The 121895-nt window shown below is 38.8% G+C and overlaps 6 protein-coding genes and 1 pseudogene across 17 annotated transcripts; 3 read left to right on the forward strand and 4 right to left on the reverse strand.

Moving 5' to 3' along the window:
- The first annotated feature begins 2615 nt into the window (after positions 1-2615).
- Positions 2616-4673, forward strand: LOC128510329 (transcription factor HES-5-like; annotated as a pseudogene).
- A 1580-nt stretch (positions 4674-6253) lies between these two features.
- On the reverse strand, positions 6254-9346 carry LOC128510330 (transcription factor HES-5-like). Its single transcript, XM_053482535.1, has 3 exons — positions 9340-9346; positions 7671-7900; positions 6254-7541 (listed from the first exon to the last, which is right to left on the reverse strand). The coding sequence occupies exons 1-3, from the start codon at positions 9344-9346 to the stop codon at positions 7119-7121; spliced, it is 660 nt and encodes a 219-aa protein (XP_053338510.1). The 3' UTR covers positions 6254-7118.
- Positions 9347-9358: 12 nt separating this feature from the next.
- LOC128510331 (transcription factor HES-5-like) lies at positions 9359-12959 on the forward strand. Its single transcript, XM_053482536.1, has 3 exons — positions 9359-9368; positions 11589-11818; positions 11931-12959. The coding sequence occupies exons 1-3, from the start codon at positions 9359-9361 to the stop codon at positions 12351-12353; spliced, it is 663 nt and encodes a 220-aa protein (XP_053338511.1). The 3' UTR covers positions 12354-12959.
- Positions 12960-20550: 7591 nt separating this feature from the next.
- Positions 20551-21707, forward strand: her12 (hairy-related 12). The gene is made up of 2 exons (XM_053481882.1): positions 20551-20652; positions 20768-21707. Exons 1-2 carry the CDS (start codon positions 20584-20586, stop codon positions 21164-21166), a joined length of 468 nt encoding a protein of 155 aa, XP_053337857.1. The 5' UTR covers positions 20551-20583; the 3' UTR covers positions 21167-21707.
- A 1151-nt stretch (positions 21708-22858) lies between these two features.
- LOC128510332 (taste receptor type 1 member 1) lies at positions 22859-27683 on the reverse strand. The gene is made up of 7 exons (XM_053482538.1): positions 27520-27683; positions 27157-27436; positions 24751-25503; positions 24359-24586; positions 24077-24197; positions 23499-23869; positions 22859-23410 (listed from the first exon to the last, which is right to left on the reverse strand). Exons 1-7 carry the CDS (start codon positions 27681-27683, stop codon positions 22859-22861), a joined length of 2469 nt encoding a protein of 822 aa, XP_053338513.1.
- A 3126-nt stretch (positions 27684-30809) lies between these two features.
- Positions 30810-59224, reverse strand: iffo2a (intermediate filament family orphan 2a). 2 transcript variants are annotated; one of them, XM_053483345.1, is made up of 9 exons: positions 58463-59224; positions 43268-43328; positions 40905-41000; positions 37116-37292; positions 36587-36723; positions 34511-34700; positions 34310-34399; positions 34101-34237; positions 30810-32016 (listed from the first exon to the last, which is right to left on the reverse strand). In XM_053483345.1, exons 1-9 carry the CDS (start codon positions 59011-59013, stop codon positions 31875-31877), a joined length of 1581 nt encoding a protein of 526 aa, XP_053339320.1. In that variant the 5' UTR covers positions 59014-59224; the 3' UTR covers positions 30810-31874. The 2 variants fall into 2 exon arrangements, with proteins under 2 accessions (XP_053339320.1, XP_053339319.1); XM_053483344.1 differs by having other exon boundaries at positions 34511-34730.
- Positions 59225-63069: 3845 nt separating this feature from the next.
- Positions 63070-119739, reverse strand: ubr4 (ubiquitin protein ligase E3 component n-recognin 4). 11 transcript variants are annotated; one of them, XM_053483008.1, is made up of 106 exons: positions 119604-119739; positions 109705-109802; positions 109024-109127; positions 108803-108932; positions 107699-107838; positions 107504-107606; positions 106833-106974; positions 106585-106709; positions 106358-106482; positions 106202-106261; positions 105895-106085; positions 105714-105813; positions 105479-105616; positions 104859-104976; positions 104380-104418; positions 104020-104207; positions 103057-103213; positions 102849-102934; positions 102580-102749; positions 101867-102146; positions 101638-101776; positions 101458-101537; positions 101238-101366; positions 100883-101065; positions 100661-100783; positions 100343-100572; positions 100100-100218; positions 93703-93800; positions 93360-93517; positions 93010-93216; positions 92810-92911; positions 92612-92712; positions 92135-92522; positions 91828-91891; positions 91521-91736; positions 91311-91381; positions 91003-91195; positions 89695-89928; positions 89147-89317; positions 88832-89014; positions 88451-88609; positions 88196-88348; positions 87859-88083; positions 87594-87751; positions 86511-86682; positions 86223-86424; positions 85628-85791; positions 85276-85492; positions 84970-85186; positions 84602-84634; positions 84222-84285; positions 83977-84111; positions 83700-83874; positions 83415-83546; positions 83202-83323; positions 82977-83088; positions 82385-82515; positions 82106-82283; positions 81806-81910; positions 81072-81227; positions 80538-80706; positions 80155-80359; positions 79909-80022; positions 79510-79716; positions 79233-79382; positions 78750-78977; positions 78582-78660; positions 77928-78134; positions 77499-77667; positions 77199-77343; positions 77003-77088; positions 76744-76831; positions 76438-76631; positions 76111-76350; positions 75888-76026; positions 75669-75794; positions 75375-75503; positions 74814-75157; positions 74631-74721; positions 74290-74374; positions 73351-73478; positions 73140-73269; positions 72848-73005; positions 72616-72725; positions 72091-72232; positions 71925-72006; positions 71635-71808; positions 71415-71536; positions 71113-71310; positions 70936-71016; positions 70741-70828; positions 70368-70495; positions 70155-70262; positions 69942-70061; positions 69629-69819; positions 69343-69516; positions 68502-68601; positions 68188-68406; positions 67835-67948; positions 67590-67732; positions 67383-67508; positions 67097-67291; positions 66766-66990; positions 66370-66460; positions 66067-66229; positions 63070-64363 (listed from the first exon to the last, which is right to left on the reverse strand). In XM_053483008.1, exons 1-106 carry the CDS (start codon positions 119726-119728, stop codon positions 64299-64301), a joined length of 15588 nt encoding a protein of 5195 aa, XP_053338983.1. In that variant the 5' UTR covers positions 119729-119739; the 3' UTR covers positions 63070-64298. The 11 variants fall into 11 exon arrangements, with proteins under 11 accessions (XP_053338983.1, XP_053338991.1, XP_053338985.1 ...); XM_053483016.1 differs by having other exon boundaries at positions 91048-91195; positions 91545-91736; positions 104380-104421; XM_053483010.1 differs by having other exon boundaries at positions 91545-91736; positions 104380-104421.
- Between the last annotated feature and the right edge of the window lie 2156 nt (positions 119740-121895).

The following is a 121895-nucleotide window of genomic DNA, read 5'->3' on the forward strand; positions in this document are numbered from 1 at the left end:
TGTACTAAATTGTTAAAAAAATCATACAATGTGATTTCCGGATTTTTCTTTTTAGATTCTGTCGCTCACAGTGGAATTGAACCTATGCTGAAAATTGTAGACCCCTCCATGATTTCTAAGTAAGAAAACTTGCAAAATCACAGGGTGATCAAATACTTATTAACCTCATTGTATGCATATATATATATATATATATAATTTTATTTTTTTTAAGCATTTTTTTTGCTTTTATTTTGTAATGCTGCTTCGTGACAATGACCAAAACAAAACTGATTTGAATTGGCTTTAACCTAAATCCTAAAACAGTACCTGGAGCATCACACTGATACCACGATTAGGCCTTCTTCCCATTATGCATCCAGGTGCCATCCCGTCACCATGTAAGTGACTCATGCACCCCATGGTCCATGTGATGTGTGTGTGTGTGGGGGGGGGACTTAGAGCACAAGGCAGGGTGCACTCTGGATGGGGTACCAATCCATCACAGGGCACACACATACAAACAGAGTTTCACACGTTCATTCACACCCTACGGGAAATTTGGGAACGCCAATTAACCTAATCTGCAATTCTGCATGAATTTGAACTGAGTGTTACAGTTCAAAAGTTGGAAGTGTTATGCTTTCAAAAAAATTAAACTATTTCTGCAAGCTATTTATTTATAGGGACTATTTATGTCCATTTTATATTAAATATATTTATGTCTATTTAATCCATGAAACTCTTTAAAAAAACACTTGAAAAGACAAATACAGTGTAGTCCATTTAGTTAAAGCAAAGCACCTCAATGTGGTGAAATCTTTTCTTTCTGATATTGCATTGTCCAAACAAAACCACTAGATGGCAGTGCAGATTAAAACTGTAATTCATAAACCTTGACACTTCCTGCTTGTAATTTTGGCTTCCATATTTTAGGCAAACACAAGATCTTCTCGTTTAACCATCGTTTAAATGATTTCTTAAACCTTCACGACGAGTCTTGTTTTATCTACATGTACAATACATAATTTATTTGTCTTCTTGACTTATGTTTGCATGTGTTTATTTTGAATTAATCAACTAACTGTCCATGCTTAAAAAGGAAAAGATGCAACCAAAAAAATTAAGGAGACATGATCATGAACAGATTTTGTGTTTTTTATTAAAACAACTCATATAAAGTAATCTAATGCATTCATGCAAATATTTCCCAACCAATGTAATATAAAAATATTGGTACACCCATTAAATACTTAGGTTTTGCATTAACCGCATACTAATGGTTCCTTTGTGAAAGGAATATGGCTTTCATTCAAATCTTCAGCTCAACATTTACATGGGTTCCATGTACATGTTAACCATTTTCTTTGCATAGAACACTAAAGCTCTTTGCTACTAAATAACATTGGCTAGGGTCCATTCGTGGACTAAATAAAAGCCCTACAGAGCTCTGTGCATCACAAAATGAGTTTGTCTTTACAAAAGACTTCATGTAGCTAAGTTAGCAATCTTTTGCCATTTCAGAGCGAAAAACAACAACAACAACAATAATAATAATCACTGCTGAAAACAGAGAGGCATTACATCTTCATCTGGAGCAGGAAAGAGCCGCAGGGTCTCTCTAGAGTACTTGGAATAACCATCATGGAAGATCAGTGTCTTCTTTGGTGTAAAGAATGAGACTGTCTTGTCCCAGAGGTCTGTGTGAGAGATGCCACTGTGCAGCTGGGTCTTGAGACGCTCCACACCATCAGTGCATCTCCTCTCCAGTTCCACCAGCTTACATCTGACAAAGCAATGCACATCACTGTAAGTGCTAGGTTTTACAAAATATATTTACAGATTTTTTTTTTATATGCTTTTGAACATACCTTTTTTGCAGATCTTTCATGATGGAGGAACGGCTGGCGTTCAAGAGTGAGTCGGTAAAGTATAAAGGTCTGACTTTTGCCTGCTCACGAAGCCAGCATTTATACAAAATCCAAGGGGATTTAATGAGATGCAAGTTCTCACACTTTTGAGCCAATCAACGAGCTTAAACGAGAAAATGGTACAAGGATGGATTGCTAGAATAACTGCTATACAATAGCTGAGAATTAATAAGCAGGTGGGAGGGGTAGTTTTTTTATCCCTCTGTGTCAATCAAGTGTTAAAGTGTCATTGTTGGCAAAGCAGCCATTAGTAATGTGAATCAACACAGGGGTGATTCATGTGGTCAGTGATGTGCTGTGGGAAAGGACTAAGCCAAACATCTGCCCAATGTTATATTGAGCTATAAGCATCAACATACTGTATATAATACATATGGATGAGTTGCAATATATGATCACAGGTGATTTATCTGAAAGCGAGCCTTAAAGAGGATTTAATGCACAAATGTTAAAATAATAATAATAAAAATAATAATAAAACACCAAACTGTAATGCAATATATAACTGCCTACAGCAAATTGATTCTGATTCATTCAGGCTGATGTTTGATGATATCTGAGTCCTGCATACTGAGCACAGATTGTATAGTCTCTTGGTGGTAACCAAATGAATCACTCCAGATGGCTGGCCTGGAGGTCTGGAATAGGGGGGCTTACTGCTTTAGCTTTGTCTAATGGGCCACACTTTCTTCGTGTTCAGTTTCAATGTCATTGAATCTAGAAGTGTGGGAAGCCCTGTTGCAGTGCCGCTCCCACATCCCCGCTGCTGAAACAGGAGCATGTGAACAAGGGATAGACAGCAGGCCGGCCAGCTGTGTGTGTGTTGCAGAAAGTGTGACTGTGCTAAAAGCGAGGAAAAGTGTTCACATGTGATTATTAAGTTGAAAGACATAGAGCACACCTTAACCAAATATTATATTGAACACTGAAGCCAGACAGACTGAAATATATATATAGGAAAAATTATTCATACTTAATGGAACATTTGTTAAACATTATGAGATTATGTAAAAAAAATATATGTCATTAATAAATTATTAATTATTATTACATTTTTATTCAGTTGTTTTAGTATATGAACCAGGCACCCTGCAAGAAAGCATCTGCTTAAAAATCTACAAGGTCACCAGTTTCCCACATTCACACACCACTAAGCGTTTCACTGCCTATCATCTTAAGACCCTTCACCTGCTCCTTTGAGAAAGATTCATTGTTTTCTAAGTAATTATTGAGCATGTGGCAGCTTGCTGTTCCTTAGTTCCATTCGAGCTCCCCTATTGGCTGCAGACTGTGAGAAACTCCAGCAAACCCAGGACTCACACATTCATATGCAGATTAGAGAGTATAAATAGTGGAGGGAACGAGAGAGAGCCCAGAACAACTCAGATCTTCTCTCACGGAGAGCTAAGAAAAGAAATACAGCCATGGCTCCTACAATCACTGCATCAACCATCAACTCCAACCACCTTCTTCCACTTACTAATAAGGTAAATATACTAAACATTGTTTATTAAGTTTTTTTTTTTTTTTACAAATCTTTATTTTTTAAAAATGTATTACGTTTATGTATAAATGATCTGTGTGATTAAAGAAATCTTTCTGTTCTGTCTGTAGCTGAGAAAGCCGATAGTGGAGAAGATGCGTAGAGAACGCATCAACAGCAGCATCGAGAAGCTCAAGTCTCTGCTGGGTGGAGAATTCCTAAAGCAACAGCCTGATTCCAGACAGGAGAAAGCCGATATCCTGGAGATGACAGTTTATTTCCTGAGACAGCAGCAGGAACAGTCCCATAAGAAGTCGAGCTGCTCCATCGAGGCTGGTGAAGGTTACAGCAGGTGTGTGCAGGAGGCCATCAACTTCCTGTCTCAGTGTCAAGTCCACGCTCAGTCCCAGAGAAGACTGCTCAGCCACTTCCTCACCATGCAGCCTTCCATGGAGAAGAGCAGAAGTGTTGTTCCTCAGCTCAGCTCTCCAGCCTGCCAGATCAGCAGCAAAGAGGAGACTTCAAGCTGCGGTGGCCTCTGGAGACCCTGGTAGAGACATGTGGACACTTTTACCCTCAGGAAACCAACTTACTAATGCCATATTGGCATTACAATAGTTTTCCTGAAGTGTGTTGAAATATTTTGCTCAGTTTTTTTATGGGCAAAATATGTCAAGTTGCTTTCCTTAAAGGAAAGCATGTGTAGATGTTTCCATCACTGTGTATTTGTGAATCTTTAAAATGCAAATTTTAACTATGCAAGAAGGACATACTCTAAAATATTTTGTTTCTGTCAAAGAAACCAATTGCTGATGTGTTTATATGATCTCTTATTGTGTAAGAAATGTCTGTTTGAATTATGAAACAAATTATTTAATTTTGTTTAGGTTGTTTCTTCCGTTATTCATATTTAATATGAACAGTATGAGCAAGATATTTATGATATTTGTAATACAGCTCGTTCTATTCCAGTATAATGCAACTGGATCATTTTGACTGTATAATCAGTTAAGCAATTTAAAAAAAAAAGTTTTTTGACATAATGTTTTTATTATTATTATTATTCCTACGAATATGATTTTGCTACATTAGCTGGGTATGAAATGCAATTTTATTAATTGCAGATGTAACATTTTTTCCAGATTGGAAATACCAAGAGACTGCCTTCAGTGAAGGTCTTAGTGATGTGTTACAATATTTGTGAATACACAAAGTCACTCCTGCCAAAAGAAAAAAGAAATCCTGAAAATAAATTGTCAGATTTTTGACAATCAAAATACTCAATGTGAATGATTCATTTTATCTACTTTTATCCCCACTCTTTACATTACATCATCACTGCATCACTTAAACATCAACACCTAAAATGTCATTGAATGTGCCAAACTGGGATTGTGAAAACTCTTGTTTAACTCTTATATTCTTATATGCACACATCACAACAATACTTTGTACTATTGCGATTAAATATTTAGGCATTAATAATATTATCTATTACTCTTGTCAAATAGTGTATTAATAGTAAAAATAGTATAAATAATGTATGCATGTATTTATATGCCAACCACTTACATGAGAGTCACAAGTGGATCTATAAAACCTGTGTCCTGGTTAAAAATTAAACGTTAAACATTTTTATATATTAAATATTAAAATATCCTTATTTAATATATTAATTTTATTAAATCATTTTGAATACATATCCACAATTCAAGTCTTATAGAAGTTTTAGCATGAAGAAAAAGTGGTTCAAAAGCTCATAATGATAAAATGTACCGTAATCTGCATATGTTGTACTGTACAGTAGCTCCCTTTCAGTACCACCTTAACATGGCTGAGTAGTACCAGTTCCAGACAGTTGACAAAAACATTTTTTAAATGATGTTTATGATAATTGAAACACTCTCACATATGAATGATCTGAAACACTAATGTAATTCTGCATCCATAGCTGTTAGGTACAGATCAGTGACCCTGAGCTACTAATTAGTGACCTAAACAAGCATATTTAAAACCTTACAATGGTTTGTTTTAGGTGTATATTTTTAATTTAGACCTGTTGCTTTTTACCTGTATTGCAGGCTCAATTATAATTAATTCTCAAATTTTAAAATTACAGTAAACTAATTAGCATCAGCATAAGCCTCTCACTCATAGTCTATACTGCTCAATCCTCTAAACAGACTCAAGGGGGCCTGGCGCCTATCCCAGGATTCAATTCAATAAAATGCACTTCAATTTCATTTGTATTGCGCTTTTAACAATTGACATTGTCGCAAAGCAGCTTTACACAATCAAAAGAATTATTTCATTTTGTATGGAATGTGAATTTGTATGAATCAAAAGGATAAGACCGTCCCTGATGAGCAAGCCGAGGACAACAGCGACAGTGGCAAGAAAAAACTCCCTGAGATGGCAGTGGGAAGAAACATTTAGAGGAACCAGACTTACCAGGAAACCCGGATAACGGATAACAGGAGATATACAGCCCGAGGCATGGGTGCACATTGGACTGGGTGCCAATCCATCGCAGGATGCAGACACTCATTCACACACTACAGGCAATTTGAGAACGCCAATTAGCCTAATCTGCATGTCTTTGAACTGTAGGAGGAAATCCACCAAGCATGGGGAGACCATGTAAACTTCATGTACACTGAAGCACAAATTGAACCCGGACACTGGAAGTGCAAGGTGCCAGTGCTACCACTAAGCCACCATGTCGCCCAGGGTAAACCAAGGATGGAACTCAAAATCTACAGCAAGAGAAAATGATTCTTTAGGTGCTCTTCTCTACTTGGAACCATCTATAACATGGAAGAGCATGATACGCTTTGGAATGAATAATTCAGAAACCATATTGATTGTACTATCATTCTTTATTTTTCATTATTTTTGGTTATATGATTCATATTCACACAATGAATTGCACAACCTTCACTGAAGGCAAAGTCATTTTCAGTTTGAACATGTTTTATATAATAATTAAATAAGAAAACAGCCCAGGCCATTTTATCTTGGTCACAAAGACATACTGTAAACATGTTGATGCTGTACAAAAGCATCACCATTACCTCTATAGCACTCCATTGGAGCTGGATATGATAAATTAGGAATAGTCACAAACATTCTACATTCAAAGTTCAGGAGTATAGATCAGCAAAAATCCAAATGAAAACTTTAAAATGATATTTCATATTTTAAAAAGATGCACTATGGTGAGGTTGTATCAAAATCGTAGTTAATCAAACCTAAACTTTAGGCAATCTGCAAATGCAGAACGTTTACACCCAATGTGGGTTGTAACAACGCGCTGAAAAACTTGATGTCTCTTGCAAGGGAATTAAAGTAATAATTTCTGAAACATCAAGGCACGCTTTCCTGCAATGTAAGCAACTTAGATTTTGCATATGCAAAAAAATTCAGCGCTCTGGAAACCATAATTAATGCCAATGTGACATTTAAAAAGTCAGTTTCTTAATGTACTGTAAATACAGTTAATGTACACTCAATATGAGCTTTTTGTTAAATATTCAGTAAATACTGTATGTGGCACGGTAACAGAAAAATCTTGCTTTTTCAATAGAAAAAAAAAGCCTTTTCAATACGAAAAATAATCATATACTGTCCATGGAACGTTGGACAACACATTTCAGGAAACTGTAGCTAATGCCAATATGGCATTAGTAAGTTGGTTTCCTGAGGGTAAAAGTGTCCACATGTCTCTACCAGGGTCTCCAGAGGCCACCGCAGCTTGAAGTCTCCTCTTTACTGCTGATCTGGCAGGCTGGAGAGCTGAGCTGAGGAACAACACTTCTGCTCTTCTCCATGGAAGGCTGCATGGTGAGGAAGTGGCTGAGCAGTCTTCTCTGGGACTGAGCGTGGACTTGACACTGAGACAGGAAGTTGATGGCCTCCTGCACACACCTGCTGTAACCTTCACCAGCCTCGATGGAGCAGCTCGACTTCTTATGGGACTGTTCCTGCTGCTGTCTCAGGAAATAAACTGTCATCTCCAGGATATCGGCTTTCTCCTGTCTGGAATCAGGCTGTTGCTTTAGGAATTCTCCACCCAGCAGAGACTTGAGCTTCTCGATGCTGCTGTTGATGCGTTCTCTACGCATCTTCTCCACTATCGGCTTTCTCAGCTACAGACAGAACAGAAAGATTTCTTTAATCACAAAGATCATTTATATATAAACGTAATACATTTTTTAAAAATAAAGGTTTGTAAAAAAAAAAACAACAACTTAATAAACAATGTTTAGTATATTTACCTTATTAGTAAGTGGAAGAAGGTGGTTGGAGTTAATGGTTGATGCAGTGATTGTAGGAGCCATGGCTGTGTTTCTCCTGTTAGCTCTCTGTGTAAAGAAGATCTGAGTTGTTCTGAGCTCTCTCTCGCTCCCTCCTCTATTTATACTCTCTAATCTGCATATGAATGTGTGAGTCCTGGGTTTGCTGGAGTTTCTCACAGTCTGCAGCCAATAGGGAAGCTCGAATGGGACTAAAGACCAGAGGACCACCACATGCTCAATGAAGTGTCTATTACTCAGAAAACAATGAGTTCATCTTTAGGCAGCAGGTGGATGGGTGTATAGGAGAGTGAAAGGTCTTTGGGAAAGTGGAGACCTTGACGGGAAAATGGCTGTGTCACTTGACATTACATGGCTGAGGCACGTGTCGTGACAACATTCTGTAGTTGATACTAAACAAATTTAATATGATATATGTAAAATGTTTGTTTATAAAGATAAACCAAAATATATTTAACTTTTTTATAAATAAGAAAGAGAATATGAGAAATTTTGCACAATCTTTGCACAAATGTAGCCTCCACTGAACTTCAGTGTTTCATCAAGCAGCCTTAAGCAGTACAAATGCAAACTATTTGGGTAAAAAAATTAAAGAAATAGCTGTTTTCCATTTGATTCTTACATCATCTATTTAAAATGCATATACACTTATATAGTTTTATAATAATAATAATAATAATAATAATAACAACAACAACAATAATAATAATACATTTTATTTGAAAAGCATTTTCCATTAATTAAATTTTCAGTATTATATAATATAAAAGAATCTCAATATTATATCATTAAAAAAAGATAATTTATATTTTCAATAATTGTACTAATTTTAATATATTATTTATAAAATAGCATTTATTATTTATTTTTGAGATTTGATTTGTTCTAAAGGCACTAGTAAGTTGGTTCATGAAGGATTGTTGTCCTTTCTGACTGATAAAGATAATTTTAGGATAAATAAAATGTGAAATGTTAGTAAAAGTAAAATGCACCCTGTTAAAAGTGTCTGATCCTGACGATTGTGTCTGAGGGCCCATCTGCTGCATTTAATGAGGCACACGTCTATTCAGTGGCGAGGCTGTGAATGCGAAAAGTGTGGGAAAGCTCTGGGGAGTGCAGTCTCAGTCCTGTATTATTCCCCAAGGACTGACCTTAATTGTATGCACACTTCATGCAATTATTGCTGTATAAGTAAATCTATATCCTGTTGAATCTGAATAGCAACCTGCTATGACATCAATAAAATCATTGTATCTTATAAACATTTTAAGAAAGACATTATAAGTAGGATTATTCACAACTGAAAAGCATTCAAGATAGTTGCAAATCTTCGCAGGAGTGGACGTCCCATCACATTTCACAAGGTGAAATCAGGCAATGCTCAGAGAAATACAAAACATACCCCAAGAGGTATATCTCATGCATATGAAGAAACCTGAACAAAAATGGTTTTGTTTGAAAGGGTTGGCAGGAGAAGATCACTTCTGTCGAAAAAAATATGAAAGCTTGACTGAGGTAGAACAGAAGACTTCTGGAACAATGTTTTATAGACAAATGAGACCAAACAGCATATTAGCAGAAACACCTCATACCCACTGTCAAGCATGGCAGTGAAGGGGTTATAGTTTACCAGCCATAGCCATAGGACAATGATCAGAAGTACAGCAGTAAATCAGAATGGACCAAAATTCCTCCACAAAATGTGTGAAATAGGAAACGTCATACACTAAACGATTACTTTAAGTTACTGCTACTAAAGGTGGATATACAAGCTATGGAATCATGGGAGTACTTAGTATTCCTCACATGATTTCTTTCTTCTTGGCTTCATTTTTGTTAAATAAGCAATTGCACAGTGAAAAAAGGTCAATGTTGTTGTTCCTCTGAGAATGTATTTGCCTAATACTACGCATAAACAGTTCTGTTTTGTTTATGTGCTGATGTAAAGATTTCTTTTTGATGTACAAAAAAACAAAATATTACTAAAAATGTTGCTTTCAGGAAAGGTGCTTATTGATATTTTACATCATAGATTACGGTTTACAGCAGTAGTAGAATTAATTATTATTTAATAGTACTGAATTAATGTAAGACATTTAAATGTATTATTTGCATTATGTATATATTTACAATTATTTCTTAGTGTAGTTGAGATGCGTCCTGGTGAAAGTGAAAGCCTGCACTCTATAAAGCATTCTCACAATTCACAACATGAGCGCTAAATCAAAGGGTGCTTATGGCTCGTTATCAGTAGCTAACTGTGTAATTCAATCAGCCTGCTGTTTCACTAACGTCTCACAGCTGCCTGTTCTAGGGCCCAGTATGAAAAAAACAATCAGCTCAAAAATAAAAACTATAATTATAGCTTACAGTACTCAAACCACAGGGGAAACCTATTGTGTTTTTGGAATGGCTATGACATGCAATATCCGTATGGTATACAGGCATGTGGTTTAAACAAGGTTTTCCATTCAAAACCTGGGTCTGTGCATTTCCATGCATCAACATGACACTTTACAGTATATCCAGTTACCTGGTAACCTTAAGGAATGTTATGGATTATGAGTTATTATTAAATGAAAGGAAACAATTAACAAACCACAACTCAACAGCAACCCCCGTTTTATGACCAGGTGATTTCAACAGTAACCTTTGTGTTTTGGATGTTTAGGTGGACAGAACGATCTTTGGTTGGTCTTTTATATAATTCAGAGAGAAATATTAAACCACACTCTTCTATAATGTTGATTTGTATGAAATTATTTTTTTTAAAAAGATTATTATTAACACATTTGTTTTGTACATCATGCTAAGCAAAAGATCTGTATGCAGAAGATTTTATGAAATTAGCACAAACACCACTTTACTGGATAAGTACAATTGCATACAACTTCAGCTTTTATTGTTGAACACAGATATAAAATGCATTTCTAAATGTATTGATTTATAATTCATGCACGGTGATTAAATAAATAAGTACATTAATTAATTTATTACTGGTTAACATTTTAAATAATTTCTAAAGTAAATTTCTATTGCATCTCTCTCTCTCTCTTTCTCTCTCTCTCTCATACAGACAGTAATGTTTCCATTTTCTGTTTTATTTCAGGGATTTAAAGTTGTTGGGGTTTTTTTTACATAAAATGCTGTTGATCTGGTTCATCAGTTACTGTTGATCTTTTCTCTTTGTTAAAGGAAGCTGTCTATTTACAAGCAAGTGAAAATTACACATCTATACAATATGTCTGATCCTGAGGGTCTTTAATGAGTCCTTTAGGCATGTGGTCCATTTAATAAGGCACACGTCTATTCAGGTCTGGTGTTGTGAATGGAGAGAGTGTGGGAAAGCTCTAGATAGTGCATTGCCAGTCTTAAATTATTCACCTGGTGCTGACTTTATTTGTATGCACATGCAATAGATCTGTGTCCTGTTGAAATTTTGTAATTTTGTTTGCCATGATTATATATAATAATAATAATAATAATAATAATTATTATTATTATTATTATTATTATTATTATTATTATTATTATTATTATTATATAAACAATATCTTTCAGTAAGGACTGGGATCTAAGCAATTTCCCTCTGGGATTAATAAAGTTCTTTGAAAGTTCTTTTTTAAGGAACTGCTTCTTTAGTTTTTTAAAGTGTCATTAAAAGGTAACATCAAACATTGACTCCCTGACCACTTAACTTCAAAATTTTAATTTTAATTTTAAGACCTTTTTTGTGCATTTACGGTAACATCAGGATTTCCACTTTCTCACACACTCTACTACACAAACCCAGCTGTCCACCTGCTGTCCAGAGATGGACTTATTGTTTCCTGAGTAATAGACACTTTACTGAGCATGTGGTGGTCCTCTGGTCTTTAGTCCCATTCGAGCTCGCCTATTGGCTGCAGACTGTGAGAAACTCCAGCAAACCCAGGACTCACACATTCATATGCAGATTAGAGAGTATAAATAGAGGAGGGAGCGAGAGAGAGCTCAGAACAACTCAGATCTTCTTCACACCAAGAGCTAACAGGGGAAACACAGCCATGGCTCCTACAATCACTGCATCAACTATCAACTCCAACCACCTTCTTCCACTTACTAATAAGGTAAATATACTAATCATTAATATTCCATGCAACTTAATCTTCCATTTTAATAAGTTTTAAATATTTACTTGGTTGAACTGTGTTTTAACAAATCTTTCTGTTCTGTCTGTAGCTGAGAAAGCCGATAGTGGAGAAGATGCGTAGAGAACGCATCAACAGCAGCATCGAGAAGCTCAAGTCTCTGCTGGGTGGAGAATTCCTAAAGCAACAGCCTGATTCCAGACAGGAGAAAGCCGATATCCTGGAGATGACAGTTTATTTCCTGAGACAGCAGCAGGAACAGTCCCGTAAGAAGTCGAGCTGCTCCATCGAGGCTGGTGAAGGTTACAGCAGGTGTGTGCAGGAGGCCATCAACTTCCTGTCTCAGTGTCAAGTCCACGCTCAGTCCCAGAGAAGACTGCTCAGCCACTTCCTCACCATGCAGCCTTCCATGGAGAAGAGCAGAAGTGTTGTTCCTCAGCTCAGCTCTCCAGCCTGCCAGATCAGCAGTAAAGAGGAGACTCCAAGCTGCGGTGGTCTCTGGAGACCCTGGTAGAGACATGTGGACACTTTTACCCTCAGGAAACCAACTTACTAATGCCATATTGGCATTAGCTACAGTTTCCTAAATGTCATAGAATATTGTTGTCCAACTTTTTCTGGGCAAAATATGACAAGTTGCTTTTCTTTTGTAAAGGAACATGGATGGATTTTCATTATGCTGCCACATTCTAACTATGCAAGAAGAACTGATGCATTTTATTTTCACAGATGAGTTTGAATGTAAAAGATAAGCTCATATTGAGCATAAACTTTAACTGCATTTGCAATGCTTTCATTCACTGAAAGCTTATTTTTACTTATACCAAACATATTATCTAGAATCTAAATATATATAATTGTAAAATGTCTGTGACATTTCCTGCAATGAATACCTCCTATGGAGTGAAATGTAGATGAACACTTTCTTTGAGTTCGATGTTGTTTATAGACCAATGCAACTTTTTTTTTGATTGTGCAGAAAATGCTGTGGTATTTGTACTTTTAAAATTCTCCAGACAGGAAATTATGTAAGTTTTCCTTCAGTGAAGGTGATCAATGTTATGCCTCAGAATGTGAAATTAAAATTAATCAAAATGTCATAATCAATATGATCTCAATGAATTACTGAATAATAACCAAATATCATTTTTGATTGATTACAAACAAATATGGTATAATTTATGGCTAAAGAAGTAGTACATATGAGCTCAAATCCACATGCTGAATAGAGTAGGTAGTGCTCTCCACTGTCCACTGTCCACCATGTGTTACACTGCACGATGACACAGCAGTTCAGATGCCTCGGAGAAAGCACACGCTTACCTCAACCCTTCCCAAATGGTAGAGCCATGTAGGAGAGATTTGGGTTCTGGGTGGGCACTGGCAAGATCAATTTGGAGAGAAAAGGGAGGTGTGAGATAATTGAGATTTAAGGCAACATTACAAAATCTTTCATGCAGTTCTTGAGGAAATTTGACATAAAGCTGTCAATTTAACAGCGTCTAGCTAATTAGCAGCATAGCTTGTTTTTCTGACTAACATGAGCAGACGCTGATCTCAAACAGAATGAAACTCCATGAAATATCCTTTATCAGTATGGGCTTGTAGTGTACATAAACTTTATGTATGTATATTTTTTTTTAAAAACTGTACTAACATATGTTCAGTTTTCTAGTTAAAACAGAATAATCTAAATCAAAAATTATTCTAAATAATTATAAATATAAACATTACTCATAAAAACTGAGTGGAAGTCTTATGCAAACTATTGCAAAAGCAGCCATTAGTCCATTAAAAATAATGAGCATACTGTACAATAAATACTGATCATTCACAAGGTAAGAAACAGTACAGTGTGATAACTTTAGACATGTTTTATGTACTTTATATACAGATAGACTGCCATATACATGGAGCAAAGTATGTATTCCCTGTTTATATTAAGCAAAAAAACATTTAAAAAAAAAATAATTACCTCTACACACCGGTGTGCACTGTAACTCCACGTACAGCACAGGATCGAACCAGGGACCCTGGAGCTGTAAGGGATCAACACTTCAATATTAAATTATTTAAAATAATTATATAATTAAATTATTTTATTATTTTATTTTTAAAATAAGATGTTTTTTGTCCTTTCAACATAAGATCATCTTTGCTGAGGCATACTCATAATATTTTCAGTCAGTCAGAAGGAACTTCAAGTAGCACTGCTGTTTATGCACACCAGTGTATTAACAACACATACGTTTCATGTACAGTATATTTCATTCCATAGGAGTTAGATATATTGTGTCAGGGAATATTACAGATATTTCACAGTCTCATTTTGCTTAAAGTACAATTAATGTCCTTGTTTAAACAGACATATTACTACAATAAGAGACTAAAATATAAAAATGAGCCAAAGCTTTCACTGATATATAAAATATAATTTTATAATGAATGTTTGTACTTGGTATGAGCATTACCTTATACATTTAAAGTTATCAATTAGAAAAAATTATTGGATACCAATGTTGGCTTATTTAAGCTGATTTCCTGATGGCAAAGAGTCACTTCTGCTCTTCTCCTTGGAAGGCAGTCTTTCCCGGGACTGAGCATGGACTTGACATTGAGACAGGAAGTTGATGGTCTCCTGAACACACCTGCTGCATCCCTCATCAGCTGCAGTGGAGCTGCTGGACATCTCATGAGACTGCCGCTGCTGCTACTAGCATCTCAGGATATAACCTGTCGTCTCCAGGATGTCAGCTTTCCATGACGACTGGCCACAAGTGTGTGTTACTCAGGAAATAATGAGTCCACCTCTGGGCAACAGATGGACAGCTGGGTGTGTGAGAAACTGGATAATGTGATGTTCACTTATGATCACTCTAAGATACACAGCGCATGGGTATGCCCATGTTTGAACCTGTAATTAAGTGCAAGAGTCATTCCTTTATGTGAGGAACTGTTTGATGGGACATTAAAGAAACTGTGAAGAGATTAATACAAATTATATATTTCTTAAAAACAATTATATGCCAAAGTGGGGTTTAACGTGAATTACAACAGGACATAAACCTACTGTATATTAGCAGCAATAAGTGCATTGATGGGGCCTACAATTGAAGGCAAGTCAAGTGAACAATACGAGACTGAGACTGCACTCTCCAGAGCTTTCCCACACTCTTCCCATTCATAGCCTCAGAGCTGAATAGGCGTGTGCCTCAGTAATTGGACCTAATTTTAAAAGACCTCAATAGAGGCTTTTGGGATCAGGCAGTTTGTCCAGATGTGTACATTTTACTTGCTTGCAACATGCTGTTAGCATCACCTTATCAGTGTTTGCATGTGCAAATTAAATCCACGCCTTCAAAGCTTTTTTATGGATTTTCAGAATGAAGGGTCTTATAAAATGCTATAGACAATAATCATCCAGTTTATATATTCCACAAAATGTTTGTCCATACAAAGTTGCATATATGTTTAATAGATATAATTTGCTGTATGTCATGCTGTTGTAGAAAATAATTGCTGATTTTTTTTTACCTAAATTTTATTTACAATGCATTCTGATTGAATTTAATACACTAAGAGATTATTTATTCAATACTGACTTAATTCTAAAATTCAGCTATCACATAAGCAAGGAATAAATTAGATGGAAGGAATAAATACTACATTCATGCAGAATGGATGTTTTTTCATATAAATCAACACAGGCTGGCATAAAGACTATGCACAATTGGCACGTGCCATGTATTAATTAAACCATAATGTCAAGGTCTCAACTTTCCCAAAGCTCTCTCTCTCTCTCTCTCTCTCATCCACCTGCTACCCAGAGATGAATGCATTGTTTCTAAGGTAGTGCACACTTCATTGAGCATGTGGCTGGTCCTTTGGTCTTTAGGCCCATCCAAGCTCCTTCTTTGCCTGCAGACTGTGAGAAACTCCAGCAAACCCAGGACTCACACATTCATATGGAGATTAGAGAGTATAAATAGAGATGGGAGCGAGAGAGAGCTCAGAACAACTCAGAATTTCTGTACACAGGGAGCTAACAGGAGAAACACATGGAACTATGGTTCCTATGATTACTGCATCAACCATCAACTCCAACAGCATCCCTCCACTTTTTAATATGGAAAATGTATAAAACATTGATATTCCATACAGTTCAATCTCCCCTTTTATTAATATATTATATTTATTCAGTTGAAGTGTTTGAGCAAATTCTCTTGTTCTGTCTGTAAATGAGAAAGCCGATAGTGGAACGCATAGACAGAAGTAATGAAAAGCTCAAGTCTCTGCTGGGTGGAGAATTCCTAAAGCAACAGCCTGATTCCAGACAGGAGAAAGCCGATATCCTGGAGATGACAGTTTATTTCTTGAGACAACAGCAGCAGCAGTCCCATAAGAAGTCGAGCTGCTCAATTAAGGCTGATGAAGGTTAAAGCAGGTGTGTGCAGGAGGTCATCAACTTCCTGTCTCAGTGTCAAGTCCACGCTCAGTCCCGGTGAAGACTGCTAAGCCACTTCTGTATGAGCCAATAGGAATATTACTTAAATTATATATTACTTCAAAAATTTTTAAAAAGAGTATCTGTGGCTGGAGGTAGCACGGTGGTGTCCGGGTTAGATTCTCGACCAGGCTCAATTTCCGTCTCTGTGTGCGTGGAGTTTGTATGTTCTACCCGTGCTTGGTGGGTTTCCTCCCACAGTCCAAAGATATGCAGGTTAGGATAATTGGTGTTCCCAAATTGCCCATAGTGTGAATGGTGGTGTGAATCCTGCGATGGACTGGCACCCTGTCCAGGGTTTACCCTGCCTCATGCCCTAAGCCTCCTGGGATAGACTCCAGGCCACCTGCGACCTTGAATACAGGATAAAGCAGTATAGAAGATGAGTGATCTGTGGCTGGAAATCTAAGAGAGCAGACCTGGCCCTGCAGTCAGAGTGGGACTATCCAGACTATCCTGTCACTCATAATGACATTATCAAATTCTTTTCAAAAACCTGGGAGCATGCGAGCATTGGTTTCATTGTGACATAGCTTAGGCTGCAATAGCTGGTATGAATGCTTGATCAAGGAAGCATGTGTTACCCTTCACCTTCACATTTGGAGTTAATGCAGTGATAAAATATGGTAAATGTTTGAATATGAAGCAATACATTGAATTTATGTTTTTTTATGCTTGTTGATCAAAACAAAAGCTATCAAAAGGCATTCAAAATAGAAATTGTTCAGAAACAGCATTTTAATTGTATCATTAGGTTTATTTTGGGAACATAAGGCCTCATTGATTTTGTATCTTATAATGCATTAGAAATAAGACAATATTCATGCCCTTCACTGAAGGAAAATGTAAGTTATTTCCAGGGTGAACAACAGTAATTTTTACAACTGACTTAATAAACATTGCACATAGCTAACATAGCTAAAGAAATAAAGCACATGTCAAAAAACATGCTTTTTCAGGCAACAAGAAAGCTTGGTGGCAAATATTTTACTCTAAAATGGTTTAATATTGTAGAAGAACAATAATCTTTTTTTAGCATAAAAATTTAATAAAGATGCACTGATCCTGTTTGGTTTCCAAATTGGAAACATCCATACATGCTTTCCCACACTGAAAGCAACTTAAAATATTCTGTCCATGCAAAGTTAGATGAGAATATGGCAACACTTCAGGAAAACCAACTTAATGCCGATATGGCATTAGTAAGTTGGTTTCCAGACGATAAAAGTATTCACATGATTCTACCAGGGTCTCCATATATATATATTCAAATGCATTGAATAATATTTATTAATAAACAGCATTATGCTGTATACCATTTAGATAAATGTTACAAGCATTGCCTCCAATTCTTATTTTTTGTTGCCATTCTTTCTTGTTTTTATATCCTGTATAGAGGCATTGGACTTTGTTCAGGTTTTTGATGCGCTGCATGTGTCATTAAAGAATGTCAGAAATCTTGGGAAAGGCTTGGGAACATATCAGCTCTGTGGGTCCAGATGGCCTTGCTGCGTAAACCTCGCCCTTAAACAAAGGGAGATCAAACACCGTGGCTAATGTGATGTGTAACAAGACACACTTCTTTTGTCTCCTTATTGGGGGTAGACTGTGGGAAAGGCAAGATAGGCCTCTCACACAGACTTCAGGGAAATCTCACTACATCGTTGTCGCTATTCAATTGCATTTTATAGTTTACGCATTCAGAATGCACAAACGTATATATGAAATCAGTGTATTTTAACCTTTTGAGACCCCACTGTATATAGTGGACATACAGACTTATTGGGAGAGATGACAATTTTCTCCCAGTTGTGTGTATATCCTTGTAAGATTCTAACATGTTGGGTATTGTTCTTTCAACAATTTTTTAAGTATAAAAATACTTAGTTAATTAATACTTATAATTAAACTTATGGTTAAACCAGTGTGGATAAACTGAACAGTGATTTGATTAAATAAATAAATGTTCAATAAAAATGAAAATATGATTTATGTATAGCAAAACCAACCAGTATTGTAGAGTTTATATTCACTGTTCAGTTTGGTACAATACCATGAGCAATACTATGAGATATATACATGTGTTGTGATGTTTAATACGCATGTTGATATTTAATATAAATTGTCTAATGTTGGTTGAGCACACATGGTCAGAATAAAATAAAAATACAAATGAAAACTCTTTTGTTAATGTTTCAAATAGTGATTGAAGCGTTCATCTGGTCAGTCATTGTCTTTGTATAGCCAAACAGTGAATCAATTATAAATGATGATGGCCCCCTCAATGTACTGTGTGCTCCCGGGGTTATTTGGTCTATGCTTGCACATACGATGGTGGGAATCAAGGAGAAAAACTACTTGGCCTTGGACTGACCCACATGTTGTCTGTGCATTATAAAAAGCCTCAAGTTGACCACTATGGACCAACATTGGGGGGCAAAAGAACAATCGTGGAGGTTTTTTAAAGCTTGTACATCCTATAGAACAGTAAATTCTTGATGTTAATAAATGTTTGTATAAAAGTAAAAAGTCAAATTAGTTACCTTACTTGACAGTGTGTGACTAAATGCAATACACATTGTAAATATACTGTCTCATAGATACCCATATTAATCAGTTAATAATACAATTTTTTTCCCCCTTTGAAACACCTCTAATTCTTATTTGTACTCGATAGAATATGTGCTCATATATAACGCGCTTCTTTCTCCTGTAGATTTTATTGTGAATGTGTGTTGATCGACAGGAACAGTGGTGATCACAACTAGACTGGTTCTCACGGTTCTAAAGCTTGGACAGCATGCCTGGCATTTTCCCACACTCGGCCTGGCGTTTGTCTTCTACTTGAAACAAAAGCCATGCCTCTGCTCCCTGTGAGCAAGCAGACAGTGTGTCTGGAGCTGATGGAGAGGCGTGTGTGAGGCACAAGCACACGTCGCTCTGCCGAACAGCAGCACCTCTCACGTGTGCCAGTTTTAACACTTATCTGTCACTGCTCCTTCATCAAGGCCGCATAGCATCGTTTATTTCACACGCAGGCGCGAACGCGTTCCCTCCTCGCGCGCTCGCGTGCCGCACACAGCTTTGTGAAGTGAACGCGTTTCCCGCCAGAGTGTGAATTCCGGAAGCAGGCACGCGCGTGCGACTCCAGACCCCATCCCAAATGGCTCACACTACATATGGTGTAAACAAACAAACAAACAAAAAAAAGAGTTAAATACTCTGTTAAGTGTTTTTATTTGTAACATGAAGTGACTAAGATTGTAAAGTCTGCGTAATATAAGAATTATTCATAAACCAGATCCTTGTGGAGATTAAGACAACGCTTGCAGTGGCTCGAGACTCTTTAATGTTCACACTTCGACCACGTGCCATCATCACACCCACGTGTTAGTCACGCTGCTAAGTGCTAGAAATGCTGTAGCCATAGGACATAAAAGGACTCTCTCTCTCTCTCTTTAAAACGTGATCATATGTTTTATAGGTTATACTGTACTTTTGGAAGTATTAGGCATTAGCTCATTGGCATTATACACACAATCAGACTAGAAATCAAACCATTAAGGTAAGAAAATGAGTCAGTCCTGTCGCAGGGGACTTAGGGTACAATGTGGGGTACACCCTGGATGGGGTGCCAATCTATCGCAGGGCTCACACACATAAACATGCTCATTCACAATTTGAGAATGCCTGCATTTTCTTTGGAAGGCTGTAATACCCACCAAGAACAGGGAGAACATGCAAACTCCATTCACACAGACTCAAAGCAGGAATCGAACCCTCGACCCTGGAGGTGCAAGGCAACAGTACTAACAACTAAGCCATCATGTCGCGTATTTTAATCCCTAATACTTTTAAATTTAATTCATGTAAGTGATAGTGTAGGCAGTGCAGGGACATAAAAGACATTAAAATAATCCGATCTTCTCGCGATAAAGCTGTCTGCTATCCCCGAAACTTTCCCACAGCTTATGAGAAAGTTCTCAGATAATAACAGTGACACGCCTCTGATACCTTGGGAAACTTTCACCCGGCCAAAGACAAGCAGCCGGCTAACCATAAAGTGAATGTCTCCTATTGTTGTGATGAGCCAGCCCTCTACTCTTTGGAGTGTGGGAAAAAGCAATCCAGCACAAGCCACATGGCTTTGTAATGGAAATGGCCAGCTATAAATACAGCACACTGACCCTCACACAGTCCCAAAACTCACTTTGCAGCCCAGAAAGAGACAGAGACCAGCATGGCTCCACACTCAGTTCTATTTTCCACCTTTGACCACCAGAGATTTACCGATAAGGATAAATTTAAGGTATTATTTTCTCTTTAGTCGTCTTAACTTTTATACCTAAAATCTATTTCTTTTGCATTGTTTATGTCCTGACTTAAATTTTGTTCTAAACAAATGCTGTCTTTTCTACTTACAGCTGAGAAAGCCTATGGTTGAAAAAATGCGCAGAGACCGCATCAACAACTGCATCGATCAGCTGAAGAAGCTGTTGGAGAACGAGCTCCGCAGGCAAGACCCAAACACCAAGCTAGAGAAAGCTGACATTCTGGAGATGACCGTTAGCTTTCTGAAGCAGCAGCAGCGGTGTCCAGAAGTACTGGCTCAGAGAGACTATAACCAAGGTTACTCACAGTGCTGGAGGGAGTCACTGCATTTCCTTAACGTCCACTCCAACGGAAGACAATCTACCGAGAAAGTCCAACAGATCCACGAAAGATCCAAAACAGAGCTCAGCCATGGTTCATCCGTGCACAGCTCCAAACACAGCCACGGTGCTCCGCAACAGCCCAACAAGCCTGTCTGGAGGCCCTGGTAGAACCCTGGAGGACTAATAAAACCTGAGGGAATAGTGATGTTCCTGTCCCTCAAGAAAGTAGGAGATATTAATTTCCAAGACTTAAGTTTTGCCATCATATTGTTTGGCAAAACCAATTTCGTTTTTTGCATCGACTGTGAAACAAAAAGCTTTTTTATCCATAATATGACATTCCCCATGTATCACTTATTTCTTATTTTTATTTCTTCTTTTTACTTTTGCTTTTTATATATAGTGGTTCGTGCATGGTTTGTGTGATGTCTATATATTTAACTACTGTTTACTCCAGTGGAGTGTATATGGGGTGCGAATCAGATCTACGAATTTGTGTTGTATTTCCACGTTTTAGAGAATATTTCTCATTGTGTTGTAAGTGCAGAGCAATATCTTCAATTACAATTAAGGAAACTTTTGATAAAAGATCCAATCCAGTGTGTGCTCATGTATTGTACTTAACATATATTGTGTTTTTGCATATTTGTATGATTCCATTTATATAAGCTCTTATCAATGTTAATAAAATTCTATTTTTAAAATAAAATATTCACTGTCTGGAATTAATTTTATGTTAATTTTTTTATATATTTAAAACAAAACATCATTTTTTAAGAATTTCTATTTTACTTTACTTTAAGTCTGTAGTAATTTTAGGAAATTGCATAGTACTTGATTATATAAGGAATAATTATCCTTACAATTAAAAATATCTCAAAACATCTTTTCAGACCATAAAACAGGCACTACTAGCCTAAGCACAGATGTTGCCTTGCATTCAGCTTCTCTACAGGCACACGTCTATTGTTTCCATCCTCTGAGAATATGGCCCACTGAATAGGAGAGTAGTGTGGGAAACACATCCAAACAGCTTACTCACATGCTTTGCAGTGAATGGTGGTGACCTCCACTTTTCATCTTGTCACCTGCCTCTGGTGACTAAGTGCTTGTGTGTGTATTTAGTGACAAATGGAGATGGATAAGGTGTATGATTATACTGACGGGAAGCAAAGATATCTGACACTTGGTGTAGTGTTACTGTTCTCAAAGCTAGTACTAAGAAACAGGACTTAAAACATCTGTTGTAAGATAAAGATCATGGCCAAAAGGAAAAAAATCTGAATGGAATGTGTACAATATCTTTATAATTAACACCTAATATATAATGTTATCTAAAATAAAATTTGCAACAAACTTGCCATTTTTATTTCAAACATTACTTCATCATATGGTTGCACTTATGGAACTGTAACTCAACATCATCTGTATGCATTGTGTTAATAATATGACATTAAATGTCACTGGAAATTAGGACATGAGACCTGTTGTTCTTTTGTTTTAAGGCGGTAATAACCTGTCCACGTTTTGTCCTAATTAACAACTTTGTAACAGCACTAGCAGTCTCTCAGCTGTCACATGCAACTGCAAACCTAACACAAAACAAAAATGATAATAACCAACAAATGCACACTAAATATTTGAATGTTAACATATTTAATGTGTTTTTAGGGTATATATATTTTTTCAATCAGGTTCATAACGAAACCTTCATTCAAAACAATTGGAAATTAAATCCATAACGAATGCTCACAAGTAGAAACTGTTAAAATAAGCAGTAGGATCTCTTCTTCATCTATTAAATTAAAATATTTTTAGACTATATGTCACATGGCATATATCAAGCAAATAAAGGTAAAATCACAGTTTAGTCATGGTATACATTTGTATACAGTTTTGAAAGTGCACAGTTGTATTCATTTTTGGTCGAAATAAAATGATGTACACTTTAGGGAAAAAGTATCCACCGAGTATTCCAAGAACACTAGAAAGTGTGGCAAATACCTCCAAAGCCATAGTTAAAGTCCCTCTATTAACACTGTAGGTGGTGAAGAAGGTGATCCAGGAGATTATATAGATCATCAGGCTGAATGTTATGCACTTGGCCTCACTGTAATTGGCTGGTAAATCTTTACCCATGTAGCTCAAGCAAAAACATATTACAGTCAGTACAAATACATATAAATATTGTGGAAGCACTACTGCCATGGTCTTACTGCACTGTAATACAATGCTGTCAAAGTAGAAGTCATAGTCAGCTGAGGGGAGAGGTGCATTTAGGCTTGTACAGAGAAAAGAGATGAAGAACTCGAACAAAGAGGTGACCAGGATGAAGATATCAGGGCCTCGATTTTTCACCCAGGAATCGTAGAATGCGGGAAGCTTTGCAGACCACTTGAATATGCACACCACCTGAAGAGAGAAATCAAAAAAGTGTGTTTATTCAAGAATTGAAACAGTACACTGTCACCAGGACTGACTTCCTTCTAAACTGTCACACCTGGAAGGCACGGACAGTCATGCAGTTTAGGCAGACGGTGAAACTGAAGATGAAGAGGGAATTTTTGAACAGACAGGATGCTCGGGAGGGCGTGCTGAAAAGGCACAATGAGCTGCAGGCAGCTACGGTGAGAGACGACAGCATTAGCAGACATGTCTTGCCACCTGCAGACTTTACAACTGGGGTATTTAAGTTAAGTAGGAAGATAAGAGCAGTGCCCAGGGTGAGCAGCAGTGTCAGTGCCACGAGAACCAGGAGAACAACAGTCAACGGGTCACCCCATCGCAGGTATAGAATGGTTTTCTGCAGACATTCCTCATTCCCAGATGGAGACCACTGATATTTGTTGCATGGCTGGCAGCTGGTAGAGCCTAGAATGAACAGAAATTGGTGTTCTAAGGATTTGCTTGGAGAAGGCATTAATTTAGATCTAGGCTTTCAATATCAGAAGTACATTAGTTATTAAAGGAGTTGCACAGCAATCTGTAATGTCACACTTGAAAGCAATGCAGGGAGTGCTATCTGGTGGTGATGGACTGAACTACACCTTCGCACATGCACAATATGGTTATGTTCACCAGTTTTGTTGAGGAAAGTGGAAGCCGGACATTCCATGCATTTGAAACAGCACTTTTGTTGTCCAATCTGCAGTCTTCTGTACCCATAGGGACATTCTGGGGAACAACGTGACTCAGGCATCTGGGTAGGCAAGAATATACAAAAGTTCATCTAGCATATGATCCATTCGATTCCTTTTGGTAATTGTAATGATAAATTATATACAACTTTAATGGAATTTCAATGTAATAATTTTTTTTAATCTACTAGTGGGTATAAAACCAAGACTGGAGACAGATAACATTAAAGTAGGTTATATTTGAAACATGTCCCACCCATGGTAGCTGTGAAGCATCCAACTGAAGACCTGGAGGTTTTAAGTTGAACGATCCCACTGTTCTGAGGGACCAGGTTTTATTAATCCATATCCATGTGACAATGTCATATCCAGTGGGTGGGTTTCCATACCTATCAAAGTACAATGTTGTATTTCTGATGGAGATCCTTGCTTGTTTTAAACATCGAAAGAGCTGAAACAAAGAGAAAAATAAATAACGCAAAAATATACATGGTGTCCATCATGGATAGTGTTTTACAAACTTAAGATAAATGGAGTTTAATATAGAACTCAACTATAATTTAAACACCAAAGTATAAAAAAGATTAATGAATCAAATGTTTTTAATACACTGACCTGCCATGGCTGTATTTCAGTGTTCTGACATGTTTTCAAATCACATCCGAGAGCCTGGTGCAATGCATAAGCAACTGCATATACCGCCTGATACACATTAAACGAAGAGATGATATCATATTTCACCAGAGGATATTGTGCCATTGCCATTTGGTACAGATGTGTGTTCTGTAAGCATGGGACACTCATTTCACTGAAATTGTTTTTAATGTTTTTAAGGTTAGTTATGTCCCGGTTCACAAAATCTTGGAAACCATCGAAAGGTGTATATTTTAAGGACACACCCAAGACAGTTCCAATAGTATTGATTCCTGGGATTCCAGATACTAAGGTTGCTATTGACCAGTCCTCAGACCCAATCCACACCTTCCCAGTCACATTCTGTTCTACCACAATTGAAAAAAACCCTTTGGCTATTCGCTTGCTGGAAAACACTACTATGGTATTCACTTTGGCTTTGATGATATTCTTGACGATGTCTCGCATCCGCTGCTGTGTGTCGTTACTGAGGCTCGGAACCACTGCTTGATATGGAATACAGACATTGTAATCTGATGCTTGCTGCGATACGCTCAACATTGCCTGCAAGCCATATGAATTGTCACTGCCAAGAAGAGCTATCCAGGTCCAGTTGTATCTTACAAGAATCTCAAGCATGGCTGTCACCTGGTTTTTATCACTAGGAATGGTGCGGAAGAAAGATGGATAGAGCTGTTTGTTGCTCAGAAGTTCATCTGATGCTTCATAGGAGATCTGGGGAATTAAAAAAAATTAAATAGCACTGGTGAGTTAGATATTTATGGAAAACAAATAATATCCTTTTAGGGCTTAACCTTTGTTTTTAGATTTATGGCTTTCCATATTACTGTCTTCACCATTAGGATTTCATTTCACCTACTGTAAATAGCTTTAGCAGAGAATATTTTGTTTGCAAAGTTCTTTGTTCAATGCTCCATCAGTTTTCACTTTAAAACCACTAACAGGGAAACTGAATTGCATTGCACAGTTGCACCTGGAAGCAGGTAGAGATGTATTAGGCAGCAAGTGAACAGACAGCTGGAAGACAGTGGAAGCAGGAAAAATAGACAAGCTTATGGAGTCAAAGGACTAACAAAGGCCATGGTCAGGGTGTCTCCAAAACTTCAGGTCTTTTGGGGTGTTCCTAAGAGGTACTGAAGTTTTAGTACCTACCAAAAGTGGTCTGATGAAGTAAAAACAGGCACCCAAGTTTCATTGATGCACATGGGAAGTAAAGGATATAAGGCTACTGAATCAAAAATCGCTGAAAAATAACTATGATTGAAAAGCATCAGAACACACAGTGCATTGCAACTTTCTCTACTGTATATGGGGCAGGGTACCCATGCTGACCCACTTTGACCCCAAAGTGCTAACAACGAGAACTGAATTATGGAGGAAAGGAAGACATTTTCTTTTACACCAAGCGGACAGCTGAGTGCCTGTGTGTGACTTACCTGTTAAAAGGTGGCACCAGGATGCACTATGGGAAGTAGGAAAGACACGAGAGGCAGTATGATGCTCCGGACAATATTCTGCTGGCAAATACCCCCGAGTTCGGGTGTTCATGTTCTGGTGTATCATCTACCTTAACATTTTTGTAGACCATAACCCTTTAATAGTAGCAACATTCCCAATGACAGTGGCCTCTTTAAGCACCCTGACAAACTCACTCCCTTTCTCACACATTCTATACCGCTTTATTCTGTATTCAGGACCTGGAGCCTATCCCACGAGGCAGGATACACCCTGGACAGGGTGCCAATCCATCGCAGGGCACACACACACACTCATTCACGCACTATGAGCAATTTGGGAACGCCAATTAGCTTAATCTGCATATCTATGGACTGTGGGAGGAAACCAGAGTACCTGAAGGAAACCCACCAAGCACAGGGAGAACATGCAAACTCCATTTAGATTTACATTTAGGCATTTGGCAGACGCTCTTATCCAGAGTGACTTACATTTTTATCTCATTACACATCTGAGCAGTTGAGGGTTAAGTGCCTTGCTCAAGGGCCCAACAGTGGCAACTTGGTGGTTGTGGGGTTTGAACCTGGGATCTTCCGAACTGTAGTCCAATGCCTTAACCACTGAGCTACCCCTGGCCCACAGAGACGGTAATTGAGCCTGCCCGGGAATCGAACCCGGACGCTGGAGGTGCAAGGCGACAGTGCTAACCACTACACCACCGTGCCTGACAAAAGTATATTTCATAATTATGTAAAATAATCAGATATAGATAGAAAAGAAAAATAATGGCACTTACTGTAGCTAAAGAAGACTTAAACAAGTGCTCAATACATAAATAAAAGAATTTTTTTGGGTGAAACCTTCTTGTTATATTGTATACAGATATTAAAAGGAAGCATAAATATGCAGTACCTCAGGCACAAGAAAGTTACCGAGTGCAGTAGCTGGAGTAAAGCTGTAGCTGCTGCTATCTGGTCCAATGAGGGCAATCGCTAGAGGCTTCACTTTCACTCTGTTATACTGCTGAGCTAAGATTGTCACCGTGCCCAGAATACTAGCTTGAAGCGAGCAAATGTCATATGCCTGGTAGCCTAAAGTGATACCAGGCAGGAGTTGACTGCTGTTGTTGATCTCCTCCACAGCATAGCGCAGAGCCTGCATCAAGTAGTAGCCATGGCTGTTGGCAGTTCCTCTGCAAAAGTCATAGAAGCTCATGAAATTAAACACAGCTTTTTATCATAAGCAGTATTATAAGTAAGCATATATAAATCATACAGGTTGCAATCAGCCAGCTGAGGCATAGTCGAGATAGTTCGGGCCACATTGTGGAGAGGAAACATGCCAAAGATAGTAATATCCCCTTTATTCTGGAGTCCAGTGCCATCACAGCAGCTCCAGAAACATCCCAACAGCAACGTCTCAAATAAGAGCCGAACCATACTGTAAGCATGAGAGATCACACACGTACTCTTCTTCCCCAAACACCATTCCCCTTTTCTACCATCTGATGGGTGAAAATTTGCATGTGCAATAGTGTTATTGTCACTGCAACATTGGATTTGCATTAGCCCATTTGTTTCTTACCAGTGTGTTTACTTATTAAAGACGTAGTACATTCATTTAGCCAATGTAAGAGAGAAGAGACGAATATCACTGTCAAATAACCAAAGTCTACATCCTACATTAGCTGATAACACACTAGATAATGAAATAATGACAAGTAGTGGGTGGTTTATTTCCAATGCTTATTTTATCAAACATACTCAGGTTTTAGATATCCCAGTGTTTCACTAGTGCTTGGATACCATCAAGTTAGAGAAGTTTCTATGATCGGACCGCCAGCTTCATATCTAAAACGCTGACCTCCTAGGAACTACTTTAATGAGCCGTAATGTGCAAGTGGTGTTTGTGATGATTGTGTGTATGTTTCCCACATACAGATGTGTCTCTTCCGCAATTGGATGACTAGTTATCCATAGATTCTCACAGATTAAGCGTTCCACCCGTTGAACGTTCACGGGAAAAACTGCAGCAGGTTCGAGCCGCCTCGGCCAGGACAGTCATTCAAATTCTTCTGTAAAAGTCAATTTTTATTTTACACTTTTCATTCATGGGAAATTTCATCACAAGTCCTTTGTATTTTCTCAACTTCTTCTTGTGCAGACTGTTTAGACAGTGAAAACAGACAACTGCAGTCAAGTGTATCAAAATTTGGATATAAAAACTTCATATACTGTAGGCATGTTTTTTTTTTTGACTGAAGGGAATTGAATTACAGCTCAGTGTATTGTCATTCAACCACTGAAAGTCAATTTGCGTAAGTGGCAGAGGATTTTCACAATGTAAGATAAACAACAAATCACTAACACTTGACACTATAACTGCCTGCATGTAAGAGAGGCAAATTCATGTAAAAGAGGTGTCTGAGTCTGAAGAACCATTATGGGTTCTTAATGACTTAATTTTCAAGTGGCTGAACACCAAAACCAAAAATTATGATAGGCCCATACATAAGTACTACTATAGATACTATAATAGACAAAATGTCTATTAGTGTTTAAAACTTTATACAAAGCCCATATTCATTATTCATAATAATTCCAGTATTGTTGGAAATAATTCCTTGTTACCATTTTTATAAACTCTAATAATGGCTCACAGAGCTGTAATAACCTGCAACAAGTGCTCAATGGTAAAGTAATTCATTCATAACCTTTTCATCATAATAAAAGAAAAGTGTAAATTCTATTTTACAGTAATGCCAGGTGGTTCCTTTATTAATTTTCAGTAGCAGCTTAATTGTAGTTGGATGGGAAACACACTGATTCACACATATGATCCCCATAATACCATGCAAAAAATAAATAAATAAATAAATAAATATATATATATATATATATATATATATATATATATATATATATATATATACATACACACTATATATATCTATATCTATCTATCTATACTATATATATATATATATATATATATATATATATATATATATGATTTTTGCTGTGATTTGAGGGGTCTACAATTTTTAGCATAGGTCATTTCCACTGTAAGCGACAGAATCTAAAAAGAAAAATCACTTTATTAATTTATTTGTGAATTACTGTGTCAAATAAGTATTTGATCACTTGATTATCAGCCAGATTTCTGACCCTCAAAGACCTGTTATTTTGCTTTTAAATAGACCATACGCTTCTTACGGAGCCACTCCTTGGTTGTCCTGTCTGTGTGCTTTGGGTCATTGTCATGTTAGAAGACCAAGCCATGACCCATCTTTAATGCTCTGACTGAGGGAAGGAGGTTTTTGCCCAATATGTCACAAAACATAGCCCCATTCATCCTCTCCTTAATACCATGCAGTCGTCCTGTCACCTGTGCAGAAAAACACCCCCAGAGCATGATGCTTCCAGCCCCATGCTTCACTGTAAGTATGGTATTATTGGGATGATACTCATCATTCTTCTTTCTCCAAACACAGCAAATGGAGTTAAGACCAAAAAGTTCTACTTTGGTCTTATCTGACCACAGGACTTTCTCCCATGACTCCTCTGGATCATCCAGATGGTCCCTGGCAAACTTTAGACGGGCCTGGACATGGGCTGACTTAAGAAGGGGAACCTTCCGTGCAATGCAAGATTTTAAACCATGATGTCTTAGTGTATTACTGATAGTAGCCTTGGAAACGATGGGCCCAGCTCTCTTCACAGCATTGACCAGCTCCTTCCGTGTAGTTCTGGGCTGATTCTTTACCATCTTAGCATCATTTATACCCCATGTATCTACTTAGACTTTGGCTGATTGTGGGGTGCACAGGTGTCTTTATGACAGCTAACGACCTCAAACAGGTGCTACTAATATAGAATCATGAGCAGAGTGTAGCTGGACTATTTAAAAGCAAAATAACAGGTCTTTGAGGGTCGGAAATCTGGCTGATAAGCAAGTGATTGAAAACCTATTTGACACAGTAATTCTCAAATAAATTGTTTAAAAAATCATACAACATGATTACTGTTTTTTTCTTTTTAAATTCTGTCTCTCACAGTGGAAATGCACTTATGCTGAAAATTGTAGACCCCTTCATGATTTCTAAGTAAGAGAACTTGCAAAATCACAGGGTGATCAAATACTTATTGACCTCAATGTAGGGTTTTACACTTTAAAATATGTTTTTAAAAAAAGTGTTTAAACTGAAGAAAAAGAATATTCATGTTGGCTAATACATGGAGAATGGTTGGATAAAGTTAGTTCAGATGGTGTAGAGAAAAAATAAGAAATGTTCTAACACTTTAGAAACCATTGGAATTAACAGAAACCAATTAATAAAGGACAGTTAGGGTATTGGACTACTGATTGAAAGGTACCAAGTTCACACCCAAGCACCACCAAGTTGCCATTATTGGGCCCTTAAGCAATGCCTTTAACTACTTAAGTTCTGAAACAAAGAAAACACAAGTTTATTAGAATTTTATGCCACATTGTTTGGAGACAGAAAATAAATAATTAAAAAGAAGGGCAAGAGAGAGTAACAGCTGTGTTTACATAATGATTTATTTAGTGTCCATAAAGCAGAAAATAAAACACAATTACTTATTTTCATAAATAACAAAAAAATACATTTTTAAAGGCCCCACATAAATCAGCACTATAATTAAAACTAACTATAAACAAGACCTTTATTAACTTCAAAAGTATAGAAAACGTCCAAAAGCAACAATACTAGTAAAAAAAAGTTATTATAATAATGATAATAATAATAATAATAATAATAATAATAACATTTTTACTTCTGATGAGTAACAGGTGTACGTTATCTTCTGTTCTGGACTTTGATCAGTTTTTGAACTACTTTAAAAAAAGCATAGTTAAAGCAAACAAACTTCTAAGGCAAGAGTTACAGTATAAAACACATTTACAGGCACAAGGGTTTTGGTTTTCTACTGTTTGGCAACAGCTTTCTCTGAACACTGAACCTTCTGCATTTCAGGTAAAATAAGAGCAGGGCACTTTTTTTTTTTTTTTACAAATACCAAGAATGTCCCTAAAAAATTAAACAAAGCAGCTTATTGCATAGTGCTTTGTGCATGATTGTGCAACTTTGTTTAACCCTAGTGTAGAAGCTCCAGCTGCATGGCTTATATGTTGTGGCTTAGTGATGAACAGCAATGTTTAACAGCAATATCCCTTTTAAAATGTATAAAACACAGTTTTTCTTTTCAAAAAGTGACAAGAATCTGAATAAATGTTATTTTTAATGGTAATCCCAGGCTCCTTTATGACATTAACAAAACATATCTGGTGTGATATGATGAATGAAAAATGATTAATGGATTTTATGAATCACAATGTAAAGAAAAGGAAAGACTGAGGAAAAAACCTTGTGCATACTGTGGAATTTATAAGAAAAAAAGGACATGAGAAGATGAAGCCATGCCACGGCAGTGCTGACGGGAAAAAACATTAGTAGATAACCTATTTAAAATAGATTTAATCCCAATTTGGGACAGCGAGCGCACTTAAGCACCAAATCGGAGATCCACACAGACGCATACCAAGGAAGATTGGGTAAGAAATTCGATCCCTGCGCCACTGTTTATGAACTGTGATATGGAGGATCATCAACTGACCTCCCTATATACCTCTGTCTCTCCATCACTCTTTCCAGCTATGTCTTTCTCTCCATCCCTGTCCTGGTCATCTTGCAGGTCTTCAGCATTTCCCGAGTCACTGCTTGCTCCAGAGTTAACGAATGGTGAATGTCTGTGGCAGAGAGCAACCAGACATTTGAACGGTTATAATCTTAAACTGAAATGGACTTAAGCATATCGTGAATAAACATAAAAAAAGTATATTGTTTACTATAATTATTAGATGTGTTTATGAGGGGTGTTCATGTCAAACCAAGACTTATGATGTAATTTCTCATGAATAAAAGCATAAGATTCTAAGCTGCAGTAAAGCTGTTAAATGCTGCAACCATTTTAAAGTTGGTTTATATGTCTATGAGTCGAACGCCTGACACTTGAAAATCAAGAGATAACTTGTCACCAACTTGCAGAAAAGATGCATCAGCCTGTGGGAACTATACACACTATCATTCACCAACACCACTTGCATGTTACAGGACCTTAGCTGGAAGTTATTGCCACATCCCCTGTATAGTCATGACCACACTCAAAGCCATTTCCACATGTTTGGGTCATTAAAGGAGTTCCTGGCAGGCCAGAATTTCAGACATGAAGCAGGCAATTTGATCACTGCTCCAGGCATACTGAGAAAACTTAATACCTTGATGGTATCCAAGCACTTGTGAAATGCTGGGATAAGTTCACTGGTTTAACAGGGGATTATATGAATTAATTGAATTTAATTATATGTCACATGTACCTTACAGCACAGTAAAAATTTTTTTTTTTCACATATCTGTTAGGAAGCTGTAGGTCAGAGTGCAAAGTGAGGGAGGACATAGCACCCCTGGAGCAGATAGGGTTAAAAGCCGTGCACAAGCGCTCAACAGTGGCAGCTTAGCGGTCCTGAGGCTAGAACCTCCGACCTTCTGATCGGTAACCGATCAGTATCATACAGCCTTAAACATCTGAGCCACCACTGACCCACAATATTTAAAAAATAAAGGGTGTTTTTACTTTTAACTGTTCTGTTATTCTGCACAATCAAAAGTCCTGGTTTGACGTGAACGCCCATCCTATATTAGTAGGGTGATTAGAGAGCACCAAAGGACTCCTCTTTGTCTTAGCATTAATTGTATAGCGGTCAGTACATCCTTTTCTTCAGCAGTGATAATATGGGATAATAGTGAGATCTATGACTTGTTCTAAACACAAATTTCCCCTTTTTCAGAAAATATCTATATTCTGCAAATGTATCTTTAGCTGATCAAAGGGATGAAATTTTGCAACCTTTAGAACTGGAAGAGTTGTACTTCAAGCAGAAAAGAGAGATGTAAGTTTGTGATAAAAGACTACAGTAAGTCAGCAATAATGTTCTATTAGTGAGCTCAAAAATCCACTTTGATGTGATTTGTTTAATGTATTAAAATGTGCCTCTTTAAGATGTCGGATAATTTCAAACAGTGAACATGATTATTTTGTTAGGTGAATTAAAGCATATCCCTACAGGCCTCCATTTTTAAATAGCCTTTTACAAAGCTAGAAAAGAGTATAAAACAATACTAACAAACATCACAATGCAAACAAAACAAAATAAAACAAAATCCACATGCAAACAAAGACCAAATAATTATGACCAAATAATAAGAAAACAATTATTTGTATGAATTGCAAAATTATTTTTTTTGTAAAGCCTCTGATATTACAGTAATAAAGTTAAATAATATACATAGGATATAATTTTGATCATTAGACTATATATTATATGGCCCAAAAACTGTGGACACCTGACAATCAAACTTCCTTAAACAGTTGCCACAATTATTTTGAACTGTCTGTAGGCGTAAAGTTTCCCCTTAACTGGAACTAATGAGTACAAACCTGTTTTTTCATGTGGCATGCCCTGTGCACAAAGCAAGGTCCATAAAGACAATGATGATGTGGATGACCTTGTGTGGTCCGAGCCCTGACTTTGAGTAAATTTTGGAATAAACTGAAACAGTAACTGCAACCAAAGCCAGTTGATATTATTTTTTGAACTCACCAATAATTTGCATCTGAATGAAAAGCAATCCTGTTTTTTGATCAATCTGCACCCAAATTTATAGTATACAGTATTTTACGTGCTCTATATAAAGTACCATATACCATACCGCTACAGAAAGACCTAGAGGGCACTAGAGTGCTTTTTTTATGTTTCTGTCTTACAGTGCACACCTGTCAGTGTCTGCTGAGCTCTGGATGAGTCTGCGACAGGTCTCCATCTGCACATCCAGTCCTCGCTTCATGCTGCACATCTCCATGTACTCGTGCAGATGTCTGGTCATGTCACTCTTAGCTGTGGCCAGCTCCAGCTTTGAGACAACAAGAACAAATTAACAACAAGAAAGTGAACTGTTTAAATGTTACTCCAAACTGCTACTTACCTCGATCTGTCCGATTGTAGCCTGGTACTCCTGCTCTCTCATTTTAAAGAGTGACTCGGTCTCGTTTATCAGACTACGCAGATTTCCATCCTAAAAGGAAAAAGTGTCAAATAACACGGCGTTAAGCCACAGCATCAGCACTAACTTCTTGCTATTCTAGAAAAGTTCCTGATGTTGCCGTGTTTGCAGTTTGTACATCACCTGCTCGTGTGTTTCTCCGTGGCATTCGGCAGCACAGGCGGTGCTAGATTGTGCACCGGCAGCAGCAGCACTAGTGGTGGCAGTGTTATTAACAGGACTGTTGGTAAAGTCTTCCCATAGGAGCAGAGTCTCTTCAGTCTCCTCCCAGGCTAGACTGTCACAGTCGTCGTCAAACTCGAACGTCTCCCTCCTGGCGACAGAGCAGTTATCTGAGCTAATTCTACAAACACAGGTGAAGCAGGAGAGGAAAGTGAAAGGAAACCCAAAGTAGGCTCCAGCCAAATGTGGTCCATGCAACATTGGGTGCAAAATTTCCACAATATGACCACTAGGTGGGGGTATGCCATTAAACTTTTGTGATTTTTACAGAGCAAGGTTTGTATCTCCCAGGGTGACAAGTTACCTCCATTATGCAAGTAATCTACAGAGAGAAAAGACATTCTACAAGGCTGTAAGGCAAACTCAAAATGGATAATTGTATAATAATAATAATAATAATAATAAATTAATAAAATAGCTTGTGAGGTAATCTCACCATATGAAAAAAATAGTAATAAGTTAGTCTGTTCTTCTCTTTCAAAAGTAACTATACTGTTTATTCAGATAAATGCAAATATACAATCGTTGTCCACTTTATTAGGAATGCCTGTATAAGTGCACATTGATGCAATTACCTTAGCAGACAATCTTGTAGTGGCAGTGCAACGCATGTAGATGGAGGTTAAGAGCTTCAGTTAACGCTAACACTAAACATCAGTTCAGATAACCTGTAGCCATAATAGCCTCAAATTCCTGACAGGAGTGGAACCTGATGTAGTCTTCCTCTGGCCCTGCCGAGCCATCTCTTGATGTTTATGCGCATGTTTCTGTGCATTTCTGCTCACCTCAGTAGTTAGACTTCCTGTCTGTTTGGATCGATCTCTCCATTTTGCCTGACTTCTCTTATCGACAAGGTGTTTCCACCCACAGAACTGTCACCCAGTGTTGCTTTATGCACTATTCTGTATAAATCTCTAGAGGCTGTTGTGTGAAATTCTAAGAAAATCAGCAATTAATAAAATACTCGAGCCAGCCCTCCTGGTACCGACAACCATGCCACGGTTCAAGTCACAGACGTTACTTCTGATTTTTAATGCAAGTATGAAGTAAAGCTCTTGCTCTGTACTGTGGCATGATTTGGTGTGTTGCGCTAGTGGCACGTGATCGGCTGATGTAGTAATTTCATAATTGTGCAGATTTACAGGTGCTTCTAATAAAGTAAGTGTGTAAACATATTTGTTACCCGTCATACCAAGTTAAGTTGCACAGGTTATTTTTGTGCTATGACCAATAGTGTGCAGTAGGTCAATTGTATCAGTGTTTCAAAATCTGATATCTGCCTGAATCTTTGTAGTAAAATTGAAAAAGTGGTAATTATAAACCTTGTTTTAAGGCACTTCAATTAATATTATAAATTTTTTTGCTATGTGCTGCTGGTGAATTTATTTGTCGGTGCCGAAGGGAAAATCCTGGTGTCAAAATGAGGCTGAGGGTTCCCTGTTTTTACTACAGTACATCACGAAATCCAGAATTAAATATTCTAAAAATAGGATTTCCCTGGAGTTTCCCGAAGCCTGACTTGTAAACAAACTCACACCGGGCATATCTCAGCAACCAGACATGATACAGTAACTGGACCTGGCATCTAAAAATATGCTGAACTCACATCACCCAGAATGACACTTAATTCAGTTTACCCTTTATTTGTGATATTATACAGTGAAATTCTTTATTCTTCGCATATCCCAGCTTCTTGTTAGTTGGCTGGGGTCAGAGCACAGGGTCAGCTATTTTTTCGATGTCCCTGGAACTGCTTACCTTCTAATCGGGAAATCAGGGCCTTAACACACTGAGCCACCAGTGCCCCAAATTATGCCCCGAAATGATACTTGATTCAAAATATCACATTAAAAAGAGGTTGTAATATGTTACTGGCCAACCTGACGCTGAACTATACCTAAAATCCGAACCGTGAAATAAAAGTGTGTGGAGAACCATTACGTCTGCTCGCAGGTTCATGTACAGGGTGGCACTCACAGCTGACTGAGCATGCGCTTCATTTCGTCTGTAATGTTGAGAGATCCACCAGCCTCCTTATCACTGTGTGCCTCTGCCTCAGCATTTTCGTCATCAGACACGTCCTTGCGCTCCTTCTTTTTACATGATGCAGACACCTTCAACACACACATACACACAAAGCCAGAGTTTACCTTTAGTAAAACAGCAGCACTGAATAACAGTAAAGCTATCCGCCCATCCTGTCTGATTAAGCACAAATAAAGAGCAGTAATGTCCTTAATCCTATTGTTTATTATTCAGGGAATATGTTAAAATGGCCTTTTAACAACTTACACAGCAATCACGTAGTTATGTGGTTACCAGACCCTCTAGCGTTCATGCAAAAATGTAATTATGTTAAGCAGCAGTGTAACAGGGAACACAAACTAATTAACAAAAATCTAAACCTAGGAAAATAGACTGCATTTCATTGAGTCAAGTTTAGAAATATACCGCAACCCATCTTAACGTTATAATAAAACAAGCACAGCGGTGAAAGCATCCATACCCCTTTGTGGTCTGCAGGAGCTCTAGAAGGACTAACATGAAACATCTTGCTCATGTCTTCTGAGTTCCTCTGTTGAGCCACGTCACACAGTTTCGCTGTGATGTCGATACGTCTACAAATGTCCATGTCCACCTTCATGGCTTTCTCTTGAATTTTCGAGTCCAAATCTGACATTTGCTGAACAATTAAAAATATAATGCACAAAATTAGAAATATAAAAATAATAATAATAATACGGTAAATAAGGAAGCTAATATGGATTATTTTCCTGTTTTGACAAGTCACAAAGTAGTTCATTCCTCATTCCTTACAATCATTTACCCTTTTTTTTTTTCAAACAACGTTTTATGGTGCTCGCTGTAGAAAAATTTCCCCATAGTTAAAAAAATGCGGAAATTCATTGTCTGTTTTTGTATAAAGCATGAACGAAATTGATACAATATGACTCCCTACTTCTTTCTTATTCAGATATAACCCGTGTTTGGTATACGAGTGCTCCTTATTTTTAAAAATTATGTTGTTTTTTTCCAAACATGGGTTACCTCTGAATAAGAAGTGGTCAGTGTCATATTGTATCAATTTCGTCATTATTATTAAAATTATATATATGTTCTATTAACTAGAATTATCAATAAAACAAAATAAAATAAATGCAGTGACCTTCAAAAAGGGGCAAAAATTTATACTAAAAATACTGAGCTAGAGTTAGCTAGTTTAACTTTTATTAATTATATGGTTAATGTTTGTCACAACAGTAGCAACTTACAAAAAACAATGAGAAAAATAAAACTACTGATAATTTTGTTTTTGTTAACGAGCATTAGAAAGAATCCTGAAATCCTGAATGATTCATTTAAATATATTAAAAAGATAACTTGCCATTTAAAGTTCATAGATATATAATGTATAATAAAGTAATGAGCCTGTGAATTAATTTTGTTGGTTCCTGTTATCACTTATGTTACAGCAGCTATAAGCAGAAATTCCTTCAACTCGCTCTTGAAAAGCGTTATAGGATATTCAGCTGGTTACAGGAAGCCCACAACAAACAAAATCTATTAAAATACTTTTAAAAAAACAATTTTTTATCTGCTTTATCACTGGGGAAAATCAGTTATTTATCAGTCACATTATTGTTTACTAGAAATCTGTGATTCGCCGCATAGGGGTGAATACTTGTATAAGGAAAGATATGTTACCATTTTTGGTCATTGACCTTTTGTCAATTATTTGACATTGCTTTGTAAAAGATGTATGCAGCATGTCTGAATGCCTTATGAAAAAAAAATTGAGAAATTCTTCACATAATCACTGCTAGCCGAGCTCACAACCTTTTTCTTCTCTACAGTAACTTCTATAGAAATCCTCAGGAACGTCAGGACATGTACATTATTATTACATTCGTCAGTGACCTCACACGCTCAAACATCTCGAGATAATAGTTTTTAGCAATTACAGCAGGCGGGACGGTACAAGCTTGTGCTCACCACCATGCATTCTTAAGATTCATGGCATCTTCGTAAAAACCCGTGCAGCCTGGACCATAAAACATGGAGCGGAGTGGTTAATAGCTACAGCAGAATGATGAGCCAAGTCCGGTAAGGATAAAAGAACAACGAGGCTCTGTGCAAGGCGCTAGGATTTCCAGATTAAATGCTGCTTTATGTCTCTGTCCTCTACAAAAAATAGCTGGTTGAGGAATGTGTAAAGAGACTTGATGCTCATTGATTCGACAAAGAGCAGAGTAAAAGCTTGTGTTGATTTATTTATTCTTTAGCAAGTGCGTTATCCTGCTTTCCTTCAAAAAAAAAAAAAAAGTTTGTTACGAAACTTATTTCTGATGGTCTCCATCAATGTATAAACTTTTACCACCTGTAGCATGTAAAAGGACATGTGCTAAAAGAAAATGTACCTACATTTAACAGCAGTGGAAAGCTAGAGAAGCACAACAGAGAAGTGGTGCGCTGACGCGTATAATCTGAGAAAGAGCATTAACTTTGTAGATAGCAACTGAGGGAAACATTAGCAAAGTCCAGCTGCAAGCATTTATATAGACGTGTAAGAGAAGCTTCTGGACTATCTGCTGACTGAAGATGTTAAAAGAAATAAAGGATTTTTGTGTAAAATTGCTTCTTTTTAGAGCATAGCCTGAGATATAATCTCAAATCAGGATAAACATTAGAGATTGGATATTTATTGCACATAATAGTTCCATGTTTTTCTCACTCATAAACACTTCCATACATTTTCTTTTCATTTTGTGAAGCTGCTTTGAGACAATGACCATATAAATAAAATTGAATTAAATACTTTGAAGTTAGAATTATTTAAAGAGTAGGATACTTATATAGGGAGACACCCTAGAAGGATTGCAAATCGATCACAGGACACACACACACACACGCTTATTCAATTAAATTCATTCATTTATTTGTATAGCGCTTTCAACAACTGTCATTGTCACAAAGCAGCTCTACACAATTAGTCAAATAATCCCTAATAGGCAAGCCGAGGGCATGGTGGTAAGGAAAACTCCCTGAGATGGCAATAGGAGGAAACCTTGAAAGGAACCAGACTCATTTATAAGGAATGAATAGCAGGGATTGATCTGCTTATACACATACTTTGGTCAATTCAAGAAATGGCCGCATTTCTTTGAAGTGTGGGAGGAAACCCACCAAGCATGGGGAAAACATAAAAACTTCATGCACACAGACCCAAGGCAGAAATCAAACCCGGACCCTGGAGGTGCAAGGCGACAGTGCTAACCACTTAGCCACTTCGCTGCCCTAATTATACTTCTACAGTTTTTAATACAAGGTCTTAAGGATTAAGGATTCAAGGTCTTAAAATGGCTGTCTAGATAATTTACAGCCCAAGAACTTTTGGAACCTTTGGAAGGATTATGCAGGTTGTCAACTGTAGTTTAAGTAGCCACATCAACAAAAAGAATGTGACAAAGTGATATAACTGTACAAGCTCTAAAGCAATAGTATGTACGGTACATTTGTTTGATTGTACATAACTACTATCTACCCTACTGCACCGTCATATTGACCAACTGTCTACAAATGTTCTATAAGCAAATTTTCTCATTTCATCTGTGCATGAAGTACAACAGTAGGTACTGCTCTTCTATCTTAATTACCAAAAAAATGGCTTTTAATGTGCAGTCATAACAGAATTTCTCACCACAACATCCATTTCTGTTGGGTTTAGTTTTGCATTATTACACTTTAAGCAGGAAGTTGTGTATACCCTGCTGTTATTTGTAAGGACTCCCTTGACAGATTTGTACTTATTAAGATTGAAAGAGAAAGCTGAGGAAATCATAGCCGAACTCCCCCACCCCCATCATTCTGTCTGGGGCTGAGGCTTTCTTCCTGGCAAAGATGAAAGACATAAAACTGGAACAAACCATTTTATTAGCAGCTTCTTATTGCTGGCCAAGCCTCTTAGACACGCGAGAACTCTTCCCACGATCTTACCATGAGATCAAGCAAGTAGTGGAATAAAGCCTTAAACACAATTAATTCTGAACCCATGTGTAATATCAATATATATATTAAATATATAGACATAGATATATTTATATATATATATATATATATATATATATATATATATATATATATATATAGATATAGATATATGTTGTGTATGTTCATACTTTTGCCATTTTTAAACTACACACACTTTATGGTTCATAAGTCACTTTATTAAACACTGGTCTTAAACACTGACTGGTTGTATGCTCAATAAGCAGCAACAGATAAAAACAATACTTACATCGCTCATGAGACTCTTATAGATGATCAAATCGGCTTTAAGCTGGTCCACTTTCTCACTCAGTTCATTTCGTAGGACCTCAGCCTCCTGCGCACTCTGTAGGGGACACATCAACAAGGGAGCCAGTCAAACTGATCGTCAGCAGCACTGCAAGCAAACATGCACTAAAGGGGAAAACTAATGATGCAAACAACAACAATTTTTGGATATAAAAAGTTACCAATGGTCTTATGGATAACTGGGGAAGAGAACATTGATCTTTATTTGGTGGAAAGTGTTAATTCTGGATCATGCTCATATTCTGGAGATTAGAACCGTGTTGTATATACAGGAACCTCAGATTGCAAGTAACGCGGTTTCTAAGTGTTCCACAAGACGAGCAAAGATTTTTAATCAATTTTGACTTGGAAAACGAACAAGTCTTTTTATTGGAGACTGTGCCACACACACACAGACTCCTACTTTTACCTTTACAGACACACACACACTCTTTCTCTCTGCTCTACACAGAAACACTGCTCTGTCACAATTCTTTCCAAAGGTAAAGTGCAGGTTAATTTGTTTAATTTTTACTTTATATTTTTGTGTTAATTACTATTACTTGTAATCCAAGGTTCCACTGGATATATAAAAAAAATAATAAGTAAAAAAAATTTTTTTTTTATAAAATGAGTCAATACTGTTTCTCCATATATTCTGGTGCTGCAATATTTCTTTGCACTTCCCTGAATCTGTGCAACGTTTTGCATTTTCCCCACACATCCCCCTCCCCACTCCCGCTCTGCTTCTCCACACAGCCCCACCCCACTTTCGCCTCTCTGCACAGCCCTGTCCCTCTTTCCCTCTGCATCTGCACATAAACCCAGTGTTTATGACTTGTGCTGCCTTGCTGAAATATGCATTATCGGACTGCATTAGGTTTAAAAATCAAAAGCCATGATGAAATATCAGGTATAAAATGTTAAAAAGCAAAAGTATTATCAGTGTAACCCATAGTATTAAAAGTGTGTTACACTTTGGGCTGTGAAGCTTGCACAGCTGCAAAGTCTTCTTCCCTGAAAGAAAGTGCATTCAATATGCCCTCATTATTTCTCTTTACAACATCTCAGGGAGCTCCGAAGTCTACAGTACCTCAGTAGAAAACTTAACTACTTCATCAGAGCGAGAAGGCCTGATATTATTTTGGTCCTGTTCCTATTGGTATTGTTGGATTTAAAAAGGGCTGCATAATTTGATTTGAAAAAAGTGACTATTTCGACACATATTTCAATTGTGATTTAAAATGCAATATGAAACTATTAATAGTAAAAAATTTTATTTAAACATATTTATCTAGGCCAACTGCAAATAATGGCACAATTAGGAGAATGTTTGCGAATATTTATTTATACCCCAAAATTATTTAAAAAAAAAGAAACACTCACAGAAATTTCCAACTACCAACAATATTACCTTTAATAAAGTATCACCTTTTGCTATTAAATAATTGTACAGGCCCATATTGCGATTGTTGATGAGAACAACTGAGGGAGTCTCAAATTTTGGCCTATTTTTAATTTTAGTTTAATTTATTTTTAGATCTTTGTATATTCGAGCTATATCACGAACGTAAGCACAATTAACAGCTGTATTTAGAAATGAGTTAGGTGTACATAAAGTGGGAACTGCGAACATCATTTATTCAGACCTGACAATTATCTTAAGTGCTTAAGAGCTGCTTGGACAGTTCAGGTACTCGAGATGAGTCTTATCTTTTGAGTGATATTAACTCCAGCTCAACAATGGATTTAACTCCAGCACTACTACATTATAGGTTCTTTTTGTAACACCCTGAATGTCGGATGTGTAAATACATTCCAGGAATATAAAGTGCATAAATGTAACCATTTAAAATAGTTTGAACCATCTATGCTCTGACTTCCCATCTCAGCATGAGAGGTCTTTTCCCCCCCCTTTTCTGTGCTTTATGCTTTCTGGAGAGATCATTTCATATTCATCATGCCAAAAATAACTTTTGTGGTCTGGCCTGCTTCTTCATTATTCAGAGACCCTGTCTTCACATATCAGCTTACATTTACAGTTTGGTAAAAAAGGTTGGAGGTTCAGCTCAGATTGATGATTTGAGGGGGAAAACACAGTATTCGTAACAATCAGGTGATAAAGATAAATTATCCTCGAAGTTATTTGAGGTCTGGATGAAGCTAGAGTGTACTACAGCCAGGTAATTTCATTAAATCTGAATAGATGCAGCGAACATGGCCGACAGTGAACATAGCCCTTTAGATGGGACCCAGGCCTGAGCAAAACCACAATGAGCAATAAGATGAAAGCTTGAGTGGTGTTTAGCCAGGCTGAGCTCTCACTTGTTGTAAAGTCTCCACCATGGCCTCCATTTGCTGGCACTTGGACAATTCCTCCTCCCATCTGGAACACACAGAACAGACATCTGGTCAATAAATCGCCCAGTCCAGACAAAGACTTCAACAGTAAAGAGAAAAAGTCTCATTATTGCAAATGCAATTGATATAAATTAATACACACTATACAAGTATTGCTCATTTTGAAAATGACTATGATGCAAGCCTTTATACATTCCAAAAGTACCACACAAATTATGCTCAATGGTTTGTCTTTATACAGTAGCATCACCCTTAAAGTCACTATGGTGATGGTAGAGCACTTAAGCCAAACTTTCTAAATGAGACGTTTAACACAATCCGGAGAAAAGGTTCAGTGAGCTAAACTGCTTTGTTTAGGGTTGACATGCAACCGATGCTATGGTTTTGTGCCATGATCTCTTCCTGACCACAGCATTCTGGGTAGTTAGTGGACTTTGCCATAATGTGCACACTAACAATGCTGTCTCTCAGGTCACAAACTGCCTAGTGTGTGAGAATGTTTATTACGTCTTTACAAACCCCTTGATTACATAAACCCTCTTCTTTAAAAAGTTTTTTCCTTTAAGGAAATTATTTTTCCTTATAAGGAAGGAATTTTTCATGTTGTACCTGATCTTTTCCAGACAAAGACATTCCCTAGTCATGCCATATGATAAGAATACACACCTCCCTCCACCCATATCCTTGTGCTCCAGCTCTTTCTCTCTCTCTCCACCCTCTTTCCATTCCTCAGCAGGATACCCTTCATTCCTCTCCATAGTCCAGGCATTGCATACTTATTGCCATTTGGACACCAAAGTTTGGACACACCTTCTAATGCAATATCTTTTTGTGTGTGTTTTATTTTCAACATTCTAGAACAATACTGGGGATTTAAAAATTATAAAATAAAATAACACATATGAAATTAGATAATTAAGTAAAAACAAGAACACAGTTGTTGTCAGCCTTTCTAGAATAGTTTTTTTTTATTATTATTATTATTTATTTATTTATTTTTTATTTTTTTGCAAGAACATTATTGTCAAGTGCACTTTCAAAACCTATCAAGCTCCTTGGATGAAACTGGCTCTCATCTACCTCTGCTGCAGAGGAGAAGTTCATTTAGAGTTACCAGCCTCAGAAACCAATTAACAAGCAGCACCTCAGATTATAGCTGTTATGAAGGATTTACAGAGCAGGAGTAGCAGACACATCTCAATATCAACTGTTCAAAGGAGATCATTGCATATTTTGGATTTCTTCAGCAATTTTATAATGTAGAACGACAAAAAAATCAGGAAAGACCATTGAGTTTGTTGTTTACACTTTTGACTGGTGCTGTAGATAGGATTATGTTTTAGACAGTACTGACTAGGGCAAAAATGGACAAAATACTGTTATGAGAAAAAAAAAAAAAAAAAAAATATATATATATATATATATATATATTTTAATTGTGATATGCTTTGTAATATATTAAAATATAAAAAGACATTTGTGTGGCAAAAACTATACTAGAGACGATGGGTTATCAACTAGTGGAGTGTAGCTCAGATATTTATCCAGCAAAGTATTTCTGTAGACCAAAATATGTACTTGGAAAAAGAAATACTGTATCAGAGCTGAGTAACAAAAAAACTAAAACAAATGAAAAAAACAAAAAATACTACTATGTACTACTAATAATAAATATCAGTATGATCATTATTTTTTTTGTCTGACATGTGGTTCTTTACTGAAAGCTTTTTTTTTGTAATTAAAGAGCTCTCCTCCTGTTGATTCCATGTCGAGGACTCGGCGTCGTCATGTGTCCACACACATGTATGTTTTTAAGGGGACAGTACATGAACTCACAGTGGAAAGTTTGCATTAAATAATTTTTTTTATTAAATATCAATAATAATAATTGACAAGGGCAAGGTTATGTCCATTAGAGGCTCTACATGTCTGTTTTGATTCATTTTAAATTAATTGCTCAGCCCTAATTTAACTTATAATGAACCTTATTATTGTATATATTTCTTTCCTTGAATATTTATGCTTCTTAAACTGTTCAATATAGCTTTACAATAAATCAAGTTCTAAGATGTCCTATTTGGTACATAGATATCTCGACCTGTATGACTGTACTGTATGACAATATTTTAACTGTTACATATCAAGTGCCTTATTTGACTAACAAAACATACAACCAGTTTCAGGTACAGCTTAAAAACATACCTTAAGTACCTACATGGATTTATAACCTGAAAGACTAGAGACTAATTTTGGATTGTAGACCAAAATAATTACTTTAATTAAATTATTTATTTATTTATTTTAGATACACCATCATCAGGATGGCTCACACAATAGCAGGACACTGAGACATTCGTTGGGACAATTCGGGGTAACTTGAGTGTAGCTGATTAAAATTCTCCCCAGGGCACGAGAAACTGACTCCACTCATTTCCTCTGAAATGATGTCAGTTCAGACTGAGTAATATAGCAAAGTTTACGCACATGCATGACCCTTAAAGCCAGCAGGCGAAAGAAGAAGAAGAAGACGACACACATACACACAAAACTCGTGTTTTTTCACGTTATTCCAGGTATTTTAGCGCAAATAATTAAACAGTGACAACCCATTACCGCAGCTGTATATTACAGTGTGTTAGAAAAAAATTATACATTTCTGTAGAAGTGTACTTCACGATAAGATTATTAGCATTACCATATAATCAGGAAGAATAGCTCTGGGGAAAAAGAACAATGCATGGAACCAGTAATAAAAAAAAACTCTCTCACCTGATACAATAGAGGAACAAACATTCTCATTATCAGAGAAGTTCTTCAGGAAGCTATTGTGCCAATCTTATTTACTTCTCAATTCAACAAACAGCCCAACGGAAATACCTTGTAGCTGATTTACATTTAAAGCACATACACTTGGAAAAACAACTTTATTTACTTAATGGGATAAGTGAAGAATAAACCTGAACACATTCTGATTGCTATCTTCAGTAATCACTATACTTCAGTATACACACGACAGATAATTTGCTTCCAACGCACAGTCTGGCTGACATCACTGAAACTGTGTGTGTGTGTGTGTGTGTGTGTGTGTGAGAGAGAGAGAGAGACACACACACACACAGCTCAGGTCAAAGCAGGTTACAATGAAGGAAGGAAGCTTATGCAAACGTGGAGAACTCAACTACTACTAACAGATTTATTCATCTTTAATCTGATGGCAGGTTTATCAGATGGCGTGTCATAAAATAGGCTTTGTTACCAGGACTGGTGTAGAATATGTCCTGATAATTTGATTTGGCAAATCAAAGCAAAGTGAATAAAAGAAGTTAATTCTTATAATCAAAGTAATTCGATAAGATATCTTTGTCACAAAAATTTGCATAAGGAGTTTACTGTGAGCTGCAAACAGTAGCAACCAATACCACAATAAATTCATGTCTAGTCAAGAAAAACGATACTAAACATGAACTAATAATGACCCGTCAAAGCTTGGGTTATACTATACATCTGAAGGTGTGCTGTGGTATCTGGCACCAAGCCAGAGCAGTAGCAGATTCTTTAACTCCTGTAAGTTCCCGTCATGGGGCCTCAATGGATCTGACATGTTTTTAGGACATCTAACAGATTGAACTGAGATCTGGACAATTTGAAGACCAAATCAACACCTCAAAATTATTGTTGTTTTCCTTAAACCATGCTTGAATTATATTAGGAAGAATTATCCTGCTGAGAGAGGACACTGCCAGTAACTGTTGTTATCAAGGGTTACAACTGATCAGCAACAACAAGATTAGGTAGGTGGTAGAAGTGTACAGTACGTGTCAAAGTAACATCTACATCAAAGTAACATTTACACTAACGAGTGACATGACAACGGGAAGGGAAAAGGGCTAATTAGGCACAATTTGAACATTTTCATTTAGGGGTGTACTCACTTTTGTTGCCAGCAGTTCAGACATTAATGTGTGTTGAGTTATTTTGAGGGGACATCAACTTTACACCATTATACAAGCTGTACACTGATTACTTTACATTCTATCAGAGTTTCATATTTTTAGCGTTGTCCCTTGAAAAGATAATAATGTAAATAAAATATTTACAAAAATGTGAGGTGTAGTGTGAGGTGTATTCACTTTTGTGAGATACTCTACATACAGTAAAGTCAATAAGTATTTGATCACCCTGTGATTTTGCAAGTTCTCTTACTTAGAAATCATGTTAAAATTTATTTGTGATTTACTGTGTCAAATAAGTATTTGATCACTTGCTTGTCAGCCAGATTTCAGACCCTGAAAGACCTGTTATTTTGCTTTTAAATAGTCCATATGCTTCTTACGGAGCCACTTTTTGGTTTTCCTGGCTGTGTGCTTTGGGTCACCCCTCCATGATTTCTAAGTAAAAGAACTTACAAAATCACAGGGTGATCAAATACTTATTAACATCACTATATATATGTGTGTGTTGATTAATCTAAAGATAATACATGTATACAGAATATAACTCATTTACAGATAAGAACTTTTAATACAGTTTATTTCTGAAGTGTGTGCAGATATTTTGATTCGTCATTGCTTTGTTATTGTTCCTTGGAGTTCTTTGGAGTTGGAAACAATACCCTTAACGTCTGTTGTGATGGCATTTCATCTAACAAAGACACGGTCCCCATCTACCCTGTCGAGAAAGCTGTGCAAAACTAATAACAGTACTATCTAAAGCAAATAATATATTATTTTAATATCCTTTAATTTTTTCTTATTCCTTTATTTAGAGGAAGAATCATTGTTGGCACTGTTTGCTACAGATGGTGCCATTTTTTCATTCTAATAAAAGCACTTTAAACTATAAACTGTATAGTTTTAAAATTGCATTATTGAAAAAAAAAACATTAAAAAAATTATAATCAACAATCACTGAGATCCAAAATGGCTTTGAAACAAAACAACAAAACATCAAATAAAATCAGACCTACCACTGCTCAACTTCTTATTTCTTGGGGTCGTTTGAATTCAACAGCCTATAAAAAATAAGCAAGATTTTGCCTATAGATCCATATTTATAAAGTTGGCAAGACATGACAGATTTATTTATTATTCATGCGTCCATCAGAAGATGTGACTGACATCTTCAGAGCAGTTTGGTAATTAAACAATACCTCTTTTGGCATCATCTCCCAGTTCTCATGTGTACAGCATGTTTTGTCTTTACACTAAGCACGAAATAAAACAAAATCTGTTCACCCATGCAATGAAAGAAGTAGGCAAAATGCCAGCTACCCCAAAGTTCAGTCTAGCTGCTCAACCACTTTGTTCTTGTAAACAATAGAATAATAAAGCACAACCATAGTTGAGCCTGGTTTGTGGTTAAACAAAGCATTCTGAGGAGCATAACCAGCCTGATCCAGTTAATCTTATAACAAATGCACTTACACTCACACCAGGTTCTAGCTAAAACATTGTGTTTCAATATTAACACCTCAGGAGCGATTTCTCTTAATTGCAATTCTTTCTTTTAGATTATATCAGGTCAAAAATTATTTTTTAAAAATCACAAATAGTTAAATTACTGACAAACTGTACATAAATTCCAGACTATGTGTAATACATGTAATATAAAAAAATTGCAAAACCTTTCGATTAGTCCAAATTGTGATTTAAATTTTCATGCAAAGAATCCATCCAGGAACCTCTGTAGTCCAACTAGGGACCGTGGAGGCCAATGGTGACCACTGTATTTATTCCCATCTTCAAGACTGTGGTAGGACCTCTGGACAACATTAGCAATTTGGGAACGCCAATTTGCCTTATCTGCATGTCATTGGACTGTGGGAGGAAACTGGAGTACCCTAAGTAAAACACACCAAGCACATAGGGAACATGCAAACTCTATGCAGACAGATCTGAGGTGGGAATCGAACCCTGACCCTGAAGGTGAAAGGGACAGTGCTAACCACTCAGCCACCATGCAATTTAATGTGGAGCTTCTAGTTCCATGTAGAATAAATAAAAGATTCAGAGACAGCTATATGATAATAATTGAAAAAGAAAAACCTTTAGAGTAGAAAGGCTTTAGAGCTATTAAGAGTGACTTTTGTCAGTAAATCAGGCTACATGATTCAGATTCCAGATTCTTGCCAAGATATGGATAACAAATTGAAAGTTGTATCCTCTGAAGAAAACTGTCTCAGTTGGTGGGATTTGTTTTCTTACAGCTCACGACATGGAACACTGAACTAAGGAGGAGTTCCTATTTGAACCATTGAGACACTTAAGCTGTAAAAACTACATCAATTACCAATCAACAAATACAACTGTTTTAAAGAATTTGTGCTACAGGACTACCTCCTTATTTAACATTCAGATGTTCTAATGCATTTATTATGCAAACAAAAAATCCTGTAGTAACAAAGCTGAATAAAAACAGACAGGCTGGGTATCTGAGTCTATCACTGACAGAATACAGTGGTGTGAAAAACTATTTGCCCCCTTCCTGATTTCTTATTCTTTTGCATGTTTGTCACACTTAAAAGTTTCTGCTCATCAAAAACCGTTAACTATTAGTCAAAGATAACATAATTGAACACAAAATGCAGTTTTTAAATGAAGGTTTACGTTATTAAGGGAGAAAAAAAACTCCAAATCTACATGGCCCTGTGTGAAAAAGTGATTGCCCCCCTTGTTAAAAAATAACGTAACTTAACTGTGGTTTATCACAGAGTTAAAAAGTTCAATTTCTGTAGTCACCCCCAGGCCTGATTACTGCCACACCTGTTTCAATCAAGAAATCACTTAAATAGGAGCTACCTGACACAGAGAAGTAGACCAAAAGCACCTCAAAAGCTAGACATCATGCCAAGATCCAAAGAAATTCAGGAACAAATGAGAACAAAAGTAATTGAGATCTATCAGTCTGGTAAAGGTTATAAAGCCATTTCTAAAGCTTTGGGCCTCCAGCGAACCACAGTAAGAGCCATTATCCACAAATGGCAAAAACATGGAACAGTGGTGAACCTTCCCAGGAGTGGCCGGCCGACCAAAATTACCCCAAGAGCGCAGAGACAACTCATCCGAGAGGCCACAAAAGACCCCAGGACAACATCTAAAGAACTGCAGGCCTCACTCGCCTCAATTAAGGTCAGTGTTCACGACTCCACCAAAAGAAAGAGAATAGGCAAAAACGGCCTGCATGGCAGATTTCCAAGGCGCAAACCACTTTTAAGCAAAAAGAACATTAAGGCTCGTCTCAATTTTGCTAAAAAAAACATCTCAATGATTGCCAAGACTTTTGGGAAAATACCTTGTGGACCGACGAGACAAAAGTTTAACTTTTTGGAAGGTGCGTGTCCCGTTACATCTGGCGTAAAAGTAACACAGCATTTCAGAAAAAGAACATCATACCAACAGTAAAATATGGTGGTGGTAATGTGATGGTCTGGGGTTGTTTTGCTGCTTCAGGACCTGGAAGGCTTGCTGTGATAGATGGAACCATGAATTCTACTGTCTACCAAAAAATCCTGAAGGAGAATGTCCGGCCATCTGTTCGTCAACTCAAGCTGAAGCGATCTTGGTTGCTGCAGCAGGACAATGACCCAAAACACACCAGCAAATCCACCTCTGAATGGCTGAAGAAAGACAAAATTAAGACTTTGGAGTGGCCTAGTCAAAGTCCTGACCTGAATCCTATTGAGATGTTGTGGCATGACCTTAAAAAGGTGGTTCATGCTAGAAAACCCTCAAATAAAGTTGAATTACAACAATTCTGCAAAGATGAGTGGGCCAAAATTCCTCCAGAGCGCTGTAAAAGACTCGTTGCAAGTTATCGCAAACGCTTGATTGCAGTTATGGCTGCTAAGGGTGGGCCAACCAGTTATTAGGTTCAGGGGGCAATTACTTTTTCACACAATGTGTTTGATGATCAGAAACATTTTGTGTGACAAACATGCAAAAAAATAAGAAATCAGGAAGGGGGCAAATAGTTTTTCACACCACTGTATTAGACTGAAGCAAAGACAGCAATCATGTCAAAATTCTTATTCTTGTGCCAAGATAGACATTTTGTTCTTGCTTAAAAAAAGAATGTAAGACACAATCTGAGTTTCCACAGAATGCAAATAAAATACAAAAAATGTGTCAAATTATCAATAGTCAATTCCCAAGAAGTGAGATCAATAGATAAATATGCATGGTATGGTGATCACGTTTATCTAACACTGATAATGATCGTAATAGGATATGCGTACCCTTACACCATGCGTAACATAAATAAAGATATTCTTTAAAGTCTTTCTCTTTCGAGTACTACTTCAATTGCAGTGGTGTGTACTGCAGTGGAAGATAATCTGCTGCTGTCAAAGGTTTTTTTTAATTGGGGAATCCATATGTGAGTGTTTGTGTGTGCTGTATATACTGTATGTATGAGGGGTGTTCACATCGAACTGGGATTTTCGTGTCAAATAACAGAAGATGAGGTGAATTATTATTGGCAAACATCATTTGTACCATTATTTGCTCTTATCCTGGAAAAATACCTTTGAATACAGACTGGTACCTTTAATAAATAACATCATAGTTAAAATTGTAATGAATTTATAATGAATAAATAAGGGTTACAATCTACATGCTGTGTGAAACTCTATATCAGAACCATTTCTATTCATGTGAAATATGCTGCTTTTGCATGACAGTATGCAATAGGGAAATAGAAAGGCAATGCGACAGTAACAACATTGGCCAAAATGCAAGTCAAAATCCCTAAGGGGCCTTTAGACACACACACACACATATACACACACACATCTGTTGCCAGATTAAGAGAGGAGAAGGCTGTAGTCAGATCGATATTTAGAAAGACTACACCCTAAAGTCCACATTACGCTGTGTGTATATATTATATAATAAACATATACTACACTGACACTGTGCATGTATATATATCTACTGTATGTAAACAGTAGGAAAAATGAGGAACAAAAGTAAACAAGCTAGATGATAAAACCTAGATAAATATGGAATTAGGTAGCACATTCATGCTGTTATACAATCAGCCAAATGTGTAGAACTAGTGCATAAAAGCATAAAAATGATGCAGACACAGATTAAAAGCTTCCTATCCAACATCATAATGGAGGACAAATTAAATTTTAGTTGGTGTGACAGCTGGTGCGAGACAGGCTGATTTGAGTTTATCAGTTATCGTAGCAGGAAAATTTTTTACAGAATTAAAAAAAAAAAAAAAAACATCCATTAGTAGCAACTTTGTGCAGAAGCATTGTTAATGTGAGAGGTCAGAGAATAAAGACCAAACTAGTTCGAACTGGCCGGAATGTCAGTAATGCTAACGCAAAGAAATGCTATTTGCAACCATGGTGAGCTGAAAAGCATCTCAGGATGCACAATGCACAAAACTCATGTGGGGGGTGGGTGGTCTACAACAGGAGTTTCGCAGTTATCTGCTATATTAGTACTAAATAACCAGATGTGTTAGATTTACATGCATTTCTTTCATCCATGTCAGCGTGTCATTGTGAATAGACATGCCTTCTGTTATGGTAGATAAATATGGCTTAATTACGACACCAAACATTCCTCAAAGACAGCCTCAGCTCAACTGACATGATTCATGAATAGACCTTTGAAGAAACTCATTCATGTTCAGTCCCAGCATAATGGGAAGAACAAAGACAACCCAAAATAAAAAAAAAATCCAGAGCGTCATCTCTGGGAAAAAACTGCAGGCTTTTGCTGAATAACTGTAGGAGTGATTGGGATCACAGACTTTTATCTTACATGGAAATGGAATGGTAAAGCAACAATCTGGTTCTTCTTTCCAGTAAACCTTATGTAGTATATTAATCAGGACTGACTGAGGCATGACAGTGTTTGCACGAGGTCACAGTCGTTAAGTCACTGACCAACCATTGGGAAAACTACCAGATCATCTTTTTTACATAAAGCATGTACTGTACCACTCAAGGGGCTTAAACTCTTTAAGGGTCTGGTCCTTAAATATAACTAATATATAATAATAATAACAATAATATATATAATAATATATAATAAACCTGCTTTTACATACCTACTAAAACTTTACTGAAAAGTAAGCAAACTGGGCTGGGTCTCACTGCAGGCTTTCTAACGGACCTTCAGCATTCACTAAAGGTTTTTAATACTGTACTTTTCGTCACTAAATCTATCCAAGAACCAGCTACTTTTACTGAAACAAGCTACGTATTTGTCTTACAGATCCTTTCCAATAGCTTCTAAACTCAACACTGACCTTTAAATATGAGGTTTTGTGAACTTTTATCAGTATTTGAAATGTACTGTCTCTCGAGAGCGGCATGGTGGTTTAAAGGTTAGAACTGTGGCCTTGCACAGGGGGTCCTGGTTCGAATCCCACCTTGGGTTTGTGTGCATGGAGGTAAAAAAAAAAAACCTGAGCTTGTTGGGTTTTGCATTTCTACTCGGCGTTTCCAAATTTCCCAAAAGTGCATGAATGAGCATGTGTATGTGCACTGCGATAGATTGGCACCATGTCCAGTGTATACCCCGCTTGTGCCCCTAGACTCCTCGGATAGGCTCCAGCTCCCCGCAACCCTGTATAGACGCTGAATGAGTGAGTGTCTCTGTCTTTCAAGTTCACTTTGGTACTTTGTGCATGTTTTTTTCCTTGTTTCAAATTAGTGTATGGAAATATGCATACATGGTCATGTCAATAATTATTAGTCAGACTGTAACCTTCAAGATCCTAAAGTCTGTGGCCATTGTAGCCTTTATTTGTAACATATACATTACTGGACAGGGTAATTCCTTCTTCCTTCATATGCCATTGTAACTGGGGTCACAGCGCACTGTCAGCCATGATACAGCGCCCCTGGAGCAGATAGGGTTAAGGGCCTCGCGCCATGGGAACCTGGTAAAGCTGGGAAACTGCTAACCTTCTGATCAGTAACTCAGTAACTCTGATCGGTAACTCAGTCCCCTCTGAGCCACCACTGGTCTTGCTTGGTTGCTCATTTTCTCTTGTTTTAGCTTGGATTTTGTCTTGAACACAAACAGCTGTTAAACAAAACGCCTTGGTTTTTATCACACTAACCACTTCCGCATATGTGGAGAAACTAGTCTTGGTGAACAATTATCAGCCAAACTCCATAAAATATGTTTGAGAATTTTTTTTTTATTAACAAAGATTGCTGTTATGAGGTTCACAAGCTTCTAACAAACATATGAAGCACATTACATGTAAGATTTCTGTAATTCTACAGCTAAAAGTACTTGGCTAGGATCCTCCTAAATGTAATGTGCAAAAAAACCACAAAACATACAGCAAAATAATGACCAGTTTGGCCAAAGTATATGGATTGCATTCTTAGACCCTAAGGGCTTTTAGAAATGCACATCTGTTTCCAGACCAGGAGACTCATCAGTCACATCAGTATTTAGATAGACTACACCCTAAATCCGGTGTTGTATTGTAATAAACATAAACTATTCATAACACCTTAATTAACTTCACTTTATTTAGTAATAAATTACAGAATTATGTCATAACTCTTTTTTTAGGTCATAGCCTTAGTGGCTAAGTTGAATTAAAAGAATGCTTTTATTCATATTTAAATTAACTTTTTATCAGAAGAACTTTATAGGAAGCCACAGAGGCAAAGATTCCAGACACCAAGACAGATACAAAGCAGAGTTTGCCATAATTCTACCACTTCCCTGACATTCCCCTGGGAAATGATCTCACACTCATTCTCACCTCCACTCAATACACAGTCTGACACATTGCCTGTCCGTCAGAGTCCAGCCGCCCCCTGGCATGCTGAGTCATAAGGGTCACTATAGCACATGGCAGGCAATCCTCGAGAGGTATGTATGCCTTATGACACAACAAATGCAGCTTCCTTGAACACAGACCTTAAGAGCATGATTATGAATCACAGAGTTTCTGCCTGTGCTAAATTTAAGAGTCAAAGCAAATAAATGAATAACACCCATTTTCAAGAAGACACTGAATAGATGCAGGACTTCATATTTTCATATTTTAACACTTTATAGGTTAACATAGAGAAACAGAAAATGTGTTGTGAAATGTGAGCAGATAAACCAAAGAATAAATCAATCCCGGAGAATAAAGCATTCCACGGAGCGAGAAGAGTGGGAGGATGGGATGGGATAGAATGGGAAAGGAACAAAGATATAACCAGAGGCGAACAGAGCTTGGAATGGGATAACTATTTCAAAAAGAGGTTGTAACATATAGGATCATTGAACTTTTCATGTTCTAACAAACCTATTGTATACAATGTGACCTATAGATCTTGATCCATAGGCATTTTCATTATATGAAATATGATACATTTATTTTCCTTTATACTCAATATGCCTTCAAAACTAACAAGAGAAGACTAAATAATAACTAGACCCAATATCACTTAACATTTTTTCTAAAGTCAATGGTCTATGTGAATCAGCGCTAAACATTCATTACACTAAAGAAGCAAAAAGTTAGCATTTGCTCTAATTTACTCACTCATCTTTCATATCACTTTATCCTGTATGCAGGGTCGCGGGGACCTGGAGCCTATCCCAGGAGACTTGGGGCACAAGGCAGGGTACACCCTGGACAGGGTGCCAAAAGACTGCTTTAAAACTTCTCTTAGAAAAGTCATGATACTAATGAAATGCTTCCAGTCCTTCCAAGCAGCACTTGATGCACTCAACAACTTGATGCTCATTTCCCTTCACTGAGTTATGGAAGAATCCTGCCAGTAGCTCAGAGTAGAATAGACTGGCCCATTTATGCCGTTAATGGTCTGATACAATTGCAGTCTACTGTAGGTGCTAGAGGATTGTAATTGTGTACAGTGGCACCATGCCAAAATGTGCCGTTGTATGCACACAAATGTGTTTTTAATCTAAAGGATTTAAAGACAGTAGAATTAAGATCGTGTTAGAAGTAAAACTATTTCATAAAGGTGGCACACACATTTAAAGAAATTAAAGTGAAGCTGGCAAATACATTTCAACTAACATGACCCAATAATGTTACTTTCCAGCATCAGGAGATAATGTTCAGCAATCTCTATTTTCACTTTAGATTTGTATTTTAATTATGTTGTATTATCAATATTTATGCTCTGCCTGCTTAAACAATGGGTGCCTTAAGAACAACAGGAAAACCTCTATTCCTGGAAATGGGTCATATACCTAGGCTATTACTGTGGGTCACATACCTAGGCTATTACTGTTTTACACCCCAGCTGGTGACACATCGCATGAGCACTTCAGCTTTACTGACCACATACCCTGAAATATATCAATCATTTGATTTCAATTAAAAGATGTCCAAGCCTACACTAAACTGATTGAATAAGTCATTTACATTTAAAACATTTAAAATATCTATTATTCAGCTTTTAACCAAAATACAAACTGTGTGTGATCCGTCTGGCCTTTGTCCAAGTTATTTAGTCATATAAAGCATCAGGCTAGACAGGAAATGCCTTAAAGACACAGTAAGCCAATAGATTCCCCAGTGAATGGACAAATGCCGCGGCTCTATTCATTCACTGTGGGAAGGCGATTTTTCTTTCAAGGTTCCTCATGATCTGTTCTTAGACACAAGCCACAATTAAAGGACTATAAAACATATGCACAGCTAAGTAAAAAAGCATTACCATCCCTCATGATATGTGGATTTAAAAAGGCAATTTTTTTTGCAATTGATTTGCATAAAGAATAGTACGAAATGACAGAACTTCCGTTATCATTTGCTCAGGCACTGAAACCAATTTTTAAAAATTTGTATATGACATCTGAACAGAGCAACCAAGAAGAATAGATAAAAAATAAATATTTTATTCACATACCCAATTTGAGTAACATTTGAATCACTAGGGATGAAGAAGGAAACATTTGTGAGATCGAACACACTAAATGTACCTTAAATAAATGAAAACGATTCTTTTGTGTGGCAATTCGTGACTCCAAAACAGAGGTTTGAAAATTTTTTTTATATATTTTTCGCATTTGAGTTGGTAAAATGTTGCCATTCCTCTAAGGTGCTCTATACTATTTGCACGTTGGCAGGCGGTATAGCATCCTTTGTGGTACAAACAAATTATTTGTGAAGTTTATTTAGAAATCTAAAAAAAAAAAAAGAATATCGAACCTGGATATTTTAAAAATGACGAGGCTTATAACACATTCACCAGAAATTGTGATAATATCATGTGGTATCAGGTGATACCTGGTGATTCTCATCCCCAACAACTACAGTATGTTGGACTGGAAAGCATTTAGCTGCTAAGTAATACGCTTTTATTGTTTGTTGTTTTAACTGTAAGCCTCTCAACAGTACAGCAGGAAGCATTGCCATCTCATACTGTACCTCCAGGGCCGTTGGTTTGATCCTAAGCCATGGTTATATTGTTTAGAGTATCCAAACATATTCTGCGCAGGTTTTGTCTGGGTTTTACATTTTCTTTTCAACTTCCAAAAACATGCTTGCTAAGTAAGTGGGAGTCTAATTACCAGTTGTCTGGTTGTGCACTGTGGTCCTGGGATGGGCTCGAGATCCACAGTGCCTCTGAACCAGATGAAACACTTACTAAAGATGAATGAATGAATGAATGTTATACATTGATTGCTGCCTTACTGTACTACTGAACATTTTACTTTTAAACAAAAACAAAAAAAAAAAACATGAAGCATGCAAATGCTTGTATGCAAATGTAAACACCAGGCTATAAGAGGTGTTTTGCAGTGTTTTAGCTGTACCTCAATGCAAACTTCTCCTCTAACGGTGGCAGAGTGGCTTAGTGGTTATCTCTGTCTGTGCACCTTCAGGGTTCGGGTTTGATTCCCACCTTGGGGTCTGTGTGCATAGGGTTTGCATGTTCTCCCCATGCTTGATGGGTTTCCTCCCACAGCCCAAAAACATTGGATAGGGTAAATGGCGTTCCCAGATTGCCCGTGTGTGTGAGTGTGGGTGTGTGTGCCCTGCAATGAATTGGCACCCCCTAAATCTCCTGGGATAAGCTCCAGGCCCTTGCGCCTTAGGATAAAGCAGATGATGAGTGTGTGAGTGAGTGAGTGAGAAAAGTGTGTAATGTGTATGTGTGTGTTTTCAGTGTCGACCAGTTAGAACCTGGAATGGACTTGCCTCCTTCTGTATTCGTCTCTCTCTCGTTTGACTTTGGCCAGCACGTTGTAGATGGCCCTGAGCTCGGGGGTGATGGTGTCGATCTGAACCCCGACTCCATCTGGGTGCGTCCAGGAAACTCCGGGCCCGTGATGGATCCCCAGCCGACCTCCATACCTCCTGTTATGGGCATAACTCCAGATTCTCCCGGGGACCCTGGCCTCGCCTAGCGGGCCTGCGAACGGGAGCTCGTAGTCCGTCTGGATGGCTTGTTCCCGGCTTAACAGGCTCTTGTACCGCGACTCCTCCAGAGCTTCCTGCAGCTGCGTCTCTAACACCTGGTTCCGCCGCTCCAACTCGTGGACTTTGGCGAGGAAACAGCGGAACCGCAGATTCAGTGTTTTTAACACACTGATATTGGAGCCTAAATCGTTCCGTAAGGCGCTGCTCACCCCCGAGCCGGCGGAGGCACCGATGATACGAGGTAACGGCGTTTCCATGTGAAGCGGAGGAGTGTTCCGCTCGGGGAAAAGATGAGAGAAGTCATCCATCCTGGACTGGACGGGTTTCATTCAAACAAAACCGCTCGCGTCATCTCACCGCAAGGTGCACTCCCTTCTCTTCCTTTCTTTCTCTTTACCCCCCTTCCCTTCCCTTCCCTTCCCTTTATCTAATGTCATACAAATATAAAGACATAGCCGGTCGCTTCACTGTGAGAAATAACCGCCACCTAATAGAGTTGAAGTGCTAACAGGCTAACAGTCTCTGTATGTCTGAACGCGTTCCTGCAAAACCTCACGCGACTGAGGCTCTCATTCCGAGCCGCTAAAATAAGCTTCTCCAAACGGGAAATGGCAGGAGGAGGAGGAGGAGGAGGCTAAACACACACACACACACACACGCTCACACACCCTATGAGGGAACAACAAAATGGATAAAAAAAATAATAAATGTGAAAAATAAATGGAAATAAAAACCCGTTGTTGTAGCGAGGCTTATTTAGTGACTATTTAGACGGGTTTTTTTTTTAAATTATTATTGTTACACATTTGTTTAATATTTTGTTGATTTTTTCATTGTTTGTTTCTCATGAAGTATAGGAGCTTGCACAGTATACAATTTTAGTTACACTGTACACTATTTTAAAGTCCCCCGTCGGGTCCAAAAGTATTTGGACAGAGACGCAGTGTTTGTGCTTGTCCTCTTTACACACCTTTACACACAATGTTTTTTTTAATGACGATAAAATGAAATGATTTTTGGGTGGGATTCACAGTCGTAAAATGGGAATGGGAATAAATACAATTGGAATAAATACAGTGGTAATCACCACTGGCCTTAACGGTCCCTACATGGGGTTCCAGATGGACGGATGAATTGCATTAGAAAATAAGCTTTTATTTATTGTACAAATCTCTACTGACTGATGAGTAGGGTGATATACAGCTGACGGCTGTTTCTTTATTTTACAAGAAATTAAAGAGATAAAAGATTTGGAGTTTAATGCTGAATTCATGGGCGTAAATCCCGGGCGGGACGGAGGGGACATTGTCTTCCCCGCCCAAAAAAAAAAAAAAGAATAAAAAAAAAGATCGCACTCTCTATTGTGAAAAATATATGCATGTATACCTAAGATAATTGTTTAAGTAGAAAAAACACCCCGCAAAAATGTATTTAGAACCAGTTGAGTCCCCCCCCTCCTTCCTCACAGTGGTTTGGCCCACTGCCTGCTTTCCCAGTTCTAGTCAGGTGTGTGGCTACAGCTCAATTAATGTTGAACTCCAGTAAGTAGATAATAGATAAATGGACATAAGATCATTTTTCAGTGCACCTAAACACCAAGTACTGTAAGTACAACAAGTTCACATATTAAGGAAATTTGGCTTTAAGAATGGGTGCTTATGAAAATACTAATTTCACAATATCAATCACAGGCAAAGGAGACAGAGACAGGTAGACCAGGGTCAATCAGATGTACAGTGTCAGGTAAGTGTGGAGCTTTTATTGAAGGGATAATGAACAATATTTTTTTGGGGGGTGAACAATTTCTTTAATGTTTTCGGAGTTGTGGCTGCTCAGTAGAAAGAAATAGGCTCACCAATTTACAGTAGGATCGTTCAATTTAACAAGTGTGATGTAAACAAGTTAGTTATTATGAGTAAGGAAAACTTCTTTTCCTGCATTCTTTTCTGCTTTAGGAGTCAGTCTGTTTAGAACCAGGGAGGGAGCCGGAGACAGCAGAACAAAGAGAGCCAGCACCAGCATGGCTGAATTTGCATTAGTCAATTATCTGTTCAAGGAAGCTCTCAATATGTGGTTCAATGAGGTATCTAAATAAATTAAGCCACACACACACACACACAAAAACTAACAGGAACATATGGTGACAGAGCAAGCTCAGAAACACCAAAAGTTATGGGAAATCGTAGTAAAATGCCTTACTTATTCATTTATTTTAAGAGAGGAAAAAACCCTTCATAACATCTAGTGAAGTCACTCTTGGTCCAGGCAGACATTATATGGACTTAAATGATTTTAGCCTCAGATCAATCCCCCAGACTTATTTTACAATCAGCCCAAAATTTCATACTAATCAGCTATTATTTTACTCCCAGTGCCTAACTAATCCTTCAAATCACCAATAATCTGGTTCCAGGACAATCTTATGACACCGGACATGTCATAAATTTTGTTCAGCTGTTTTCCATTGTGAACACGCCCGAGTTAGATTCTGCACTATACTCCCCAACCATCACACCTGTTACTTTTTGTGTGTGTTGGTTGATTGATCGTTTCTGTGCTGAGAGTAACCCCATTTTCACACTGACTGCTGTTTTGTTTAAATAAAACTTTATTAAAATTGTTAATGAACAAACTCAAACTCACATTGTGCCCAGTTCCTGAAAGGAACACTATGAGCAGAGAGGGTGCAGATTTGGGCCATGGGGGTAGACAGCTTAACACATTTAATTAGTGGGTTTTGAAGAGTTAGTATGTGGTACACAATCAAAAGCATTGCATAGTGTCTGCCTGGACTTAAGGAGGTAGGCATATCCTTGTCGAACTCTACAATCAAGAGACGCCTCCATGAATGCGAACACGGAGGATTTAGCTCAAGATGCAATCAACTGGTAACACTCAAGAACAGAAAGTCTGACTTAAACTTTGCTAGAAACCATGTAAACATTTGCACAAATAAAATGAAGATGAACTTGTACCAGAGTGATTGGACCAGAATTATACAGAGAAGAAAAGAAATTATCTGTCAAACATGGTGGAGGCGATGTTATGGCATGGACATGCATGGCTGCCAATGTGATTGTTTATCGATTATGTGGCTGATAAAGGTGGCAGGAAGAATACTTATGTGAATAGAGCTATCTTTTAGGTTTATTAAAATTCAAAAGTAATAGTTATTTTATAGTACAGATGGACAGTGACCCAAATAATACAGTGAAAAGCTTCTTAAGACAAAGAAATTGAATATTTTTAAATGGCTAGTCACTTATTTTACATCAATACTATTGAGGATGCTTTTCACTTACTGAAGACAAAAATGAAGCCAAATAACCCACAAACAAGAAGCAAATGGAGGTAGCTGCAGTAAACGTCTGGCAAAGAATTTCATGGGAGGAACCTCAGCATTTTATTATGTCAGTGGGTTCCAGACCTCAGACAGTTACTGACTGGAACTGCATCCAAGTGTTAAAAATAATCATTATATTGAAATTCGAATTTGTCCAATTACTTTTGAGATTGTGAAAATAGAGGGGTTTTGTAAAAATCTCTATAACTAGTATTATAATAATTAAAGCTACATTAAAGTGTCATTCAATTTACATCAGATTATGGTGGCGGTATACAGAGGCAGAATTATGAAAATTTCAATGTCAAAATAATTATGGACCTAGTCCTACATGAATTCACATTATACTGTACATATGATTTTGAACTTTTTCACATTTTATGATTATGCTTAATTTGAAAGACATTTCCCATATAATGTTCATTTGCTTTTATCAATGCTATAATAGCTTTTTTTTCCTGTGACAATATTTCAACTAAAATCTTCATCTGTAGGCCACCATGAAAACTCCAGCTTGTTCTTAGCAGCTTGCTAAGGCCAAGCTGGTAATTCATCTTAACTGGCAAGACATTTTCCAGCTCCCTTATTACTTGCATGAATTGATACCGCTATCCATCTACCATCACTTACCAAATGGCAAACATGATTTCCAGGTGTGACTAGCTGGTTAAATGAATCTGCCTTTTTTTTTTTTTAAAGGAAAACTTGGTTTCAACATGTGGTGCATCTTGCCAAGTCACTTCTAGATTTAAAGTGCAGCTCTGGCTTTGGATAGATCTACATGGTCTGGTTTGTATGAGGCATGGGGAATAGGAAGGATGGCTGTATTTACAGTATGTCATCCCTGATATATGAAATCGTAAAAAAATCTCTTCTTAATAAACAAAGAGAAATAACCAGTTTGGTGTGGATGAAGTTTCTCAGGGTGGCGTGTAATAAATGGTCTCTTTAATGAAGCTCTTGTACTCAGGCAGCTACTGTATCAATTAATACAATAACGTTGCATTCCCTTGTGGATTCAGATAACAAGGAGAGTCATGTGTGGGATTCTTATAGTTTTATTCATTTGAGATAATTCAAAAAGCGCACATTCAGCAACAGTTGACATTGTAGCAGCGGGAATAGGCGAATAAACACTAACTGGATTATTATTTTTTTTTTTTTACTCCACACCATGCATTCAGCTCAGAGTACAAGATCACCCTTTAAAGGTGTATATATACCATGTATACATAGAGATATATTATGAATTTACTTGTCACCAAGACTGCTTTCAGTGGCACCTTGCTTAAAAGCAAATGCGCTTTGGGAAAATCTTGCCTGCAGCACATTTTGGTTTACGTTTGGGTAGGTATGTGAGAAATAAGTCACACAAGCAATAAGCCCACAAAAAAAAAAAAAAAAAATTCTAGTGTTGTAAACTAAAAAACCAGAAACAAACCCCAACCAGGAAAACAAAGCGGAAAAAAAAGAAAATGCTTCCAAAGTAAAGATGCAGGCCTTTTTTTATTCTTTTATCCCGAAAGTCATTGAGTTTCATTGTGAAAGGTAAAACCCCATTACAAAAGCATTCAAATTCAACTAGCATACTTAAACAACTTGCATTCATCACTCACACAAGGAGAGAACCTCACACAAGCGTGTCCAATCGAGTAGGAAGGCCTTGTCTTTCTTGCAAATTAATCAAATCACTGAACACCACAAAATGTCCAGAAACAAAGTGCATGATACTAAGAGATCAATTCACACTTAAGTGAAGCTGCTGCTCTTCACCACTCTGAAAGTTAACTTAAACAACAACAAAAAAAGAAAAAAGAAAAGGAGAAACACAAAGGGAAAAAAAATCAAAGAGGATAAATAAAAGCCACAATTTGTTTCACACAGTCATTAAACATTTAAAGTTACTTGAACAAAGCACCTGCAACATGTTGGATCAAAACATCATGGTCATGGTATGTTTCAGTGTTATTAGATGTTACAGAAACATATGCAATAAATGCATTACTTGTCGAACTACATACATAATTTTCCAAATTAAGAGCGGTATATTTAAAGACGGTGTCGAAGATCAAACCCAAGTGAATATCAGGAGGTGGTGGTGAATGAGAGAGGGTGAGCTGATAGATATGGGAGCCCAGAGCTTAATTGCAAGGTGTCCCTGTGGAGTTGCAGTAGCAATGTCCAGGTAGAGGACAGGCTCCAGGTTAAAGCAACATCTGTGCTGTGCAGCCTGGACACACACCCAGAGGGAGGGGACTGGCTGGATTACCCTCAGGGCACAGAATTCAACAGGTCCTGCAGGAAACCATCAGGGTCTGGGATGTCTGACAGAAGCCCTGCCAAGAGACAGAACAGAATATGTTCATGAAAATGATTAGTTACTTCATTAACAACATGTGCCAATAAGTAAGTATGAGGATGTGCTGCTGTTTAGTAAACTATATGACAACTCGTCTCTAACAGCGTAAGATCCTGTACTGACTGCTATCTAAAATCTCTATTCTAAAAGATTCTCTGCCAAGAGTTTTATACTTTAAAGAATACATAACTTTTTTTAATTGTTCAAAAATAAAAAGAAAAAAAAAGGCACAAATACTAATATTTTATTTAACATTCTTTCGTGTTAAGTCACACAATGTGGTGGCCAATGAAAATGATTCCTCATGCCCATATGCTCGCCACCTTTTTCACAAATTGAGTCATAAAAAGTGCCCATGTCATCAGGGAATAAAATGCACTGATGTTATAACCGGGTCAATCAATACATTCAGTTTGTCAGCTGATTTTATTTTATTGCCCCCTAACATTGCTGAGGCTAGACCTGACCAACTGAAGCAACCCCAGATAATAACACTGCAGAGGCTTGTACAGGGGGACTCATAATGCGTAGATCATTTAATGCACATCCCTTCTTACTCTGACGGATCCATCGCTTTGGAACAGGGCCAAACTTGACTCATTAGACCAGATGACCTTTTACCATTGCTCTCTAACAAAATTAAAGCATTTTTTCTCTGATAAGCCTCACAAACAGTTGTCACTCCATCCTATACAGAGTTCTCTGTGTTTTTTTTCTTTTTTTTTCCAATTTTGTCCCCTAACTTTTTGAACTGCTCGCTTACGCACCGTTAGGGGCGGAGTAACACACTCGGAGGAAAGCGCTAGCCGCTCCTTCCGCGTGCGCGAGCTCACAGACGCCCCTGAATGGCTGTAGAGCCGTGATTAATGTGGGAGCGCAAGTACCTCTCATCCCTCCCCCGAGAGAGCTCGGCTAATCAGCTCTCTCTGTGCCTCCGGCTGTGAGAGGAAAACAGCATCACACGGGGTTCGAACCAGCGATCTCCGGATGATAGGGCGAGCACTTTACCACTGCGCCACTCAGAGGCCCCAGTGTCACCATGTTTGATGAGAGAGTGCTAGTATTCCACAGATCCTCCCCTCCTGAGAGAGCTTAGCCAATCAGCTTTCTCTAGGCTCCACAGCTGTGGGAGGTTACAGCATCACCCAGGATTCAAACTTGTGATCTCAGAATAAAAGGCCGATCTCCTTACCACTTTGCCACTCAGGGGCTGTCTTATAAAAGTCTTGCATGTGACAGACTCGATGCAAACTTTATCCAGCCACCATTTTTTTTCTGGCTATCAATCAATAGCCATTTTTTCAATTCCAGATATCATAGGAATACCACAACATACAAGGGCAAAAACCCGGATGACTGTTTGTGACAGAAGATATACTTGTGGTTATTAGCCTTCCAGCAGGAAGACAAGGCTAATCCTGAACAAAGATAAGCCCCTGATCACTGGTGTAGTTGCAGTAGGTGCATTTTATCTCAGGAAGACCAACACTTTTATATACATGATGGACTTTGCTATTTTAGAGTAAGTACTCTAATCTAAAACCTGTTAAAGGTCGGTCACCTGTAGGGTTGTAAAGAATTTAGCCAGTAATTCATTATTTGGCTTGGGAGTATTATCTTGCCTCTGGATCATGTGACTGCAAGAAAAATAAAGATGTAAACATACACCTTTCCACTCACCTACAACATCCAGGAATTCTGCAAAAGAATCAGCAGGCATGAGCTCATCCTGGAAAGTCCTCAGTACCCTTTCTGAAGCCTCATAGATTGGCATGTCGTTGTGCCGCACATACTCTGCTAGCGAGAAGGACCAGCCTCCCTCTGTGTTACTGGTGGGCACTTTCTGTTAAGTTCATAAGGAAATATTACATTTTAAGATCTTTAGAGTACAATTTTTTTTTAAACAAATATAGTTTGGTTCATTAATATGAACCAAATGTACTAATAATGCTTGGGCATTTAAAGAAAATAATGAATTTGTACCCTGAACATGTCATAGATGAGGTCCACCAGGCCCCAGAAGAGAAGTGGGGAGCGATAAACTGCATATTCCTTTACTGTTTTATCTGTGAGTCTGTGAATAAAATCCAAGATAATCATCAGCCAAAATAATTAATTTTGTTAAACAATCTCACTCATGCACTAAATTAGACAGTAATTTAGTCAACTAGGCAAGGTCTGTGCCTAAATTATAGTATCAACTCAAACTTTGAAATTTACAGTCTGTTAAGCCGAATATAACAGAGGATTTAAAAGTAAAAAAATAAAAATAAAATTATATAGGAAGGATAACTATTTAAATTAAATTAAAAAACTAAACAAAGCAGACATGCCAACCAGAAGCCCCATTTTATGCCAAGCCACATATGCTTCTCTTACTTGTTGGCGCCCCCTGGAGAGACTTTTCGTGCATGTGCAGTAACAAGAAGTCGGCGTAAGAAGTCGATGCGTGTGACTCTCCAGCGCTCAGGAGGGATGATGTGCATAGCTAGCACAGTGAAGTAGTGTGGCCCATCCACTTCATATGAGCTCTCCACCCACTTATCACACGGCTGCTCTAAGAAGGTCTGCAAGTTCTTCTCCTCTCGTGATGTGGCCCTTGTGCTGAAAAACAGAGTGAAAATTCTATAACTATAACACATGCACAGAACTTTACACATTGTGCAAAATGGTGCTGTTTTTTCCTAAATCTAAATGTTCAGGAACATACGTGTTGAGGACATAAAGGACCGTATGGATGATGTAGGGAATGAGGTGAATGTTGCTCTCCCGGCCTCCTCCCCCTGTGTCCACGCTGAAAGATTGTTCCATTGCAAACCGCAAGAACAGCAGCTTGGTGTCATGGATATTGAGCTGGTATGTGGGCTCTCTTTGCCCTGTGCATTCCTGCAGATATGTGTTGTGCCTGCAGGCCAATATAACAACATAGACCTCAATGTATAATACGGGAAAAATCAGAGCATGTGACTCCCATCCAAAATAGTGTTATAGCATACCTTGCCAGGCAAGTGGCAAATGCTGATTCAGGTACGTGTGGCCCCCATACAGGCAAGAGCCCATTGCACTTGGTGTTGGCGTTCTGTAGAGCAGCACTTTCCCACTCCTCACGTCCTCGAGCAAGCCTGATAAACATTAGGTAGAGGTGTCAGGCCAAAAGTCTTGTTAAAACAAAACAAGACAAATAATTTTGTATGCATGTTTACCGGACAGCAGCAAGGTGGCAGTCATAGTGGACTATGTTAAAGTGCGAGACAGTGCTATAGCCCTGCTGCTTGCGAGGTTTGTTCTCAAGCTCTTCCAGAGCCACGCGCTTCGTAAACGTGTAGATCCCAAGGACCTTAGTCGGCTGTGCAGAGAAAAACTAATTACTTTACACAGGCAAAACAGAGTGATGTTCGGTGATACATAAACATGAAAATTACTAGAAAGGAGAGTGCGGCAAAGGTACCTGAAACTTGTAACCTTCCCGGCAGATACAGCAGGTCAGACCTGGCTCTTCTATAAGCTCCTCCATCTGCTTCAATAAGGATGTCTTCGTCACAACTTGCCCCTTCTCATTGGTCTGAAACAAAACAGTCCTAACTCAGAGACAGGGTACACTTATGGATACAGTAGAGTACAAGTCAAAAAAAGTGGATTTTAGTTTAGAATGATAAAGTACACAAAAGACGAATTAGACAAGAAACCTTTTTTGATAAGCAAATTTATTCTAACATGATCTTGTTCCTGTCGCTAATTTTTAGCTGCATGACCTACATAACAGTAATTACGCATGGATGGACCATATTGTGAGAGACTCACAGTCATTCCTAATGTGCCCAGAGCTTTCTGCCTCATGGCCATAGCCATTCGCTTCTTCTCTGCTCGAGTCTCCCTTCGAGCTGCGTCAATTTTCAGATTCACATCCGCGTGCTCCCTCAAAGCTTCCAGAAGGTTCTCAGCCAGAGTGCCGATTCCCTCGTCACTTGACACCTGCTCCAGCTTGTGCAAATTACTTATTGAGTCTGTTCCGATTAGCATCTAAAAAAAAGAAGCACAAAATAAAACAGTTTCTCAGAGCAAAATTATAGAAACAGAATAATTTTTGGAGAAGACAAAAGCAAAAAAGTTAGTACCTGTGTAGGGGGATGCTGGGTGGCCAAACCACGCAACAGTCTGAGGATATAGGGAAGAGCTGGTCGAGCAAGGAACTTCTTCCAGACATCTGCATCCAAACTGTAATGCATACATCAGGTTAGACAGGGCTATACAAAAAAAAATAATTAAGATCTGCATGCAGTAGAAGCAAGGATGCAGAGTCTCTGACCAAGTCCACATCAAGTTTCCAACTGTGCTGATGTAGACATGTTACTGCACAAACATATCAGGACTGCCCTATAACATTATTGAGATTAATACCCGTATTAAATAGTAATACAGATAAATCACTTGACTGTTAAGGTCTCAACATAACCCATGCTCCTAGTTGGGCATTTGTATCCAGATGGAAATGTCATAAGTCTTCAGTCTAGATTGTAATTGTCAGATCTTTCCCAGCAAGGGCTGGTGTGTGCAGGTGTTCATTCCAACCAATCTGAAGCCACAACTCTTTCCATCTGTTTAATTAGTTCTTCTTAGCTTTCAAAAGTATATCAGGATTTGACACTGACACAGCCTGACTCAGACTTGCACATGACTGTCTCACAACTGTGACTCGAGTCACAGAAGTAACAGTAAGTGTGACAACGTGACTTAAATTCCTAACTTAAATGCGTGGTCAAGTGCTAAAGGCAGTTGTTAACCTTCCACATCCTGTTTCTGCTAATATTTTCACAGGTACAATGATGAAATCATATCACTAGAAGATCTTTTATCTTAAATGGTAAAATGTTAACTAGCATTTGCAAATCTACCACCATTGCTATACCTCAAACAGATAAACAGCCATATAAAAAAAATATATTTAGATGGTCATACTTTTTGGCATTGGGGATATGTTTCTTCATGTAGTCCAAAGCACTTTGGGTAATTCCCTTCTGTAGGATTAGGTCTTTTAGCTGATGGCCATTGCTGTTGTTTTTTATCCCTGCTGCAATTTTACAGAAACAGTCTAAGAAGACCTTGTCATCTGGATTGTGCTCTTCATCATACCTAAAAAACAAAAACAGTGAAGGATTACTGGTAGTATACCATTTCTTACCCGTACAAATTCAACTGGCTCTAGTACCTCACAAGCAAAAAATTAAATAAGTGATTTTTGTACTTGTCAAAACTGCAGCAAGGCTTAAAGCGCTCCACCAAGATGTGCATTTTCTCCAGTTCTCCAAAAGAGAGGTAGGGAATGATGCGGAGGAGGCCCTGTAGAACACTTGGGTTGGAGCGTACAAACGTAGTGTTGATCTGGTCCAGCAGCATCACAAGCTGGTCCTTATCACCCGTCAAAAGCAGGTTACTCTACAGTGTAAACAAGAGCACAGTTAAGGGTACACACTGAAAGAAAATGCACACAGCAACAGTGTGAGAATGACAGCTGACCTAATAAATTACTTGTGGATATGATTTAAAACATGGCTCACCTTGTCCTCAGACAGAGTCTCGGCATTTGCTTCATCTAGAATGATCTCCATGATGCTGAGGACCTGCTCTGCTATAGATGCTCCTCCACTGTCCTTACTCTCCTGCTCAGCTACCAGAGCCTAAAAAACACAAAACTCAAAATAGTGAGTTTAAACATTTGTGCACATTTATGCTAGTCTCAAGTTCTTAAGCAAACAATGCGTGTTACCCACCAGGTTCAATGTGCCCAGCATAACGTTGAGCGTGTTCATTTCTGGTCTAACCAGCTGCTGTCTGTTGATTTTGACTTTCACACAATAACTGAACAACTTCAACAAAACCTAAAACAATGAGAGCACAAGTTTAATATAAATATTTACACACTGGCAGTATTATTATATTATACATCCAGCATTTGTAAAGTGAAAGACAATTTCTTAACTTACTGTGAGTAGATGCCTTCCTTGCTTGAAGTCCTTGATTCCAGACAGTCTGTTCAGCATGCACTCCAATCCACCACATTGTGCCATAACACCAGCCATTTTATACACCTCCTCATCATCCTCTTCTTCATCTGTAATTGGAGAAGTAAATGCTTAGTCTATGAAATGAAACTTAATTTCCTTGCCACTGTCGCCCTCGGCTTGCTCACCAGGGACAAACTGACCATTTTGATTCATACAAATTCACATTTCATACAAACTTAAATAATTCTTTTGACTGTGTAAAGCTGCTTTGCGGCAATGAAAATTGCTAAAAGCGCTATACAAATAAAACTGAATTGAATTAAGGTCTTCTTATGACTAATTTTTTCCATACCTGTTGTAGAGTCCAAAGACTCAATAAATTCCTCTGTGGCATCACCCAAAAGACCTCTCATACGGTAAATGATTCTCATTGGTTCACCCTTGAAATTGGAAACAGTGTTAGATTTTTTTGTATTTGAAAGCCAAGGCAAATCAAAGAATGTTAAATAGAGACAAACTCAAACAATGTACAATGTTTTGACGTTACCTCATTGGTTGGACACCAGACCTTCTTGTAAACCTCAGCCACAGACAGGTCCAAGCTTATGATCTTGTTGTTTACAAGAAGCTAAACAGACAAAGCATGAAAAAAGATACTTGCATATGTTATTAAAAACATCACCCACAAAAAAAAAAATCCCACAAATTTGTCTGCATTATCTACCTCCATGCCACTGTCATCCTCTAATAGTGCCACAAGGTCACAGTCTTGACAGATCTTGTTTTTGATGTCCCTCATGAGTGGACCGATGCCAGGCTCATTACTACTGTAGGGGTTTCCTGGCATGCGGCCCTGCAGAAAGTCCTCCTGCTGAGGATCCTTCTCCAGAGTAACAAAGAACTCAGTCACCTCATTCTCCTCCTGAGAGACAGAGAAGAAAAAAAAACAGCATTAGCATTTATTCAAAAAGAGAACAGCCACACATTTAGTCTTAAAAATAAAAAATAAAAAAAAGATCCACTCACAGGATAAATTATGCTACAAAGCCTCTCGAAGATGAAGACAGGAGTGCGATAATCATCGAGGTTGTATCTTTTTGCTGTCTCTATACACACTGCCATGAAAGCCTTTGTTTCAGACTCTGTCCCTGCAAATACAATATAACTGTTAGTATACAGGCATAAAATTCAGTAACCCAATAATCGAGCAAGCTCAAACACTAACCAAAATGTTATGGACAAGTACCTGTGGTCATGTCTTCCAGCATCTCGAGCAGCATGTCCTGAGTTTCATCAATCAGTTTAGTTCTCTGAACCACCAGCTTCCTCAGGCAGAGGTATCCATTCAGCACAGTGCCCACTAGCCGGCTCTTAAAGTGCCGTTTGATAGACTCCACTTCCACGAAGGAGGACAAAAGGCCTAGGTAGATAATTATAGATACAGTGAAGGCATTTTTATACTTTTATGTTTTAAAAGTTTTTCTAGACATTCCATACGTTAATTAAAAAAAAATCTGTAAAATCTTTCTTCCTTACCAGTGAGGCTCTTGAGTGCATATCCTTGCTGCAGGTCTGTGCTCAGTGTTGCTTCTTCTAAGGCTAGGAGGTGAGCTATTTCCTAAAGAAATAAAAAGCACAACATTAGATAAAAAGCTAAAAGTTTATGTTATGTACTGGTAAGCAAAGCTTCAGCTGTTAATACCTTGGTGATAAGGTTGCCGATGTAAGGCAGGACACCACGGGCTGCCAGGTACACCTTCCAGTGAGCAGGCTTAATGAGCTTCTGGTACAAAGCCAGGTACTCAGCAGCACATTCTCCTGCTACACATAGCTCATCCAGGTAACTAAAGGACACAAGTTTCACTGAGTTATATATACACACCTGAAGATAGGCCATACCTATGATCAATTAAATAAGTCCCATTCCAAATCTGATTTTGGGTTTAGATGGTAACAGGGCCAAGGCACCAAACTCAAAAGGGAACCCATTTTGTTCTGTGTGTCACTGGATACTGGGGTTTAGAATTATTTCTATGTACACTGATTACTGTATAAAAAGTGAAATAATATCAAGTGTATTGAAGGAATGAATATAATCACACTCAGTCAAATGGCATTCATTATGATTAATGATTAGATTCACATTATTGAGGAGACATTATACACTGAAAAAAAGAAGAAGAATGAAATACCCAGTATCTCTCTGGAAAGGTAATGGCCACTCTACCTTGTGAGAAGGTCCAGGACCTGTTGTTTGCGACTGGGAATAGTTGTCAGGGCCTCTACAATAGTGCATGCAGCTTGTCTTGCTGCCTGAGTTGCTGGAGTAAAGAGCACCTGAAAAAAAAAAAAAAAAAACAACAACACAGATTTTATGACAATGTCTCCAAAGCACATGTGACTGAATTACAGATCTGATGCACCAGCACAATAGACAGATTGTTTTAGAGAAGCTTTACCTGTCTCAGCCAATTGTTGTGTCCCAGTTTGAGCAGACGAGGAAACAGGCCCTCTGACCTCGACTTTGTGAACTGTTTCCATTTCCAAACATACTTTTCCATCAGGTATTGTCGCCTAATCTCTGGCTTATTCAAAGGCTTAGAAGCAGTCTCTTGGCCTAAAACAGACAAGATGACAAATGCATTATCATTTTGATGCTTTGTGGACGTACTGCACATACGGAATAAACTAAAAGCCAATCAAACCACTGTGTGGTACTAATAAATTTCAGTCTAAATAAACCACACTCACATCTAGCAGGAAGGCACTTTTTCCAGGCATCGTATGCTGCTTTGGGATCCTTTTTGAGCCAGAGCTGGGCCTGGGCATGAATCTCATTGCAATATGGTTTGACTGTAGTCAGAGACTCAACAGCAGCATCCTAACACAGAAGAATCACCACATTAATAAGAAGAAATGTGGACAATACAGCTACATGATAAAAAAATATATATATGTGTACCTTGTTCTTTTTGCTAGTTGGCGAAGGGGGTTTTATGAGTTTCTGTAAGATTCTCAGGCACATCAGAGTAATATTCTCCACCACTACTGGGGTCTTTATATTAACTGCCATTAGGAACAGACTCAGGGCTGAGGACAGCAAAACAAGCCACTTTAGTGCTTAAACAATTAATTAGTTAAGAGTTGTTAGAACACAAATCAAAGCAATGTGTGTTAAAATTATAGATTATATAAAAAAAGCTGGACAACACCTCCACGTTGTCACCATAGGTTTTCTTAAGAATGGTTTTGAAGCTCAAATGTGGGCAGCACTGGTTGTCACCATTTTAACAGGAGCTGACTCCTGGGAAACTGGGCAGACTGAACAGTGCCTGGCTAAGGTTTAGAACCAACCTGCCTAACTCAGTTACCAACCACATGATAATGACCTTGTCTTTAGCTTAGCTAAATTGCTAACATTAATTTATATGCCAGTGCATTTATTTGATTGAACACCCGTCATCCATACCCTGTCCCGTGTCATCTCCTACTTGTCTCGTGGCATGTTAAGCTACAATGATTCCTGTTAGCTGGTTATACATAGCCGACAGCTTACGGTTTGATACCGCAATGCAGTTGTTACTCAAATTGGCCAAGCCTTCTTCTCATGCATAATTTATGACTTAATCTCATCAAGTGATAACTCTTCCAAGTGATATAAATCATTCTCTGTACAGTCATCACGAAAAAGAAATTAAGCTATTGAGATTAATCCATTTTTTGTTGCAGGCTGTGAATATGTTTCAGGTGTAAAGTTTGGCATTTTAACATGGGGTCTGTGGGGATTGACTTCCATTTGGAGCTAGTCCGCAGGTTTTGACTCCCACATTGGCTTAAGTAGTAGTGTCCATAGTAGTGGATCCTAGCTAGCCTGATAAAATGCAATACTAAGAGCACTCACCACAGCGTAGCCTTAGCTCCCAACAACCTCCTTCCTTCGCTATGGAGTCAGTGAGGAGCAGCATTTCATACTGCAGACTACTGACCTGAAAGAGAAATCAACCATTACAGGCAATCACAAAAAAATTCTGACAAAGATTAAGATTTCCTTAGTATGTAGTCTTCAATTTTATTCAACTTCCATACAGAGATAATCAAATATACATTTTTAAATAATGACTTTTAAAGCTGAAAAATACCCCCACCCATCTAATATATAATGATTATCATATCATTTCAATTGATATATCAAAATTGATATTGAAAGCTGCCAAGAATCTGTGAATCAACAGAGTTTTATACCAGGTCTGGGTTTGCCCAGTGTCCCTTGAGGGCAGCAGACACCTTCGCAATGATGAGGTCATTCATCTGCTGAGTGGCCTCAGGGTGATCTCTGCAATTTAAATAAGCAGCAGAAAATATTGAATGGAAAATGGTAATTTCATTCCAAAAGCAAAAAAGGCATATCTCTACACAGGAATGTACCTTGTGAGCAGGCAGATGAGTTGACGGACTTCCTCTCTCATGGCACTAGTGCCACGGCGAAGGTTGTACTCAAACAGCTCTCTAATGAGGCCCTGCAATACCAAAATCTGTCTGATGGCAGTGTTGGTAGCCAGTGCACGCAGCAGAGTGATGCAGTGACCAGTGACTGCAGATGCACAGCCATAGCACTTGGTGGAAGATGTATGACCACACCCCAGCACAGAGAGGGCCCGGTATTGACTGGCAGTAAAGGTGGGTTGGGTGCTGCTGCGCGAGGACTTCGTAACTGCCTCACGCTGCTGCAAGTCATACTCCAGCAGCTCCTTACGAGAAGCAAGCACTTTCTGCAAGGGGCGGATAAAAACATTACAAATGAACTCAATTGACTTCTCTATTACAATAACATCAGGTCTGCCAAAGCGTGTTTTAAAGAAAATAAAACATTCCCTTTAACTTTTAGGACAATAAAAATGAACGTAAAAAATAAATAAACAGAATGGAAAAAAAGCGTTTTTTCCATTCTTCGAATGACAAATTAATGTATGAGAATGGAATTCCTACCTGTATGATCTTGGAGAGCTCATCAAATGAAGTTTTACAATCTCCACTGTATTCCTGAGCCAGTTGCTGAATGTACCTGTTCACACTTGCTGTAGAGCTGCCGAGGCCTGCTCCTGCACCCGTGTCATCCTGATAGACAACCCATAATTGGAAATACATATTTATTGTACTTCCGAAGCACTTTAACAATCACAGAATACATTACATCATGTCAGAATGCTTGGAGTAATAAAAAGGGACACCAATTACAGCCTGCGCTTATTAATGAGTGTTAGTGGTGACATGCTGACTGACCTGAGGTTTCTCTGGAGCAGCCTCATTAACCTTTGACAGCAGAGACTCTAGCTGAGGCCGATGGCCCATGAGTTGGTGATACACACGGTCGGCTTTGTCAAGCAGAGTGTTGATGTTAGTTACAGCCTGTATAATTAAAGGGGAGGGGAACAGCTTGATTAATATTGCTCTCTCATTTTAATATAAAATAAAACATATTTGTTGGGTTTTTTTTATTGCCTTTTTCCTGTCTTCCTCATTCTCAATGGGATCCACAGCACAACAAGGCTTTGCATAGAGCATGAAATCAAAGCGGGCGTATTTACAGAAGCCACAGGCATTGCACAGGAAGGGGTCCTTCTCGTCATAATTAATTGACCTAGAAATTAAAAAAAATATATATTTGTTAAACATACATTTTTTCATTAATGCAAAGGCTTGCACTATGTATTACTCTTTGTACCTGCACTTGTGACACTGGTAGACATTTTCTCCACAGTTGCCACACACCCCTGGGTTGGCAGGTACAGATGCACTGCAGCGTGGGCACTGCAAGGTCTCTGTAGATGCCTGGTAGTTCTCATAGAAGTCTGAGAACTCGATCATTAAATTGGAGGCCACAATGGGAAGAGGCAAATCAATCTTCACCTCTGTCTGTCCAGGGGTCAACTGCACCCTCTTAGCTTTGTGCCAGCGGGCAGGCCTACAAACAAATTATAAAAGACATTGTTTGACTTTAAATCATACTAAAGAGATCAGATGATTTGATTGTAGAAAAAAAAATGCATACTTGTTTTTTAGCTCCACAATAGCCTGAACAGTCCTGTTGTTATAGTACAGATTAATAGTGCGCACCATTTTTGTTCTTTTAAGATCACCAATCTTTACAGTTACTTTGCTGATAGTGTGGCTGCCGATCAGCTTTACCACTTGCTGTGTGGTTGTATAACGAGTGTCCACTTTGATGGAGGACAGTTTGATGTTCTGTCCAAAAACAAAAAAACAGCACATTTAGCAGTGAATTGGCAATACTCAAAATCAGACTTAGAGACTGTATTTATAAAAAGTGCACATAAACTTGCACTGTATGGCTTACAGAGAAGGGCACTTCAGGATTGTTGCATACTAAGCAGGGATCACTTTCAAGATAAAATCCATCAAATTCCACCAGACCAGATAGGGTACTTGAAGTAGTAGGGAGAAAAGAAGAAAAATGTAATTGTTCACAGCTATTGCAACAAGTAACACATTAAACATACAATACACTGTACAAAACAGGGGGGAAAAAACTGAAATAATAAGTCAAATATTCAGATTTACAATGCACAGACAGACAAAATATCCTGACCACTTACTTGTAAATGTTTGAGTTGGGATGATTAGTAAGTATGTGATTTTGTGCCCTCAAAATCTCAACAGCTTTTTGAGAGTATTCCTTTAGCTATAAGAAAGAAAAATTATTCAGCAACAAATAAAAAAAAATATGCACAAATTAATTTTACGTGGTGCAGAATAAAGTACACCTTTACAGAGATTACTTGCGACACAAACCTTCTTTTCAGTTTGAGGGGTTTTAAGTGAAAAATAGCCCAACAGGTCGACAAACTGAGCAGCTTTACGACCATAAGCAGGGAGCTCAGGCCAGATAGCCCAAGTCAGGTCCAGCAGTAACTCCTGGTGGGCTTTGGTAGAATTCCTAAAAAAAAAAAAAAAAAAAAAAACCTATGCTGTGACTTAAAGTTTTAAATATCAAATGCTGCGACTGTACAATAAAAATAATAATATATACACAGTATTTTTTAGTACAGCAGGACAGTAACGTGAAAGCATATATTTCATGCATGCTCGGACCTGTAGATGTGCAGAGCCAGGCAGTGGGCTTGCCAGCGCACAGAGGAAGAGTTGGACTCCAGCAAGAAGCAGCGCAGGAACTGAATCAAAGTTTCTTTGTCTGCAAATTTGTTGAGCTGACTGACCAGAGCACTGCACAACTGATCCTCTTGACTACCCACTCCCTCACCTGTTCAGAGAAAAACAAGGTGCAGGAAAAATGACAATGCTGAAGCAGTACATCATGGTAATGGGACCACATGCTTTCAATTTATAGAAAAGTTTTAGAAGTTCTATAGTTCTGTTCTAGAATTAAGCAAAATAATAATTATAGGTTAATATCTTACCAAGAGTCAACCACAATCAAATCTAGCATTAAACACACACATATATATACACACACACAACCTTATTCAGGTACAATTTGGTTATAGCAGAATAAGTTATCACCTTCTTTGTCCTTTTCTTTGTCCTCCTTTTTGCTCTTTTTGCTAGAGGACTTGCTCTGGGAGGACTGTGCAGCTCCTGAAGACGAACCCCCAGAGGAGGCAGCCATGACTTTACTACCACACAGTGCACAGGAGAGCAGTTGAAGCAGCACTGGGGAAACACCCTCATCCACCAAGAAACTCACTTGTAGTAGGAAGTACAGCACAGCTGCCGAAGGAGAAAAGATAGCAGGAATTTAACACTGCACCTTTTAAAGATTTATACTCGTTTTCTATATATACACAGACATTTGTTTATTTTATTTACGGGGACTTTTTATTTTATTTAGAATGTCTGTAGGACAAAAGGCTTTGAAGCTTATCTGCAGCATTAAAAGCTGCATTTTGACTTCCGATTAAAAAAAAGGAGATTTGAGGAAGACTGTTACAAATGCAAGTGGAAACAGGAACTAACAGGAACTGCCTTGCAGCTGATTTCACAATATTAAACATGACTATAAACATAGGAATAAAATGAAACATCTGAAGTATGACATCATAACAGGAATCACTGATAATTTTTTTTCATTATGTAAACAGTTTAGACATACTCCTTACACACATCATGCCCATACATTTTAAAAAATTGCTCTATTTCTAAAAACGTAAGACTTACAGTCATCCTTGATACAGAACTTTTGCCAGTTGATGGTTCTCTGGGTTGCTATTTCAGCACAAGCTTTCAGGTGTTCCATCTTAAACGGACAAACCATCATAAATGTCAACTCCAAAGCATTGCCACACCAGAAACACCCATACACAGTATTTCCAGCACTCCACTCACCAGACTGATGAGTGTATCATACTGCAGTGCAGAGCCAGAGGTTGCTGTGACAATGCCTCCCCTGAGGAAGATGCCCTGCTCTTCCAGAAGTTTTTTGATGCTGCGGACGTGAGAGTCTAATGTATGGAGATCTCGCAACTGCCGATACTTCTCCTTTGAACCACAGATAAAGAGCAGCAACTTCCTCACCTGCCTCCTCACAAATGGAGTCTGTTGGATCATTAGGTACTGCAGAAGGGCAGATGAGGAGAATTCAAATGGGTTACTGTTAAAAAAAAATTTTTTAATCACATAAATATTATAAATTATATGTACAGTTGAACATCAGCCCATATGTGCTTTGTCTTATTGAACTCATATCTTAATGCTACGGTATACACACATTCTACACAATGTGTACTTTTAACTTTGTAGAAACTGTTTGGAGGAATAACATGGGTGTGATGGCCAGTGGTCAAGCAGGGTAGGGTGCGACCGAATTACCTCAGATAGGAAGTAAAACCAACAGTGATCAAAAATAGGGGGTGGAATGCGGGGGTTTGTGTCAGCAATCTTTTTGATCTGGTAGGGCAGTCGTAGCACCATTTCAGTAAGTAGCTGGGAGTAGGCTTCAAAAACATCAGCAGCGTGACCCTGAGGAAGCAGAACAACAGGCTTAGATGTTTTTCCCCCTAACTGGTTATGTTTTAACACAAACCTCACTTTACATGAATCTGATTTCATGAGATAGCATCCGATTATTAGAAACAATGTGCATTACCTTGACATACTGCCTTAGGAAGAATGGGCTCATGTCAGGAGGAGAAGAGGTGTGGGGTTTGAGGAGCTGGCTTGCAGCAGTCGGTTCCTCCTCCCCTTGCTGTGTTTTCCAGAACTCTAGTAAAGACTTAAGGACATGCAGACAGTAGTCTATCGCTCCCAGACTCAACAGAGCAGTAGCTGTTGCATTAGAAATGAGTGAGGAAGACTGTAGGGAAATAAAAAAACATTGTAAACATGTGAACTGCTGTTTTATTTTATTTAAATCTATATTGAATATGGTAAATGTAAAATTCAAGTTAATGAAAAAAAATGAGAGGATAAAAGACAACAGGACAAATATAAATTACTTATTTATAGCATATGCCAACAGTAAAAAACAGCTGAGCTGCTAAAATACCTCAGAGGAAGGCTTGGAACCAGATTTTGTACGTGACATGAAGACACTAAGCAGCCTCATGATGACCAGATGCACTTCGTTTACAGGGCTGCGCTCATTTTTCTTCGAGACATCCTGAATAGAAACAAAGGAAAAGCTTAAGGTTAAAACCTGGTACAGTTTGGGAATATAGTGAAGGTTCAAATCATTTTCTGCATTCACTTTGTAAAAAAGGAAAATCGGGAAACACACTAAACTTTTACTAACCTTCTTGTGCATCCCAAGTTCTCCAATGAGCTGAGCCAGGAGATCATCTAGTGCACCCTTGTCCTTCTCATCGTCTCCATCCAGGTCAGCAGTCAGCATGAGGATCACCTGCATGTAGGGAATGGCACGTACTCCACCCACACTGTGCAGCTGAGGCAGGTGCTGCAGGAGCCGCTCTAAGAGCATTAACCGTACCATGTGCAGCCTAAACAAGGAGATTAATACAGAGTTTTCAATACAGATTAACTGCCGAGTATGTAACTTATAAAATATATAGCCACCTTTTCTATAACTCAATCATGCCTATTAAATATTAGTGTGGTGCTTCTTGGTGTTGTGTATATATATATATATATATATATATATTAAAAAAAAAGGCTGACCTATTGCTAGTGTTAAGATCACCCTCGTTTTCTCCTTCTCCCTCAGAACCGTCTCCTTCCTGCTGGGCAGTGGTGGTGCTGATGGCTCCAGTGCTGGAGCTCACACTGCCTGGTCCTGCATGGTGGCCCTCGACTGTGGTGTCCCCATATGCGCTGCTGCGCCCAGAAACTACCAAAATAATATATATATTTTTTAAACGGCTTTGTCCATCTTGAGTTCAGACAGTAAAATTATGGGAACATGCTCATAATCCCATAATCCGAATTAGAACCAATATTAGGCTACAACCACTGAGAAGCAAAACAGCTCAGCAATTTAAACTCAATGCCAATATCAATGCCAACAGCAATTACTATAAATCCACCAATACATATAGCTAGCGAGACTGTAACCAGCAGGAATGTAATAGTTATAGCCAGCCAAATGTACAATTTATGTACAATCTATAGATCGACTGAGGCGAAACTACTTCAGCAATTAAAGCTTTAACATGGCCAGCTCCTCACCCGCTGCCAACCCAAAACCTCCCTCACCGTTATGTTCTCCAGCTACTGAGTCAATGGCGCTGCCTCCACTCTCAGAGCCCACACTACCCCCATGCTCGGCAGGAGAGGTGCGCAGCGTAGAGCCGTCTGTGGCCGCTGTGCTCCCCTCATCATCCGAAGCTGGGGCTGAAAGTATAACCAGAGCTGTTACAGGAAAAAAACAGCAGGCTTTGCAAGGGGGTTTTCTAATGGCACAGGCAAACAATATACAATAAACAATCAAACAACAATTACAACTATTACAATGACGCACAGTTTACTGTATATTCCCAGTTGCCGATTTCAGTTATTACCACTCTAGACCTTATGGTCAATTTTATTGAATGCATACATCAAGGCCCTTTATAAGTACATAGTACATAGACTACCCTCTTCCCTGTATATGAATAGAAAGACACTACATCCCTACCTAAATGATAAGCTTACCTAATTAAATGACTGTATGTAAATGACTGTAAAGTGTATATAAAAGTCAATTTACAGAAAGGTTCTAAATTGGTGTTTCATAATCCTGGTCATAAAGCAAACCTTTTCCCTGCACATTTTGCTGTTTTACCGTAATTAATTCAACCAGTTCGGGTTAGTTATTAAGCTGATCAGTGGTGAAAAAAAGGAAAATGTGCAGGGCAGCAGTTTCATATGAGTAATTCTTACTTAAAATGAAGAATTAAATGTACTATGAATGTACCCAAGAAAATCACTGGTCAGATAGGGGCAGTTACCTGATGCAGTTGTGTCTGATAAGGTGCCTGCATCCAGAGAGGAGGAGCTTGGAGCTTGGCCAGAAAGGCCCAGACTCTGTAGTCCCAGAGCACTGCTGCTGCTCCCTGTCACAGTAAGAAACACTTTAGAAACCAAACTGAGATATTATATAAAAAAACAAATAATAATAATAATAACAGAAAGTTATAAAATAATTCAGTAAAACACCTGTAACATGTCCCACATCCCATACCAGGATATGAGAATTCCTATACTCCTAAGCCTATTTACTGTAACAATAATCATTTCCAGATTTTAACCTTGCTGATCTTGTTGGAGACTGAGAGCTATAGCAAGCTCAACCATAGTCTCATCATCAGCATCAGGAGGGATGTCCAGCATTGGAGGGAATCCCTCAGCCCCAGCCAGCAAAGCTTCTAGAGGAGATGGGTTTCCATTGTTCACATTCTCTGCAGTCTCCAAAACCATGGACTCAGACTATACATACAAGATGGGGGGAATGAGAATTACATAATAACTGCCTTTATAATATTACTGAATTAAGAACCCATGAAGGCTGACACTTGGGCAAAACTTACCACCATCTCAAAATCTCCATGATCCACCTCACTTTGTTCTTGACTCTCCTGTCTGCCGCTGTCTCCTCCAGTCATCCCAGAGGGCTGCATTTTGTCATCAGCATCATCGTCATCTTCATCATCTTTATCACCTGAGAAATTACAAGCCATGTTAAAATGTTGTTACACTATACGGCATCACTGTATTTACAAAAGAAATGCACTTAATATTGTAGATTTGACAGGAAATTAAGACATCATATATTGGGGGTGGGGGGGACGACAACTCGATACCAGCATCATCAATGAAAAATACCTTCACTAGCAACTGATCTGGTTACCAAAGCGTGCCTAAAATCACATATCCATATTTAAAATATACTTCAAACATAAATGAAGCAGTTGGTTGAGTGTCCAAAAGCGTAGATGATATTAGTAGTAAATTTATTTATTACTGTTAACATTATGTTCAACAGCCTTTTCATCACTTTAAAGTTGAATAAAATAAGGAAAAGAATAATGAGGATTCGTGATTCAAATCTTAGTCAGGATTGCGCAGCCCTAACTGTAAAGATATTTATAAAAAAAAAAAAAATCCTACTTCAGGACTTACCCATGGGGGTGTTGGAACGTGGTGGTGAGGGCAGGGTCACATGTCTACGTTTATTCCTGGGTCTCAGTACTCTTATCAGGGCCTGTTTACAGGCGAAGCTTACAGAAGTGTCCTGAAAGGAATGTAAATATAAACTATTACCTACATAATGTCTGGATTATGGATAATGAAATTTATATTTAGTTTCAGGTAAGAAATATGAAAATTGCATCAACATAATCTTACAGGGCAGAGCAGCATCTGCATGTAGATTTTAGAGGCTACATTGATGTAGTCCAGCTCACAGGTGCAATAGCCATGAATGATATCCACGAGTGCATTTACTGTGGCCTCAATATGAGTTAGTCCTGAAAAAGACAGAAAAAATGAAGTTAAATTAAGCACCCTTTAGAAACATGAATTAAATACAGTCTTGAACACTAAGATACATCTATTTACCAGGCAAACAGGCTGGAGCAAGGAATACATTTTTGGGCTTGAGAGCATGGAGCTTCCAGAAATTATTGACAAGCTGCATAATAAAACTGCAGCCTTCAGTGTCTGCTTGCTTTAGCCCATCCTCACTTAGATCTAAAAAAAAAATGTATTAAAAAAAATATAAATTAAAAAAGGACAGGATAAATAACAGGATATGTGCAAGAGCAATATTAAGATATAGTTGTCATGTTTACCATTCTTTGTAGCAGTACTGTTATAAAATTAAGAGCATTAACTTTAACTTACCAGTTTCTGGATGAGGCATCTTAGACTCTGTGAAATGCACCAGGTTGTTTGGTCTCATGATAGCGATGGAGCGAGCGGTTATCACAAGTCGCTGGAACACTTCAGGGTCCAAATCCTTGCTTTCCTTACTGCAGCTATTTAAACACTGCACTGCGTTACTCAGCAGAGATTGATCCTGTAAAGAGGTGACTCCACAGTTAAATAAAATACTTTCAGTCATTAATACAGAAAAAGGAGATGCCTTAATTATCTAGAGGTGGGTAACTTGAGTCAGTACCTTGTGGTTATGATAGGCTGTACGACTAGTGTGCAGGCTGGCTAAAAGGCCTTTGGTCTGCTGCTGGACTCCAGCAGGAGTTGGCATAGACAAAAGAAGAGTGGCTAACTCCAGAGCTGGAGCTTTGCTTTTCTCCTAAACAAATGAACATTAACAAAAAGTTGCAAACACCTTTACCATAATTTTCTAAATTATTTTTGCAGTTTACCCCCCCAAAAAAAGAACATTTCCCATGTTTTACCAACCTTCTCACTGGCAGAACCAATTGCATAGCAGCTCTCTAGAGCTTCAAGAGAACTGACCACCAACCTAGAGAAAAACAGGAGGTGAGAGTACATTAGTCCATGTTCATGTAAGAGTGAAAGAAAAGTATAAGCTTAAAAAACCCACACAATTCAGAGCGATGCAAATAACTACCAAAGATTAACAGCAAATCACTGCACCAAAAATACACCCAGTTAAAAGCACAAAGTAAGCAATATTGTGAGATGTCATGAAAGTGAAAACTGCTTGATTTTTTTTCTAAGCCATAGCAAGTTTAGAACAACTGCTTTGTTTTTGCCTTGTATGTGCCGACACACTCACACACACCATGCAAACAAGCAGAAAAAGGGCGGTTACTAACCGGTCCAATGTTGATAAGGACTCAGTTTCGCAACTTTATTTTATTGTTTTTGGGAGCAAAGAAAAAGAAATATGTGTGAGGTTCACAGAAAGAAACAAGTAAAAAATGATTTGTATGTAACAGAAGACATGTAAGCATGCAAGCACAAGTTATTATGAAGGCAGCCATGCACTGGACACATCACACACTCCTCCAATTCACCTCCCTGCTCTCCTTCTTGCATTGTGTATTGTTAATGCAAATTAGACCAAAAATATACTAATAACAAAGACGGGACATTCTGCATATAAAAACATTGAATTCAGCTTCAAAGAGTGTAGTTTTGAATAAAGGCTAAGCAGCAGTAGCCTTAAGCAGATTAGGCTCACCTCTCCAGTACTGTGCCACTGGTGGAAGTGGGTGTGGTTATATCACTGTCTCCAGTGCCATTGCCTTGATTCAAGTTGGGGCTGCACACATTGTTGACTGAGGCAGAAGGGAAGTCCTCAGGGGGTTCATCAGGCCACCCAAACTGCTCTTTGGTTTTGCCATAGATCTTAATGGAGTCTAGCATCGTTACTCCTGTGGGGTCTACAGACGCTCCAACTGTGAAGGTCAGACACAAAGATAATGCAAGTTGATATCACAAAGCTCTATAACAAATACAAAAATACAATCCACAAAAAAGTGTTTACTGAAAATGGAGAGCTTCTTATCAGCCTGCAGGGCCTCCTCTCGTGTGAAGGGCAGATCGAACCAGCGGGAACGAGTCAAGTTCATTTGCATTGTGCGCCCGAAGATCTCAATGTACGATGGCGCTCTTTCTATGGCCTGAGTACCAACCTGCACCCTCATTCCAGTCATCACCATTGAGCTGTTATTGTTGACCACCTCCACTGTAAATCCGCCAGGCTGAGAAAAACACCACAGTTGCAACTTTTACTTGGAAAATTAAGAGCTTTTTTTTTTTTGATGGGAATGACTATTTTCCAGCTGAAAAGAAAAATAAATTAATGCAATACCATTTTTACAAATCTTTCTTTTTACCTTAGTGTTGGCCACATACATCCCGGAGGAGTTGAGGCGATGTTTGATCTGCTGCCCGTTGTAGACCTGCAGTAAGTCATTGCCTCCAAACTCCACTTCTGTGAGCTGCTGATTGTGTTCAAAGAAATCCACAGGGAACGTCACCTGGCTGGATGTGCGTGTGGCTGCAAAAGTGAGAAAGTCCCAGATTAAACATAGTGGGGAAAAAATATTTTGGAGCTGAAGACATGACCTATAGAACTGATGAGCAAACTTGCAAATCTAAATATACATTTATATTCATTATATATTAAGGGCATTAAATCAAGTGCAAGTTACTGTGACTAAGCTGCAGCCTTATACATGAGTTAATATACTTATGATGTACATGACAGAAAACTGCTTACTGTTTTATTATTTTATATCAACACATTTGTGGTACACTATTTTACTTCTAAATTGGCTAAATAAAAAGAACAAAAGATTATATAAAAGGATAAATAAAAGGATTATATAAAAGGATTAAAAAAAGGTTTCAATACTTATTTTGTTTCTACATCAGTGTGCCCATGTTGTTGGTCATAACTATTTAAAATTGTAGGTTGGTGTGACTTACTAGCTGCAGCTGCTTTGCGTTTCCTGACAGGCTTCATAATACTGATGACACCGCTGGGCTGCAGAGATGGCTGGAGCCAATAGGAAGTGTTTTCCACATTGGCCATGTAGATGCGGAGACTGCCGTCCTCACACAGCAAGATCATAGTAGTGCGCTGCTGCTCGTTACTGGCCGTGTGACGAATGGCCACCATGTCCTGGATCTGTGAAGGAGAGAATAAGCCTTCAGAATCACTGCCCACATCCTCACCCCTCCAAATTTACTCCTATGCTCTGTCGGAGGACATACCTTGGCTTTAGCAGGTAAAGTTTTGATCTCCTGTATGAGAAAGGTGTCTGGCTTCACCATGATGACCAAAGGGATTCCTGTGGTCTGCTGCACACAGCACACTAGACCTGGGTGGTTCATTACCTCAGACCACTGACAAAGAGCTGGAGAAGTTTTACTGCCTCCATTTGACCTTTAATTAAAAAGAAAACAGAAAACGTAAAGGGCTCTGACACTATAAGAATTTCTTTATAGATTAATAGGGATGTAACGGTATTATAAATACCGTCGTACCGCAATAACAAATTTTTTCGATACCACCGTGGTCGCATGACTCGATAGGTCTTCTGAGAAAAGTTTGCTCAGGCGAATGGAGCGAATGGGAGGTAGCAGGAACTACAATTCCTATCAGCCCAGGCGTGGCCATCATCCTTTGCAGTCTGTTGTCGCTACAGATCCAGTAATGCGCACATCCGATTTAAAACCCGCTTACTCCGTAATGATTAATTACTCTTTCCATCTATTTTCCTTCGCCACTAACAGCAGCACCCGCCATTTCCGCATTACCGGATCTGTAATCTGTACGGGAATTGTAGTTCCCGCTACCTCCCATTCGCTCCATTCGCCTGAGCAAACTTTTCTCAGAAGACTCTCTGAAAAGGACAGAAAGGAAAAAAAAAATCCGGTCTCTGTCTGAATAAGTAAGTGAAAGAGGTGAGTGTTCTAAAATACTCATTCAGCACATGGGCCAGCTGCAATAAGTAGGCTGCTATTTTAATTTTTTCTGAGTTTTCAAGAATACTACATTAATAATTTTTTGGTATTAAAATTGAAAAATTTAAGTTCCTGTTTCAAAGTTTACAGATAGATGGCTAATTTGTATGCTACTGATATGTTCAGTGTTCATGTATACTGTTTAATAAACACTTCTGGCACTTTTTTCGAGTCTCTTCATTATTTTTATTTTTTCCTGTAAAAGATTCAATAAATACCATACCGTGCCATTCATACCGAGGTATTACCGTGAAGTTTTGATACCATTACATCCCTATAGATTAAACTTCATACCAAGATAGACTACAAGATGCAAGGAAAGTGGCATACCCTTTAACGTTTATGGTGAATAGTCTTTGTGTGCCCATGCTGCTTCGGTTAATTGTGGCAGCAAAAGATTTGCCCTGACTGTAACTGAAGAACAGCATTTGCAGCACGTGAGAGTAGTAAACAGACACGCCTCCTCCTGCCACTTGGCCATTGCTGTCCTGTGAAGCAAATCAACACAGCAAACCTGTTAGACATTTCTCTAATAACAATGCAATTATGCTTAAAATCCAATTTAACTGTTTACACAAAATAAAGGGTCAATAACCTTTAAGTCTTCATGGCTGATCTCCAACACGTTAGTAACATAGAAAGGGCCGTGCTGGGCACTGCTGGTTTCATCCATCACCTGAGTGTACATGTAACCAGCTGACGACATAATGACAATGTTTTTGCCCTCTTCACTGAACAAGAACGTAGCATCTCTGATCTTTGAGCTTGGAAGTAGGAAGTAATACATCGGGCTCAGGGCATCCACTGATAAATCATAAATCTACAAAGAAAAAAATAAATAAATAAATTCAAAAGCATGTAGCATTTGTGTATTCCGATTATACTAGTTTTAGCTAAAAAAATGAAGCATCAATATCAGTAAAATGGTTCACCTTTACAAAGTCAGCTGTAATGATCGCTAGTTCTGTCTGAGATCCAGGCAGCCAGATTGCCTTGATTATGAAGTTTCCGGTTGCCAGCTGAGGGTGCAGTACCAGGTGATCAGACACAGAGCCTGTACTGCTGAACGTGAGTACATGACAGTCCTGCAAATTAGAGAGACATAAGAATAGACACACAAGCAGCTCAACCATTTGATCTCTTAGAAGTTTCAAATTAAAATGCATATAAATGCAGACTTGCATTACCTTAAGGCCACAAACAGCCAGATAGTCTTCATTACATGGGTTTCCAGTCAGGCTGAGGACAGTGAAGGGCACAGGTGCCGAGGCAAGGCGGGTCAGGGTCAGTTTCCTTTTACTGGAGTCCGCCTGCTTCAAGAGGGCCGACAGCTGCAAGACTGTAATCTGTGAGGAATAATATTACAGATTAAATGTTAATGTCTATAAGAAACAATTAACAGGCATAAATAAGAATTTATGCAATACAACTGAAACATTTTAACAAACTACTATAATGCATTTGTGGTGCCAATTTTTCATACATTACAACAATGCTCATTTTTTTGTAGCAACTAGTCAATCACAAAAAGGGTAAATTGAGAGCCAAGGCTTCATCAGTAAACTTGCCTTGCCCTTCTCATGGCTGACAGCAAGGTGTTGTCTGCGTCCATGTGGAGAAGACAGCACACACATGGCTACACGACGCAGAACGTGAGCACTGATGAGTTGCCTGATGGTCTGGCCCTGGTCACCACTATAGTTCATCCTCACATTCTCAAACGCACCCTCCTGCGAGCCTAAAGTGGGAACCTGGACATAAAGTCACAAACACACAAAACGACTCTTAAATGCATTTCCAGACAGTGGTGTTTGTATTACAAAACAATTCAGCCTCTAATTTTAAGTCTGTAACAATCAGACTGCTCAGGATAATGTTTGTACCATGAGTTGATCAGTCATCTCTACACTCTTATCCTGGGTGTGCAATTCATTGAGAGCATGTTGAGCACGGCTGCTGCTGCCCACAGCGGAGTCTTGCTGGAAATTGGTCTGAATGGCATCCATTAGGAAGCTCAGCAGGTCCAATACTAGGGTGGCCGTAGATGAAGTTGCCTGAGAGACACAAGCCAGGAACAGGTGAATAAAGCTTTGTTTGTATAAACATTCACACAAAGCCAAATACTAGATGGAAAACAGGGCATCTTTGAATTATTAAACAAGCATCAAATAAATATAACCAAGCCACCACAAATTTCCTGTGATGTAGTGTTTATAAAAATTTTTAAAAATGGGCATAGAGTTACCAAAATAACAGTCCACTCACGCCTGATTTAAACTGTGGAGATTACAGCATTGATAATTCTGGCATTTGTATTAAAATAATATTTTTTCGTCATAAACACCATAAAAGATACCCGGTATGGTATATTCAGTTACAGTATTATACAGAATCATGAAGTAACAGTATCCCATGAAGTGACCACTCTTACCACTTGGATAAGAAGGTCCTCTCTACAGCCTTCAATGTTTTTGCACACGCTGCTTTTCTTGGGCTTTTCTTCATCGCTGCTCCTGCCATCACAGATGGTGACTTTTCCCTTGTCTGCAGGTGAAGCACTCTGATGGCGGATGGCACTTTCGGGCATGCGTAGCTCACTCTGGAAAGCTGAGGACTCCTTCATAGTAGAGCTCATTCCACTGCTGGGGCTTCTCTTGACCAGGGCCTGGGCAACAAACAAATATGGGATCATATTTAAACACATAGAAAGGAATGCATTTAAGATACTTAGAATAGAATTGAATAATTTTATTCATGTTAAATGGGGGTACCATGGAGTACAAGAGGAGTTAACGGAGCAAGCTTGATTTTTAACAATGCAGAGTTAACTGAACATACAGATTAGTTTTACATGCATTGTGATTCCATTACGGCCTGGATTATAATTGATGAGCAGCAATGCAAACGGCATTACTCACGATCATCTGCGCACATCACAGAACTAGGTTATTTAGACTGGGGGGTGGTTAAAAGTTACATCCACACACGTCACACATACTGTGTCAGGATTTCATTTTAAGCTGTGAAATATTAGAGCTTTCATGCACAACTATGTTAAACACACACGCTCAGTTTCCCCATCATCATGACTACCATTCTTAAGTCTCATATTATGCATTTATATTTAGAAGTATTTGATAATCTACATGTTCCAGGACACTGGTATGCAAAAAAGAACTTTTTGCAGGTTTAAAATCTAGATAAGAAGTTTTCAAAATTTTAATACTAACACTAATGGGAAAATAGTTACTGTTGGCACTCAACATCCATGTGATTTTTAAAAAAAAAGAAAAACACTAGTTGGTTTAATCAGTTAGAGACATGGTTTCATGAGATGCCACTGTGTTTGTTGGCACTGTATCACTTATATATGTAGCATTAATTTCTAAAAACATAGCCAATGACAATTTAAACCACTGCAGGATGTATGGCACAGACATCTTGTATACACGTGTTTTAAGGCAAGTATAATCCAGGCTCAAAGGGACATGCATGAGATGCAAGGATTTAATATTAACATGTTCATAGGTTAAAGTATTTTAATCTCTAGTACATTACTGCTGAAATTATAAGCAAACATGCTCTTATATTTCATTGAATCACCTGTTAAAATGTATTATTAAGTAAACATGGGAGGAATATGATGATTCATGAAAGATACTAAAAATCCTGATGGGCTGAAGGAAAATGGGATGGGCTCATGACTTTCAATGATAACTGATTTGCAAGCCAAAGTTACCGCTGTTGTTCTTTTCCCATGATGACTTGAAGTATTCGGTCTCACCTGGCAGCTGCCATCCTCCTTGGCCCCGCAGTCACAGAAGAAAGAGCCGTATTTGGCATAGGAGATCTCATGGTCTTTGTGACAGACCTTGGCACACACTGTGCACACACCTACCCCATCCACCATCTTACAGGTGTGACAATGATACCTGTATAGGGAAAGGAGAGCAGTAAGGGCACGGCTGCAGTTTTTAATCAATATAGTGTGTCACTGGAGAGGGGGATAGGTGGGTACATATAGTAGATGACTAGTTCTTCAATTACCAATGCTGGTTCATGAACTCCTTCTGGGTAATGGTAAAGGTACAAAGCTTATTGCAAAGAGAATCCTCATCCTAGAAAGACAAAACAAAAACCCAAACAGAAGCAAAAAATTAGGCTTCTAGTACCATGGAGTCCTCCACTTTAGGCAGCTCCACCTTAAGGTATTTAACTCTCTTGAAAGCAGAAGTATATATTGGAGAGTTTATAGACCCTGACAGGTGACAAATTTCTGACCGAATCCTCAGCCTGCGAGTCTTCTTCCTCCACAGCCAGTTCCTCTACCCAGTCTGAGTCCACCTCAATGGCCTTCTCCTCTCCATCCATTACGAGCTGGGATGAGCCCTGACCACTGCTCTGCCTTAGTGCATTCATTACATCTGCCAGGTATGAGATTATATGGCATGCACACTCCAACATGCTGGTGTGCTGCAAAAAATAAATATGTATATATAAATAAAGCAGAGTTGTAAAGATCTGATAATTTTATACAAACTACTGTTACAACTATTTCGCTTACTTTTCCTTGTGAAACATTGGCGGTGACTTTCTCCACAACGTTCTTTTGAAATAAATATTTTTTACTAAAAGAAAAAGAATAAAAAAAAGAAAGAAAAGAAAGAAAACCATGTTAGTTGACAAACATGATGTCTGGAACTAAAGTTAAAAAAGTATATAGAATATACATACACACGCACACAATATATAAAGATACAAGGCAAAATATTCTGTAAAATCTTAAAAATAAAACAAAATGTAACATTATTATTATTATTATTATATTTTTTTTTACGTGAGGAAAAGTTGTCATCCTTTTTATGACTCACCATCTACTGAGCCAGTCAATAGCAGCCCTGTGTAACTGTAAATGTCCTGCTCCTTGGCCAGCACTGGCCAATGTGGCCATGATGACCATTAGTTCAGGAAAGCCGGCTCCATCTCCACTTGCCAGCATCTCTGTGGCCATGGGGATGAGGGTACTGAGCAGCACAGTGCACACACCCTCACCCACCTGGCTGTTGTCTCGCACGATGTAAGAAGTGAGGAGCTGCAGCAGCTGCCGGTTCTCCTGAACTGTATCCAGTTGATCCGAGTCTTTGGGTGGGGAAGCGGTCATGCGAGTGAGCCAGGCCTGCAGCCTTACTGGCTCTACACAGGCCAGCTGTGCCAGAGAACCACACAGACTCAGCAAGCTAGGGTTGGGGCTCTTCTCCGCTACACAGGACAAACGGAAAACAATACATTAAATATATTTAGCAGTACATGGCCTAGAGATTAGTAGTCTATTGTTTTCGATAACTTACTGAGCTGGAAAAGCTTGGTGAAGAACTTTAGAACTCTGTTACAAAACTTAGCAGATAAATTTTCATTTGCGGTTGCCATCATGATTTGAACCAATTCCCCACTGCAGAAGGAAACAATAAAGTGACGCTTATTTTAACCAACCGATTTTGCTGCGGATAAGAAAAGAAAAAAAAAAAAAACACTAGGTTGTGCATTACCTAAAAGAAAAGAATTCCTCCATGGCTTTGCGGACCTGGCTGCTTTCTAGCTGCTTTTCCAGATACTGCAAACATTCCTCCAACACAGACTCATCTAGACCACTGAGAGACAAAGTCAACCAGATAGAGTCATCATGAAAGCTTTCAAAGTTGAAATCATACTTAAGATCTCAGACAACATTGACCTTTATCTGTCTTACCTGCTGGGGTCAGAGTGGTTAGCAATGATGTTGTAGCAGCCTGTGATTAGACGTTCATATACACGAGCCAGAAAGGCATCGGACTCGGCAGGGCCCAGGATCCTCTCTAAAGAGGTACTGCAGATCTCCGCAACACTCTCTGTGCTGCTCTCCAACAACAGTGGCAGCAATGTCCGGATAACCTGGGGTGGATTCAGCTCCTCTGTCCTATAAGAAATAATGTTTATGAGACAGTGGGCTTAAATAATGTACCAAGACTTATTTATTTTTACACAATGCATTGCAAGTTCCTCAAAATCTAAAAGGAAAAAATTAAATGCAGGTGTACAATAACAGTTTATGCAACTTACACAATGAGATCTCCAGTAAGGCGCACCAGTGTGAGCAGGATGTGTTTGAGGGAGGAAGCTAACGGTAAAGACTGGTTGCTGAGCGTACCAAGGTGGGCTGCCTGGATAGCGCTGATGTAGCTCTCTGAAGGAATAGTGTCATTGGCAAAAGCATTTCGCTGTGGATGAAAATATGTAGAATAAGTATGTTGCTAATTGGTAACCAAGCTTTCTACACTCCTCCAACACAGACTCATCTAGACCACTAAGAGACAAAGTCAACCAGATAGAGTCATCATGGACGCTTTCAAAGTTGAAATTATACTTAAGATCTCATAAATCTGACTGACAGAAGCAAACTCACCCAAGAGCCAATGTTAGGAAATTCATTAGTTTGAATGTTGTTCCATGTCTCACATAGGGTCTGAAGTGCTGATGGCAAATTCTGCATTACTGGCTGACCTGAAATTACAAAATATTAGCTGTAGTTAGTATAAATTTGAATATATAGGCATCAGTACATTGATTTGCCAATACCATCCATGCATACGGTCATGCTGGTAAAGCTTGTTGAAATGAATTGAATACAAGGACTGATTTGTTAATTGAAATAACATTGAGGCTAAGTAAAGTTTAATCTCATCTAATATTCTAACTGCATATGCAGCAAAATGTAGGAAAATTACACCATCATTTTCTAATGTATGTAAATTTTTGTCTTTGAAATACAAACAACAATCTTCAGTCAATCTTCATTTGCACGCTGGCCAGTAAATAAATGTGAGGCGAGTCTGATTGCTCTGTAATTCCAGCCTCTCAGTTCAGCTATTTTACACGCCTTCACCTCTGAGTGTCTTATAGTGATGCTTTACATTAATGCTTTTTATTAGCGGTTTTAAAATTGTTTGTTCCCTTTCAGTCGATTCACTCGGTACAACACATATAGTATGGGATATCACGCCCTCTCGTGTCCTGGCTGAAGCCACCTTTATTCACGCCGTAAAGGCAGGCAAACCTGTGGTGACGTAGGTGTAGCCCCGCCTACACCTATAAACCATCGTCGCCACGGTTGACCCTCAGTTCTTACGCTCTTCACCTCGCTGTGAACACCTTTTCCGTAGAAGTTTTCTAGGTGCTGCTAGTAAACTCTACGTTTTACGTTGAAAGACTGCGCTTAAAATCAGCTTAACTGCTCTTGTTGGCGTTAGCGACAACAGCCTCATTTTGGTGAGTCGTCTACCCGCGGGGCGCTGACTTTTAAGTTCTCTGACAGTCAGAACATTAGCGACATCTCAGTTAGTTGGCTTCTGTTTAGCTGTGCTAACAGCGCTGGCTAAGATGAGCATGCAAGCTAATGTAGTTAAGAAGAGGTCCGCTGTTCACCCCTGTCCTCAGGAGTGCGGTTTCTCCTTGCACGAAAAGGACCAGCACGAAGCGTGCCCCGTCTGTCTGGGGATTCTCCATGCTAGGAGAGCTCTAGCTGAGCCAGAGTCATGTGAGCTTTGTCGCCAGCTCCGGCGTTCAACGCTGGAAAGACGGGTCACGTTCGTGGAAAGGACCCTGGGGAGAAATACAGTCGCTCAGCAGGACCCCCTCCTTTCCGAATCAGCAGTCCCAGCTTCGCCTGTGTCTGCTGACGAGGAATTTCCGTCAGAAGTCCCCGCACCTAGCTGGGCGGACCAGATGGAGTATCTCGAGGGTTCGGAGGACCGTGGGCTCTCCTACAGCGCTGGCCAGCAGCCAGGCACCGAGCAGCATGCTTTCGAGGACGATGACGTGCTCGACATCGGCCTAGAGATACATGGCTTGTCGGAGGACGAGCATGAAATTGTGCCGCCTGCTCAGAGCTCCGCTGCTACTGCGTTAACCGCTCGGGACGACACTTCATTTTTTGCTCTCTACCGCCGAGCGGCCGAGAAGCTGGAGGTGGAGTGGCCCTCCCCGCAGCCGGCTCAAAAACCGTCAAGGTTCGCGGGATTTTTTCTTCCTCCGGAACCGACAACAGTTAAGAACTGCTTGCCCATGTTTCCCGACTTTGTCGGCGAGTTAACGTCGTCATGGAGCAAGCCGCTGTCGACCCGTGTATCAGTGCCCGGTTACGGACAATATTTGGAATTAGACGGAGCTGAGAAGGCAGGACTAGTTAGCCCACCGCCAATGGAGCCATCTTTGGCTGCTTATTTGGCACCCTCGCACAATCATGGAGTGTCTGGACCTACTCTCCTTCCGTCTAAACATTGTAGATTCTCCTCTGCCCAGCTGGAGAAGATTTACCGCGCTCAAGCGGGCACTGCTCGTGCGCTCAACTCCGCTACGCTGCTTCAAACATATCAGGCAATGTGTTTGGCAGAGCTCGGCTCACTGGTGCCTCAGGAGAGCCCGTTCTGTGCGCTGCTTAACGAGGTCAGGACAGCGACAGACTACATTTTGCGCATGTCTCGTTGTGCGGCTCTTTCCCTCGGGAGAGGGATGGCGAGCGCAGTGGTAGCACAGAGGCATTTATGGCTCACGCTCTCTGACATTCCTGATAGAGACAGGGCTGTCTACTTGGACGAACCGCTGTCTGCTGAGGGTTTGTTCGGCCAGTCACTCGATGCCATTCAGGCAAAGTTTGACTTCAGAAGGAAACAGGCCGAAGCGTTGCGAGACATTATTCCGCGACGAGAGGTGAAGCCCAAACAGGCTCGAAGTATGAACACTCCGCGACCACCTCATAAGAGACCACCGCCGGCAGCTAGCTCGAGCTCTCGACCGGTGAAACAACAGCCTCCCAGGCAAAACCCACGGCAGTCGGCCTGGGGTATGGGCCCCCCACCGGGCGTCCGAAAGGATTCAGCGACTAGGAGGAAGAATCCTCACTCCTCCTAGCTCAGATTTTAAAGAGAGAGGAGCTCTGGCAGCAGGGAGACACTGTTTCTCCTCTCTCAATGCCGCCCAAGAGGCCGCTACGTTATGTTCAGGAAATCAGTCCCAAACGGCGCTGCACTTCCCTAACACAGTCTCCCAAGCACAATCCCCCCCCCTCACACACAAGTGCTTATGTTCGAGTTATGAACCCCAGTTGGGGCGTGTTAAAAAGTTCTCAGGGACTTACAGCAAGTACCCTCGATGTTTGCAGTGTGATTGCCCCAAAAATGGTGCATTTTGTAAATCATGTGAATGTTACATTATTAAAACCAATAAAGAATTTTCCTGTTTACAATGTTGCAAAACAAAAAAGCCCAGTGCCATCGATGAGGCTGCACTCTGGCGAAACGCCAGGGGGCAGCAGACCCCTTTGAGAAACCAATGCGGGCCGGTTGGCGTCCCACGTTCTCGAGTGGCGCGCATGCGCAGTCTCGACATGGGTGCAAAACACAGTCGCTATGGGATACCGACTACAGTTTCGCGTAAAGCCACCGCGCTTCTCTTCCATAATCAACACCGAGGTGTCGGACGATGCCGCAGCGGTGCTTCGGGAAGAGATAAATTCTCTTCTGAGCAAAAGGGCGATTCAAGTGGTGCCTCCTTCGGAAGCGAACTCAGGTTGGTACAGCCGGTATTTTGTCGTTCCGAAGAGGGGGGGAGGACTGCGTCCTATTTTGGATCTGAGAATATTGAACACGTTTCTAAGAACGTACAAGTTCAAAATGCTTACTCTGAGGCAACTGCTAAATGCAATAGGCCCGGGAGATTGGTTCACTACGATCGATCTCACAGATGCTTATTTTCATATAGCGATCTTTCCGCGCCACAGAAAGTTTCTAAGGTTTGCATTCGAGGGCGTGGCCTACGAGTACCTAGTGCTGCCGTTCGGCCTGTCACTAGCTCCCCGAACGTTCACGAAGTGCGATCGATCTCACAGACTGTCTCCTCTTCGGGAGAAAGGCATTCGCATATTAGCCTATTTAGACGACTGGGCACTGATAGCGAGCTCAAGCGAGCAGGCAGAGAAACAGACAGCACTAGTTCTGTCTCACATTCAGACTTTAGGGTTCTCAGTAAATATGCAGAAAAGCTCACTGATTCCGAGTCAACAGTGTTCATTCCTGGGTCTGGAGATATGCTCCGTTACCAGCCGAGCACGTCTCTCAGAGCACAGAATAGCCGCGTTTCAGCGCTGCCTTGCTCTGTTTCAGTTGCAACACAAACTTCGTTTCCGGGTGTTTTTACAACTAATGGGAATGATGGCGTCTATGATCACTGTGGTGCCTCTCGGGCTGTTGAACATGCGTGCGTTTCAGCGCTGGGTGCGCTCTCACCGCCTATGTGCGGCGCGCCACCTCAACAGGAGGCTGACGGTGACACCGTCATGCATGTCAGCCCTTCTGCCCTGGAGGGAACCCAGGCTATTACGTCAGGGCTCTCCGATAGGCAGGGTATCGTTTCGCAAAGTGGTGTCAACAGATGCCTCCCTCAGCGGCTGGGGCGCTCTGTGCGACGGCTCCGCGATTAGGGGGGCGTGGTCACAGGAACAACGCAGGCTTCACATCAACTATTTGGAGCTGTTAGCAGTGTTCTTAGCCCTGAGACATTTTCGTCTGGCTTTAACAGGCCATCATGTTCTGATCAGGACAGACAATACAACAGTGGTGTCGTATATAAACAGACAAGGGGGGACTCGTTCACTTCCCCTGCTGAAACTATCTCATTCTCTATTGCTATGGTCCAGTGTTCATCTTCTGTCACTCAGGGCCACTCACATTCCAGGGCACCTGAATTTGGGGGCGGACCTTCTATCCAGAGGGGGCCCGCTTGTGAGGGAATGGAGATTACACCCATGGGTGGTAGCTCAGATCTGGGAGCGCTTCGGCAGGGCAGCAGTGGATCTTTTTGCATCCAAAGAAAATGCTCACTGCCCACTATTCTTCTCCATAACGGATCGCAATGCCCCACTGGGGATCGATGCGCTGGCACACTCATGGCCCCCAGCTCTATTGTATGCTTTCCCTCCGGTAGAACTGATTCTGCCTGTCACAGAGAGGGTACGTCAGCAGGGCCTGTCACTAATCCTGGTGGCACCTCATTGGCCGGCGAAGTTGTGGTACGCAGAGATAGTCAGCCTGCTAGCAGCAGAACCATGGAAACTTCCTCTCCTCAGGGACCTTCTGTCTCAGGCAGGGGGAGAGGTAGTGCACCCGCGTCCCGAGCTGTGGAACTTGCACGCTTACCTGTTGAAAGGTCCAATTTGTTAGCAAAAGGGCTTCCCCCGAATGTGATTGAGACAATCCAAAGTGCTCGGGCCTCGTCTACTAGAGGTTTATATGCTTACAAGTGGCGAGCATTTGAGCAATGGTGTCAAGAACATAATGTTCTTCCATTTCAGTGCTCCATGGTGGAGATTTTGTCTTTTCTACAAGAACTATTAGAGAAAGGCCTTTCCTTCTCTACTATTAAAGTGTACTTGGCGGCTATATCAGCCTGTCATGTTGGTTTTGACGGAGTGTCACCAGGGGCTCATCCACTGGCAGTACGGTTTTTAAAGGGAGTGCGACGTCTGCGACCCACTACGAGGTCCAGTGTTCCGTCTTGGGATTTATTGTTAGTGCTTGAGGCCCTCTGTGGTCCTCCTTTTGAGCCAGTTGAGTCTATAGATATGAAAATTCTTTCATATAAGACGGCACTTCTTCTTGCTTTAGCATCTGCTAAACGAGTGGGCGATCTCCACGCTTTGTCCGTGCATCCATCCTGTACGCAGTTTGCTGCTAATGGGTTAAAGGTTACTCTACGGCCGAACGCGGCCTATGTACCGAAGGTCGTCTCCACTGATTATAGCTCTATGGTCTTTGACCTTTATAGCTTTTTTCCTCCTCCTTTTGCTTCTGATGAGCAGAAAAAATTGCATAATTTGTGCCCCGTACGTGCACTACGAGTGTACATGGACCGTACAGTAGATATCCGCTTATGTGATCAACTGTTTATCTGCTTTGCCAGTCCAGTAAAGGGTAAAGCGCTGTCTAAACAGCGGCTTTCCCATTGGATTGTGGAGGCTATTACACTAGCTTATAGTAGCAAGAGTGTCCCATTGCCTCTGGGTGTGAAAGCACATTCAACGAGAGCTATGGCAACATCATGGGCTCTGTTCAAAGGAATGTCTGTGGGCAAGATTTGCGCGGCAGCCAGTTGGTCCTCACCACACACTTTTGTCCGGTTCTACCGACTTGATATAACGGCCCCCTCGGTGGCTCATTGTGTCCTCTCTGCGGGGTCCATAATGCAGTAGAGTAGCTGTCAGGGTTCTTGTGACTAACTTTGATAGATACTCGGCGGGGCGTGAATATATGTCCCATACTATATGTGTTGTACCGAGTGAATCGACTGAAAGGGAACGAATGGTTATGACTATAACCTCTGTTCCCTGAAGGAGAGGAACGAGGTACAACACATTGCTGCCCCGCCTCATAGTTACGCTCGGCGAAGAGCGGCTATCGAACTGAGGGTCAACCGTGGCGACGATGGTTTATAGGTGTAGGCGGGGCTACACCTACGTCACCACAGGTTTGCCTGCCTTTACGGCGTGAATAAAGGTGGCTTCAGCCAGGACACGAGAGGGCGTGATATCCCATACTATATGTGTTGTACCTCGTTCCTCTCCTTCAGGGAACAGAGGTTATAGTCATAACCATTCGTTTTAAACTTCTTGCAGAAAGAATAAACCGACATTAATCTTTTCACACTTAAGATCAAGTCTCTTTTCTTGAAGTAACCCATACTGTGTTTCGCTTTCGTTTGTTTTTTTTTCACACACACACTGTCTACTCTAAGAAAAGTAGTATCCTTACCAAGCTGATTGGCTTTGCAGCGTGTGGACCCAATAGACAACACGGCAGCATACCCTTGTAGTTTAGTCTCAGTGGGCTTGTTCTCTCCATCCTCAGGTAGACTCATTAACAAGTAGGATCTATTCATGTAAACAAGACAAGAGAAACTTGGTTCACTCAGATTAAAAAAAGAGGAGGTAATGTTTTACAGCTCACACAGATAAAGGCTGATTGCATAATCGATGTTAAAAATATAGTATAAACCTGGTGAAGGCTGTGTAGATGTCAATAAGCTGCAGTGTAGCAGGCAGCAAGTTTTTGGTGATCTCAAAGGATTTGTGCGAGTCCGTCTCTGCTGCCACCTTGGAGAAATGCTCATTTCGGGAAACCTGCACTTTGGAGATTACAGCATCCAGAGTGTAAATTATCTGCAGTGAAGGAATCTGGTGAAAAGCTACGATGCTGTTGGGATCCACACAACAGAAGGATGAGATCTTTGAAAGGGGACAAGAGGTTCCTGATTATTATAATTTATTTGAAGTAATAGCAGAGAATCTTCATTGCAAACCATCTGGCCATTACCTGTCGGGCAATGTACTCCTCTGCAATCTCTACATCATATTTCACTGCACTGCATTTAGAAGATACTGCTTCTACCAAGGAAGTGGCATGATCTGCTTTTACTCCCTGTTTCACCAAGTTTTCCTGATTGGGGTGGAGAACATCGTAAATGAGAGCGAACTATAAACAAACTGCAGTAGAACAAAAAATTGTTAGTTGATATTATGTTTTCCAGGAACACACCTTAATCCAGTTAACGTATGTGCTGACACCTAATCGAGACGACCATCTAAGCGTGTGCAGGATGTCGCTCTCACTGGGGTCATTATTCCCGGTTTTCAGCTGTTCAATATAGGCTTTAGAGGGGGGAAGCACTCCTAGAATCCTCCAAAGGATCAGAAAATAGTACTGGAGAGAGCAGGCCTCCTGCATGGAATGAGTCCCGACAAGTAATTATTTACAATTGTATTTCAATTTTAAATGTACTTCAATTTGTCTCTCACAAAGTCAGGTAAAATATTAAGACAAATATCCAAATAGAGGGAGAAAAAAGCCATGAAAAAAAATCTGTTGAAAACTATTTCAGAATGTTACTCACAACTGGGGTAATGGGCTTGCTTTCCTGTCTCCTGGCTGTGTCGACGCGAGACCCCGCAGCCAAGAGGGAGATGAGAGAGTAATACAAGTTGTCATATTTTACAGCTCCACTGAACAACACTTGGAAGACCTGCCAAGTGAAAACCAGATTTTAGCCAAATAGTTTTATATTATTATTACAAAAGAACATAACTTTGTGCTGCCATGGTGTTTGCCATTACCTTGCTGTCAAGTCGACTCCGGTCATCTTCTGAAGCTTCAGGGGAAAGGACGCAGTAGAACTTGGGCTGTATGTTAGAATCTAAACAAAAACATACGCCATTAACAGTGGATGAATTTCTTTGCCAAAAATGGGCCACATAGATCTGATAATGACACGAGTAGCATGAGGTATGACTTACTCCGATCTGCTGAACAGTGCTTGGCCCAGTTGTCCTCTACTTCTTTAAAACCATAGTAAAGTGGTGTGGAACCTTTCTTCATGCCCTCCTGGGCAGAGCTGGCTCCAGATGCAGGTGGAGTCAGAAGATTGTACTGCACCTGATCAAATAACCAATATCTAACTGTCAGGCCAAAAAATAAATAAATAATTTATATATATATATATATATAAGAGAATTCTTTTCTTACCTGCTCAAACAGATATACAGGGGCTTTAGAGTACTGGTGCAAGAGGTAGTCAAAGACCAGTAGAATGCGAGCCAGGTTAAGGGGCACGGCCTGGAGCTGGGAGTCAATGTGAGAGGCCACCTCAGCAATGGCCTGTGTGCAGAGAGTCAGGACAGTGCGACGGCCTTTTTCTGACAGATTGTGGAAGATTAGAAGCAGCAGCTGGAGATGCTCGACATTAAGGTCTTCCTCGTTGGGCATTGCTCCCTGCAAAGTGTTCTGCTTCAGGGTGCCGACAAACCTACATTGGGCAGAAGAAAAATTTCAAAGGTTCAGCCTTGTACCAGTAACACAACTACACAGTGCTATTCTCTTAAATTCACTCATCAGCTGCCTTGGAGCATGTAGCCAACACGGATAAAAAAAAATACAGTCTTTGCATTAAGTGCGATCTGTGACTTCAGCAATGGATGTACCCCTTATAGAAGCCTTTAAATCAAAACTGAAAAACTTAAACTTCACTAACAAATTATTTCTATTTAGACAACTCCTTCTAAAATAAGCATGAGGCATTACTGACTTTGCTTAACTCCTAGTTTACACATGACCCTTTGCTTTGAGGAGGTCCAGCATTCTTGTGGGGTTAATAAAAACAATTTAAAGAATTGCAGACAAGAATTACATTACAATGCACAAAGTTCTGGAATGATGTGCAATGGGATGGTTAGGCTCACCTTTCCCAGACCTTCATGCACTCAGGGACATCAGGATCGCCCTGAAGGCTGGCTTTGTGCTGCCAGATGAGCAGCAGTCTAGAAAGCACTGACAGTGACTGAGGGTGGATGTACATAGGCCAAGGACCTTCAGAGAATGGAGCCACACCCAGCTGCTGCATCAATGTATTCTAAATGATCGTAAACAGAATGTTAGCCAAATAGCTAAACAATCATTACATCTGATAAATAAATGAATAAGTACTATTGATACAATCTAATCTATATACCTGAAGGGCCGGAGAGGGCAAGTCTGACGTTACCAAAGAGTGGTTAAAATGGTACAAAGCAGAGGCAAATTCTTCATCAGAGGAACCTGTAGAAAAGCAGAACACAAAACCAAAACACACACACATGAATGTCCTGATTTGTGCAAGAATTCAAATGCATGACCAGTCACTTTTAAGTCCATGTGTACATATAAAGAAACACTCTTACCCTTAACATCTTTGTCCACATCCTTGATGATGCTCGCCAGAGTGGCCATGTGCTGCTCAGTGAGGGACACACTCAGATAGTTACGAATAAAGTTGTTCCTGGACTTCAGCATAGATGTGGTGATGAAATTCAGAATGCTTGAGGCCAGACCCAAGAACTGAAAAAGAAAAATATATACACAGATAAATAAAATGACAGACAGACCTTGCTTTTGCATTACTGCGGTGATAAGGACCAAAACATTATTACTTTTAGTAACATAAATACTTGATAAAATTCAGGAATAATAAATTTTGGACATTGTCAACATGTCAAAAATATATATATTTAGAAAATGCTCAATTCTATTAATACATTCCAGAGATTACTGTATTCGTCTAACAGTTCCGAATTTTGTAAATGAATCACTGACAAAATCTTCTCTGAATAAAAAAAATTGAGACATTTAGCATGTTAAATAAGTAAAATGTCTAAGAATTTTCAAATTCTACAATTACACATTTTAAACTACGCATAACTGTTGGCCAGGCAATTTGAAAACAAGTTACACAAAAAAAGAAGTTGCAGTAAGACATGAGTTTAGCAAAACAAAAGGAGCATTTGTCAGCGATGCAGTGGATATAGACTTCACTGCGATGTTTTTTTTTTTAAGTAAGAATAAGACTTCACACAAGAATAGATTACTTTTCTAAAGCCACATGATGGTCCAATATAGCACACCATGATTGATTTCTTTTTTAAAAATCAGGAAAAAGGTTTTTTAAAGTCAACTGCCAATAATTTTTGTTTGAGGAAAGAAATTTTGTGTCACATTATCTTTTATCTATTAGAGGTCTTATGCTTGTTCAAGACTGACAACTGCTCCTTAATATTTGTACTGATCTTAAATAATTCAATCTAGCAAGTTTTTTTTGTAAATTTTGCATTCTTAGATTTCACAGATTTGCTTAAAAACTTGCTCACCAGCTCAGGGTCTTTCCGGCTAGCCAGGATGTTGCCATTCTCTCCTGCATTCTGCTTGCTAGGGCTTTTGAGCCTTGGCGAGGTCTCCAGGGGAGGGGGTGGAGGAGGAGGTGGAGGAGCCACCTTCTCTTTACTGGGAGAGATGGTCTCCTCAAACCAAAGGCCCAAAATGGGCTCACTGTCATCATCTGTGGACATGCAAAAAGCCAAGTTCATCTCCAAATTCACTTATTGAAGTGTATGCAGAAAAACAGAGCTGCTGTCTCCACAAACCGTGGATCAGACTACTTGAAGACTTTATTGTTGAAAAGTTGCATATTGAGACACTACAAGGCTGAGCTAATGCAGAAATCTGCTGACCTGAGACACAAGTTGCTCTTGTCCTCTCCTGTCTTCTCTCTGCTGAAATAACGAACACTGTCACTAGGCGTGCAGGCTGCCATGGCGGTGCAGTTAAGCAGAGCATGCTTTGTGTGCAAGAGCACTCTGCAGCAGAATTTAACTGACCTGTCTCTAAGCTGACTCTGGTCCACCTACTACTGTATGCAGCTTTCAGCAAGCGCATCAAATTATTCCACCCTCGCCTGAGCCCTTAATCTAACTTGGCCAGTAAAAAACAAGCCAAGACTTTGTTTTTAAATTACAGACAGGCCTATGCTAAAGAGTTTAGTGCAAGTGGAAATTTATAGTTAAAAACACAAAATATTGGTCTATGAATATATTCTGTTTCTAATTTCTAGTGGTTTAAATTTGTTCATTTCACATTGACTGACTGTACCTACCCTTTTAAAGCCTATCTATAACGTCTGACTCGAAGAGTACTTGGCAGCGTTGGTTACCTTGACTACTGTCCTCCTCTGTGCTGCTGAAGTCATCTTCATAGTAAGTGTTAGAGTCAGTAGAGGCACTGGCATCACTGCTAACTGAACCTTTTCTCTGTCTCTGTAGTACGCAGGCCTGGTCGATACAAAAATTAAAGCAAACATTTATACATTTATATTTATTTATCTTTAAAAGGTAGGGATTTCATTTATATAATATCCATGAATGTGTTGCAATGACACGGAAAGACCATTCACTCCTTAGAATTTTCTAAAAATACTTAGCATATTTGTAAAATAGGCCCTAAAACTGCATAACTCATCATATTAGATGAGTGATATTACCAACATAGCCAGTTTAGTAAAAAAAATAAAAAATGACAAAAAATAATAAAAACACAGCAATAGCAAAGGTAATACCATTATTGTTAACAATAGCAGGTTTGAATTTGTATTATTTGCTCACATATTGCAAGCATTTATTGATGAATGTCAATAACTTTTCCCCAAGGCACCCATTGTAAAATCATTTATTTATTTTTTTTTACACACGTGTAGGTGTGTGGTGTGTTGTATTATAGTATATTTTAGGCATAAAATGCTTGTATGTTCCATTAACAGGCCACAGAAGTGTATACCTTTTTATAGGAGGTGGAGAGCAGTGTAAAGAGCAGATTGGTTAAAGGCACAGAGTCGATAAGCCGTTGAACTCTCTGAATTGATGTGCTCTGTGCCATGATGTTTAGTTCTGCTGGAGGCCCATCACTTGCCCATCCCTAAGGCAGAAAAGTAAAATGTAAGTTACCTGTTTAGGAAACACTTAAAACTTCAGTGTCTAAGAGTAAACATATCTGATGTCAAACATAGTTTTACCCTGTGCAAAGCTTCCACTTGTAGGTCCTGGAATAATGAGGTGAGCAGCTTGATTGAGTGGTTTGCAAGAATAACCGACAAAACCCCAAAACCTTGGTGCCTTCACGAAACAAAGATTGGAAAACATTAAAACAATGTTCCCAAATACAGAACAAATCTAAATGTTATATTTGAGGCTTACCCTTTGCCCGGGCCCAGTTTAGGAGATCCGGCTCCGTCTTTGGCGCGGGTACCGATGTCCCGAACTCGCAGTGCTGCCAGGGGGTCTTTCTCCTTTCCTTTATCTGCCAGGGCTGTGGGGCTTAGATTCAATATCAAATACAGACTGTTCAGTAAACACCAGGCACCCAGCAACTGGAAGTTCTGGTAATGCTGTAAGGGAAGGAGGGAAATAAACAAACAAACAAACCAATGATTAAAAATAATGTACATCCAAAAGCACTGGCAAATCCAGATGTGATACTCTATATCTTCAGGTTCTTGTTTACCTCCCCGCCAGCTCGTCGAGAGTTACTAATAGCCTGTCCAATCATGTCGTATATCTCTAGCTAAAAGATATAGAGCAGAATCTATTTAGAAAACACATCATTAAACATTACACAAGTAGTTAAATGGCACAAAAAAAGGTCAAAGTCTTATCATACACATTTCTGCACAATGGTTGCAGCGTCATTCTCGTAGTCTTCCTCCTTAGAGCCTGTCGAGGCAGTTCGAAGCTGCAGGCCACTGCCCACTTGCAGAATGGCCATGCATGTTGCTACACTTACACCTGCAAAGGATGACAAAATATTTTTTTCATATTTCACTAATAATAATAATAAAAATAATAATGCTATCTTTTAAATATGCCAGTTTTTATTAGTTACCCAACCTGCATAGAGGCAGCTCAGAGCTAGGACAGTCACATCTAGAAGTCGCCCAGGAGTTAAAGGCTCAAGCACAGGAAGGGACAGAGTGTCCAAGGCCATTGTTACGTCAATCACAAGGGAGTGGAATCTGACAAAAAGATGCACCGAAGACATAAAAAAAAAACACAAATATAAAATGATACAAAAAAAAAAATAAATCTGACTAATTAAATACTAAGTGAATAGAAAAATCCATCCATGTCAGCCTCACCCATTCCGGACTGCGGTGGCATCTGCGACAGTAGCCGGCATGATAAAGAACGAATTGGCTGATACAGCATCCTGAAAGCGGTTGATGTAGCGCAAGAAGTAGGGCAGGTTGAGACACACGCGCAGCAATTTTTCTGAGCCTCCTGTGACAAGACAAAATAATAATGCATTAGAGCACAGTTTACTTTACATTAGTAATACTACAGACTCAAAACACCAAGGCTGCTTTTACACACATTCATCCATTTGTCAAGTCTGAATCAGAGTGAAATCGATAGTTTGTTTTTTCTATTTGTTTAGGTTCAGTTTCACACTAAATTTCATTAAAGCAAACCATAAGCAAACTATGTTTGATGCAAGATGTTTGGTGCTATAAAAACATTGTGTCTCACAGCACCCAAAGAAATGGCTGGTTGGACTTCTAAAGTTTGGGGTTGATTCATGGTCATATCACTTTTTCACTGCAATCAAACTATGCTACAGTTTACTTGCAACTGGACCAAGACCTCCATCTCAGACCAGCTGTAAAGCTCTGTAACCGAGTGCGATTGCTGTGTTCTCACCTGCATGAACAAAACCACACAAGGGGGAAACAGACCAGGGTTTGATTTAAATGGATAAAACTCTGCATGCATGGAAACACCCTAAAGGATTACGCTTAAGAAAACACACCCAATTCTTGTAAACTGGACACGTTTTGTAAGATGAAGGCATTCTTCATTTTGGCCTGTGCAGCCTGATCTGTCGTTGTTTGGTCATCAATTTCACCCTCAGCCTGTGATAGAAAAATAAAGATACATTTTTTTTTTGGAACACAATTTATATACTGATGCAAACTTTGTAACTCTGTGTTTCTAACTTGCTGACCTGCATGTGGCCTGAGGGCGAAGACATGACAGTAATATCGGGGTTAAACACTGAGGTCAGCTGATTGAAGAAGTTCATTTGTACTTCTTTGTGCCGGAGCTCAGGGTTGATTGGGGAGGGCTGCTCCTTCTGGTCCTCCACTTAACAAGGGGAAAAAAAACAATATAAGTACAAAGAATGTCAGCCCAGTAGACAGTAAGAAAGTAAGCAAGCTTGGTTTATGTCAGGCTGTTAGTCAGGGGCTAGAGGGGTGTAAGAGAAGTGAATAAAACACTCAGATAACCCAAGACATTGTCTAGACAGCTATCGGGTTCAAAAGACTGTCCATGAGATACCAAAAAAAAAAATATTGGCTTAAAGCTAATTTTAATTTTACTCATATGAAGTAACATAATGCATCATTCTATCTAGATAATGTGCACAATTCATTATTGGTCTTAAACAAACGAAAAAAATCTCTTAAAGTAAACTGTACTTGAACGCATAAATTTAGTCTTATCTCTTTAATTTAAAATTAAATAAACAAATAAATGATAATAATAATAATAAACATACCTACATTATTTTTAATCTTTACATTAAGTTGAACGTTTGATTTTGATAATTTGGCTTTACTTATTTTTAGTTTGTACATGAAACACATCAAGGAATTATCCTATTTATTAACAAACTATAAAATAAAAACCCAATACTTTTTTTGCACCATGCTTAAAATCGTTACTCTCCTAATGTTTTGACACACTATCTCAATTACACATAAAACTCCTCTTACTTTTATAATCCAAAAAAATAATTTAAAGAAGAAGCAGAAACAGTGGAATGAGCAAGTTGATATTCTATAAACAGCACACCACCACCTGCAACTCGAAACCATTTAACATTAGAATAAAAGGGGTAATAATGTCTCTCTAAAAATAAAAAAATAGGCAGATAAAACAAATAAACAGGTTGCATTTTTATAAACAATGTGTCCTAATCAGGAGATTTTACCACTGAGTGAAAAAACAACGATTATAAGACACCCCACAAATTATTTTTTATGTTTTTTTTTATTAGAAGTGACAGACATACAGACATACTACTAATTGTCAACACATTTCTTACCATCAGAAAGGGTTTTGACAGTCTGTGGAAGTTTGGCGGACTTCATCATTGCAGTAAAAGTAATGATCTCTGTTCGATCTAACCGACTGCAACCCGTGCAAAGCCCTTTTATTAGGAGAATTAGGTGTTTCTGAAAAAGAAAAAGGAATTAACCAAAACTAATGACGGACTGTATAGGAGGAACAAAATCACTGTATAAACACCAAAAATCAACAGCTCACCTGTGAAACTGCACATGCTTCGTCTGGGTTCTCGAGCCGCAGCAATGAGAATTCAATCAATACTTTACATGCTGCAGCTACTGACAGCAACTGATTTCTAGGGACTAGCAAAAGAGTAAAGAGGAAAAAAAAAAAACGATGATTAATAATTTATTGGTGCTTGTTTCTATCAATGGCATATCTAAAGGGCTTACTTTTTACAAAAGTACAAGGGGAGCTTAGGTCAAACCCAAACTTCTGATTGAGCAGAATAACAGAACACAGTTATGAGAGTAAAGGTGGAACGTTTTCTCGGTACGCCAGAGCCATAATTGCAAAGGATAATGAAAGGGGATGGCCCTAACATGTGAAAATGGCTTGAAGTGTGGTCAGGACCATACAGGGGATCTGGCAATAACTCCCAGTTCCTGTAATGTGTGAGTGGTTCGTTTAAATGACTGTATGTACAGTTCAAACTCCCACAGATGCGACAAGTTATCCACTGATTTTCATTTCTCAGGTGCTTCACTTGCTGAACGTTCATGTTACTGTGGCCAAGAATCTCATCACTATCCGGTGCTTAAAGTCTTCTATAAAATATTTATTCACAAGAAATTTTATCAGAAGTACAGATTTGACTTGAATGCCTGTTGTAATATTTCATTTAAAAATTACACCTAATAGCAACGCAGTTCCACTTACTTTGTCCACAAACTGTGGTGATGTAATGTGCAGAGAGCGCCACAAAAGACGAGTAGAACGGCTCATACTGTTTATCGTGATGAAGTATTTCAGATTCACTGGAAAGGAAGATCACACAAAAATTAGAAAAGCTTTAAACTACAAATGTAACACTTTACCAAAAACTAACCATGCTTGGTGTGGGTTCTTGTACCAATTAAAACATGTCATAATAATGTTTACATGTTACATTAGAAATCGGCCAATTATGAGCGCCGTCTTACATTTTTGGTCCTTGTGATTCGATTCAAAAGAAAATTATTACGTTTTCAAAAAAAAAAAAAAAAAAAAATTCAAAGAGGAAAGCTAAAAGTGTGTGTTAATATAAAATGAAGTAAGGACATTTTTAAAATTCCATGAGATTTACAAAACTTTTTTTTTTTTAATAACTATTCCTGATCTAAAAAAAATGAGATTTCTTTATATCATGTTTTTCCAGGACTTTCATGGTATAAATGGCACACATAACATGGTAGCCTTTGTTGTTTTTTTTCCTGATGGTAATTAAAGGGATACTGTTGCTATTTTTAAATTCACCAGGATACAGTATTACCTCCAAACCCCAATGAAGTGTTTCAAAACAGGAAAGCAAAAAAGTCTCTTTGCATTCATGTAAATAATGAATCCTTGTTTAGAGGCGCCGATTTAAAGTCAGGCACATCCGCGGGCAGTCCCATGTTATTGATGCGGTGGAATGTGCTGCTGCCGCGTGTGAAGGACCCCAAGCCAAAACTTTAATGCACTAGAATGCACTTCAGATGTTCTGTGTCATTTATACCGAACACAAATGTTGCTGGTTGCTAGTAGTGCTGCACGATTAATCATATCACAATCGCGATGTCAGCCTATGCGATTACATTACAGCAAATGTTGCGATTATATTAAATAAACAAATGCGTTCGCGGACGTAACAAGACATTCATTCTAAGAGCTGTATGGCCATTTCTTATGTCAAAAATAAAAAAATAACCAGTCAGTCTTGTGTAGCACGCATGCTGGTGGTCACGTGACTTTCCGCAGCGCAGTGTGGAGACGGAAGAAAATGGATACAAAAGAGACCGACGCTGAACTTGTGCCCAGAAAAAAATGCAAGCTCTGTTATTTGGCGATATTTTGGTTTCAGGATATCGGACACTAAGCAGAAAGAGGTACTGCGCAAAATTGGCAAAACTAAAGTCGCTACATCAGGTGGCAACACGACAAATTTATATCAGCACCTGAAGCAACACAGAAAAGTATGATAAATGCATGGCGGTAAAAGCCAAGAGTAGTAAAAAGACCAAACAAAGCACAACCCAGTGTGAGCAGAACAAAACACATTTTTACAGATGTGTTTGTAAGTCTCAGTAAGTGACGTAGCGACGTTCAACTTGAAATAACTGCAGCGAAATTCTTTTTAACTCCTACGGACCTTTGGTCAAGCAGGATGACTGAGACATATATTAGCCTAACCGCGCACAATGAGTTTGAACTGAAAAGCCGTTGCCTGCAAACATCGTATTTCCCTGGCGATCAAACCGGAGAGAACATACTGTAGCCGCGGGTTTAAGAGAGGCACTGGCTGCATGGGACCTCTGTAAGGATGGTTTGGTCGCAGTCGCAACAGACAACGGCACGCACATCGCCAAAGCGGGGGGGGTTAATTACTGGACTAGGTTACAGTGCTTCGGGCATAGACTTCATTTGGCCATCGGTAAGTTAAATTAATTTAATCTTTTCATATTTAAAGCTACTTAACTGTACGTTAGAGAGGACAGCTATTAACAGATTTATTTAAGAATAAATGGAAATACAGTGTAGAAATCTGTGTCACAAAGAACACTAGAAATGTCTCATTTAAATTATTTTCATGATTATTAGCATGACTCTAAAATTAATATGTTTAAAGGACACTTTTCTTTTCTTTAATCTCTTTTTCATCATTAGATTAAAAATGGTGAGTGATTTGATAAGAATACCAATAAAGTATGTTACATCCTCCTTAAATGTCCCTGTTTTGGGACAAAATGTAAAAAAAAATTGTTTTATTTATCTGTACTTTTGACTTTCTAATTTAATTTAAAAGTTAATTTAATGTAATTTAATTCAATAATGTAAAGATGTTACTGTTATTTAAATTTGTACAATTTTGTTTTAATTAGAAAACATTGTTCATTTCTAGTTGCTAGATTGCACTGTACACTATATCTCAGTTGAGAAATTAAAATTTTAGCATTATTAGTAATGTAAGTGCATTTTCCTTGATAACAAGCAAGTTGAGTCATACCACTTGTTTATTGTATCGCAATCGTAAATCGCAATTTTGATCTTAATAATCGCAATGTGACATTTTTCCCAAATCGTGCAGCCCTAGTTGCTAGTGTTTCAGCACGTCATTATAATTTTTTTTTATTATGTTTTGTATATATTAGTTTTTATTTTTATATTTTTCAGTTTAATTGATTTTTATTTATTTTATTTATGTTGTATTTATTTTATTTAAATGTATATTTAAGTTTTTTCATGTTCCAACAAACTGGAAAAATTCTGCTAGATAAATGCTCTAAAACATTTATGTAAATGATTCACAGTTTTTTTATATTACCTGTTTTATTTATAAGTCAGTGTTCAGTAAATTATGTTAAGTTTAAAAATGTTGTGCATCCACTCGTTATTAGTGTGACCTTTTAGCATGCAAATGAAAAGAAAAACTTCAAGATATCGGCCCTAAAAATCGGCCAAAAAAATCGGCAGCACATATCGGCCGACCCTGACCTCTAAACATCGGCAATAAAAAAAACCCATATCGGTCGATCTCTACACTCGACTCGTTTTCTAACCGTTTATTCTACACATGCCGCTGGTAGATCTACCGCATGACCGTTTTACCAATTAGATGCAGCAACAATAATCACATGACTCCGTATGACCAATCAGCAACAATAATAATAACCACATGTAGTCACATGACCACACCCAAACTGGCGGCATCAGGGGGGAAAAAATCTTTAGCTGGCATCATAAAAGTATGTTTCGTTTGCAGAAGAATAGCTGTACACTGCAGTGTCTTCTTTATCTGCAAAAACAGACACACTTCAGCATATAAAAACTCAACTTCTAACCTGAGAAAACATGGTGCAGTAAGTTTAGCAGTTTCACTGAATACTGCAATGTTGCCATATATAATTATACTATTATATAATAGGTATAACATACTGTGTTTATATATACACACATACATATAATATATACTTATTATAATTTCTAAAAAAAATGTAATAAATCGGACATTACGATTAAAACAGTTACTCAGTACTTGAGTAGTCTTTCCACAACAATGAAATTATTTTTACTCTTACTTGAGTAATATTCTGGTTGACTACTTTTTACTTCTACTTGAGTAATATTATTTTGAAGTACAGTTACTCTTACTTGAGTACATTTTTTGCCTACTCTACCCACCTCTGTTTACAGCTAGGCATTTATTTATGTTCAAAATTGAATATGTCAACTTGAACACAAATCTGAAAATATTCATAAGCCTAAACAAAGGAAATTACAGATGTACCTCATTAAGTTAAATAATGTTGTATAATCAATGAACCCAAACCAGTAGAGACCTTTAAAAACAAAAGCACTCTGCTTTAACATAGCCAGAGCTCCAGAACCAGTCTCACACAGGGGAAACAAGCTGGAAACATCACACACCGATTAACCCAAAGTGCAAAGTTTCAGTTTCAGAAAAACATTCAGAAGAGCACTAATGTAACTTTTATCACCAGGGGCACTCTGGAGCAGCAGGAGATAAAGCACACACTCCAAACAGGTTTTAATACAGATATTTACAAAATGAGTGATCAGTATCAATGGTTTATACTGCCAATTGTGCAAAAGTTGGAAACAATTTGCTGATGGAGGAAGTGAAAAAAAAAAATTAAATGAAAGAAAAAAAAGTTTTTATTCCGTTTGAAAAAAGTGAGTTTTTGGCACACTGGAGAACACTAAATGATAAAAAAAGGATTTTAAACAAATGTACAAATGAAACTGTTAACTTTGTGTGTTTTAAGTGTACACAAAAATAATGCAAACATACTCCGAGCTGTCAAAGCTACGGCACTTTCTAATTATTTATAAAAGGACTCCTTCAGTGTATATGTATGGATTCAAACACAAGATGTGCTGATATCAGACAACAATTAACACAACCTATTGTATTGATTTTCTAACACCATTAGTTTCCAGCAAAGTGTTACTCCTCTTATACCATAGCAATTTGCTCCCATTGCTATCACTCACTTTAAAAGAACTATAATAGTTGTTCCCTTTACCAGTCTCTTTATTTTCACTTTTGAAACAGGCTAAATGACAGCTTGGCTATATTACCAAGAATCAGGAAATTGCTAAATCGTCTCTCCTAAAGGCCAACGCTAAAAATATTTTTTATGCAAAATTATACTCAAATGCTCTTGAGTTATACCTGATTGGTCAGAAAGTGTTGATTAGTCTTCTAGAACAGCAGCCCTGAGGATAGAGTTTGCTGTAATTCAAGTAAGCTGTATTAATTCAAACAGCACGTTGTTGACTCACAGGTATGGGGTCACTGAACTCGGGTTACTGTTTCCTGCTTCCCATGTACCTGAAAGTTTCCGCAAGAAACTTTCGTTTCTTCATGCCTTCTAAAAGCATACTGTTATGTGTATCAGTAGGCGTGAGCCTATGTAAATCTGACCTGGAAATTAACTTCGCTTTTCCACTGTAGCTGGTGGACTATTGTTTAAAAATGACTGATCAAAAAAATAATACATGAAAAAAACCGATGCTGGAGTCAGTGTGGCGATACATGAATGACTGCCACAAGAAAGTGTGATACATAACTGAATCTGAAACTATTTTTCCCCATATTTACCACTCAAACAAACAAAAGTGTAAAAATAAAAATAAAAAAGTAGATAGTAAATAGTACAGAAAGGTGAGCAATCTGGCAACATGGTAATACATGGTGATTCACTAAGTTAAACTGCTACCTTGGAGCTTGAATTTTAAAGTTCTTATCTAGGGACGAAACAATCGAAAAGGAAAATGACCCGACAATTCTCATTTACATTCTACAGTATATACATAATATGAAAACCTAATGCGAATTACCTGCAGTCTTTTATGAGAGAAGTGTGGTAATGTGCGGTCTGTCTTTAATCCCAAGCAGTAAACATATTTTGTTCTAGATACATCTGCTTGGTTTATATAACACATATAGGTACACAAGTAATTAAAAAACCTATTTTACATGTGCAAGTTTTTAAAACAAAAATGTCTACTACAAGTCAATGTCATAAAATACTATATGAGCTTCTGACAATACAAGGAAGTGCTCAGTGCTCAAAAATTGGGCTTTATTACTGTTGTGAAACCTCCCATGTAGTAGTGAAAAATATTACAATCCACAAATTGACATTTCCAACTACAGTCATGCAATAAAAAAAGATCCTGCTGAAATAAAAGTCTTGACCTCCTCAAATGAGCACTATTCTGTAGTACACCCGGTAAAATTGCTAAGAAAAACTTGCACAAAATTTAAATAAGCCAAAAGTTTAACGTGTGTACGCAAAACATCTACTTGAAACTGTGCCTAAAAAGTCTAGGGAAAACAACATATTTTAAGGTATTAAAAATACAAAAATGTACACATACAGATTGAAAGGCTGTGTAACTTATGTTGTTGCTCATTTAAATGTTAGACAAAGAGCCTGCCAAATCTTCTGTGCTAGACTCAGTCCAGTAGGGGCCGAAGAAGAAACAATACCCTTGCAAAATGCAGAAGATCCAAGTTGTCTGAGAATCTGGTACATTTTTTAGAAATTTGTCCATTTAAAAACATTTTACATTAAAATATTTAGCTAAATGGTTTAAAAAGTATGAATCGATTCTGAATTGAAACCTGACCATTCGATTAAATTGTATTAGTAATTTAATTGCACACCTTTAAACACAACTATCCTCATTATGTGGTGAGGGTTTACCAGTAGCTATTAGGGTTACTTACACTGGCATCGTGACTCAGTTATCACACCTTAAATATTATCAGAACAACTCGGACCGTTTCATTCTTTTTTATTGATTCACCTACAGTACACATCAGTCGCTTTACTGATTACTGAATGTTCTAGCGCTTACAAAAAAAAAAGTGTCAGAGTTGTTCTGGGGAATGGCCATCAGGGTTGTATGAGTAATAAGCAAGTAAATAATTAGGCCAAATATATCTGATTACTACTCCGAACTATTCTGGATACCTTTACGGTACCAGCCAAATTGCTTCGGTACCATCAAGTATCAAAAACGCCTTGTCACTAGGCACAAAATTTCGATAACCACTGAGTCATTAAGTCACTAAATCAATAGCATTACAACACCCAGAGACGGGGCTCACGTGTGCTGTATTCTGAGTAGCTTGACTACAGTGTTTTGCATAGTAGGTGTAGAAATGTCTACACGATCAAATGTTATGACTCCTGTTTATAATCCTTAATGATTTTAACCGCATGTGATGCAGTATATACACAAAAAGAACACAGTAATCCAGAATGAATACATGATATAATTAATGAGACACCTGAACATGCAAGGAATAAATGTAAGAGCAGAAAGTTCAACTCACAGTGATCTTTCTTTCATCATTCAAGTTCTCATTACGTTCTAAACTTCCGTGAAAATCTCTACCACTGGATTCCCCTTCCGCTGATATTAATAAGGATGGCAGGTAATGTTTAGCAACCAAATGTTTGCCAGCTTGTACACAGCATTTACTAAACTTATCAATAATATATTAGGTGTGCTGCTGGTAACTTAAAGTGGGACCCTCTTGTAACTTTACATATTGTCCGAGTGTAGCTTTAGCTTATGGCCTCTAGAAAGCTAGAAAAATTAAAAGCTTAACTCAATTAGGTACAGTAGCTGTCTGGTAATATGAAGCTTCCCAATTTGATTCTGCCTTTTATACCATTTTATGCAATAATATTAACAGACAATGGTGTGCACTAACACACTGAAACGGTGCCGTTCTTTGCACATGCTCATTGTTCAGTAAATGGTGAAACGAAAGGATTAGTTCGCAACAAACAAAAGTGAAAGCAAGCATCATTAACATGCAGGGTGCTGAGAAAGGCTGCAGCAAAGACTCACTTTAATTTTTTTTTTAATTGCTAAAATTCTGTGAGCTAAAAAAAGAACTTTTTCTAGCCAGACTACACAGAGGGGAAGCAAAACACACGAGATAGAACCCTTCAGTGACATCCTGGTCTAAAAAAATTATTTGTAATTCATTAATTAAAAAAAAAACTTAAGAAATGGACCTAAAACAAGTAAATTTGTGACTGTAAACTACGTTCAAAATGAAAAGCAAGTTCGTTTTAATGTGTGAACTTAAAGCAATTTGAAGGTGTTTAACAGAAGTAGGGCAATTTCTATTTTCTTTTTCATGTTGTACAACTTTGAGTAGAAAAAAGGCAGGTAACTGAGACATAAAATTTTAAAGTTAAAACAAGGGTTTGTGCCATAATGTGCAATATATTGCTCTGTGTTAAAGTCGATCTTGGTATCAAACAAAAGCATTTTTCAGGAACTGGTATCGGAGTCAAGGTTTCGCATGTCTGTGCCATGTGTGAACAGTTCTATACTACAACACTATACTACATTATAGCTATTGATTTATTTTTACTGTGTATGCATTTTACAATCAGTGTATTAAATGTATTATTTGTATGCAGAATTCTACTTTTATTCACCTTCCACCACAGCTAGCAGGTCAAGTATATTCTCCACCACTACACAAAAATCACCCGCATTTAGCTTGTGCTAGTTTCCAACCATAGTGTAAATGTGTGTTGCCCAGGGATGAACTAGCATCCTATCCAGAACAAATTCCTTATGACCAGTGTTCACAAGATCCACTGCAAAACCCTGCCTGGCCTGGGACACTTACTGAAAAGAAACGAACAGTTTATATTTATAAATGTGGCTTCTGTTACATGGTCTGCTCCATCACAATCCAAGCCTAATAATATCATTGTTGATATAATGAAGCTTTCTAGGCAGAGACTCTGATTTAACATTTATAGAAGGTGTCTCAGGCAGCATGGTGGCTTAGTGGTCAGCACTGTCACATTGCACCTTCAGGTCCCGGGTTTGTTTACCGCTTCAGCTTCGATCAGGTAACCCGGGTTCCTCCCACAATCCAAAAACATGCAGATTAGGCTGATTAGAGTTCTCAAATTGTCCCTAGTGCATGTGTATGTGTTTCCTGGAGATGGATTGACACCCCATCAAGGGTGTACTCTGCCTTGTGTCCCAAGTCTCCTGGGATAGGCTCCAACCCCACACAACCCTGCATACAGGATAAAGCGGTATAGATGACATGCAAGTGAGTCAGGGAAAGGAGTCTCCTGTGCCTGTGTTTCAAACTGTCTGCGTGCTTTAGTGTTACACTGTCCCATTATCTTTGAGAGAGATGAGAGAAAATAATTTTTCACTGATGTTCCAAAACATTATATGAAACTATAGACTGTTTCAAAAGCATGATATTCTTTAATGATTTAAAAAAAAAAAGGCTTATTGTTGGCACTAGCGATTGAACAAACAATCCAGGGGACGCTGTTAATGGAATATAAGCAACTTTGGGGCAGTAAGAGCAAGTCTGTTTCGTGTCAGCAAACGCTGTCATGGTTTATTTTCCAAAAACAAGCAAGCTCTGCCGTGTTTTACTCCAATATCAACAATGCTCCCTCATCTGACAACAACTCTTCTCTAAAAACAGATTTTATTGTTGGAGAAAGTGCAAAATAAGGGAAAACTAATACATTTTCTTAAAAGTATTTAAACGTTTTAACAGTGGGTGATTAAGCTGCAAACCCATTGAATACGATAATGAAAAAGTATATAAAATAGGTAAAACCTAACCTAAATGTATCAAAAGCATAAAACAGATCTCATCAGATTTAGTTTTATGCGAACAATGTCACCAACAATACCGAGCTGTCAAGAACTCTTGAGCAGATATAAATTAGAATAACCATTAAATTATTTAAAGTATTATATTACACAGGAGGCACTAACAAGAAGTTCCTTGACTGAGACAAAACAGCAAGAAACATAACGCAGAAAGAGAAACATGACCAGGTTGACAGCAGGACAGCTAGCTCAGATAAAACACATGACTGCAACCTGACCGACATTCAGTCACTATAGTGCAAATGGTGTCTTTTTTCGTCAAATCTTTAAGCTTGTGCTACCTAACCATTCAGCTATGAGCTAGCAAGGTTAGCCTGATATTACTGTACTTACAAGCTAGTCATTAAATACTTAGTGAGTTACAAACCTCATGGTAGATAATACATGTTTAGAGCATTTTTTAAAAATACGTTTGGATAACTGAACAGTCTTAACTTTCAATTGCCTTCCCTACATATTCCTGACATGAGCAGGCTAAACAAGTAAACGTTAGCCAGTTAGGTAGCTAAAAATTCCGTGGCTATTTAAATGACAAGCAAAATGAGTTAAATACGTGTGTACATACAGCATTAGTACAAATATTTAGCATTCATTTTAAAAACCCAAGCTTAAACGTCAAACTAAAAGCCACCACAAGACCCTGCGCTATGTTTCACAGGCTCCAGCCCAGACAGGACTCTCCTACTCGGCCTGATGATGAAGCAGAATCTCAACGCCGCTAGCAAGCAAGCTATGCTAACCCCTAACGCACTGGCCCATACAGGTTAGCTAGCATTAGCGACAAGTGTTATCGTAGCAAGCTAGCTAACTAGCTAGGCTAGGTTGATTAGTTATTTTGCAGAACGACACGAACAACTTGATGACATAACCCCCGCGCTGACCTGTTCACGATGGATCCTACAAGCTGAGGTAGCTCTTTAGTTTCGAAAGCCGTGTACGACGCGGATAAAAGCGGCCGCACAGCCGCGGTCCACTCCGGTTCTCCATCTCCGCCACTCGACGCCATCTTGCGACTTCTCTATTAGAAGCTGGCGGAGGAAATGAGGTTAATCACCAGACGCAAAACAACAGGATGTGTCGTCACAAGTAATGACAAAAAGAAATATGTGCACAATTTGCCAGCCCCGTTCTAATTTATTTACACATGTTTACACATAAAACGTTTATGAATCATGTGGCCATATTTGTGCGCACAACAAACAATAAACAGTAAGGTATGTCATTTACTGTGTATATATTTTGTTCAAGTGGGGCCAGCAAAGTGGGTATCACTGTCACCTTGCACCTCTAGGGTCCTGGTTTGATTCCTGGTCCCCCCCCCCCCCCCCCATCCCCCCTATACAAAGTACCTGAAGGAATCCCACCAAGCACGGTTGGGGGGTCACCAGGAACATGCAAACCCCATTTCCAGGGTCCTGGTTTGATTCCTGGTCTGTGTGCAGTTCTCCCGCAGTCCCAAGAGATGCAGCCTAGGTTAATTTGCATTCCCAAATTGCCCATGATGTGTCAATGAGCATGGCATGTGAGTGTCTGTATGTGTGTGCCCTGTGATGGCAATCCAGTGTCTTCTTGTGCCAGTCCCAAGTCTGGATAAATGCAGAGGGTTGTGTCAGGACAGGCATCCAACGTAAAACATTTGCCAAATTAATTAAGCGAATTACAAATATTACTTCCATATCAGATCGGTCGCGGCCCGGGTTAACAACGACCGCCACTGGTGCTGTTGACCTACAGGGTGCCGGTGGAAATTGGGCTACTGTTGGTCAAAAAAGGAGAGGAGGAAGGCGTGTTTAAAAGCAGAGAGAGAAAAAGAAAAGGCGTCTTTTGGAGTTAAGGAGTGATAGTAGGGACTTTGAATGTTGGGACTATGATAGGGAAGGCAAGAGAGTTGATTGATATGATGCAGAGAGGAAAGGAGTATATACTGTATGTCCAGGAGATCAGGTGGAAAGGTAGCAAGCTTTAGGAAAAGGAAAAGAAATGGAGTATGGGTTATTCTAAAAGAGAGGTTTGTTAGGAATGTTCTAGAGGTGAAAAGAGTATCAGATAGGGTGATGAGACTGAAGCTGGAAATTGAAGGGGTGAGGTTCAGTGTTGTTAGTAGTTATGCCCCACAGGTAGGATATGGTTTGGAAGAAAAGGAGAAATTCAGGGGTGAGTTACAGTAGAATAAGTGATGCAGAGCATCCCCAGAGGTGAGAGAGTGGTGATTGGTGCAGACTTTAATGGACATGTTGGGGAAGGGAACAGAGGTAATGAAAATGTGATGGGCAGATGTGCAAAAAGGATGGAAATGGCAGTAGTAAATACTTTCTTTTAGAAGAGGCAGGAAGATAGAGGAGGCAGAAACATAGACTTATAAGAGTGGAGGCAGAAGCACACAGGTGTGTGAAATGGGGTTGTGGTACTGTTGTATGGCTGCATGAATGAATTTTTTTTCCTAATTTTGTTGAACATTTTACAATGAGTTTTACCTAGAATCTCAAATACTTAAAAAAAAATTATAAATAAATAACGAGAATAATTCTTATTACAAAAGAATATTTACGTTTCTGTAAAGAAAGTAACATATTACATGACAGACCAGTTATCAGATGGAAAAAACCCTAATGTATGCTCCTGGGTTTTGCATAAAAATAGAAAGCAGCAAGTTACCACAAGTACTCCAGGTCTCATGGTATATTCTCCAGCACGCTCAGTAAAACCCTTTCAGCTGTTTTTATATATTAAACTGAACAAACCTCTTTGTTACACCACTAATTATTTTCAAGCAAAGAATTGTCATTGCTCACTCATTATCTATACTGCTTTATCCTGTTTTCAGGGTGACAGGGAGCCTGAAGCCTATCCCAATAAACTTAGGGCACAAGGCGGGGTATACACTGGATGGGGTGTCAATTGATCGAAGGGCACACTCACATACACACGCTCATTCACACACTACAGGCAATTTGGGAACACCCATTAACCTAATTAATCTGCATGTCTTTGGACTGTTGGAGGAAACCGGAACACCCAGATGAAACCAATCAAGCACAAGAAGAACATGCAAACTCCATGCACACATACCTGAGGCGGGAATCAAACCTGGATCTTGAAGGTGCAAGTCGACAAAGCTAACCACTAAGCCACCGTGCTGCCCAATCAAAGAGTTTTTACACCAATATTGACTG

The sequence above is a fragment of the Clarias gariepinus genome, chromosome 22 (genome assembly GCF_024256425.1).
Source record: "Clarias gariepinus isolate MV-2021 ecotype Netherlands chromosome 22, CGAR_prim_01v2, whole genome shotgun sequence".
In the NCBI taxonomy this organism is placed as follows: domain Eukaryota; kingdom Metazoa; phylum Chordata; class Actinopteri; order Siluriformes; family Clariidae; genus Clarias; species Clarias gariepinus.

Coding starts and splice junctions, on each gene's coding strand:
- LOC128510330 (XM_053482535.1), bottom strand. Junction 7,542..7,670: donor TTCTTCCACTTACTAATAAG/GTAAATATACTA, acceptor TTCTGTCTGTAG/CTGAGAAAGCCGATAGTGGA.
- LOC128510331 (XM_053482536.1), top strand. Junction 11,819..11,930: donor TTCTTCCACTTACTAATAAG/GTAAATATACTA, acceptor TTCTGTCTGTAG/CTGAGAAAGCCGATAGTGGA.
- her12 (XM_053481882.1), top strand. CDS start 20,584: ATGGCTCCACACTCAGTTCTATTTTCCACCTTTGACCACCAGAGATTT. Junction 20,653..20,767: donor CCGATAAGGATAAATTTAAG/GTATTATTTTCT, acceptor TTCTACTTACAG/CTGAGAAAGCCTATGGTTGA.
- LOC128510332 (XM_053482538.1), bottom strand. CDS start 27,683: ATGGTTCGGCTCTTATTTGAGACGTTGCTGTTGGGATGTTTCTGGAGC. Junction 24,587..24,750: donor CTGAAATACAGCCATGGCAG/GTCAGTGTATTA, acceptor TCTTTGTTTCAG/CTCTTTCGATGTTTAAAACA. Junction 24,198..24,358: donor CAAATATAACCTACTTTAAT/GTTATCTGTCTC, acceptor TTGCCTACCCAG/ATGCCTGAGTCACGTTGTTC.
- iffo2a (XM_053483344.1), bottom strand. CDS start 59,013: ATGAAACCCGTCCAGTCCAGGATGGATGACTTCTCTCATCTTTTCCCC. Junction 43,329..58,462: donor AGAGACGAATACAGAAGGAG/GCAAGTCCATTC, acceptor TGTGTGTTCCAG/ATGGGAGGAGGAATTGTCCA. Junction 32,017..34,100: donor AGCTCAGCAGACACTGACAG/GTGTGCACTGTA, acceptor TCTCTGCCACAG/ACATTCACCATTCGTTAACT.
- ubr4 (XM_053483007.1), bottom strand. CDS start 119,728: ATGGCGTCGAGTGGCGGAGATGGAGAACCGGAGTGGACCGCGGCTGTG. Junction 78,135..78,581: donor GTTCTGTATCAAGGATGACT/GTAAGTCTTACG, acceptor CTCCTTCGGCAG/CTGTGCTGTACTTCCTACTA. Junction 64,364..66,066: donor AGAATTCCTGGATGTTGTAG/GTGAGTGGAAAG, acceptor GTCTCTTGGCAG/GGCTTCTGTCAGACATCCCA.